The sequence below is a fragment of the Gossypium hirsutum genome, chromosome D11, assembly GCF_007990345.1.
Source record: "Gossypium hirsutum isolate 1008001.06 chromosome D11, Gossypium_hirsutum_v2.1, whole genome shotgun sequence".
NCBI classification, from domain to species: Eukaryota; Viridiplantae; Streptophyta; class Magnoliopsida; order Malvales; family Malvaceae; genus Gossypium; species Gossypium hirsutum.
In genome coordinates, this window is record NC_053447.1 from 11,581,761 (window position 1) to 11,725,381 (window position 143,621).

Sequence of the window (143,621 nt, forward strand, 5' to 3'; positions counted from 1 at the left end):
GAAAATAAAATTTCAACTTATTAAATCTTTCAAATCTATCGCTTTACAATAATGTTAAAAAAATAGTTTTTTCTTTTCTTTTCTCACCAATAGAATATTCATTAGTGTTATTTTTTTTACCTCGATCATACATCATTTTCATTACCAAGAAAAAACATAGAGAGAGAGAGAGAGAGAGAGAGAAGGGAAAGAATATAAGGGCCGTGGCCGTCTTTTCCGTTGTTTTTTTCCATGGGGTTAATTAGCCTATGTCAATTAGCAACCTAGTTCCTTCTAAATTATTCATCATCTTGAAATGCTCTGCTTAGGGTCCTCCTGTATATTCCATCTTTGCCATAATATATTTCTAAGTGCAAAGTTGGAAAATTGCTTTGTCTTCACACTGTTGGTGTTTGATGTTTGCTTCTTCCTAAATCATACCGATCCCCCTTCCTTCGATCATAACTAAGCACTTCTATTTGTATTCACCATTATACTGAATTTTTCATATTTACTTAAGTAATGCTTGTTACCCTGAAATCCCTGCTAATAATTAACATGAAGTACAAAAAATATTTCTTGATTGGTGTTTTTTACATGAAATTTCTTCTACAGGTCATTGAAGTACAAAAAATATGAACTTACAGAGCAAATTTGAGCCTCCAGAATGAATAAAAAGTAGGAGTTAAGTGATATAATGGTATTTTTATATGCAATAGTATTTCACTAATGATATTGTCAACTGAAAATTCAGACAGTGTACATTTCTATTTAACTTCTAGTATTGAGCAAATGAAGGAGACTTTGTTTTGTTCTTCCATTAATTCAGGATTATCATCTTGTCAGTTAGGGAAAGAGCTAACGCACTTTTTATTATTAACCCCCCCCCCAAAAAAAAAATTATAATAAATTACTTGGTTACCAAAATTTTCAGCAAATAATTTTAAATATTATTTCAGTTTTTATCGCATTTTTACTTTAATCATTAATATTTTTTTTTCCCGATAATATTAAAAAAATAATTTTTTTAGTGACCAAATGATAACACCCTAAGAGGCGACCAGCTAGGTAATTTACCAAAAAATTAATGCACTTTTTATTATTTATCTTTGTCTTTTACCCTCAATTTGGAGCTATAAAAGACACACACAAAAAACCATTGGGATAATTTCAAAAAGGCATTTATCAAGAATCATGGGAATTTATATGCTTATACAATGTTATATAAGAAATATTTTTATTTTTTCTGACCAAAAATGTATTGAAACAAGGCAAAGAAAATTATAAATTATTATTTTAGTAAGTAGATTTACTTGTCGTTGTTACTCTAAAAATAATATAATTATATAATGTACCTAGAAAATAAGGTAGCAGCTAGAGGTGTCCATGGGTCGGGCTGGGTTCAGGTCGGACCCAGAAAAAATTTTGGCCCGTCTCCTAGGCCCGGACCCGGCCCGGCCCGAAATATGGGCCTAGAATTTTGTCCAGGCTCAGTCCGGGAATAAAATTCTAAGCCCGAGCCCAGCCTGGCCCGGCTCATTTTTTAATAAACACCAAAAAATAATTTTAAAAATAAAAAAATAAAAATAAAAGTATTTTAAAAATATTTTAAAATTAAAAAATTAAAAAATATATTTTTATTAAATTCGGGCTGGGCCGGGCTTGGGTCAAAAAAATGGTACCCGAGGCTCGGCCCGTTTTCTAAACGGACCTCGTTTTTTATCCAAACTCATATTTCGAGCCTACATTTTTACTCGAACCCTCCCATAGACACCTCTAATAGCAGTCAGCAAGCAACCGTTTTCTATGTACATTAGCTTGTTTGATAAGCTTCTTTCAATCTGTTACCATTTATTCTTACTATATATTATTCCTCGTAATTATATATATTTTCGCCCACTATTAAACTCTAAATTTTTGAAAAAATTCTAAATGAAATTATTAATTTTTAAAAGAATTTTTTTATTTTTTATTCTTTATATCTATTTTGCGATTTATGTTCGGGGTTTGTAATTGTTCCTCTCAATAATATCGTTTTAAGGTTTAAACTTATTTCTTTTTAAAAAAATATAATGTATGTTATTATTCCAAGTAGCGAGAGCTTGCCACTTATGCATCCACTTCTCTATATACCTGTTGGAAACTAGGTAACAATATTTTTTAATTATCATCATCATGATCACATTATTAGTTCTATACAAGAAAAGCATCTTGGAAAATCAACAAGATTAATTTATATATATTTTTAAATAGAAGGAAGGGAATGGCAATTAATTAATAATCAGGAAATTAAGGGGCCAATTCCCATGCCGTTGTCCTCATCAAGCTTTGACACTGTAACATAAATATCATATTTATATAAAGCCAAAGAAGAACAGGTTCCAATGGTACTACTGTGGCAGATAGAGCCCTCTCGTTTCACCAGAAATGAAGGAGAATTCCCTGGTTTTTGTCTTCCTCTACAGATAGCAGGTTCCTGATTTTATGTTTACCAAAAAAAACAAGCCCCCACCTTTCGTTACCGCACCGAAAACAAGAAACTAACACTTGAATTTGGAGCCATGGATGAAAATTAAAGAAACAGACAAGCTTTCCACATTATCACTATATTTCTTGGTTTCCTCTCAGTTTCAAATGTCAAAAATCTCATGCGATGATGGAAGCCTCTCTTCTGGTAACACTGGAGAGGAAGTCCACCAGCTGCTCCTCAAAAATAACTCCCCACCGGCCTTAGTTTCCAACACCAATAGTTCTTCCTCTCAACACCCACAGCCACAGCCACCGGTCAAGAGGAAGAGAAATTTACCAGGAACTCCAGGCAATTCCATTTACCCACCATCATTCTCGATTTTGCTTTCTATTTCTATGCTAAATTTATATGTAGATTTGAACCAATTGCTACAGTTATTTTTAAGAAAAGATTAAGCTGTTATATAACGGGTTCAATTATTGCTATATATATGTATATGAGATTACAATAATTGCCAACAACTGTTTGCTTGATTGCACTTTTCACTTCTCTTTTTGTTTCTGACTGTTTTTTTATACTAAGTATATAATTGTTGTACTTTCTATGAAACCAGATCCAAATGCTGAAGTTATAGCTCTATCACCGACGACGCTTATGGCGACAAATCGGTTCGTATGCGAGATATGCAACAAAGGATTTCAAAGGGACCAGAACCTACAATTGCACCGGAGAGGCCACAATCTTCCGTGGAAGCTAAGGCAAAGGACCACCACTGAAGTCAAGAAACGAGTCTACATATGCCCCGAGCCCACTTGTGTCCACCACAACCCTGCTCGTGCACTGGGGGATCTCACTGGAATAAAGAAGCATTTCAGCCGTAAGCATGGCGAAAAGAAATGGAAATGCGACAAGTGCTCCAAAAAATACGCTGTGCAATCGGATTGGAAAGCTCATCAGAAGACCTGTGGTACTAAGGAATACAAATGTGATTGTGGAACCATTTTTTCAAGGTTTTTTTTTTATCTATCTGTACATACTTTATACAAATGATTTTGCATGGAGAAGTCAAAAGATGTGTTTTCCTTTAAAAAGGTACAATCGGGTGCAGTGCAGTTACCATGTTGGATGTTTGTTGTCCTGCATATGATATTTAGATTATAATATACATATGCGTTAGTTATCACTTAGACAATGGCCGACAATTGATAGGCTCTTTTTGACGCCTTTTTGCAGTAAATCATGCGTCTAAATAGCTCTCTCTTTTTTAAAAGTACTGTTTCTTTCTTTGAGCAAGATTTGAATCTAATAATAGCCCTAATTTGACCCCACTGCTGCAGGAGAGACAGCTTCATCACCCATAGAGCATTCTGCGATGCAATAGCTGAAGAAAACATCAAGGTGAACCAAGGGCTAATGAATAACGCGGGATCAAACTTACAAAACCGAATGCCAGATCTTCTCATGTCATCAATGCCAATGTGCAATGGCAACACATCTATGGAAATATCTGATTTCAACAACTTTGACTCGAAAAGTACCCCACTCAAATCCCTTCCCCAAGAGCTAGTGCCAATGCCATTTAAGTCCATGAACATAGGAGGAGGCATGTTTTCAAGCAGCTCGGGCACTCTATTTGGCACCACGAGAAGCATTTCTTCAGCTTCGTCTAGTCTACAACTCAGTTCAAACGGTTCATCTGGCTTCAATTATTTGCAGGATACCAAAAAAGGTTGCCAAATTGCCGGGTCGCCCCACATGTCTGCAACAGCCTTGCTGCAGAAAGCAGCCCAAATGGGTGCAACTGCAAGTAATAGTATAAACTCACCCATAATGCAAACAAGCTTTGCTAGTAGCATGGCAGGTCCTGACCAGGCCATTACTTTTGGCGGTATTCAGCAGCAAAACACATCTTATGATCAATTCCCATCACAAACTGACCAGTCAAGCATGGTTGGAATCAGCGAGGGATTCTCCAACCAACTCAAGCAAAAAAGCCCCAATGAATTCGCCCAACTTTTTCAAGGAAGCTCAGCAATGAACGAGATGGGAATGTTGACTAACATGCTCCTCAATGGAGTTGACCGAAACCAAGGCTTGATGAAGAACATGGAACATGAAGGTAGTGGTAGTTCTTATAACTTGTTGCAAGGAAGGAAGCCAACGGGGCCATCAATATATGGAACCAGCAGTGGAGGAGGTAACATGACGACCCTTGATTTCATGGGGATCGGAGGGTTAACGCCGACCAATTTGCACGAACAGCAGCATCTGCAACAAAGGTTGGAATTGGAAGCAATAAGCCAACAAAGACTGCCAATGATGAACCCTTTCCAGCAACAGTACTCGCATGGGGATTCAACTATTGAAAAGCCCATCTGGGATGTCTGAGAGCTATCGTTTTTTGTTTTTCTTTGGTTATTCTGTGTTGTCAGCCTTCCCTGGAAGATTTTTCAGGTGACAATGCTGAGATGGCCAATTTGGCATTAGCTAGGTACCAAACAGGGTTCAAAGGGTCCACACCGATTTATCTATCCTTTTAAGTTCATGGATGATGAACAGTGGGAAAGGGAAAGCAATGTGTAAACCTTGTATCCACTCCCCCAAAAAGACTCATTTTTCTTTCAAAGTTCAAACCAACCACAAACGTATAATCCTTTGTTTTTGTAACGGACAACTACATGCAAGCCAACAGTCAATTCGTATTAAACAAACAAAATAAAGGGTTAAAAAGACTCAGTTGGGGAGGCATTGTTAATGCAATCATAAGCTGTAGGATCTTTGTTTTGTATCACTCCTTCGAGTTTAAGAATGATGATGAGATTAATTATTAGTGTGGTGAGATTTAGGGGAGAGTAATATTCTGTTTTAATCGAAAAAAATTGGTACAATTAATTATTTTGGTTTCTTTTTAGTTGGGTGAGATGTGTTGGTGGGTCTTAACCTCGGTTTAATCAATTAGTTTTTGATTTTTATATTATTTTTAATTATTTAAAATATATTTATTTTTTATAATATATAATAAATATATTATTATATAAATTCAACTCAAAAAATTTAGACCGGTTAACCAAAAATCGACCAAATTGATCGAATTAATGTCAGTTCAGTTTGATATGTTTTTTTTTCAATTAAAGTTGACCAGATTAATTTTTTCATATTAAAATCAATTAAGTTAGTTTGAAAAAGACTGACCAATTAAATCGATTGCTCTCCTATGTAGTAGTGAAATTAAAATTAATTATATTTAAATTCAAATGCAAGTGAGAATAAAAAATATTATTAAAAGACCTTAAAATGAATATATTAATACATAATAAATTATTAAAAATATAATAGTAATAATAATAATAATAGAGTGCTCCCTTGGATCCTATTTTAGCATTATATAGTAAGATGGAATGTTGAAGAATATGTTCTACCACTCAACTCACTTGTGGCTGATAACCTCATTGCCCTTTTCATGAAAGATGACTGGTTATTTCCGTAAATTTCTAATAATTACTAAAAACATTAATTATGTACTCAAATTTTTAATGAAAAATACAATTTTCTACCAATTATTCAAAGTCCTATTGGAAATTTAAATTTGTAAAAATTCTTAAAAAATGGTAAAAACGTTGTTAATTAAAAATTTTAAAAATCATAAAAAAATTATAATTCTTTTTGACATTATATATTATATAATTTTTAATTAACATTTTTTATTTTTTTATAAATATTTCAAGATATCACTTAGGAAAGAGACTCCTCCCCACTCAAAAACCCTAATATACTAAGCTCTCAATTACTTCTACCTAATCCTTCTACTTTTTCAACTCTTATCCCTAGAATAGGTGAACTGGCCTTCTTCGACACCACCCCCTCTAATTCTCTATTTCCATTGACATCATGGATCAATAAATTATTATTTACATAAATATAATTTGGTTTATATATTATTTTATTACCATAAATAGAATTTTAATATTTTTATCATTTATTTTACACATAGACAATTTGATTTAATGTGGTTATTTTTATCTCATCGTTACAACTGCGTTTGAATCCAAACACACATCTCATCATTAATTTTAATTTTATTATTATAGTATCTAATCTCATTACTACAATAATTAATCTTACAACCATCATTATTTTTAACTTCACCGATTATAATCTCAACCAAACCTAAATAAATATACTCTTTTGCTTCAGTTTCAAATTTGACATCCAGTGAGATTATACCACTGGATTGACGGTGCGTAAAACACCAGTTTCATTTTTAATATCTAGTGAGATTATACCACTGGACTGATGTCTTGCCAAACACCTACACTTACCATTGTGTTTCAGTAGAAAAAGAAAGGATTTTAGATTTTAACTCATATTTAAATCCAATGAAGTCTTTGTCTTTGAATTTGATTTTTTTTTTCAATTTGATATCTAAATTCTTTTATTTAAATTGTTCTTTAAATTTGTGTTTCATTAAACATGTTTGTTCATCTTGCAATATAGTTTAGATGTGATATTATAAGATCGTGTTATATCATCACTTGAATTTTTTATAAAATAATATATATATTAAAAAATCTAAACACATTTTGTACTATTAACATTTTAACAATTTAACCGTTAAATTTATAGATATAATTATATTTTTCATGCATGTAAATTTCTAAATCAATTTGATATCTCTATCACATCGTTCCAAAATACTATGTATATAAATATTTATCAAATAGTTAAAAGTTCTTTTACATATAATAAATAGTTAAAATTTTTTAATTTACTTCAAAGTTAACATGCATGGTTTACGTAAATGAAATATGAAATATGATGGTTGGATCATTTAAATATTGAAAGTACAAAAAATACAAAATAATGTAAAACTAATGCAATTTTATACCACTATAAGTGGATTCTTCTCTTTTTCAAAATATACATATAAAATTAATATAAAAATAAAACAGTTATAAAAAATTTATCCACTCACCTAGTTCTAATTTTCATTGAATGAAAAATATTAAAAATTCATTTTCAAATTAATAAAAATTGTTGATACAAGTGTCAACAAGAGAGGAAATAAGAAGGTGGATGTGGTGGTGCAAGGAAGGCTAGTTCACATAAGCAAGCAGCAAGGTAGAGAAAGGAGGTAAGTAAGGAGGAGGAGGAGGTAGTAGAGGAGACAGATTGTTGAGTAGTGCTTAAGGTTTCTGAAAGGTTGGAGGTTTGATCCCTTATTTATCATCCCACAAGATATTTATAAGGAAGGAGGGCTCGTGTTCAATAAGGTCATGTCATCGACAAAGATTGAAGGTTTGATCCCTTATTTATCATCTCCACCTATTTAAATTGTAAAAAAAAAAAATTCAAGAACTAAGCCCATCAAATCCATTTGCTTTATTTAAAAAAAATTATGATATCCAAATTAAATTTAATATCAAAACGAGTGGAATCTTAAATTAGAAGAATTTCCATTTACAATATTGGAACCCAATATTGAAATCTTTGTCTAGTCATACGAATTGGACATTCACCTTTACAGAATTTGTGTTAATTACACAACTAATTTATTTTTCATTTTTATTTTCCAATTTTGAGTTGCTTTAGTTAAATTAGTTGCATCCGTGAGTTTAATTTTTTTAATTTTAGGCCTAATGCTATAAAATAATTAAATATGATAAAAATTATAAGGAAAAATACAGTCATCCAGCAAGACTCAAAATCTTGTGGCATCTGGAACTTGCGAGACCCATTACTGCAAATTCATGGGTAATCTCCTTGGGTTTTGGGAAAAAGCCCAAAGTCCATTTTCCACCTCTGAACCTCCCATAGAGGATGATGAGATTGTTAATTGAAAGTTGGGATAATATCACATTTTATACTTGTAATTTCATAAAATGTTTAATATCATATTTATATTTTGAAAATGTCTAATGTGATATTTGAACTATTAATATGTATTTTATTATAGCACATGTAAGGGTGAGCGTTCAATTTAATCGAGTGAAAAAAATTTGAGTTGACGAGTCCTACTTTATCATCCTAACTCCATTTGAAAATTTTTTCGAATCGAGTCGAGTTAAATAAAATTTGATTTGAGTCGAATCAAGTGAAACGTTTGAGTTAAATTTAAAAATTAAAAGTGTCAAATTAAAATCTTGTTACAATATAAATAATCCCATGTTGGAGCACATAAATTTGAAACCATATATATATTTGAAAACTTTTTCAAAGCAAAATAATAAAAAATTATTTTAGTATGACAAACTTGAATAATTAATTAACTTATTTAGGTCCCAAAATTATTATTCTATAAAATTTTTAATTTTTTAACTCTCTTTATATTTTTTTAGAATTTTTTTAGAATTTTTGAATTTTTTTTGTAATTTTTTGTTGAGAGAGTGACCAATTTGCTCGTTTTCAAACTTGATAAGGACCAAAATGGTATTTACACCAATCTGTTATTTGAATTATTTGAGTTCCTTGAATTATAAAATTCAACTCGAAACTCAAATTACTTATTCGAGTTGACTCGAATAATTTGAATAACTCAAATAACTTGATTCGATTAACTCAAAATTCGATTTTTTTCTATTTTTTCGAATCGAATCAAGTTTTGCTCACTCTTAAACACATATATTTTCATAATATGTTGAATGTGGTACTTGTACTTTGGAAATGCTCAATTTGATACCTAAACTATTAATATGTGTTTTATTATGGTAATTGGTGTTAACACCATTAGTACATTGCTAAATCAGCCAATAAAAATTTGACACGTAGAATTTTTTTTCTAAACCATCAAGTCCACGTGAATAATATAACATTATGAGAAAAACTAAATAAAACAAAAAAATTAACTTAAATTAAAAAAACTAAACATATGGTTAATAAAAAAAAGTAAATATTAAACTTCTTAGATGTGGAGATGGATGGGGCCTCAAAGGGGGCGAGGCTGAATAGTGGTGAGGTTGTCAATTGTGCAAGTAAGAAGGTACGTTTTCTGGAGGAGGCTACGCCTGGTTTTCAAGCGACGCCCGACGACGAGGGCATTTCCTGGTCAGGGGTGTCTTTTTGAGATAAGGTGGTCGTGTCTGGTGGGAAAGGTGGTATGAATGGTGATGATTTTGTAGCGGAGGATGTCTTGTTAGAGGCTGAAGATGTGCAGATGGGAGCCAATTATAGTATGCCATCAATCAAATTTTCTAAGCGAGTGCACAAACTGCTGGAGGATAGTATGAAGAACATAGTCGTTGTCAAGTTCTTGGGAAGGAAAATTGGGTTTAACATTCTGTTTAACAAGGGGTTAGAAATTTGGAGATTGATTTAGCTGTTTCAACTTATGGACTTGGATAATTACTACTTTATTGTGAGGTTTAAGTTGAGCGATGACTTCTAGAATGTGTTGACGAAAGGTCCATGGGTTGTTTTTTGCCATTATCTAGTTGTGTAGCCTTGGAATACGAGATTTTCAACAGATGAGTGTTATCCCAACATATGACGGCATGGATCTGTTTACCTGGGCTGCCAAGTATCTATTACCGGATGAACCTCTTAACAATGATTGGTTATTTGGTAGGTAAGCTAATTAAGATTGATATGAATACTATGTTTGCATCTAGGGGTTGTTTTGCTATATTAACAGTGGTGGTTGATCTCAGCCAATTGTTGGTTTCGAAAGTGAATGTGGAAAATTTTATTCAACGGGTTAAATACAAATCTCTTCTGATGATCTACTATAGTTATGGTCGGTATGACCATTTGTGAGAAGCTTGTCTATTCAATAGGGTTGAGGGTAAGCAAACCTCGAATGTGGGACAAATATCAGTGATCTGTCGTAGTTTGATATGGCAAATTAGGCTTTCTCGGTATAGTTAAGGAGCTTATTCTCAAGTAAAGTAACATTTTTTTCTGTAGTTTTTTGTAATTTTTAAATTTTCAGTTAATAAGTGTAAATGCTCCGCTTTTACTCATTTTGAGACCCAAATTGGCCAATAGTGTCATTTGGAGGTCCTAACATATGGTTGAGGGATGTAGGGACGTGTTGGAAGCTGAAAACGAGCGAGAACAGCACTAAAGGAGAGGGCATTGCAATATCCAAACCTTGGAATCACGATACCTCCAACAGACTCGAGATTAGAGACCACCCTTCAGTGGTATTGCAATATCCACTATGGGTATCACGATATCCACCCTCCAAGAAAACCCCAAGTTCAAAATTGTCTGAGGTATCGCGATAATAATATCTTTATGGGACAAAATTAGACAAAAAAAGGTAGTCTTTGTCCACCTGAAGCACCAATCATTGAAAACCCATTCAAGTTTGGCACAAGAATAAGGTCAGAATAGCTACTTATATTAGCCAAAATTTGGCTGAGAGAAAAGGAGGCCACATTAGAGGAGTTTTAGTTTAGGGTTTTCTTTAGTTTCTCTTAGCTTTTCTTTATCTTCTTCTAGGATTTTTTTATTTTCATTTCCTTAGCTGTAGTTTTTACATTTCCCAACAAATTTTCTTCTTGTTTTAGTTGTTCCCAGTGTTAGTTAAGTTAGTTATCACTTTAACTTAGGTTTATTTGCACTTTTAGGCTCCTTACCTACCTTGGTTGTAAGACATTTTCAAACTTAGTTTAATGTATTTCAGTTTCTTTTACTTTGTACTTGTTAAAGTTTGTTCTTTTTATGTTTATTGCTTTAAATTTTCTTATTGAAAGCTTTTTTTACATGCCTTTTAAGTTTTCTTGTATAAAAATTTCAACTTTTATATTTTTCTCAGGCTTTACTTCAATGGCTTTTTTGCTTTTCATTTTCATGGTTGTTAGTTTTATTTTCAACATGAATAGTTAAACTTTTAAGGGGGTTGGTAAAATTTATCTTAGGTTAACTGATGAGATCGAGAGATAATCTAAATTAATTTGTCTAACTTGGTAAAATAGAGACATAGAAGTAAAATGGAGCCATTTTGGGAGTTTAAACGATTTGGATCCCTAATCCAAGGATTAGTGAACCACACCAATGTTAACCAACAACCGTTTGTTATTTAATTGTTAATTTCGTAAATTTACATGTTTTACACATTGTTAGCTAGATAGTAAAGTAGATTATTTTCTCTTAATTTTATGATTTGTCGTAATATAGCTTTTTGCAATTAGTTGGTTAGACTCTTTATTTTACACGCACATTATTTAGAAATCGTTAAACCATTATTCTCATGGATTCGATCCTTGGAATACTCTAGTACTCCATTGGAACACTGTAAATATTACAACTGACCTGTCACATTTGCAGTAAAGTTGAGATAATTATATATTATTTTATTTCTTGAATGTTGATATTTCATATCTCTTTCCTTCAGCGATTGAGGGAGAGAGAAGCGGTTAGCTGATTGATGGCACTGTGTCTAGATCGTCCAATGAGGTGCAATAGAAGGTGGAGGAGGCTTTTGACTCGTGGATGGTAATGGAGCGGCAGAAACAACGGTCACTTGTGAAAAATGCTGGGTTGGGATCAAACACTAATGGGATAAGATCGGGGAGTACAAGGTTTGATGTGCTTGTTGATCTAGATAGGGATAAGGATAATGATGGTGAGATTAGTAAAAACAACTTGGGTCTTACTAATGGTCAAAGTTTTTGTACAGATTCAACTACACTGAGAGCCAAATTGGCTTTAAATGGACATAACAAGGGCAAGGGCTTAATGGGTGACTTACATATTGATCTAAGTGTACGATCTCTTAGGTACGATCATCGGAATACTTACTAAGTATTTTTGTAAACAAACTATATTACAACCTGACATGTATACTTGCGGAAACCACCTTAATTCATATCTTTAGTTGCAGTATTCTCACTTCCTACGTTGGTACGTCGAGAGGTAGTCACATCCCATGAGAAACAAGGTCCTTAGGGGTTAGCAATCGTTTGTGTTTAGCACAAGATGGTCAAGTGGTGTGATCAGAATTCGAGTGTAGTGCAAGTTGCATCATCGTCAAACTTGGAATCGATTTACCTTTCAGGCTGGTAGGTATGATCGAGTGATGAGCACGAGCTGAAACATAACCGATAGCGGAAAACGTACTGGTTGGCAACTACCACCATAGGACTGAGTGATAGCGAATGTCGATGTTGCTATTGACATGGGGGATGGTGTTGTTGTCGTAGGAGGGGTTATAAGGGATGCTCAATGAATGTGAGTTTGTGGCTTTAAGGATTGGTGTGGTCCTTATACTATTTGCAAAATTGCGTGTAGTGTATGAGGGGCTGAAAGTGGTGTGGGATAGCGGGTATTAGGGGAGGACCTCGATGATACACATTGCTCTAGTATGTTGTGGCACATTCAATCGATGTTACAGAGGCAATGGAGTGTTAAGGTACAATACACATTCAGATTATGTTGCGAAGTTATTGCGAACGGAAGGTTATGCCCATAAGAATTTAGACACACCTACTCCAGGCTATCAGGCGATATTGGCTCGTGGTTTAGTGTGCTTACCCATTTGATAATATTGAATTTTACTGTATATGTAATTAAGAAAAAAAATTAAGCTTACATAAGCAAAAACGTCATCTCCTCCATTTAAATAAATGGTCATCCTCTTAAAAAAATTCCATTTGAAATAATATTTTTTATTAGTATTTTCTTTTTTATTAACCATATGTTTAGTTAGTTGTTCACATAATATTATATTATCCACTTTGAGAAAATTAATAATAATTTAAATACTACATTCAACATTTCTAAAATACAAATATTATAAAAAAAACATAAACAAATATCACGTTTACAAAGTAGAAACTATACAATTATGTGTTGAGTAAATTAACTATACTCACTACACGTAATATTTACATTGAACTTACGCGAATAAAATTACAAAAGCATTCTCATAAAGGTATTAAATCTCCTTTTCTTCTCAACTTTTTAATTTTAAAGCTTAAGCTGTACTTTCTAGTTTTAGAGGCATTACGTGGTCAGTGGTCACCAAGAAAATTTATTCTTTCATTAATAAATTTAATATTTTTAACCATTAGAACTATATTAGATCAATGTATTTTAAAATTATCTTAAAAAACAATCTTAAGCACATGGCATCTTCTCTTAAAAATTATTTTTAATAAAAATATTTGTCCGAAATATATAGCCCGTTTAAACACCTTTGCTTAATAAATCCCGTTAAAATTTAGAAGTTAATTACGGTAGAATCTTAATAAAAGAAAAAGGGGAGAATTTGCATTTAATTAGATGTAGCAAAGAAAACTACAAATAAACCCAAACATAGCACAAATCCTGATCTAAAACATTACTTCTTTTGGTTGTAAAATACTAAAAATTACCCGCTATTTAAAGCCATAAGCACACCACTTTGCGAAGCTAGAAATGCCGTCCATGTCTCTCTTTTTAACCAATCAATCCTCACCTCCATAATTACTTCACCTCCCTTCCTTTCTCCAATTCTAACCTTCTTTGGCGATAGGCTACCATTCCTTCTTCTTTAACTACTCTCTATTTCACAACTCCATTGATTAATCGCTGCGTGTTCTTCTATTTGTAAGTAATGTTACTTCTTTAGTTTCGCTGTAATTTTATTGTTTCCTTTGAAATCTTGTTAATTCTAGGGCTTTCTTTCTTTCTTCCTTTTCTAAAGGAAAAAAAGTAAAGAAATTAATCTTTTGATCGACTATTTGACTATGTTATATATTCTTTGATTTCCGTGTGGCATTGTTTAGAAGTTTATGATTTCGCTGATTTTACTGTTGTTAGTTTATATTCGTCAATGTTTGACCTGCATCGGTTGTTATATGGTTATTTGTTTATGTATTTATTTACTTGGATTTCATTTAGTTGCTGAATTTTTGTTTGCCGATGCTCATGCTAGGGTTTTGTTGATTGTTTGATTTTTATTGTTTTGTTTATGTGTTTTTACAGATTTTAATCTGAAGAAATCTTAGCGCCTCTTTTACAACAATGGAGCGCAAGACTATTGAACTAGATCAGGGATGGGATTATATGCATAAGGGGATCAAAAAGCTAAGGAGGATTTTGGAAGGACTTCCGGAGCCTCCGTTTACCTCAGAAGAATATATGATGCTTTACACGTACCCCTCATTACTTAGCTTCAGTTTTGCTGATTTCTTTTGAGCCGTTAGTTATTATTTTTAGTTGTCTGTTTTATTTTGGTTCTCATCATCATTCTTTTATTGGACTATCACAGTACCATATACAACATGTGTACCCAAAAGCCGCCTTATGATTATTCTCAGCAGCTCTATGATAAGTACCGAGAGGCATTTGAAGAGTATATTACTTCAACGGTAAGGAAGTTGGTATTATCTCAGCCATCAGTAGGTAGCCAACTAATGGTTTGGTTTAGATAAATAAGTGTTATGCATAAAACTTGGTTTCATTTGGAGGCTTTTTTTTCTAGTATGATTTTGAGGATGTTTATGTATATATCCCCTCTTGTGAAATCTTACTGAAATTCTCATATGTTTTCTTTATTTCATGACAAAGATCTTTACCCAATGTAATTTACAATGCCTATTCCAGGGGATGAAACTGATGCCATGTTTCATTTATTTTGTTTAAGCGTCTATGTACCAAGAACTTCGGTTGTATTCGTTTGATGTTTAAAGATCATAGTTCTAGTTTGCTTTGTTCGTTGTTTTATAAGCTCTATGGTTTTATTGTCTATTACTTTTGTAAATTCTTCTTTTACTAGTCTTCTCCTGTATAGAAACCCCCCATTGAAGCTATTTATGCATCCATTTACCTTTTTGTTGTGAATGTGCTTTTTGTCTCAAATTTCCTCTCGTCTTTGGGATCAGGTTTTGCCGTCTTTAAGAGAGAAGCATGATGAGTTCATGCTGAGGGAACTTGTTAAAAGATGGGGGAACCATAAAGTAATGGTCAGGTGGCTATCACGCTTCTTCCATTACCTTGATCGCTACTTCATTGCTAGGAGATCACTCCCTGCACTTAATGAAGTTGGTCTGACCTGCTTCCGCGATCTGGTTTGTGATTAATTCTTCTGGTATCACCTATATCTGATTATGATTTACTGAGCTGGGTTTTCAGAGTTTGCGCTGCCCATTACTTCAAAGATCCTTTTAAATAATTGTTTACAATCTGTATTATTAATTTCAGGTATACCAGGAAGTGTGTGCCAAAGTCAAAGATGCTGTAATTGCCCTTGTAAGTTCACATTATTGCTTCTTAGTTGATTGTATATTTAGGTCGCATTTTGAATAAGAAGTTAAGGGGAGTAGTTACTTCATATCAGATTGATAAAGAACGTGAGGGAGATCAGATAGACCGTGCGTTATTGAAGAATGTGTTAGACATTTTTGTTGAGATTGGCATGGGACAAATGGATCGTTATGAAAATGATTTTGAAGAAGATTTGCTTCAAGATACTAGTGCTTACTATTCACGGAAGGCATCGAGCTGGATTGAGGAAGATTCTTGTCCGGAGTACATGTTGAAGGCAAGTGCTTAAGTTTTCCTGCTTTTGTTTTTTTATAGGTTTTAAGTTTTTTACTCTGATTAATTGAGATGGTTCTAATTGTTTTATTTACTTTAATGTTAATTGCAGTCTGAAGAATGCTTGAGAAAGGAAAGGGAGAGAGTGTCTCATTACCTGCATTCAAGCAGTGAGACAAAATTGTTAGAGGTGAGTTAAATGGCTGGAATAGGTTAATGAAGAGCCTTTTTTCTGTGAGCTTAATTTTGGCTTGATGGTGATTTTCTTTTTCTTAGTTAATTTCGTTAATTCTCTGCTCAAAGACAGTCACTCAGATGAATAGGATTTGATGAATGAAAGTAGTCACTTAGATGTAACAATAGAAGCTGCGTGAATTCTCTTTGAGCGGAAAGATCTGGTTGTTGTTTTATATGTTTCCTTCTAGCTACCTAGGCATTGAGATTGCATGTTTTTGACGTATGAATTGACATGGAATTATGTGATAAGAATTAACAATAAGTTCTTATAAAGATAGTTCTATAATTCCTAGAGCATTCTATTTATTAGTGTTTGTTCTTTATCTAGAAAGTGCAACATGAGTTGTTGGTCACATATGCAAATCGGCTACTTGAAAAGGAGCATTCAGGATGCAGGGCCTTGCTTAGAGATGACAAGGTGTTGTTCAATCTTTTTCTTTTCTAGCAATGCTTACTCTTCTTGCTATTAACTCCAACAAATGTATGTGTTAGATATTAACTTGGCCTTCTTTACACTCTGTAGGTGGAGGATCTTTCTAGGATGTACAGGCTTTATTGTAAAATACCTCGAGGCTTGGAGCCCGTTGCTAATGTATTCAAGCAGGTCTGAATATTTTGTTTTCTCTGTTCTGCAAACCAATTGATCTTCTTTCTCATGTCCCAAAAACCTAAACCTAAAGCACTTCCTTTTTGCAGCATGTCACTGCTGAGGGTACAGCCTTGGTTCAACAAGCAGAAGATGCTGTGAGTAACTATGTTAATTTTGTTGTTGTCCTATGATAGCAAGTATGATTGCTGGATGGTAGATATGGTTTTTTTTTTCTTTTTCTTTGCTAAACTAAGTCATGAAGATTCTTCTTGGATAGCAATTTATTAAGGGGGTGGAGTATTTTTCTTAAACTAACAGAATGGGTGCAAAGTAGTATTTAAGCATTTCAAGCTGGCAAGGTGCTTATTTATCATCATTATTGTTGTGCTTGTTCAATTCTCCTAACTGTTAAGTTTGTTATGCCTTTGATGCACCATCTACTTTAGACTATGATTTTCCCAACCCTTGATGGAATAGATGATAATCTGCATAATTTAATTGTTTCTTATATTAACCTTCTGGTTCTAAGTGCTGATATTCACTCATTTACACAGGCTTCAAATGCTCCGGGTGTGCAGGAGCAGGTAAACATCCCAACTTTTACAGCTATGGATTCTCTTGAAATCACTATGGATGTTGATTATCTTGTACTCATCAGGTCCTTATAAGGAAAATAATCAAGCTGCACGACAAGTATATGGCATATGTGACCGACTGTTTTCAAAACCATACTCTCTTCCACAAGGTTTGTGTTCTAATACCTAAATTTTTAATAAGGATCGTGTTCAATGATTTCATCTAAAACATACTTTGTTGAAATGTTCAATAGGCTTTGAAAGAGGCTTTTGAGGTATTCTGCAACAAAACTGTTACTGGCAGTTCAAGTGCAGAGCTTTTGGCAACTTTCTGTGATAATATCCTCAAGAAGGGTGGAAGTGAGAAATTAAGTGATGAAGCCATTGAAGAAACACTTGAGAAGGTGCCTTTTCCATCATTTGATGTAATTTTATGGTGATCTCATCTGTAATTTATTCTGAACTGTACGTTGGTTCCTGCAGGTAGTTAAGCTGCTTGCCTATATTAGTGACAAGGACCTCTTTGCTGAATTTTACAGGTGAGTCTACTTTCCTTTTTGGTAATTAAGTTTCACATTTGCTTGTTAAAAAAATTTATCATAATGGTATGGTTTTACATGATACAGTTTTTTTACCTAAACTTTATTGTGTGCAAACATTGACAGGAAGAAGCTTGCTCGTCGACTGCTTTTTGACCGCAGTGCTAATGACGATCATGAAAGGAGTATTCTTACCAAGCTAAAGCAGCAATGTGGTGGTCAGTTCACCTCAAAGATGGAGGGCATGGTGAGTCGGCCTGTGTTTTTAGCCCAGTTTGTTTGTCTACACCAGTTGTGGTTTTTAATTGTGGTTTACCTCCCTAATAGGTCACAGATCTGACATTGGCAAGGGAAAACCAAGCCAGCTTTGAGGACTATCTTAGGAGTAACTCAGCTGCACATCCTGGGATTGATTTGACAGTTACTGTTCTCACAACAGGATTCTGGCCAAGTTATAAATCATTTGACCTCAATCTCCCTGCCGAGATGGTAATGATTGAAGATGATATTCCTTGATGATGGGACTAACTTAGATGATATTCCTTGATGATGGGACTAACTTTATTTCTCCACGGTGTGTTTAGAACTGTTATTTATATTTAATATCATTGTTTCAGGTCAAGTGTGTGGAAGTTTTCAAAGGGTTCTATGAAACAAAAACAAAACACAGAAAGCTTACATGGATATACTCACTGGGAACTTGTCAGATTAATGGCAAGTTTGATCAGAAAAGTATTGAACTGATTGTTTCAACTTATCAGGTGAAGAGAATCTCTGAACCATGAACTTTGCATTTAACTGTGATTTCTCATGGATTTTTGTTCATCTCTTGCTAAGTTTTGGTGTTCAACTTTAATTGTGGAATCTAATTTCCAAGTTGGCTATGTAAACAGGCTGCTGTCCTGCTGCTTTTTAATTCATCTGATCGGCTGAGCTATTCAGAGATCATGGCTCAGTTGAACTTGAACCATGATGACTTGGTCAGATTACTACATTCACTGTCATGTGCCAAGTATAAGATTCTAAGTAAAGAGCCAAACACAAAAACCATCTCCCAGAGCGACTACTTTGAGTTCAACTCTAAGTTTACCGACAAGTTGAGGAGAATTAAGGTCTGGGACAGTTTTACCGCTGTCTTTTTTCTAATGTTGTTTTCACTTTTAGTATTATGTATCTATTGGGATGAGAAAGATTTGAACTTTGTGAATCTATCTTTGTGCTAGGTTCCTCTCCCTCCAGTGGATGAAAGGAAGAAAGTAGTTGAAGATGTTGATAAAGATAGGCGTTATGCTATTGATGCTGCAATTGTACGCATAATGAAGAGTAGGAAGGTTTTGGGCCACCAACATTTGGTTTCAGAGTGTGTGGAGCAGCTGAGTCGCATGTTCAAGGTATATGCTAGCCCCTTTCTTTGTCTAGTTTAAGACCTATTTAGATGCCGTTTTTTGTTTACATAACTGACATGCAAGCACAACACATGCCGTGTGAGAATAGTCTTTTTAGAAACTCAGAAGACTACACTATCCTAGTAGGGTGAGAAAAATGAACTGGAACCCTATTAACTTAAAAGCACAATTATCATGTCCACTTTTATTGGAGTTAAAAAAAAAATCCACTAGGAAGATGTCTTGTGTGCATTTATGATACTAAAAAGTAAAAACCATCCAGAAAAGGTTTTTAACTCCACTTGTGGAAATTTTGACCTCCATTCCTACTCCTAACTTAAAATAGTAATAAAATATTTCTTAAATCTTGTGCGATATAATTAATATGATGTGGTGGCAATGTCTCTGCAGCCTGATATTAAAGCCATAAAGAAACGAATCGAAGATCTCATCACACGAGACTACCTGGAGAGAGACAAGGAGAATCCAAACACCTTCCGATACTTGGCCTGACATTGGTTTGGTAAATGTTGGTTGTTATAGGGAGATGGATTCAAAATCATTTTGGTTTTTTTGCCTCTTTTCTAATTAGAGTAATGTAAAGTTGATGGAAGTTCTTAATTTGGCCTATTAAAATTTAACTGTTATTTCAGTGCACCTCTTTTCTTCCTCGGTTACCAACAATTATTACAAACAAGGCAAGAGTTGAATAATACTTTATTATAGCTTTGCTTTTTCTTGGTAAAGACTTTCAAACGATGAAAGAGCTTTAACTTTCAACCAAGGTACAAACAAGGATACGATAGGAAACCAAAGGCAGATGTGCTTAGTTCGATTGGAGGATATGCCCCGTCAACAACAGTCCATCAAATGTTTTCAAGGCTAAAATTATTTAAAATTCATAACCAAGATCGACTCCAACTTTATTGATTTAAGACTTGTGAATAAATGTGTTGTTATATACATAGGAATAACGACAAATTATGAAATAGCGGCGGACTACCAACAATTTTTGATGCTAGGTCAATCCGTCGCCAGCTTCGCTATTAATTTATGCAACCACCCCAAATTATTTAAGCCTGAAATCAAAGGATATCCATATAATTAGCTAAACAAATACTAGATATTAATTGTGGAAACATAAACTGCTAGATTCAACAAGGATATGTGCCGATCCTCATCAACTAACTGGCAACTCACATATTCAATAATTAAAGAACTCCCATGATGCATAAAATGAGTCAACCATGTGGTAATACATGGTTAAAGGCTGAGCTTCCTAGAATATGAACATACAAACTAGGAACATGATGCTCAATTGCTCATGCCTCCTAAAACTGAATCGCTGACTTATTAACACAATGTCCATGGTAAATGCCTAAATGTAGATCAGATACTGCTCGAACTTGATAATGTAGCACTTGCAAACAGTCCTAAAAGGAAGGCCAACTATTTGCAGATGGTACAAACTCTGATAACAATTACTTGCAATGGGCTTTCTTAGTCCACTATGTTGAGGGTTAGTTAAAATTATTCGCCGCCTCCTAAGTTCAACTACATTTTTTGCAAGACATTTAGAAGAGAGGAGAATCGCAATTCAATAAAAGAACAAAATTGACCACCGAGAGTTTTTACCTATCAGCATTAAGATGCCGAACTTGGAGATGATAGAACCAATGGTCTCTCCCACAAACAAAAGCACTTGCCATTTTCCAGAATGAGAATCATATAGAGATATGTTTATGGTACAAGTATATATGCTGCAAAAGAAGTAATAATAGTTGGAAGCAATGGTACGTCAGAGCAGAAAGAACTCCAAAACCACCAAATGAACAACAGATACCAACCTTTTAAGGGAAAAAAGGAATTAAAGAATTTCTGCAAATTTGTCTGGACTTCTACCACAGTAACTTCGCACCAACTCATTTTTCTTATATTCTTTCAACTCATCTTCGTGAGTCATAGGTATATACTGTGACAGGTACAGGTATTACTGCAGCTGACCTGGACAAATACAAATGAAGGTGAAACTGAAAGAAATCTAAAAATTAAAATGGAGAAGGGCATCGAAGGGAAAGAAAATCGACTTAAATGTGGCAATTTTGATTTTTAAAGTAGGACATGTCTAAGAGTAGCAAACCTGAAACTGTCAGCTACAGTCTGCTTCTTAGTGCTTGAACTGAGAAAACAGCAGTCCCTGTGGCAAAAGAGCAAGCACATGCTGCTTTTTGTCGCAGTATTTTCCTTAAGAGGCTCCAAACTAAAATAGAATCAACAAATTTAATATCTCAGGTGAACAAAAACAGCCTCCGGGGAATGATGATGCCAAAACAATAGCAAACTCCACTTTTTCAATTTTACCAATCGGCCTCTGTCTATGGATGTCTTCTCTATCCTTATACAAACCTATTTCTTCAGCCGCAATACTTTTGAAGTATAATCACCTATTTATACAACTTGAAACATCTTGCATATAAAACTTATGAGTCCCATGTCCTTAATGCTGTCCTGAGAAAGAAATTAACTGAGCTTCTTCCATGACAGAAAGCAGTTGAAGCTTGCAAAAGAATATACTAAAAATCCAACTTATCTTGTATTGCACTTATCTACCTGTCAGTGTAAGAAAGCAGGCACTTGCCAGTTTTCTAATGTAAGTGTTGAGGATTGCCACGAGAAGAGCTGGTCACCTCTTCTCCTTTTTCTACTCTAGGACTTCATACCCAAGGATAAACCATCAAAATGAAATTTCCCTCCTAGTATAAAACCATCCTTACCAACCAGATTTTTTCCCTTAATGGTTAAGGGCTTCCATTGCCACTCGTACCAAACGAAGCACTCCCTCCACTTCTTGGAAGTTATAATCAAGAGCCTTCTTCACGGAAGTTATAGCTTCCCCACTTTTGGCCCCTCCTGAACTAAAATTGGCAGCTGCAAAAGTACTTCGTGATTTCCTTGAAGCTTCCATTGCATGATTTACATCCTGCGCCTGCGAATCATCACACTTGGTTTTAGCAATGATAGATCTCTAAACTTAAATAAGATATGCAAGCCATGGAGCAAAAAATGACATTTGATGCAGAACAGTAAGAGAGAGTGGGAAAACAGACAGTCCATCGGCAAGACTACAAAAGTTTTCGTGCTTGAAAGCACAAAACTGCTAGGGCAGACACTTTTTTTTTTGGGGGGGGGGCCGCAGAGGGGGAGAGGGGTCTATAATGCTTTCATTCTCATACCATGTAAATAAACAATCAAAATTCTATACAACCAGAACTAAACTTACAAAGTTGAGCAACCGCACAAAGTTAGGGCGGTTTCGAGCAGAAATAACATGATTTCCAGCAACCTGGGGAGAGCTAACACCTTTGGGAAAAGCAACTTTGTCTGCTGTTGTAGGATGATTCAAATTATCAACATCAGAGGCAGAGGAAGAAGGAGACTCGCCTAATGTCAAAACAAAAACCAATATTAACTTCACCAGTTTGCCTCAATCAATGCAGTATTAATGTTATTTATAAAGAAATTCAAAGTCCATAAAGGAATACATGAAATAAAAAGATGATAAAGGGGCTGGAGAGACTGATGAGTAAGCTTGAAGATATCTATTTATACGCATGCATACCAACAAAGCCCTTCCTAAACTTAGGTTGAATGCCAATTTGAAGAAACTAGCAAATCATGTCAAATACCAACTACAATATTGATGATTTACAAACTCAAGCTCTTCCAAACCAGAGAAACAGAGTAACAAATATCTGTCTGAACCTAAAACAACCCAAAAACAACAAAATGAAACCAGAAAAACATTCTGTCCAAAGATTTTCAGATTTTGATATCAAAAAACAAATTCACGGCATATAAGCAAAAAGAGACGCACTGTAAGCAAGTAAACTAATCATATGCTACACATACCAGGAGGAACCATTTGCAAAGCTGTCTGCAGCTCGCGCCGGTCCCTACTTGCATTGGCATGGGAGGAATAGATTACTCTCATATAGGCCACCTCCATACACTTGTAGGCCAAAGAGGCAGCAGCCATGTCCTTTAGTCTCTCATACTCATGGGCACAAAACCTGAATATTAGTTGGTAAAAACATATTCAAGAGCCACAAAAGTGGAATCTTCCCAAAACAAAGTGCAATAACAGAAGATTTCCATGTAGCAGGAATTTTTTCAATTAATTAAAGATCAAACTTGAACAATGATGTGTGGCAACACAGGTGTAGGAAGGAAGAAAAACACCAACTAGATCACCTAACATTTAACTTACTCGCAGAGTTTTGCGGTGCTACTGTACATTTGCATGGACTGAATCATATCGCCATGTTTGTTACTCTCACTGTTGCAAGATTCTAGTAGTGAAGCACTATGAAGAAACTTCAGTGCTGCCTGGAAGTAAAGTGCTGTGCTCTCCACATTTGATCCAGAATTCTGAGGAAGTTTTAGAAGTTAAAAGAAGAGGCTTGCTAGAGGCTAGAATAATACAGAAATGCAACATAAAGTTACAAGGAAATAGTAAGGAAAACCTTGAGACGATCAGCCAGATGCTTTAAATCTTTAGCCTCCTTCAAAGCATTGGTAGCTGCCTGACTTGAGGAATCCTTTCTCATTGGACTTGGGGCATCAACATCCCTGATCCTACATCCACCTGATGTATTTCTTGAACTACTGTGTTGAGTCCCATTTTGATGATCAGCCTTCTTTACTTGCTTTTGTACCTTCAATGCATCATCAGCTTGTGGTCTGTCAGCTCTGTTTCCCTTTTGGGACCCAGAAACTGGGCGGGGGCGACCAGTCAGCATCTCATTTTGAGTTCCTCCTGCAGGCGGCAATGATAACGTGTTCCCTCTCCCAGAAGCAATTTCTGCACGATCATATTTTTCAGAGTGGAACCTCTTTGTATATCCTTCACTATTGCTTTCCTGCAGAAGATTCTGCTTCATAGTTGACATTAAATCTTGACCTCCAGAGGCATCTGGTTTAGCATCTGACAGACCAACACTTGAATTATTCTCTCTTTTACTACTCTCACCTGACAACTTTCTAAGAGCTTCCTTATCATCATCAAGTCTATTCACACTTTCATTGGACTTGACTCCAGGCAACTCCTGAAATTTATTTCTACCATCCATAGATTTTACCTCACAGGAAGGAGCACAATCTGGCTGTTCATCAGCAGAACCAGATTTAAAATTATGATTCCTGTCCTTTGACCGTGACAACCCCTTGCCAGATTTTCTTGGATAAGAGACATTGGGATTGCCACGATTGTCATTCTGACTTTCCTCATTATGGCGTTCATCCATTATTATTGATTTACCAGCACATTGGACCTCTTGACCTAAATAATCAACACTAGCATTAATAAACTCGCCTTTTCTGATATCATGAGAAGATTCAATTGGTGCCTTAGCTTTACTGACACCGAATTGATCAACATCCTTATCCTGAATATCAAGTACAGAGGACTCAAGGTACCCTTGTTGAACTGCAGCAGAAGTTTTTTCCTTCCTTATTGTCCCTGACCTCTCACTCCCACCATTATCTTCACCATCTGAGCGTCTTCTAGGACTACCTGCAACAAAAAGACCAGCATTGCGAGACTCATCTTTCCCTGCAACATTCATCTTTGTCAAAGGAAGTTTATCAGGATTAGCAATTCTCATAGGAGAAGAAGAAACTGATTCTACTGGTGAGCCTTTGGTTTCATGGAAGCCAGGTTTTGATTTATGTGAGCCAGAAACTTTAGATGAGCTTGAGGTAGCTGCTAAAGAAGGTTCAGCAGATCCAAAATCTCTTTTTAATGAGTCCATACCATCTAACCTCTGTTGGGACAGAGAGCTACCTAGATCTTGCCCACTTTGGCGATTCTTTGTGTGTCTACCCTTTTTCTCCAATGTACCACAGCTTTTACTTGCAGAGGAATCCTTCCCTCCAGACTTGGATGCCCTGGCCTTCTTTTCCCTCCTGTAGTCATTCTCGCAGAACTCTTCCTTCACAAATACTCTGTTTTCCTGGAGGTGATTACCCATACTCTGGAAGGAGTCTGTATACAATTGACTATTAATACAATCATCAACTTCCCTCTTTCTTGAAACTGCCCCACCATCACAATTTGCCAGATCCAGTGATCCATCAGTTAAGGGAACCCCAACTTTGGTCTTTGGTCTTTTACCAGAGACCTGTTGCCTGTCCTTATCTGACTTTGAGTCCTTATAAGAAGATCCTTCGCTGTTTTTAGGTTGATCCTTTCCTACTGATGTATTAGGCAAACCATTACTTCTGCTCTTACCAGCATGCTCAAACATCCAATCTTCATCGGCAAGACGAGAACTTTCAACCTTAATTTTCTTGGAGGCCCTTAAAGAATCTTGCTCAGTGGTCCTTTTGCCTTTCATGTTTGAAGTTCTAGCATCACCTATTTACATGTTTTATAGAAGCAATACATCACATAATTTAGAAAAATAAAATAAAATTACAATAAATATCAGTTTAAAAAGAATACCTCCATCAGAACTATGTTCCACCAATTTATGCTTCTCTTTCGACTTATTTTTGTGTTTCTTGACAGGCAAGTCACATTTACTTGGATGTTGTAAACCAGATTCACCTACCACAGGAGATTGAATCACACCATTCAGGCTTCCAGACTGGATTGAGGACTGCATGTTCTTCTTCATAGGAGTTGGCCCATCTTTATCCGTGGCATTTGATATTTCTTTTAAACTGTATTTCTTCCTTCCAGCAGGTGGCATGACATGTGAACCAAAACTTTGTTGGTTTTGTTCAGGTTGCAAAGCATTGGCAGAGGGTAATCTAGACATAATATTGCCAGAATTACTTTGCAGATTAGTTCGACTCTCTACAGCAGGAACATTATACAATGCGAAAACAGCATTTGTAGTTTCATCCTCATCAACATTGCAGCGGTTCATTGCAGGCCTAAACATTTACAAGAGAAACAATATTACAGATTGGAAGGAGGGAGAAGAGATATACTTCCACAACCTGTCACAAGGGTTTAAATATCAACAACCATAGTCTCATGTTCAGTCCAATACACTTTTAACAATTTATATGTATGAAAAAACTTCAAAGTCAGAATCATTAATTACAGATTTAGAAGGGATGATGATAAAGAACTTACAGCCAGTCAAGCATGCTGCATAACCACTTCTCAGGTAAGTCAGCAGGATTTATGTTTATTGGAAGAAGGCGCCACTTCTGGCACTTATCACAGCGAACCCAATTTTCAATTATCAATGTAGGAGCTGCAGTTGCAAGGGAAGTTCCAGCAACACTCGCATTGGCAGAGTTGGATGCACCATCCACAGTTGTTCTAGTATAAGATTTGGTTGCCAATAAATACTCAGTTTTCTTCCCACTTAGTCTATCATTGTGTGCACTGTTAATTGATGATGTGTTTTTTTCAGTCTCATGAGCTTCCTTCAGCTGATCTTCAGAATGAATTTCCAATGAGCTTGTTCGGTTCTCTTCCTGTTCAGATTCTCCAATATCACCAAGAATATCTCTATACCTATCTTCAGCCTTTTGAAACGGCCTTTCTAATTTTTTGTTTCCCGATTCTCTTTTGTTTGTATAATTGTTCAAGTTAACAGTCTGCTTATGTTTAATAATCGAAGAAGAATCAACCCTCGAGCTTTCTTTTTGCACCTCTGTAGTTAGACTGTCATGACCCTGACCGCCTGTTGGTTTTCTTTTTCCACCAGAAGAGGCATGCTCCTTGGTGGGAGGTAACTTCATATTATCTTGCTCATGCGATGTAGCTCCCAGGCAGATCTTCTGCTTGGGAGGATCCACCAATTCGCTATTTAGAGCTTTGCCACCTTTTACAGTATTAGAGTCAGCTTTGACAGAATCACAAGTTTTGTCTGCTTTATCATACCCATCTTTCCTAGCATAGCCTGAAATATCATCTAGAACACTTGTCTTTTGTTCCTCCAAAACCTTTCGAGCTGAACCAGCCCTTGGATTCTCCCACTCAATCTCTTGGGTAAGTATTGGCCCTGGTGAATCCTCCATAGCAACGTCATGGACACCTTTTTTTCTTGTCATGCCCTTACTTTTTACCTTGTCAACAGAAGAATATGAATTAGATAAGACAGGAAGCTTCAGTGTTTTTGAAACAAGCTCCTCGCAAGCCAATGTGTCAACAATATCAACTTCCTTCTTCAACATAAGACCATTCTTAATCCTTGTTTCCCTGCTACTGCTACTCTTCCTTTCTACTGGAAAATCTTTTTTCTCCACTGACTTTGCTTTATTGTCAACAAATAATGTTCCATCATCCTTTCCAGCATCTGATTTATTCTCTTCTGGAATCTTTTTCTTTACAATCAAGTTAAGTAGATGATCAGGGAGAGGTGATAGCAGTGTGTCCCCAGGTACAGGAAAGGAAGTCATAGACTGCTCAAAGCATCCAGGGGGAAAAAGTACTCAGATCACTACAAGCAGATGTAAGAAGATACAAGAAAGAAACATTCTTTTTATGAGCAGAATAACATAATAGTAAATGAAGGATTTACCTGAAGAATACCGGTTGGAGATTCAAATATTATCTGATCTTGAATCTGCCGATACATCCCTTCACTTTCTGAGGGGCTCTCCTCTAAGGAGGAAGATGGTGAAATATCAAGGCCAAGACCACTGTATATTGCAGCACTCTTTTGTGTCAAGTTATCTGAACCCACTTTGATTCGCACCTTCAATGTCTTCAGGTCTGGCAGATTGGCAGCTTTATTGCTTGCAAAATCGCACTTAGAGGCAAGCTCATCATCATGAGTGGATGTTAGGCTGACTTCTTGTTGAATCGAATCATTCACAGACGATGCCTTCAAAGCAGGGAGGGTTCCAAAATTTGAAAGAGGTGGTCCAGGCCTAAGTGACTCAGAACCACTTACCCGATATGCTGAGTTATGACGGCCATCCTATATAACAAAACAAACAAAGGGCTCACGTTACTTGGACTTCTCAAAGAAACCAAAATCCTGTGAAAGATTTCACCTGATATGAAATGGAATAGATATCCAAGGCAGTAGAAGAGAAAAACGAGAAAAATTCTACCTCCAATGACATATTGTTTAGGGACCTAGGTGCATCAGAACTCCGAACTTTGGGCGGACTCTTCGGATGAGGCCAACTAGGAGAACGTGTATAAGTCGGTAAGAATGATCCATACCCACCAAACTTTGCTCCTGTGGATATGTCAGGAATCACAAAATCATCAATTTCAAACTATGAACTCAAATTTATGGTGACTGTTGACATCATAAGTATCGATGATTCTCTTCTCTCTTTTTTCACCTACCCAGATTCTCTGCAGAAACTCCACCTTCAAAATCCTTTTGAAAATGTCCAAGAACATGTTGAATTTTCTCATCCTTCAAAACATTCAAGGAGCCACATATCACTTAAAAGATTAGAACCGGAAAGCGACTAAGAACAAGCATAAGACAAGCAATAAGACATTGGAAAACTTCTACATATTGCACCCTTAGCAGCTAACCCTGTGGAAGCAGTAATAACACACCAAGACTCTATAAGCTAATTAATGCGCTTGAATCTTACTCTCCTGACTTCCGATTAAGAAACCCCCAGCATTACAGCCAAGATTACCATAATTAAGCATCATCTACCTTACATGGAAACAATTTACGAACAATGCCTTCTCAGTAAACAGGTGTCCAACTCGCATCCAACAACTCAAAAAACCCAAAAACCATTCAACACCACACCAGGGGAAAAAAAGCTTCATTTATGACAGTGCTAGATGCGTTACAAAAGATGTTCTCTTCACCTAAATAAACCTATAAAAACTAAGTTCTCTAGATAGCTCCATCACAAACCAAACATAATTTGCAGCACTAGAATTAAACGTGTAAACACACTAAACTACCAATACATATCTTGTATTTCTATAATAAACATAATTAAACAGTAAATACATTTAAATTGAAGTCACAACATCCAACATTGCAATTAGTCAACGTAAAAATCATAGCTTTGGATCTAAAAAACCGACAAAAAAACAAGCTAACACTATTTAATTTAACATTACTTAAAATCAAAAAAGCTAAGCAGTTAAGAGAAATAAGAAGTGTCAAAATCCCTTACTATGTAAGAGAGAGAAGATAGATCATTTTCTGCATCATAATCATCGTAATTGTTACTATAAGAGCAAGCCTCTCCTTCTTCAAGCTCAGCCTCTTCCATTTCTCTTTCACCAAACCCTAACCCTAGCCCCTTCCTCGCATCGTTAGACAACCTAACGAAATTATTCAACAAAAAAGAAAAGTAAACCTCACAGGAATTATCAAGTTCTCAACACGTAATTATCTATTATTCGAAGCCCAAAAGGTTCTCCGACCCATTTTTTACAAGCTACCTAAAACCCACCAAAGGCAAAGGTGGTTTTTTTCCCTAATTTCGATCAAAAACGGAACCTGGATCACGAATCTGACCGCCTAAACAAAAATTTAAAACAGTTTCATATAAACAAAAAAAATAAAGCGATTTAAAACACACGATCTCTCTAAATTCTATTGTTTTTTAGGGCTTTTATTTTTATTGTTTTGCTGCGATCTCTCTAGCTGGAATCGGTTAGCTCAGAGGGAAAGAGAAATGAAGAAAGAGAGAAGACAAAGAGAGGGACTCCCTCTGGTTTTGGTGTACAGAGCAGCCGCGTTTTTTTCATTTTTTATTTTTTCTGGCTTAACTTCTCTAGACATCCTCAAACTATGTTCTAAATTTTAAATTGGTCCATACTCCATAAATTTCAATATATTTTGACCGAATCTTCAAAGTATTACTATGGTTCCAATCATGTAATTCCATTTGTTGAATTTATAATTTAGTCAACTTTTTTAAATACGCTTCCCATTTTATTTGAATTAATAACTAAATCAAGATATTTTAAGAACTCAATTGAAATGTTTTAAAATTTTAAAATCAATAATTTGAGAATGATTAGTTCTAATTTTCTTAAGCAAAGAAACCGCATTGTAAATACTAAATAGAGCTATGTCACAAGTAGTTAAAGAGAAATAGGTTTGTCTTATCAATTTAATTCGGATATCCTTCTTTCTTCACTACATTCGAGTGATATTATTTTGTATTGATAATATTAATGGATGCAAAAATATTTCTTTTTCATTTATTTTACTCTTGATGATAATTACTAAATTACATTATGAAATAACAATATTTTTTTTCATTCAAAATTTTAATAATATTAGTATGAATATTTGTAATGGGCATGTACTTTTATACATGACCAATTTGATGAAACATACTTATATTAATCCGTATAGTAACACACCTCACCTTTTGCCTTCTTTGTCTTTTTATTTAAATAAGCCAAGCATTTTTGTCCCACGACTGATAAACAAATGACGATCATTTAGCGCGTGCAGATCACATTTGTTTCATTATTAAATTCCATAAACAAGGCAAGTTAATTCAGGCATCCAGACAAATATATGTATATGGGGCTATTATTTTGTTTTTCAATGCCTTCCTTTTAAACACATTACCTAAATATTTAAAGAAAAATCTTTTAACTGTTTTATTTTAGCCTTTAGTCTTTAATTATTCTTAATTTTTTAATTGAGTTTTGTTCTTTAAAAAGAGTCAATTTTTTGATAAAAATATTAATTAAAACATTAAATTTTTTATTAAGAATTCAATAAATTACGATTTTTTAAATAAAAATAAATTTAACTAAAAAATAATTGATTAAAGTTGATGCTTTTTTTTATTTTTAAAAGCTAAAGATTTATAAAATAAAGCAAAGAATAGACAGTTGGAAATTTTATAGCAGAACAAGACAAGACATTTTCTCCAGAAGCGCGTGGGTTTGGATAACTCCTCGGCCGCCCTGCGTGTGAGGTGGCAAAATCCAGCTTGTCCTAACATACTAAATTCGTTTTCTTTTTTTTCTCTTTTTAGTATATGTCTGCAAATTTTCATAATTCATTTTTTATTTTTCCTTACGTAGTATGTTGATTTTACTTCCTTTTAGAAAATCTTAAGTTTACTTACCTGGCCCCACTTGTGTTGACTTCACCCAAATACTAGTTATATAAATTTATGTGTCTGATGATTTAATTTTTAAAATTTTTAATTATGTGATCTTTTAATTTTACTAGCATATTTTAATAAAAATTCCACTATCTTATAATCTTACTTAATACTTAAAAAATAAAAATAAATAAATAAAATCAAATTTATACTAGATAATATTCCTGTCTTGGAATCATATTTGTAATTTGTTTGTTCTTTTTTTTCAGGTTGTAATTTTTGTATAAAACGTTCAATTTAGTGAGAATTTTATTTTTCTTAAGAGTAAAATAGAAAGTTATTAGTGAGTATTTTAAGCCTTGTTTTTTTTTTGAAAGCAAATCTAATTAATGACAAAAAAAAAGATCTGTAACAGCTCTAAAATGATTTCTTGTTACAGTAGTCATCTTTGTTTATTCTTGGATTTTTAGTATTTATGATTTAAACAATGGTTTCTAATATTTACTAATCCAACAGCGATTATTTTAGGGTTTCCCTGAAAGGCAAGGCATGCGAAGTTAATTAATTTATTAATTTCTTTAAGTATTGACAATATTAAAATATACTATATTTTAAATCTTATGTATAACTCAAAAAATAATTCTTAACTTTGAAGTCTCGAGCAGGACCAAAGCATTACTTTGAAGGTATATTCTAAAAGACCAAGAATTTTGTTAACTCTGTTTTTTTTCACTTAACACTAAATACAAATTGTCGAAATAGTTTAGTTGACCGAGTTATTTTAATTTGATTTAATTTTAAAATTAAGTGGAGTAAAATAAATTTGTTTTAAGGAAAATTTTAAAATATAAACGGACCAAATTAAAATATTGTTCATAATATGATTAAAGTTTAAATTAGATCAACTAGTGGTCAAGGGTTCGATCCTCGTCTTGAGTATGGAGCAGCTTTAAAATTCATTGTTAGCATCTATCTCTTAATGGACTTATAGAATGCGGAGGATTTGTTATTGGACCCGCTCCAATAGATACATTGAGAAATAAATTTAAAAAAATCAATTTATATTATATAAATTTGAGACCATATATATTTGAAAACTGTTTCAAAGTAAAATAAGAGGAAAAAAATTAGATAATTTAATATAATATAATTTACTTGTTTAAAGAATCAAATTTATCATTTTGGGTTTTTTTATTTTTTTTTATGATTTAACATTTTTAGTATTTTTTTAGAATTTTATATAAGTTATATATATTAGAATTTTTACAAAATTTAAAAAAATTTAGAAATTCTTTTAGTTAAATTTGTGAATATTATTTTGAATATTTTTGTATTTTTTATAAAGATTAATTTAATCTTTTTTAAATTTTATTTACATTAATTTATTGTAGAATTTATTTAATTAATTGAATTACTCAAGTTTTAAAATTCAATTATTTAAATTATATATCTAATTATACTTAAACTAGAAAATATATTGAAAAATTAAATAATTCAAGTACTTCGATTTAATTAATTTAAAATTTTAAAAAAATCTAGTTAAATAGAGTTTTACTGGCGTCTGAAATTTCAAGAATAAGGGAAAGAAAAGAAATGAGAAAAAAAGAAGTGATAGACGCTTAAATTAATATAACTCACATCGTGGGTGGATCAAGTGACAATGGTTGTTAGCCTGTTTGGTGTTTTACAATATTCTCTTCTGGAATATGCTTTGAGTCAATTAGGTCGCCCATTAATTTTCACTTCTACACTACTCCTATGGCATGTTGGATGGGAAAATTAAAATTAAATTAATAATTACTGATAAAATAATTACGTAGTTATTGGTTAAAATACATGATGCATTAAAAAATTTACTTTAATCTTAACAATATTATGCAACTAACTCTTGAAAATAATATATATGATGGAAATATATATAAATGATTAAGGGTGGGTTTGGATGGGCAATGTAGTGCGATGTGGTGTGTTTAGCTTATTTTTTTGTCTCTTGCTGTAGCATTACTGCCTACAGTATTTAATCTCACCGTCACCACTATTTTTATACTAACCGCAAGTAAAGACATCGTTCATATAAACTCACCCAAAGATTTTGAATGCAAAGGAAAAAAAATGATAAGACGGAATTTGTTGTGAAAGAAAAAAAAAGGAAGGAAATAGTTTTTTAGGTTAAAATGTGCAAGAAGTCCATGCAATTTTAAAAATTGAGAATTTAGTCCCTGTACTTTTATTTCATGAAATTTAATTTATCTACTTTTCAGATTTCAAAATTTAAGTTCAACTGTTAACATTATTAAATCCTTTTTGTTAAATTCAAATTAATTACAAAGTTATTTTTTTAATTACATGGCTACCAAGTGAGTATTTTTTTATTTCAAAAATGTCATAACAACAAATTTAACAAAAAAAATTTAGCAGTGTTAACAATTGGACCTGAATTTTAAAATCTAAAAATTAAAAAAGATAAATTTCATGAAATAAAAATATAGGAACTAAATTCTTAATTTTTAAAAAATATAGGGACTTCTAGAACATTTTAATCTTTTTTTAATACAAGGCTTAAGTTAAGTATAACTCTAATTTTTACGGTGAAAATATTACATACTTAAGCATGCTTAAATTTACATTCTTCAAGTTGTTGCAAAAGTAAAGATGTTAAAGGAGTTAAGATTTAGTCGGTAAATGAGTATTTTTAAGGTACCAATACGATTCATTACAAGTAATTTGTATAACTATGATTGGACTCGATTGATACACTGCACAAACTAGATTACAATTACAATCAATATATTCATATAATTATGCCCAGAATCATAAATTACATGTTCAAATGGTCTGATTGATAATTAAAATATATTCAAACTTAAATCAGAATAAATTTATACAGTAGTAGCTATACATGATGAGATTTAAACCATAATAAAATTTGGAGTAAGAAATTACACATGCCCAAACCTACATAGTAGGACTCCAATATAAATACTCATGGCCCAACACCTTAGTCTTTATCAATACTGCCAATATCTCATTGGCAAATGATTAGTTGTTTAAAGTTCAGGATGTGGGCGAGTTTTTTACATGATTTTTTTTTTTGAAAGTTTTCTTTTGTTAAAAAATATTTAAAACTTATTAAATTATCTTTATATCATATTCCATTAATTTGTGATGCTAATTTAATTTGATATTTTAAATTTTTTAATTAAATTGAGGTCTGATTAACTTGTAATGTCAACTTTGTCAAGGGTTTAATATTAGTATTGATATTTTCATAAGTTTGTGATGCTATTTTAATTTAATTTTTTAATTTTTATTAATTGATTTAGTATCCGATTAACTTGTGATATCAACTCTATCAAAAGTTTAATATTAATATTCATATAGATACTATTATAAAACTTCTAATAAGTCAGAGTCAAACTACTAGTTCTCGATTCAATCTATTTAATTGATTTAATTGCTAAACCAATAGTAAATAAAATTCATAAAAATATTAAAAAATTTATTAAACCGGCTCAACTTGTTTGGCTACTAGTTTTTGTCCTAGTTTTTTTTATTTTCATTGGTTTCAAGTAGTTATCCATTCAATGGACTCGACACCTTTGTTTGGACTAGTATACCAATCGATTCTCGATCCAGTTGGTTCAGTCGACCAATCTAGTCTTGTTCCAAGAACACTAGTCATCATCAAATCTGGACGGAATCTAAGTTCAATGATCAAAATAGACATTGTTGCCAAGTTTAGATACCAAAGTGACCAAAAATAAATAAAGGTACCAAAATGGATCTAGTTGCCAAGTTCAAGGGCCAAAAATGTATTATCTCTTATTTTTACAATGTAACAAATATTATATTGAGAGTGTTTTTATCGTTTTATATAAAATACAGAAAATGATTTAATATGAGGAATCATAATTTTCTAAAATTTCAATTTTACTAATTCAATCAAAACCTTATCAAATTTTATGTGAAATTTTATATTATTTTTTAGTAAAATTTTATATGCATTGTGGTTGTGGCGTTAATTTTATGTTAAAATATTAATTTAACATCATTTTCAGCATAGAGTAATTGAATAAGAGTGTAATTACTAGGTAATTATCACTTTATTGTAATTAATAAAATTGTAATTTCTTAAACGTGTTTGGTTGACAAAGTATAATTACATAGTTACATCGTAATTCCCTATGTTATGTTTAGTAGTACAATTTGTAATCAGAGGCGAATCTAGAGGGCTGGCAGGGACCCCGACCGCCCTAAAAAGAAAAATTTCTATTTAGGCCTTTTAAAAAAGTTTAAACTTTTATAGTAGTAAAGGTAAAATTGCACTTTGGTCCCCCTAAAATTATAAAAATTTGATTTAATCATTTAAAAATTATAAAGATATAGACTATAAAAAAATTAAAATTTCATTCGGCCCTCCTAAAAAATTGTTCTGGCTTCACCCCTGTTTGTAATTACACGATTATATAAATTATATTTTTTTAAAACATAAATTATTATAAAAAATTATTAGTATGATAAAAAAAATTTATAACAAAAATTAAAATCAAACCATCATATGTATTATGTTAGCCTAAAAAAATAGTTGATAATATGATTGAAGTTATGAAATGTGCAACTTGCTAATACGATTCATTTTTTTTATTATATATTAAGGTAATAATATTAAGATGCAAATTTTTTTTAGAACGGTAAATGTCTTCTCAACCACATTTTGAAGCCTTAAATGTCTCAAAGAGTTAGCTGTCTATGGTGCTTGTGTCCGACACAATTATCTCAATTTGTATCATACCCAACAATATAGTGCAAGAAAACTTTTTGCATTTGCATAATTAACATCCACCTAAAGATATTTGGATTCATAATCTAAATAGTTTGTAGCTTTAACTATAAAAACTTATATAAACTTAATTTAGAGAAAGACTTATGCTAGATTATATTATTTTTATAATACGTAAGTTAAGTCAATAATAATATAAAGTTTATAATATATAACCTTTATATATAAGGTTTATAATTTGTCCAATAACTTTCGTAACACTTTTTATAAATTTTTTTTATGAATAAGTATATTATTTTTATGATATATAACATGAACACATAAATAAGTTATGTTCATTCTTCTTGGCCATAAATTTTTGTAAATATATATATCATAACATTTTATAATATGTAAATTATTTTTTATAATGAACTTTTTGGGCATAAATTCAAAAATATTTAAGGATTTAAATAATACTTTCTTTCTTTTTTTGCTATAGCTTTATAAAATACACATATAATATAATTTTTTAAAATTATATATAATAAATTTTTTTGTTATAACAATCTTAAACACTTATATGTGTTCATACTTATAATATAATCTTTATAATTTTAATAAAAATAATTTTTTAAAAATTAGATTTGGTGTAATTACGTTATAATTATTTCAAGTATTACCCTCTCCTAAGAACTAAAAAGTACAATTGAGGTACTCCAATTACACTCAATTTAATGGATCCCACAACTTACAATTGTTTCCCAAACATGTCATCATTATGTAATTACAAGCAATTACACCTAAATTCAATTACTAAGCGATTTTCTAAACATTACCTTAGTAATTGGATCTTAAAGTAATTGCTTGTAATTACACATATGCATTATGCAGCATGTTTGGTAAACTATTTTGTAATTACATATACGCGGCATGTTTAGTAAACTATTTTAATTAATGGATCCTATTGAATTCAGTATAATGGAGCATCCAAATTACACATTATAATTATTATAAAAATTAAAAGTAAGTGAATTGTGCGGATAATTAATTATAATAGATATTGTTGACACCATTTTTTTGATGAAAACGGGGTCAACTTGGATTTTGAAAATAAAAATGAATATGGGAGCCGCCACCGATCTTTTTTGATGAGGTGTGATCAGGTCACCTCGTAAAACGGTTGTTTTTAATAAACGATTTAGATTTATTAAAACAATGCATTTGATCTACGAAAATCAAAGAAATAGGTTCGGGAGTCGGTTACGTACGAGGAAGGATTGCATCCTCGTAACGCCCAAAATTGGTACCTAGTTGATTATTTAATGTCTTGGTGTCGAAAATTAAAAACTCGAAAAGAATTTAAAAATACGATCCCTCTTTATAATGTTGATTTTAAAATGCTTTAATTAAATCAAAAATAGAAAATGCCTCCTTATCTCGAAGTAACAAGATGTCATATCCAGTAAGTTAGGACACGACACTCATATTTTTTAGAGTAAGCTTGCCTTTTATTTTTTATTTAAACCTCATTTATTTCAATTTTAAAAGGATATTCAGTTATTTAGGTTTAACGCGAGGAAAATCGAAACCCAGTAAGTTAGGGTACGACTCTCGAATTTCCAAATACAGAATATTGCCTTTATTATTTTTTTGAAAAATCCTCGTCTCGAGAAAATAACGTGTCATATCCAATGCGTTAGGACACAACGTATTAAATTCCCGATAATGAGTTTTTTATTTATGTTTTTTATGAAGGAGCATTCTCGATTATTTAGATTCAACGAAGAAAATTGGAACCCAACACGTTAGGGCTCAATCCTCTCGAAGATTCCAAGTATCGAATATTGCCTTTATTTAGAAAGTATCGAATATTGCATTTATTTAGAAAAACTTTCTTTTGATGTTTGGTGTTAATGTGCATGACAAAACGATAACGAATACGACAAGGTAAGCATAGTAATGCGAGTAACAACAATATAATAGGCAAAATGAAATGACGAGGAGATTACATAAACAAAGCAAACGAATAAATAAATAGTATTAACATTTTAGAAAAGTAAAAATGTACATGAATAAATAAATAAACACCAAATAACAATGATGACAATAAATGAAATAAATACAATTATGTAAAAAAATATGTATGCATTTATAATTTTAAGTTATGAAAATAAGATATGCATATAAATTATAGAGTATAAAAAATATAAGTTTGTATATATATTGATTGTAAGAATATGTGCATATTAAGAATGCATGTACATGTATATGACAAAATCTGAAATTCAAAATATATATATAAGTAAATAACATTAAGTAAAGTATTAAATAAAACTGGTTTTTAAATATATATATATATTTATATAAAAATAAAAAAAAACTTGAAGTTTAAAAGGCCTAGGGTCGAATTAGAATAAGGCCAATAATTTGGGGCCAAATTCGAAAATAAAAGGTTCGGGGGTCGAAGTGAAGCACGCGCAAAATGTGAAGGACCGATTGGGGAAATATGCCCAAGTCCAGAACGCAGCGTTTCAACTCGAAGAACCACATGTGGTCAAAGGACCAGATCGAAACATAGGCAGAATTTAAAGCCAAAATCGCAAGAATAAAAAAAACTACATTGAGTGCGCCTAGAAGAACCAGGGACTTAATGCGCAAATGTCCCCCTAAATAGAAATGCACGGACCCTCAGCGGGTCGGGTCGCGCATACGGGTCTGAGGGGTAAACGGCGCCGTTTCAATATCTTATAAAATTAGAAAAAAAATTAAAAAAAAAAAAGAAAATTCATTTCTGTTACAAAACCTAAAAAAAAACTAAAACTCTCCTACTCCCCCCATTTTCTCTCCGATCGACGGACCATGCCACAGTTATGGCGAACGAGCAGTGGCCGAAGGTGGGTTTTTAATCCCTTTTCCGACGACCGATGAAGCCTGAACCTTCATGGCCCTAAAGCCGCGGGAAAGAAACCCAAACGCCACCCGTTCCGGCCCGATTTGGGTGACCCGAAGGATTTCGATGACGGCGCATGCGGGGAGATTAGGGTTCATTTCCTCCCTCCCCTTTTCTTTTATTGCTTTCTTTTTATTTAACAGATTCGTGAAACAAAATAAAAATAAAAATAGAAATAAAACGAAAACGATAAGTAAATAGACCAAAAAATATCAACCTTTATTGTTCTTATTTCTGCTATTCTAATATGTGTCCGAAAAAAATACAAGCAATGGCTTATGGTATTTATAGTCGATTACCACTTTTCATTTTCTATTCTTTTTGCTTTTCGCTCTTTTTCGTTGTATTCTTTTGTTGCGTGTGCTTTTTTCTTGCAGGTGTCAGACGCGTGGACACGCGAAGTCGTCGATTGGCAAGCAACGGCGGCGGCCAGGAGGCGTGCGGGGAGGCTGAGCGACGCACATGGGCAATAGGGGCTAGGGTTTGCTATTGCTGAAAGTTTGTTATGGGCTATTAGGTTTGGGCTTGAATTTGGGTTTGGGCATTTTGGGTTAATTTTTGTTGTAATGGACTGGAAGTGTTTTATTAGTTTGGTTTGTTTGGGTTGGTTTGCTGGTATGGGCCCGGGCAAAATTTGGGCCTTACAGCTGCCCCTCTTTGCTCATTATCGTGTAACGAGAATGGAGCAAAGACTTTACAAAGGACCAATTTTGCCCGGTTTCAACGGATCTCGACCTCTTGGTGCTCATCTTTTTCAAGTAGCCTCATTCTATTTTGCTGTGTCTCGTTGTTTTAAGTCCATTTCATTGCACTTCAGAGAGATTTAACTTCAACCTACTCTACTGCAACTCCATGGGGATGAAATTGGTTTCTTTTGTGTGCTCCACTACTGCTTAGGGAGATAAGACTGGATGCGATCTGCTCTACTGCAACTTCCGAGAGATATGATCTGTGATTTTCAATCTATTCCACTGCTGCCCAGGGGGATAGAACTACCGGCTTCAATGTACTCCATTGTAATCTCATGGAGGTAAAATCCGCCATCTTCGACCTGCTCCACTACTGCTTAGGGAGATAAGATCTGTAATCTTCAATCTATTCCACTGCAACTTCAGGGAGATAAGACTTGTATCTTCAACCTGCTCCACTGCAACCGATGGAGGCAAGGTTTTGTTTTCGACCAGCTTCGCTGTTAATGCAGGAAGGCAAGATATGTTGTCTTTAACCAGCTCCACTGCAACCGATGGAGGCAAGGTTTTGTTTTCGATCTGCTTCGCTGTTAATGCAGGAAGGCAAGATCTGCTATCTTTGACCAGCTCCACTGCAACCGATGGAGGCAAGGTTTTCTTTTCGATCTGCTTCGTTGTTAATGCAGGAAGGCAAGATCTGCTATCTTTATCCAGCTCCACTGCAACCGATGGAGGCAAGGTTTTGTTTTTGATCTGCTTCGCTGTTAATGCAGGAAGGCAAGATCTGTTGTCTTCAACCAGCTCCGCTACAACCGAGAGAGGCAAGGTTTGTGTCATCGATCTGCTTCGCTGTTAATGCAGGAAGGCAAGATCTGTTGTCTTTAACCAGCTCCGCTACAACCGAGAGAGGCAAGGTTTTGTTTTCGATCTGCTTCGTTGTTAACGCAGGAAAACAAGATCTGCTATCTTTATCCAGCTCTACTGCAACCGATGGAGGCAAGGTTTTGTTTTCGATCTGCTTCGTTGTTAACGCAGGAAGGCAAGATCTGCTATCTTTATCCAGCTCCACTGCAACCGATGGAGGCAAGGTTTTGTTTTCGATCTGCTTCGCTGTTAATGCAGGAAGGCAAGATCTGCTATCTTTGACTAGCTCCACTGCAACCGATGGAGGCAAGGTTTTCTTTTCGATCTACTTCGTTGTTAATGTAGGAAGGCAAGATCTGCTATCTTTATCCAGCCCCACTGCAACCGATGGAGGCAAGGTTTTGCTTTCAATTTTTACTGATCTGTTCTCTGGGGAACACGACCTGTATAATGAATCTAATTATGCTTAAAGATTAGGATGGCATGATTAAAATGAATCAAATGCTCCTTAACTAGACATGTGTGAATGGTGTTTGCTTGAATGCAGAATTTTATTTTTTTCGAGAACGATCCCGCTTAGGTTGTCATTGCTCGAAGTTTACTAAGGCTTTGTGACTGACGTGTTACAACGCCTTATCGCTTGACCGGCTTCTTCAAAGAATCACTTAGTAAGATTGCCCTACTGTAAACCTTAAAGTTTAATCCATTAGGGCGCATACTTTGTGCCATCAATCTCTCATTGCAATCCAATGGTAGAAATATGGCTTTTCCACAATCTTCTCTTATCCAATTTAAGGATACAGGATCTACATCATTTTGGTTCCTTACACTATTCCCAATGTGTCGTACCAAAGACTTATGCGTAAATGAAGGCTCTCTTCTTCGAGGTAACCTCTTCCTATTGCCTAATTAATCATTGCTTGCTTGTTTATGTAAGCTTTGTCACCAGTATGGCGTCTTGTCAATCAACGCATTTGACAACAAAAATCTAAAGAGAAAGTCTAAATTTAGACTATTCCTTCTCAAATTTCCAACCTTTAAATTTGGTGTGCTCTAAACAATAGTCCTGTTGAAGGTTCCTATATTATTTAGAAACTTTTCAGAGTAATATGCAAAACTTCCTTTGTGAAAGTTTTATTAGTCCATTAATCATTATTCTAATGCAACATGCTTGTAAAAATGGTCATAACAATGGATAAGAATAAAGTTGGTTCTGAGCATAGCTCGAAAGAACAAATTATCGAAAATAGTAAAGAAGGACGACAAATGGATTAATTGGGAATGTATATCTTGGAAAGAAAGAAAAAAAGTATTCTAAGAACAACAAATAATATGAGAATTGGGTGCCCCAGATCTCGCAGCTTGAACTTCTTTGTACAAACTTTCTGAAGACCCTTTTGAGTTGGACATGTGCTTAGGAGATCTACAGTGCTCCGTCGATGCCCCCAAGATGTCGCCTATCTTTTCCTGTTGATTCAGGCATAGCAAGATCACCACATGCCCCATTTCGATCAGTATTTGAGCCGCCCTTTTCGAGTTTTCAGCTCAAATCCCCTTTGGCCCAATGCAGCCCTTGCGGGTTTTCCCATTAGCCTATCCATTTTTACTCTTTCATTTTTCATTTTTCATTTTCCATTTTCATTCTTCATCTTTTTCTTTTTTGAACTTCATTGTCTTACAATACAGTGACAAACTGTGATGTCTGATTTTGAATTGATTACAACCCTCAACTATTATGCTGTCATTCAAGTTCTATGCAATTTCTAATACCATCCTCTCTAGAATTCTATATCGGCATATGATGACAATGACGCATTCAGTAGCCCCTATTAATGATCTCAATAGTGAAGCAACGCCCATTAGAAGTCTTCGATAATGGTGATGTCCATGCCCTACTTTGCTCAAAATTTGAGTCGCCCTTTTCGGGTTTTCAACTCAAAACCACCTTTGGTCACAAGGCACCCTTTTTTGGGTTTTCGCCCTGGCCTCTCATTTTCTTTTCTTTTCATATTTTATTTTGACTTTGATTGATTTCTCTTTTTGTTTTTATTTTGATTTTGATTTTGATTTTGATTTTTTTCTCTATTTTCTTTTCCTTTTTCGAATTGGATCTGAACTCTTAGGATTAGGCAAGTCCTTGTTATCCCTTTCAGAGAATATTCTCTGATATCGGATTTCCTTTATAGAGCCTTTTGGGGTGAAACTACAACTGGAAACTTTTGATCTTCCTCTTCCATCGGGATAAAATCCAACAACATCTTGAAGGGATAAAAACTCGACTTCAAACGGGCAAAGCTATGCTGAATCAATGTGAACGGCATTTCCCCGACAAAGAATTGCATCATTCTTACAAGTTTTGACATCGTGCGATTGTGCAGATTTCATTATCAGTGCTTAACCCGGCATATCCTGGTATGATCCTACAAAGACATCTTTGAACAAGGTCTTGTTTCATCTTTGAGGTCAGGTTAATTTTAATCTTTGCCAAGCTCACAATAATTCTTGTGAAGTAGGATCTGTCTATCCTCTCGCGCTACCATCCCCAACAGGTCCGGAGATAGGCTAAAATCCATGTCATTTTCAAAGTCATGTGATTCCCCTAAAAACATATCTCACCTAAAAGGAAAATCTGGGTCTGTAGCAGGGTCATTCACGAAATTGATATCTGAGGGCCCGTAATAAGTACCGAAGAATATACAAAAGAATGTATAAATTTACGAATAATCATTTATACAATATGATTATGAATGAATGAATAACAATTTAGAAGAAAATTCAAAAGAATGAAAGAATCTGGAATTGTTTGTAAATAATGAAAATATTGGCTCAGTAATAATTGCAAAGATGTATTTCATAACAACGTTCAGACATTAGCCTATTTCACAAAGGAAATTTCTATCATTTTTAGGCTAAAAACAACAAAAATGTTCTGAACATTACTTTAAAAAGCTCCAGAGACTATAGGGTTTTCTTCCGCAGTCGAATTACTTAGAACACTTTCACGTTTATAAGGGCGGATATCTAACAAGGTCCCTTCTTCAGTTGCTTGTGCATTGCATTCACTCCACTCATCAATTATGATTGGGTAATAGATTTTTCGCAGTGGAGGAATCATCAAATTTAACGACGCCAATACTGATAAGCCTTTCAATCAGTTTCTTAAAGACAATGCAGTTTTCTATGGAATGCCCCGTATTTCCTGCATGATACTCGCATTGTGCATTCGCATCATGCCATTTGAGGTACGGAGGCTGTGGAGGTTTCGTGTAAAGAGGGGCGACAATACGCGCGTTGAATAAGCTTTGATACAGCTCCTTATACGACATCAGAATTGGCGTGAACTGGAGGTTCTTAGTGCATTGTTTCACATAAGATTCTTGTCTTGATGAACCTTGTTGACTAGCGACCCCTTTACCTAGATGACTTACTGGCCTTGAGTAACCTGTGTTGTTCACCTCATTTTCTCTTCTCCTTGGGGTTGACCTCTTATCACTCTCTTCTGCCACAATTTTTTCGGCTCTTATAGCATTCTCAATTATTTCACCATTCATGACCATGTCAAAAAAGCTTTTTGTTGCGCTTCCTAACATATATGTAATGAACGGGGCCTTCAGCGTATTGATGAAGAGCATTGTTGTCTCTTTTTCCAGGAGTGGTGGCTGAACTTGTACGACAATCTCCTTCCACATTTGTGCGTATTGCCTAAAACTTTCATTAGGCTTTTTCTCCATATTTTGCAGGGTAATTCTGTCAGGGACCATATCAGCTACATGACTGTATTGTTTCATAAAGGCTTGTGCTAAATCCCTCCAAGAACTAATCTGGGTACGTGTCAATTGATTGTACCACTTAGACGCTGCCCCTGTGAGGCTATCTTGAAAGCAGTGTATGAGCAGTTGGTCGTTGTTAACGTATCCAGCCATACGCCTACAGAACATAGTAATATGTGCCTCCGGGCAACTAGCTCCATTGTACTTCTCAAATTCTGGCATTTTGAACTTATGGGGCAGTACCAGATCTGGGACCAAGCTTAAGTCTTTAGCATCAATCCCTCGATAATTCTCAATGCTTTCCATGGCCTTGAACCTTTTCTCGAGCCACTTGCATCTTTCTTCTAACTGCTTTGGCAATTCTTCTATCATTTTTTTTTTCTCAGCCACTTCGTCGAGAGTTGCGACGATAGGATTGGTAAGGTTTTCTCCGGGGTTAGAACCCGAGTCTACTTGAAAATGCATTGGTACCGAGGCGTCAGCCCGATATTGAGGTCCAGGTGCTCCTTGTGGGCATATGTCTAGTTGTGCCTGGGTGTTTGTCGGGGTAAAACCTGGAGGATAAACAAGATCCTCCTGATCAACCCCCGAATTAATTACAGGGCTCTTTCCTTTATCAGCCAATAATTGTGCCAGTTGGCTCATAATTCTTTGGGATTCCAGCGTGTCTTGTTGGATTTTATCCAATTATTCTTGCATCTTATCTTGCATTTCTTTTTGCATTTGTTCCAGCCTTTCTAACCTCTAATCCATTGCTTTTGCTTGGCGACGAGTTCCGTAATGATATGTGATTGGCAGATTCTTGTTGGTTTCTAGGGTAACTGAAATAATTTTACCTAATTAGGGCTATTTTGTGAAACTCTAATGCATATGATGCAATAGAATGCAAATGCATGGAATGAATGCAAAAGAAAAAGAGGCATTGATTCTGAATTCAATTCCATTAGAACAACTTTTCTAGAAGATAAATTTCTTTACATAAAATGGAGACATATACGGCCTTGCCCTCATACTCCAGGCGAAGACATCAACCCCTTTATTCATATCTGGATGTTAAGATCAAATCTCATAAACTTTCCATTAGATGCCTCTACTAGTTCTTCTTTGCTTGATCCGGGCTGCGACTCATTGCTCCCTTATCTTTGTGATGCTCGTTGGCTTCTTTAAGAAAGTTCGACAGCTTTCGAATAATCTTTGTCAGCTTGAATCCTCGGGCAACAAAGTAAAGTCGTGTAGTCATCCATTAAACCATCATCATTCTCTTATCACATTTTCTTTGATCATATTCGAACAACCGTATTGTCATTCACTTTATCAAGAAACCCATTTTCTTATGACAAGCTCTATATTTAGCAACTGAACGTGAATCAACATCTCTTTTTTATGATGAAAATGCAATGCAATCATAACCAAAAAGACAACTGGTTAGTACAAAGCAAAAGCAAGCAAGAATAAATAGAATACCTATTCGGGTAACCACTAGGGGTTTGAAGTGGTTCTACCTAGGGTGGCTCTTAAGGTATTCTACATGTGGTTTATTTCTAAAGAAAAGGTACCCGAACCAGCAGATTCCTCGATCCTTACCCATTATAGGCTCATACGAACTGAGTTCGGTTCAGGGGAATACATTTTCCTATGGCTGCACGGAGATGAAAATCTCACGAAGACATAGGTACGGATGTATCCCGAAAGCGATCCACTATCCTGCACGGAGGTGAAAACCTCACGAAGGACTAGTTTCTCACTCCCACTTAAAAGGGTGTGACCAGTGGTCATGCAATGCAATGTGCAAAGATATAAAAATAAAATACAGAACATGATGAAAAATACAACTCAAAACAAAAAAGATGCAATGAGAGGATCGTAAATTTAAATCGAATTTTCAACTTTCGACAAAAAGACAAGAAATAATCAACACGTGGCTTGACTCTCTTATTTGTCCCCAGTGGAGTCGCCAAGCTATTGACACCATTTTTTGATGAAAACGGGGTCAACTTGGATTTTGAAAATAAAGATGAATATGGGAGTCGCCACCAATCTTTTTTGATGAGATGTGATCGGGTCACCTCGTAAAACAGTTGTTTTTAATAAACGATTTAGATTTATTAAAACAATGCATTTGGTCTGCGAAAATCAAAGAAATAGGTTCGGGAGCCGGTTACGTACGAGAAAGGATTAGCACCCTCGTAACGCCCAAAATTGGTACCTAGTTGATTATTTAATGTCTTGGTGTCGAAAATTAAAAACTCGAAAAGAATTTAAAAATACGATCCCTCTTTATAATGTTGATTTTAAAATGCTTTAATTAAATCAAAAATGGAAAATGCCTCCTTATCTCGAAGTAACAAGATGTCATATCCAGTAAGTTAGGACACGACACTCATATTTTTGAGAGTAAGCTTGCCTTTTATTTTTTATTTAAACCTCATTTATTTCAATTTTAAAAGGATATTCAGTTATTTAGGTTTAACGCGAGGAAAATCGAAACCCAGTAAGTTAGGGTACGACTCTTGAATTTCCAAATACGGAATATTGCCTTTATTATTTTTTTGAAAAATCCTCGTCTCGAGAAAATAACGTGTCATATCCAATGCGTTAGGACACAATGTATTAAATTCCCGATAATGAGCTTTTTATTTATGTTTTTTATGAAGGAGCATTCTCGATTATTTAGATTCAACGAAGAAAATTAGAACCCAACACGTTAGGGTTCAATCCTCTCGAAGATTCCAAGTATCGAATATTACCTTTATTTAGAAAAACTTTCTTTTGATGTTTGGTGTTAATGTGCATGACAAAACAATAACGAATACGACAAGGTAAGCATAGGAATGCGAGTAACAACAATATAATAGGCAAAATGAAATGACGAGGAGATTACATAAACAAAGCAAACGAATAAATATATAGAATTAACATTTTAGAAAAGTAAAAATGTACATGAATAAATAAATAAACACCAAATAACAATGATGACAATAAATGAAATAAATACAATTATGTAAAAAAATATGTATGCATGTATAATTTTAAGTTGTGAAAATAAGATATGCATATAAATTATAGAGTATAAAAAATATAAGTTTGTATATATATTGATTGTAAGAATATGTGCATATTAAGAATGCATGTACATGTATATGACAAAATCTGAAATTCAAAAAATATATATATAAGTAAATAACATTAAGCAAAATATTAAATAAAACTGGTTTTTAAATATATATATTTATATAAAAATAAAAAAAACTTGAAGTTTAAAAGGCCTAGGGTCGAATTGGAATAAGGCCAATAATTTGGGGCCAAATTCGCAAATAAAAGGTTCGAGGGCCGAAGTGAAGTACGCGCAAAATGTGAAGGACCGATTGGGGAAATATGCCCAAGTCCAGAACGCAGCGTTTCAACTCGAAGAACCACATGTGGTCAAAAGACCAGATCGAAACATAGGCAGAATTTAAAGCCAAAATCGCAAGAATAAAAAAAAACTACATTGAGTGCGCCTAGAAGAACCAGGGACTTAATGCGCAAATGTCCCCTTAAACAGGAATGTGCGGACCCTCAGCGGGTCGGGTCGCGCATACGGGTCTGAGGGGTAAACGGCGCCGTTTCAATATCTTATAAAATTAGAAAAAAAATTTTAAAAAAAAAAGAAATAAAATGAAAATTCATTTCTGTTACAAAACCTAAAAAAAAACTAAAACTCTCCTACTCCCCCCATTTTCTCTCCGATCGACGGACCATGCCACAGTCATGGCGAACGAGCAGTGGCCGAAGGTGGGTTTTTAACCTCTTTTCCAACGACCGATGAAGCCTGAACCTTCATGGCCCTAAAGCCGCGGGAAAGAAACCCAAACGCCACCCGTTCCGGCCCGATTTGGGTGACCCGAAGGATTCCGACGACGGTGCATGCGGGGGGATTAGGGTTCGTTTCCTCCCTCCCCTTTTCTTTTATTGCTTTCTTTTTATTTAACAGATTCGTGAAACAAAATAAAAATAGAAATAAAACGAAAACGATAAGTAAATAGACCAAAAAATATCAACCTTTGTTGTTCTTATTTCTGCTATTCTAAGATGTGTCCGAAAAAAATACAAGCAATGGCTTATGGCATTTATAGCCGATTACCACTTTTCATTTTCTATTCTTTTTGCTTTTCGCTCTTTTTCGTTGTATTCTTCTGTTGCGTGTGCTTTTTTCTTGCAGGTGTCAGACGCGTGGACACGTGAAGTCGTCGAATGGCGAGCAACGGCGGTGGCCAGGAGGCGTGCGGGGAGGCTGAGTGACGCACATGGGCAATAGGGGCTAGGGTTTGCTACTACTGAAAGTTTGTTATGGGCTAGTAGGTTTGGGCTTGAATTTGGGTTTGGGCATTTTGGGTTAATTTTTTGTTGTAATGGACTGGAAGTGTTTTATTAGTTTGGTTTGTTTGGGTTGGTTTGCTGGTATGGGCCCGGGCAAAATTTGGGCCTTACAGATATGTTTATAAAAATGTATTTTTTTTTGTAACTATTACCTTAATAATTATACTTTTATATAATACACAGTCTAAACCTTCGTTATAGCAGTATTACGGATTTGAAGATAAAAACATATAGGCTAAAAGTATCATGATGGCCGATGTAATAGGAGTCGAATTGCATCTTACTATATTTATTTAAAAGATATACAAAATATTCTGTATATGTTAAATTAAAGGACAAACAGACCAGTATGTTTAAATCCAATTGTAAAAAAAAAAAATCCATTTAGCAAGTATACAGCCAAAATTCTAAAGCATATTCTGTTACTATTTCCAGTGAAGATGATGCTTAAATTTGGTCTCAACAAATTTAAGGCAAGGATTTGTATGAAAATCGAAATTCGAGTCAAACCTGGCCACATTGAATTTTGCTCTCTACTGTCAGTTTGATTGGGATCAGAATTAACACACAGTCTGAATATTATTAGAGGTGGTAAAATGGCCCCAACTCAAGAATTTGACTTAAAAAAATTTATAACTCAAAAAAAATTATACTCAAAAAAATCCCAACTTAAAGAATTCCAATCCTAACAAATTCGAACCTAAAATTACTTTGAACCCAAATTTAGTAATAAAATAAAATAATCAACCTGTAATTAAATATTTTTATAAAAACTTTAATTATTAGTTTTATTCAAACAATTTTTTTCTTAATAAATAAACCGTTTATTTTATATATAATGAAATAGCAAATTTTGGAGAAAATGAGATTACCACTATTACACAATCGCAAAAACTTTATGATATTAATATCTAATTTTAAAATTCCTTTGTTTAATTATTTGTCATTATATTTAGCTTCTAATTTTTGAAATATAAGGATAATAAATGGTTTAGATCTAAGAAATATTTATATATCATCAACTAATAATAAAATAATTAGAGAAAGGTGTTATCAAAAGGGAAAAATGGTTTTTTCTTAATTTAGGGGTTAAACTTATGTCATGAAATACTAATACATAAGAATATCACGTATTTTAGAATTTAAAATAATATTATTATATTTTATTATTTAACATTATCTCTTCTCAAATTTTATATGATTTCAAAGTATAATGTCTTTGATAGTCCAGTTTTAATTTGTTGTAAGCATAAATTCTTTTCATCACAAAATATATAAAAGAAACTCGTTTAATTGGTTAAACCATATCAGCATGATTAACTTGTAATATATCATTTTAAAGTATTTAACACAATTGGTTTTATATAATAAATAAATTTATATATTTTTATACTGAAAAGTAACAATAGCAAAATTTTTATTTTATATTAATATATATGATTATATTAAATGTAAAACAACTAAATCCGAGATTGAGATCGATCTCAAAATAATTCAAATTTCAAAAATCCGAACACAAAAAAATCTTAACCCTAAAAAATTTAAACTCAAAGTAACCTCACCTAAGATTGCCATCTATAAGTATTATCAAGTATGTTGAACTTTTACACTAGAATTATAGTTACATGATAATATAACTTGGAACTCGGGAATTCACGTTTAAGAAAAACTAAATGGGTTACTAATAAAACCGACTTTATGGTTGGTTTAGAGAATAATTGCATCAATATACACACATCTGAAATGATAACCTTTGATATTTTTTTTTCTAGATTTTTATTTTTTATCTAAATTAATTATTGAATTTAGTAATTTTGTGACATGTGATGTTATAAAATTCTAAAATTATATCATATTATATATTAATTTTAAAAAAAAATTAAATGATGACCTTACATAATCTCATAATACCATATTATTATCACATTCTCAGGTTTAATGATTAAATGATATTACTAGTCAATTAGTAAACCCTCCTGACTAGAAAAAAAAGGAAAACTTTGCATAAGGAATCTAAATATACAGATTATTTTGTCCAGAAATTGAAAAAAAATACGAAAAAGCAATATTAATTATTAAAAAAAGAAGAGTATTCTATCAAACCATTGTTTGGTGTTAAAATCATTGGTTCACCGTATACAAGAGTATTACATGTGATTTTGGCCTTATGTTTTTTCTTTTTTATCAGACACTACCAAGTAAAGCAATGACAGATTCATACAACAGAGGACGAGGCAGACTTGTTTGAGAGCATATGTTGTAGAGATTCAGGGCTGCTTACTGGGGGCCTGCAACTGAAACTTTGGCATACAAGAGCAACCACTTTGTCAGCTGCAAAATTGTTTCTTGCCATGAGAGCCACTTTGTTATTATTCGTTTCCCAAAATTCCATCTCTGCTGTGTTTGTTGGATCTATATGAATTACCTGTTACATTGAATGAGGACAGGGTCAAGTTTTGGATGTAATGGAGATAAAAGGTGTTGTTTGTCTTGTGTTATTACTGTTTTGTTCGGATCATATGAGGCATGAGCAGCCGCAAGCATGTTTTCGAACTCTTCTGAAGGCTTATGGCCAACCAGCACAACTTGCTTCCTGGAAGGAATCGACAGCATATCGGCTGCACAACACATAAGTGGCACTGCCATTGCCATTTCCTTTAATCTCGACTCGAAAACAGCCTGCAAACACACACAGAGTTCCAAAACCAAGTCGCTATTTGTAGAAAGCAAATTTGATTCGAGGAAAAATTATTCTCTTTGAAGTGAGGACAAACCAGAAGATGCTCTCCGTTCTGCCTGTAATGGTCGGATTTACTGCCAGAAACCATGGAGACCAATCTCACAAGATTGATTGCAGAGACTGAGTTTCCTGATGGTTCGGCTCCATCGTGATCTTCCTTTACTCGGAGAAGCACAGAAGGGTCTTCTCCTGGAGTGTTAAAATAGGCTCCACCTTCTCTGTCGAGGAATAACTCATCCTGGACCATAGAATTGGGAAGTAAGATGAAAAAATTACTACTAGCAAGGAGACAGGAAACTGATCCTGGTGAAAAGAAGACCATCTATAGCCCTTGCCTGCATATCCTGGAGTTCAGTTGCCCAAACTAACCAATCAGTGCTACCACCAAACTCATAAAGATCCAGCAGCCCTGAAATCAAGAACGCATAATCATCTAAAAACCCGGGTGCATTTGATGGGCCATTCCTAAAGCTATGCTGAAGCCTGCGTGTTTGTTCATTGTACAGATGTCTTCTAATAAAATTTGCCGCCTTTTCTGCAACTTCCATGTACTCCTTAGGCTGGAATTATCAAATAGCAAAATTGTTTTACTCAAATAAGAATTACCCGGCAAGAAAATACAATAATGTAAAAAATAGCAGGACAATACTGCTCCTGCTATCAACATGGTGACCACTTAAGAAGTTTGAAGATCACTTAAAAATATAATTAGATCACTAGTATCTTCAAGTGTCAAAATTACCAATCAAGAGAATAGGACAAAACTTTTTGGCTTACCATATTGCCCTAGGGAAATAGCTAAACTACTAATAAACCAGTTTTACTTTACTACTAGGCTTAGCTGTAACAGGTCTTATAAGCATTTGTGCTACAACCAAAGCCAGCCACAATATATGGCGTGCCAGCTTCTCTAGTATTATGTAAAAGTTAATACATACATCATATCATTAGCTTTTTCATCCTTGGGAAGGTTTTGGGAGCTATAAATTTTAGAAGCATAATCCAGTCATGAGCATGGTTAAAATCTATAAAGCAACTCTTTCCAATTAAAGCCACTATGACAAATCAACTTGCTTTCCATGAGTGAAGAAGGTTAAAATCTTACATCACATCCAACAACAGGGAAGTTGAAATTTGTGCCCTGCGGTTCACCCTTGAGGATTTTAGATGCTTTTGCAAAAGATGAAATTGCAAGTCCATTCCACGATACAATCACCTAGCAAGTACTTGAGGTAAGTGTTTATCACCAGTAAGAAAAAAAAGTAATAAGAGGACTCCCCTAACATTAGTTCTGTCAGATAAGTACCTTATCATCCAAATGTGGCCTAGGTCTCTTTGCCCTTACATCAAAAAGTTTCTTTTTGCATTCACCTAGAATATCCAGATACTCCTGGATTGACATGCCAAGTTTTGATGCCAGTGCTGAAGAATCATTTCTTTCAATGAGCACATTTTTCCCCTTGAATTCCTTGTGCGGGTCACTCATGCTAGAAAGATCGCAGTTTCCTGATGGCTTTACATAGTAATGTTCCTTAAAAAGACTAGCATGCTCTCCAAGAATGTCATCAATCTTAAACATGAAGATCAACATATTCTTTAGAAACTTAAGATAAGAAGGGAACTGGCAATTACAACGATCATTATCTCATAATAGGAATGACTACATGTTACCAGATAAGAAGCATTATGATCAATCACAAATGTATGTGCAGTTTTCAGACACAGTTCGAAAAGTAAAACTATATAGTAGAGGCATAGGGTCATTTGACACAACAATGAAGCTCAAAAACATAGATAAATAAACTAAGCCATGTAAAGGACAATTCTAATCATATCAAGATGAGCATCATGCTAAATAAAATCTTCTTCTTTTCCCAATATCAACTGAAGCACAAGAGTCCTAGTGTAATGAAAAATCTCGTCATAGGGCGATGAGCATCATGCTTTATAATATCTTATTTTCTCCCTCCATAATCAAAAGTATCCTAATATAATGAAATATGCACATGCTCGGTCAAAAATGATGGAAAATGACCTCTTTGCTCGTCCAAATGTAGAATGCTCCCTCCTTTTTTCTGGTTGCACCTTCAAATTCAGCACTATCAGCATCCTCTGCTGAAAAGATTCCACCTTCTGACCCAATCATATCTCTCCTTAAATAATCAAGGATATCTCGAGATATAAATGAATATAATATGTCTCTAGAGATGAAAAAAGCATCCAAGTAAACATTGGCAAGTTGCCCTTGATCGTACAGCATTTTCTCAAAATGAGGAACTGCAAGAGAAGTAAAAGTTACAATCATGTCCATCAGAACAACAGACAAAATGAAGCTCAAAAACACATGTTGCGGTTAATATTAATAGTATATAATGAATTATTTGTTAATATTTGACGATCATGTCAATCAGAAAGATAATATTCCATGCAAACATTTTTCTTTCAACTGCTAGAAATTAAAACAAAAAGGTAAAGACAAAAACAACAAACAAAGAAGAAACTGACCATGCCAGCATTCGTCCACACTATATCTGTGAAAACCACCTCCAACGTGGTCATGCATACCTCCTCTTGCCATGCATTGCAAACTAAAGAAAACCATTTTCAGACTCTCTTTTGCTTCACCAGGTTTTCCGCTTTCCTCTAATTTTTTGGACTGATAGAGCATCAATTGAATCTCGACTGGTCTAGGAAACTTGGGAGCAGATCCAAAACCACCGAACCTTGAATCATAGCTGTTAGACAGCTGAAAAGAAATGCAGTTAATAACTCCTGAAAAGTGAAACATTTATCTATTTGGAACAAGCAAACATTGATCTCAAGGAAAAAATATTCTGCTTTTCTTATTACAACATTGCCAAACACACCAAAAAAGAAAAAAAAAAGAACCAATGAAGCACTTCAATAAAACTCAATGATTAAATTATACCCAGGCTATATTACCAGAATCGGGTTATGGTTGTTCATGAATAGGCCATGTCAAGTTCTGGAAAGATAGAAGCATACCTGCTCTGCACATAAGCGTAATGCATTTTGTGCAAGCCCATCTGGCAACTGATTTGAACCTGCACTAGCCGATAATGCTTCTGATAGCTGTTCAATAGCAAAGGCTCCACTCTTAACAATCATATCTCTTTTATTATCCCAAGCATCCTTCACCTTTCTGTAATAGCAGAACGAAAGTGTGCGGGTGGAGAAGAATAAATTGTGCAAAGTGAAAAAACAACATGCATTAGTGAAGTAATATGAATTTGAAAGGAGAAGGTTTAAAGTTTAAACTCAAATCTTAAAACTATATCCAGATGGCACCAATCAGTGCTTACAATCCCACCAGAAAAGGGATGGATAAGAATTACGAAGCTACAGGAAAACAAAAACTAGTGTTTCAGGAAGAATATATGCTAACCTAAGAATGGTCTTAAATCCAGGCCTTCCATACTTATCCTCAGGAGGAAAGTAAGTTCCACCCATTAAGGGTTTTAAATCAGGTGAAAGGAAAACGGACAGCGGCCACCCTCCACCACCGTACAAAGCCTGCACATATGTCATGTACACCTAGAAAAAAACGAAAATTATTCTGTGAGCACAATATATTTGAAACAGTGGACCATGACCTATTAATTTTTATACTGACTTTCATTGTGTGTGAACTATGCAATCACTCTGCTATGCTTACAAAATGATGTTATAATCAGTTAATCACAATCAGAGTAACTGCACAAAAGAGCTTATACAATTACTGTGTATCTGATTTACCTTGTCAACATCGGGCCTTTCTTCTCGATCCACCTGTAGTAGCATGTCAGAAGAGTATGGGAGATCAAACACTTTAAGGACACCTAGGTTAGTTAATGACTTACCATTACCAAGCCAGAATTGGACATTACCACATACCAAAAAAAAAAAAAAAAAACATCAAATAAATTCACTCACCTTAATACTCACAAACCAATCATTCAACAACTTTGCCACCTCTTCGTTTTCAAAAGACTCCACCTCCATCACATGACACCTTCATAAATGACAGGAATCTGTCAATTCTCATTTCACTATTTGGATTCACAAAAATAATGTAGTCCAGATGTCGATTTGCACAAATGGGTTAAGACTTTTTACCAGTGACAGGTACTGTATCCAACTTCAAAAAGAATCCCACCATAAAAATAAATGACCGAAATTAGTAACAAATTGTCAATTTTCAATAACTGTAAATTATCCAAATGACAATAAGTAACACTATATCATACTTGATAAGAAGATTGGCACGTCTCTTTTTCTTGCTTCTGCAAAAGCTTCTTCACCCCAAGGATACCAATCAACCTTCAAAATAAAGTCTTAACTCATTGAACTGATATGTTTTCTTTTTGGCTCAATTTTATAAAGCCAATCATTTATTAAACTCAACTGAGCTGAAATATTCAAAAGAAATAAAACCCATCAGTCCCATACATCCCACGATAGAAGAAGATAAGACAGAATTACCGGGTTATGAGCATGTTGAAGAAGATAAGGACTATGCTCAGTTGCGAGACGATTAGTATACTTAAGGGAGTGGGAACTTGAAATGGAGGTCCGTTCAGCCATGGCGAAGACCTTGCACCTGCAGGAGTTAACGGGTCGAGGGAAAACGGTCGAGAAAGGACAAGGAAAGTGAGTGAAGGAAAATGGGAATTTTCTGGGTAAGGTGGAGAAGTGGTTAAAGTGAGAAAAGGAAAGAGAAGAAGAACGGAGTACCAGAGTCTTAAGCATAGAAATTATGGACGAAAGTAGCAAAGGGAAAAAGGGAAAAGAATGGGGCAATATATAGTAAGAGATTGGGGAAGGAAGAGAAGAGATTACAGAGGAGGTGACATATGGAAGGAGATTGGAGACTTTGGTGATGAGAAACAAGTACGTGTAACGTGGAGAATTTCACATTTCAGTGATGGAAAACCAGTTTTAGGTTTCGACATCTGTATATATGTACTGTAATAATTTTATTTGACTATTTAATGATCCGTTTTTTTATATAAATAACTTAAAAATATTAATTAATTATGAAAATATACTAAAACAAAAATTATATATGAAAATGATCCGTTTATTATTATATTTGTCGATGCCACCTGACCAACTTACCTCTCTTTTTTCCGTAAACATGACCCATTTATTATTGTTTTAGACCGAATTTAAGTGTGATTATATAAAACGTTTAGGGACCTGATGAAATAATTATCATTTTTAGATTGGATGAAAAAAGGATCTGCCTCACATTATGACAGCACCAAATTAAATAATTTTCAACTTTTAGTTTATTTGCTGTTCCTTTTTAAAATTAAATTTAATACCTTTTAAAAAATATAAGAATAACAAAAATAAACCCTTCTTATTTTTTATTTGTTTAAAAAATAATAAAATTAAAAAGCTATATAAAATTCTTATTTAAATTACCCAAATATATTCCTAAAAAAATTTGTTCAAGTTTATCTAAATTCAAATATTTAAATTTAGATAAATTTGGAGAATTTTTTTGAGGGATATATTTGGGTAATTTAAATAATAATTTTATATAGCTTTTTAATTTTATTGTTTAAAGAAAAAAAAACGAGAAGGGTTTATTTTTGCTATTCTTATATTTTTTTAAAGGCGATTTATATTTAATTTTAAAAAGGAACAAACCTAACATGCAAATAGACCAAAAGTTGAAAACAATTTAATTTGGTGCCCATACAATAAGGGGACATCCTTCTTCCGGTCAATCTAAAAAGGATAATTGCTTCATTAGGTCTTTGAACGTTTTATATAATCACATTTCAGTTCGGTAACGCCACTGTGTCAAGCAACACTACTATTTTTTTTTAAACATTGATGATTGAGTCATAATTAGGAGGAAAAAGTGATAGTGTCGTGGGCTGGTCAGGCAGCACTAACGAATTATTTTCATATATAATTTGTTCTCTAGATTATTTTCCTAACTAATTAATATTTTTAGATTATTTATATTCACGCGATGCACACCGACTAGTAATATATAAAAATAAGTATTAATTATATTAATATATAAATTAAGTCTTGTATTTTTTATAAATACGGTGTAATGGATGAATGAGTTAAAGGATTTTACAGAGAGTTATGTTAGACAAGCGATGTATTACAATATAATGAAAATTAATGGTAAAGACTAGAGAGGATGTAATAATGTTATATTTAAAATTGCAATTAAATAAAGTGTGAAATATTAGAAATCATTGTTGAAAAAAATTATATTAAGATATAGAATATTAGGTGAATGTGATGATATATAGTTAACGTTTCAAAAATATCTTTTCATTCCCAAATATAAATATTTTTATTTCACTATTATATATTTATAAGTACATATTTTTAATAAAATTATATAAATATTTTTAATTCAGTTGGTGTTATGAATTAGTTAGATAATGTGATTTTATTTTATTAAAGTAGTGATACCAACATCCCAAAATTTGAATCTTAATATTTATTAGATTTGCACCTAACTTTAAGGTAAAACTTCTTAAAAAACTAAAATTTAGAACTCATTAAAATACCTGTCCTCTAAGTCATGCTTCACTGATATCAGTCACCCGCCAAAAAGACCAAAAACAATTATAAATAAAAATATATTTAGGGCATTTAGTTATTTTCTTTTAGAACAACTATTTTTTAAAAACAAAACCACTTAAGAAAGCTATTTTCTTTCTTTCTTTATTTATATTGAATGTAGAGTGTTAGGAATCGACCCGATTAAGCAACGAACAAGTAAAAATAGCAGAAGAAATTGAGAAATTGAGCACACAAATTTAACGTGAAAAAACTCCTCCAAAGAGGATAAAAAATCGCGGGCAAAGATAATTTTACTATAATGGCAAAAGAACGAAAAGTACAAAAGATGAAGATAAAAACTAAACCCCGGAAATCCGAAAAAAAACCCTCAGAACGTAAACACAAAATTCTCTAAATGTTTTATGAGTTCTAATCTAATGAGTGTATATTTCTAAGGTTGTAAAAGAGACTATTTATAGGCTAAATTAGTAAGTCAAATAAACTATGCTAATAAATGCTAAATATATTATACTAATAAATGCTAAATCTTCTAGAAATAAAATATATTTTTGTTTAACTTGATTTGCAAGCAATCTCTAAGAATTTGGGTCACACAAATCTAACTATCTCCACCTTGACACGAATTCTTTCAACGCCATCTTTGCCAAAGCTCGCCACGGGCCTATCTTGAACTATGTAGGGAATTAACTGAGTCCAATCTGTGCTTAGAAGTTGGAAAACTTCTAGCCTTCGACTTGTGCACTGCCAAATAAAAACTAACCCGGGTCTGATTTTCATGAACACAGTGCCCTAATTTTTCAAAACCTGCATCCAAAAGAGAACCTCTATTCAACGAAACGGTTATACCTTTTTCCCTCCTATAACTATGTAACAGCCCAAAATAGGGCCTAGTAGGAACAGTGGTTTCAATACCACAAACCCGAAGTAGAAATATTTAATTTATGATTGTTTTAAAGTCTATGATATGTTTGGGTGATGGTGTGCAAATTTTGTTAAGTAATTTTTTTGTCGATAAAGTGCCCAATTTTATTATTGGGATTAAATTGTATTAATTGCAAAATATGAGTTCTAGAACATAAGTACTTGTTTTAAATGGGGGTTTAAATTAGAGGTCTTTAAATGGAAAATAGACCATCATATTTTGTTATGGACAAAACTAGTCATGGAAGGGTAAAAATTGAAGGTTTAGTAAAAAGGTCATTTTTGTCATTTGGGTGTTTTAAGGCATAAAAGACAAAATTGAAACCCAAAAATCTGCTCATTCTCTTCTCCATGCTGCCGAAATTTTCAAATAGCTTTCAAAGTTCAATTGTAAGTGCATTTGAGCCCCTTTTTAATGTTCTTCGTATTTTTGAGATCTTAGAAGCTTAACCTTTCTATTTTTACCTTTTATTTGCATGAAAAATGAAGTTGAAAAATTAACCTATGCTAGATATTTGTGCATTTTGATGTTTAATGGTATAATAAGGGTGCACGAGGTTAGGAGAACGATTTTTGCTAAGTGATTTTTGTTGAAAATGGTTAAAACGGGTTAATTAGTAAAAGTTGTAAATGCTTCTAAAAATGTGAAATAATAAGAATTTGAGGTTGCTTTAGAAGAGAAAAAGGTTTGGCTGACCTTGAATGTTATGGAAATTGAATAAAAATCATATTACGAGCCTAGGGGAAAAATTGTAATTATGAGAAAGTTTAGGGGCAAAATTGTAAATTTACTGTAGTATGAATTTTGTATTAAAATGAGTAATGTGAGTGATAATTAAGTGAAATGTGACATTTTAGATCAAAGAAATCGAGATTTGGACCAAGTATGGGGAAATATCAATCAAAATGATCAATTCGCGTTGAGGTAATTTCATATGGTTAGTCTAAGTGATCGATTATTAAATTTGAATTGAGATGATGTATTATTTTATATATATTTGTTATCTAATCATGACTTTATGCAAGTACGAGATTAGATTGAAGGATCAATCGTGAGAAATGCAGGGTCAAGTATATTCGTTCTACAACTCGTGATGCATTGACGGAAAAGACCATATGGTTGGACCATGGCAATGAGTGTGCCAGTGTAAGACCATGTTTGGGATATGGCATCGACACGGATAGAGGAGAGTCAGTGTAAGACCATGTCTAGGACATGGCATCGGCTCAAGATGAGTGCCAGTGTAAGACCATGTCTGGGACATGACATCAGCACCGATATGTGATCGTTAAACCTTCGGAATGGATCGGATATTGTTGGAAATATAGGTGGATGCTATATGCTAATTCCACCAGATATTAATGAAAATAAAGGTGATTGCTATGTGCTGATTTCACCGGATACCAATGGTTATATAAGTGATTGCTATGTGTTGAATTCACCCGGTACCATTGAGTATAAATGTGGTTGCTATGTGCTGATTTCACTGAGTGCTATTGACTATAAGGGTGGTGATGTGTGCTGATCCATCGTGTAACTGAGATTATTTTAAAGTGTTTATCGGGAAACTAATTAAGTGAAAATATATGTTACGAACAATGTGTTCGATCTTTAATCAACCCTTTGGCACGATTAAATGAAGCATTGAAATTAAGAATGAGTAAATTTAACAACAAAACAGTTTAGGACAGAAACAATTGTGTGATTTTAAAAAATTACAAAAAATGGTGGGAATTTAATTACAGGTTGTATGATATATGAAATTAAAGCTGAATGAGACTATTTTCATATAAAAGAAACAGAGTAAGCAAAAGAGTTATATGTTTTGAGATATTTAAATTCTAGTGAGACAGGAACATAATGAATTTGAAATCCCTTGTTTCGACTTTGGAAAATAATTAAAAATTGTACAAAAATAATTATGGTTTGTAATTTACATGTTTAAATTTATAAATGAGTCTATTTTCAAGAGAAACAAACGGGGACATCATTTGAATTCTATGCAAAGAGATAATTAATTTTTAGTGAAGAGAGGTTAGAGTTGTCGAGTAGTGAAATAGGGGAATCTTTAATGAATAAACTGTATTAATTGGCTAGACCAAAAATTTTGAAATTTCTATGGTAAGAAATTATGTGAGTCTAGTTTCAGAGAAAATTAACGGTTATTCGTTCAGAGCTCTGTAGCTTGAGAAATAAATAATTTAGTGACAGTGACTCAAGTAGACAGATTAATGTGAACATTAGTAATAAGATGTAAGCATGTGATATAATGATTATATCATCTTAAGAAATTATTGCGAGGATTTGCCCACACAAGTTTATTAATTTCTTATTATTTTCATATGAACTTGCTAAGCATTTATGCTTACTTCCCCTCTCTTTTCCTTTGCCTTATAGTATCGCCAAGTTAGCTCGGGGATCGGTGAACGTCGGAGATTCTCTCACACTATCAATTGGAACACTTGGTATATCTAGATACATTAATTTTTGGGTTATGGCATGTATAGTAGGCTTGATCGTTTTGTCATATATGTCATATTTCTTATGGCCTACAATGTTGGCCCTTATTTAATAAATGTTCTTTTTGATTAAGGCTATTTGGAGATGGCCAATATTGATGGTTGTTATACGCCTATGATGTGGTTATTCATGTATGTGGTAATTGCATAATTGAATGTTTTGGAGGTGGTTTACAAATGATTTCATGAATGACGATGTGTACGGGAATGTGTATGTAAAATTGGATATTCAGATGTCCAATTATAATATGATACATGTTGACAAAATTTTATAACCCAGTTTTATATGTTCAAGAAATTTTAAGTCCGGTAACGCCTCGTACCCTGTTCCAGCGTTGGATACAAGTAAGGGGTGTTACAGACCAAGTTGCCTCTGCTCCAAATGAGTTGACTTCGACTTCGTAACGGATGAGGGGTATCTGATTTCACCAATCACTGTAGAACCTTCTAGAATGTAAAAAATGCCGGTTCTTTTACCTTTTAACAAAACGAGAGCTCTACGAGATACTTTAATGTCGCTCGACTCGATGTTGATTCTGCATCATTTCAAGTCTAAAATACTCAAGGAGATAAGATTCTTTCGTAAATCAGGTACATACCTGGCATCTGAGAGTGTCCTAATTGTTCCATTGTGTATTCTAATTTTAACAGTACCAATATCAATTACTTTACTAGATAAATTGTTTCCCATGTGCACAACTCCACCTTCAACCGAACTGTATGTGGAGAACCATTCTCTATTAAGACATATGTGGAAAGAACATCCCGAACCTAGGATCTATTCAGACTTAAGCTTGGATTTATTGTTCGTTGACACTAACAAGAAATCATCACAGCATTTATCGACCAAATTAGCATTAGCTACATCTTCCTCATTACTCTCAGCAACTCTTATATTTCGCAGTTTATAACAATCTGCTTTGCCGTGACCTAACTTTTTACAATAGCGACACCTTTTGTCTCATTTCTTTGATGCTACCAAAACGGAAGATTGCCTATCTGCCTTGCTATCCAAACCAAACTCATTGTTGAGTTTGTCTCTACTCAACAAATGATCTTTCACATTTTCGAACGAGAGTTTGTCTCTGCTATAAATCAGGGTCTCCCCGAAAGACTTGTATGAAGGGGGTAAAGAGCACAATAATAGCATAGCATGATCTTCATCGTCAATATGAACCTCAACGTTCTTTAAATCATTTAAAAAAGTAATGAATTGACTAATGTGATCTCTAAGAAACTCACATTCGTTCATGCGAAACGTAAATAGACTTTGTTTCAACACTAAACGGTTAGCCAGAGACTTAGTCACATAAAGAGTTTCTAACCTTTTCCACAAGGTAGATGGGATCTTCTTCATCAATACTTCCTACAATACCATATTCGCGAGGCACAACTGGATTGCAGACAAGGCCTTTTCATCAAGCTCTTCCATTCTGTTTGATTTAGATTCCTAAGCTTTTTTCCAGTAACAACCTTTTTCAAGCCGGTTTGAACTAGAATTGTCATCATCCAAACTTGCCACAAATTGAAATTTGTCTCACCATCGAACTTTTCAATTTCAAACCTTGTTGTTGCCATCTCTGAACGGGCTGATCTATGAAAATTGAATTAGCTCTGATATCACTTCTTAGGAATCGACCCGATTAAGCAACGAACAAGTAAAAATAGCAAAAGAAATTGAAAAATTGAACACACAAATTTAACGTTGAAAAACCCTCCAAAGAGGATAAAAAAACCACAGGCAAAGATAATTTTACTATAATGGCAAAAGAACGAAAAATACAAAAGATGGAGATAAAAATTAAACCCCAAAAATCTGAAAATAAAGAATCCTCAAAACGTAAACACAAAATTCTCTAAATGTGTTATGAGTTCTAATCTAATGAGTGTATATTTCTAAGGTTGTAAAAGAGCCTATTTATAGGCTAAATTAGTAAGTCAAATAAACTATGCTAATAAATGCTAAATATATTATATTAATAAATACTAAATATTCTAGAAATAAAATATATTTTTATTTAACTTGACTTACAAGTAATTTCTTAAAATTTAGGTCACACAACCCTAACACAGAGCGTAGACTATAAAGTATAGAGTATATATTTTTATTTTCTCTCATCCACCCAAAAATTAAGTCTTGAGTATCTCATAATCAAATATATATTACTATGCACATGGCAAAATATATGTAATATATAGAATTTACATATGCGTAGGCCATAAAAAAATAATATCACCATGAATATAAAATTATAATTCTTTGAATCGTGTCAATTAAATTTGATAATTCCAAATGAAAAATTAAAATAATATAAATATAACAATATATAAAAAATTATAATAATATACGGTATCTTAAATAATTAATGTTTACATGTATATAATCCTGATAAAATTTTTAATTATTGTTCAAATGAAATAAAATAAAATTTATAATTTTCTTCAAATGAAATGAATATTTTCAGAACAATAAATAAATTTAAAATTAAAATGAATCATACAATATACCATCCCTAACTCAGAATTAACCTCTTTAATGAGTACTCTCCCAGATCGCCACTCGTGACCTGCCCCTCCAGTCCTGAGAATCAATCAGAGCTTCCCAAATGTATTGTAAAGTTCGTACACTTATTAGTCGAATGACAAATTTACCCTCCGGAGTCAATCAGCCTTTACCACACTACTCCCCCTGCTTAAGTGGAAAACAAGAAACAGGCAAAACTCCCACCATAACATAAAAACAGTTCAAAAAAGGTACAACGATGCCCGAACACAATAAGAGGGTTATAACGGTCATTTGAGTTCGAACCAGTGTCGGTTACCTGTTCCTGTCCAAAGCCCGGGTTTCATACCCAAATTTCCAGCTACACTTCATTTAGCGGTACGAAACCAATAAAAAACTAAGAAAAGTTAGCGAGAGAAAAAAGAGAGAGTCAAATTCCATAGAAAGTCCCTATACTATGTACTTTTTGTCGAATTAGTCTATTTACTATAATTTGATATTTTTAATCTCTTTACTTTTCTAAATGTATTTTTCAGCTTTACGAATTTTTTTGGTAACTGTATCATATAATTTGACGTCACTATAGTAATATGGGATGTATACTTTGAATTTTTCTTACTATTAAATATAAATTAGGCTTTTTTATTTTTTCCAAATATGCAAAGAATTTGTCGAGTTATAAAAAAACATTTAAATATGTATAAGTCACGTCATCGTACAGTTTTAAAAAAATTAAATATACTTTAAGTTCTTGTAATTTATACATTTAAAATTTAATCTTCTGATTTTTTATTTCAAGAAATTTATTTTTTTGTGATTTTTGAATTTAAAAATTTAAGTCTAATTATTAATACTAGTGACGTTATCTATTAAGTTCAAGTTTATTGCAACATTTTGTTTTTGTCAATGAAAAAATTAATTAGGGTGTTTACCGACTTAAGTGTGGCTTGAGTTTGAATTGTATTACTCGTGTTGCTATTAGGGCTTTATCTTTATCTTATAATTCACTAATTTTTTTTTTGAAATTGGAAAAGTAGGAATAAGTTTTCGAAAATAAAAATAGTGACAAAATTTCAAATACATGAAGATCTTAGGGGCATAAAACATATTTTAACCTTTAAATGTTATTTGACAAAATTAATGAAAAAAGGGTTATTTTTTAAGAATATTAATGAAAAACATATAAAGCTGCCAAAAACATATACAACAAGGATGTATTACAGAATTTGACCAAACAAAAAATCTATAAAATGATTAAAGAGAAGGAGAGAAGGAGAAAATTCAAACAATGCCAAAAAAAAGCACCTGATCCCGGACCGTACTGTAATGGAAAAAGGAAAGAGGAAGAGAACAAAAAGCTCAATTACAGTAAAAGAATCTCTTTCTTCTTCTTCTTCTTCTTCTTCATCATCATCATCATCATCATCATCATCATTGCCCTTCTTAACAATTTTGCACTCTCTCCGATCATTTTGAAACATTCCTATATTCTCTGTAGAACCTCCCCATTCTTCTTCTTCTCTCTATTGTAAAGTAGGCATTAGTTAAGGTGTTACTGTACAGGCCGCCCGAATCCGTTTGATGGAGTTGTACAGTCGCATCCCGCCACGGAATGGGTCTCAATCGGGTTATCAGTCCGAATGGAGCCCCGCTGGTCCTGAGACTGGCCTGGAAGGTAAATTCCGTTCGTTTCAACATATATTTTTTCTCGCTTTTCTACTCGCATTGTAACGATGTTTCCTTGGTTTAGTTCTTCTTCTTCTTCTTCTTATTATTTGGGGTTTTAGGGTTTTTACAATGTGGAGAGTGAATCGGGGTTTTTATTAGTGTTTCTTCGGTGTAATGCAGAGTCAATGTGGCAATTGTCGTTGGGGGGCACTGAATCCTACCCGGAGCGGCCTGGGGTACCTGACTGTGTTTACTACATGCGAACCGGGTTCTGTGGATATGGTAATAGGTGCCGCTACAATCATCCTCGCAACCCTGCCTGGGTAAATTTCTCTGTAATTTCTTTGATAACTGGGGCTTTAGTTTTGCTTTTTTCGTTTTGTTTGCAATGTTTGATCCTGCTTTGAACGGATATCGATTGATGTACAATGGAGTGAAGGATATTTAACGATGATGTCAGTTTTACCTATTCGTGGTGACAGTGGGATCTCAGTCTTAACCTAATATGAAGAGAATTTAAGAACGAAATCCATTAGGAAATGGAACTTACTATGCTATAGTAATGTATAATCGAAGCAACCTTTCTCTGTTATAATCTATATATCTGTTGTATGGTAGTTGTTATAATTAGTTATTTCATTACTTTCTTTTTACAGATTATTCTTTATTGTTATAATTAGTTATTCCATTACTTTTTTCCCAGATTATTCTTTCATATAGATTTGTTTCTTATAAATCATAAGGGTTCTGGTGGACACAATTTCTTAGTGTGTTGTTTGCTCCAAATAGAAATCGAGTACTGCTGTTTAGATGTCATGCTTGACATTTTCTATTCTGGATTTAAATGAGCTGCCACCTAAGTTTGCTATTTATGCAACATTTTCCCTAAACTTAGTAATTTGCTTGGTTCCTTTCTTATGCTCTAATTAATTCATACCAAACTGTCTGATGTGTGGGCTAGGTGATAGATATTTATTTCTTATATTTATTCAAAAGATTTTGTTTAATCTGTGGGTAAGTGAAGCAAACAAAGGGGACAGTATACCATCAAATTGTGTTTTCTTTGGATGAGTGTGGACTTAACAAGTGAACTTCAGGTTTTCTGTCTTTGTTTCACAGGCATGAGAATTCTATGCTTCTAATAAGTTAGTTGCCTGCTTCAGCTAGTCTTTTTTAACATGAATTGAGGATCATATTGATAGAATAGGATGATGTAAAAGTATTTACTTCGGTCTTAGTCTTTGGTTTTAAACTCAGGTAAGTCTTTTCTCATACTCACCTTTAAACCTTTTGTGACAGTTCAATCACTCATCTTTATTTGTTTGTGATACCATTTAGGTTGAGGCTGCTGTAAGAGCTACAGGGGTGTATCCTGAACGACCAGGGGAGCCCACATGTCAGGTGAAAGAATAGTTTTATGAAAATATGCCAAATTGTTTTAACTAATCTACCCCTTTGCTAATTAATGCTGCAAAAACCTTTTCCTTGTTTTTCTAAGTCTTTCTTTTCCCTTCATGTTTGCAGTTTTATTTAAAAACTGGGACCTGTAAATTTGGCGCATCCTGTAAGTTCCACCATCCCAAACAAGGAGATCAATCCTTTAGCCAAGTTCCATTGAATATATATGGATACCCATTACGACCGGTTTGAATTTCTCTTGTTTTCTTTTTCTCCTCAATTTGTATTTAGCTATTTTCAGGATTCTTAGAACTTCTGGCCACCAATCTGGTGTGTATTCTATCCATTAACAGGGTGAGAAAGAATGCTCCTACTATTTGAAAACGGGGCACTGCAAGTTTGATACTACCTGTAAATTCCATCATCCTCAACCAGCTGGAACATCAATTCCAGCATCTGCACCTCAATTTTATCTGCCGGTGCAGTCTCCTTCAGTCCCTATAACTGAACAGTATGGAGGTACATCCACCAGTGCAAGGCCTCCTATATTACCTGGTTCATATGTTCAGGGGACTTATGGCCCTGTTCTGTTTTCCCCTGGGGTGGTTCCTATTCCGGGTTGGAGTCACTACTCGGTAGGATGATCAGCATAGTTGCATTAAGATAGTGCGTAAGTCAATCTGATTCCTGAAGATGTTTTTTGCTTTCTTGGTGCAGGCACCTGTAAGCTCAGTACTCTCTCCTGGTGTGCAACCTGCTGTTGGGGCTACTTCTCTCTATGGACTAACACAGCTGTCTTCTTCAACACCTTCACATGCAGGACCTTATCTTTCCTTGCCCTCTTCTATGAGCCCTTCAAGTGGTAACCAGAACAATCAAACATTTCCAGAGAGACCCGGTGAGCCTGAATGCCAATACTATTTGAGGACTGGCGACTGTAAATTTGGATCGTCTTGTAGGTATCATCATCCTAGAGACAAGGTTGTGCCATGGACAAATTGCATCCTCAGCCCAATGGGACTTCCTTTACGTTCAGTATGTGAACATTCTCGAACTCTTTGTTATTATTTTATCAATGTTTTCTCTGTAAAAGATGACATTCTGTTATGATTATTGCTTTTACATGAGCTTGTCTTTTATATAGATCTTGACTAATAGATCTTACATTATAAGTAAGTTTAGTCAGGTTAACATATTTTAAATACCTCTGAGTTGATGTTGCTTGCCCTAGAAGTATGAAATTCTGTATCTAATCTGTTATGGACTTGGCTCCTTAGAGGGGGAAAGAAGGAAAGTGACAGCCTTTTGGCCCTCTCTTTCCCTCTTAAGTAATCTTACCTTTTTATTTTTGAGGAACTATTTCCCTCCCTAAAATATAGGCTAGATATGCTTCATTATACGAGAGTTTAATGCTCAAGAGTAGGATTGAGAGGGCTTCCGTAATGGTCATCATTTTGAGATTTCTTCATACACATTTGACAGCTTTATAGTTTAGAACCTTCTAATAAACTAGTGTTGAAGGTTTTTGCTTGCTCCAGTACTCAGGAATCAGATTATTGCTTACAGGATGGTTTGTGTTGGTCAGAGCTTCATAATGAATATTGGGTTCAAGCAGTATTGCTCTCTTGAACAGCCTTAGTTATGTTCTAGTTTGCTTTCATTTTTTTCTTCTGTTCAGCTTTAGCATTGCTATCCTGAACAGCTAGTGAATTTCCTTTACAATTTCATGTTTTGAGATGTGGTATCTATACTAATACGTTATGTTTCTGTTTTCAATGGTTGTTTTAATTAGATTCTTTCCTTTAAACAGGGGGGACAGCCTTGTTCTTTCTACTTGCAGAATGGGCACTACAAGTTTGGGTCCACATGCAAATTCGATCACCCAATAGGAACAATGAGATATAGTCCGTCAGTGTCATCTCTCATTGATATGCCAGTTGCTCCCTATCCAGTTGGATCTCTGCTGGCTACATTGCCCCCTTCTTCCACTTCTTCCGAGTTACGGCCTGGGTTGAGTTCAGGGTCTAAGAAGGATTCTTATTTGAGCAGAATTCCTTCTTCAAGCACATCTAGCAGTTCAGTTGGTTTGATTTTTTCACAGACAGGTTCTGTTCCCCTTTCTGATTTGCAGCATTCAAGTCAGAGTTCAGTTCCTTTATCCAGTACCAGAAGCACGAGACAGGGTGGTGAGGTTCATCGCTCAAACTGATAAAATGCTGGAGCCATTCTTCATTATCTTGCAGATGTGGTTTTACCAACCACGATATATTTTCTGTTAATAGATCTCAGTAAATTATAGTCAATAGTGCAAAGTTACATTTCTCAGCAGCAAAGGGTTATCAACCGATCTGCCTTACCTCACAATAGGACCGATGGTTTCTTATGATTAGCTTGTCCTTTCATTACCATCAATATTATCTGCAATAAGCTTCTGTAGCAAACATTGTATGAAATACTACCCCTTTCTTCTGAATTCTGAATAATCACGACAGAAAGCCAATATATCAGGTTAGCCTGTTACTGTACCTTCAACTTGATGTTTTCTGTACTCATCAATTTGCAGTGAAGACTTGATATAGGATTCTGTCAGTTCCCTGTACTGCTGTTAATTTCCCTTCCTCCCATCCCTTTTTTAGTCGCTTCAGTTTTTCTATTACAATGTTTATCTTTTGATATTGGGAGTAAAAGGATGCTGTTTTTGCCTCATTTCTGGGGTTCTTTGTGGGAAGAGCTTGAAGAGCATACAGGGAAACTTATGTAAAGATTCTATCTATTTTGCTTCATTGATTAACCTATATAATCACTTTATTATTATTAGTTAAAATTGCTGGAGAAGTCAGTCCAGGCAATCCATTGAGCTTCGAATATGAGTAATGCATTTATAATTTTGTACCCTATGTCAGTGTCCGTGATAGTAGCATCCTGCCTTTGCTTGGGATTCTTCAATTTATTTATGGATTATTGTGTTTGGCCCTTGTATTTGTGACCAAGGAAGAATATTATCTTCTAACCACCAGTTTGTATTATCTCTTTTACCTGCAAAACACGTGTAAAATAGATCAAGCTTATAATAAGTGGCTTCTTATCAGCTATAAATGGTAGATTACTTGTAGAGAAAGTAGTAATGATTTTGGTTAATAAAAATGATGAGTGAAAAGCCAACCTCCACCCAATCCTTCTCAAGCACTCGGTAATCAGTAGGCAGTAGTAGCCTTGGATGCCAAGAAATTGGGCTGGTAGAGGAATTAATTATGATGAACAAGCCCACGTGTAAACCGTGCGAGATCCCCAGATTCAATTATATGCAAGTAACCCCTCCAATGACAAACAATAATAAATACATGTTGCCTTCAAAAGAAAAAAAAAACAATAAATGCATATTACTGGGTTCATTCTATGTTTGTTGGTTAGGCAAAATGAGAATGATAATGGTAAGATCGTAATTAATAATATACATACCCACACGATCACCCTATCCTTAATTAATTCGATGCAAATGGCTTTTAAAACTGTTGGCCCACAAGCGTTTCACACTTTTGAATCTCAAATTCATTGAACCAACATTGTTGAAAAAAATAATAGTATGAATGAATTGAATTGTGTTAGAATTTCTTTTTTGTCTTTGAAATTGTAGTCACAACCTTTCCTCACAAACACTGATGATTTAAAGCTGCTTTAATTTACTAAAAGAAAAGAAGAAATTCCCTTTTGGATTGTAGTAGCAATGTCCAGGCATACTCCCAAATTGCTGGTCGAGTGAACAAACAAGGTTTAAAATTTTTTATTTCTAAAAAAGATTTTCAGCCCCACTGTGGATGCTATCTTTCCAAAAACAAAGTTCTTTTATTTGTTTATTTATACTTATGTTGAGTACTTGTAGTTAGTAAAAACATAAATATAAAAGAATCGAGATTCTGTACATGATAAAGCCTTGGGTTTGCAACTATGATTGTTAATATTTCAGAAAGCCAAAAGTTGAGGAAGTGGTAAGGTAACTCTCAGAATGAGTGTGATGTGTCATATGTGTGTTAATATTTATGGCATATTGCCACCTTTCTAGAAGCAGGTCTCATGATTAATTCTTCAGGTGGCCGTCTAATAATGTTGTTTCCAAATATTTTAAGCTTTCCCTTGATGTGGCTCCTCATTGCCAATAGGCATTAACACCTGCTTGGCTGTTTCAAACATATATGATTTAAATCTTTGCTCAAAAGGAATGGCATGAACAAGCAAAATGAAAAAGTCTTTTGTTACAATATAACATCTTCATGATGCGGAGATAATGTTGGTGTGTGATGTTAAAAAGATGAATTTATGAGAAAATAATAAAGGTTTTAAGGTCTGTAATTATGCTTTTTTTTATGGTTTTATTCGTTTTTTTGGTGTACAAATAAATTATAAGTACATGGGTCTCGAGAATACAATGAAATTTAATGACTATTTGTGTGTTTGCAATGACAAAAATAATTTATTGAGCATGGTATATATAACAAGACAGTTTCTATAACTAATTTCTATAGTTATTCTTTATAGAACAAAAGGAAATTTTATTCATATTTGTGCCTACAAATGAAATTTAACTACAAAAGTTTTCATCTCTCTGCATAAAAATATAATTATTTAATAAATATCTATTTAGATAGTAACATTTATTATCAACAAAATATTTATTCAATAAAAAATATTATTTTTATACAATCCCTAGAACTATCTTAGCTATAATATAATTTTTAGTAACATACATAGTTCATCACTTTTAAATAGTTATAGCTCTTTATTAATTAATTTTTAATGACTTGTTATCTATCGTTTGTAACTATTGAAACAATACATACATATTTAAAAATATTTCAAAATTTATGCAAACTATTTAAAACATTTATTTCCCCGGATTGGTTACAGTCATACATGACAAAGGGAAGGAGAGCCAAAAAAAAAAAAAAACTATCAAGCCTAACCAAGAAAATATTAAAAAAGGAGGAAATGATGAAATCAAATCATCTTAGTATTAGATCATCAAACTTTGTGGCTAATTAAAGGATACCCACTCGCTCTACCCATACAAACACATATTAAAGAAGAGTTAGGTAAAGTGGAGCTTGACATTATAATTAATCCGACACCATTTACATCTACATGCATGGATGTTTCAGTTTTTGTGGTCTGAACATTTCCAACCAGTGTTTAGTTTTCTCATACTTAATATCATAAACACTGTTCTCCTCTCTCCTTTTAAGGTAAAAAAATATAAAGTGGGAAAAGGAAAATGTTTGCCCAAAATCAACAGTACGAAACTAGAAGTGTTGGCAATAAAGTTTTAAGGCAAAAGGAACAGAATCTGGCAAGAAATTGTAGTTGTTAAGGTAATGTCATAGTGATTGTGGCCTAGGCTTTAGGGGCGTAAATAGGCTATAATATAAGTATAATGTAATTAAGTGATGTAGTAGAGTTAAATTAAGCTATGGTTTTTTTATTTTGGATTTACTTTCGCTATCAATGATTACATCCCCTAAAAGCATTGCAACCCCAACAGGAATCCTGCAATTAAACAAAAACCCATGTCAAAAAAGGCCACTCTCACCGAAAAGTGCAAAGCTCACTCGAGCACATTCTTGACTTTAGATTAAGCACACATTATTATAAGCACTCATTAAAAGTATGCTTATATATATATTTTTCAAAGTCATCATTACCCTTTAATCCTGCATGAGTTCATTCATGTGTGACTTATACCTCACTCCTGCCTTTGGTATCCCAAGGAGAAAGAGTGAGAGAAATTAGTGTGTCCTTAAACAACCTGTCAGCATCTGAACCATGAACTATTTTCAACATTTGAACTAAGAGAGACAGAGAGAGATATTTGGGGCTGCTAAAAAATGTTCCACCAACAACAGTTGGGATTCTCCGAGGAGTAAAGAACATCTTGGTGGGGCTGAAATCTGGGATTTTGTCACGTTTGTTTGTAAGAAAGATGGGTGTTGTTACTGTTGCTGAACTGAAACCCAGTATGTCAGGAAAGAGATCTTTTCGTCAAAGTTCCAGTATCAGGCATGCCACTGAATGGTAACTTTCTTCTTCTTCTTCTTATTTCCTGCTTTTTGTATGCCAAAAGTATAGCTCTGTTTTGCACTGTGGTTTTTACACTGACATAACATATATAATCAGGGTTTATTTCTATTTTTTTTATTGAGCTTTGGAGCTTTGGGTAGCTAACATGGAGTCAATAAATGCTGGTATTTGAGGTCCCTCTAGTAAATTAAAATTTAGACAGCACCACTTGCTTGATAAGCCTGGATTACAGAGCTGTCAGGGTCGAATGTGACAGATGAACCCCTTTGAGATGTGATCTTCAGCTTTGAAGTCTTCTATAAAAAGTAACAGCCCCACCAGGGTCGTCCGTATTATGCCGGATGAATGGGGGGATGTGTTCTTAACTTCTTATCCTACAATAATTCCTCTTGATTTCCCCCTTCAACAGTCCCTCAAACTTGTATCACAAAGTCATACAACAGTTAACTCAGCCTGACAAACCTTCTTGCTTCTCACATATTACTGCAGCAAATATCCAATAAAAATCAAAGGGTCCCATATGGATGGATGGATGCAACTCAGTAAAGTAGCTTAATAGTTTTCCATCTCCAAACCAAAACCAGTTCAGCAGTGTGTGTGCTTTTCAATGTTTTTACCCTTTTAATAGCAATGTGACGTTATTATTGTCAGTTTTCCCATCTGGGTCCTTCATGTTGAACCTTGGATAGGTTGAGATGTCCAATGAATATCAAACGAGCTTACAACTGACTAAACCAGTAAGAGGAGATTTATGGGTTTAAGCATGGAAATGGAAGTCTATGGCAAAAGCAACAATTTGACATCTAAATTATTGGCACTAACAAACATGTAGAAATGCTTTCATATCTCTCTTTTTTTCTTTGCTATACCTAGGTTTTAGTCTCTATGCAGCATCATTTAATCTTAGTTATCTTATCTTGCAGGCCTATTTCTGATGTTTCCAGTGATCTTACTATTGAGGTAGGAGCATCAAGCTTTGCACTTCACAAGGTATGTTGAAATCTGTTTTGGCATCTTTTAGCAGCAAATGTTTAATTATCATGGTGCCTACAAGTACAGTATTATGCTTCCTTTGAACCACAAAAACATGGGAATCCTTTTTGTGATTGTGCAAAGTCCAAAATTTAACAATGTTTTACTATGCATTCACAAAATTGAAAGATCTTTACCTTGTTGTGGCCTAGAAACTGGTTACACCATTGTAATAGAAGCTTTACTCATGTAGTTGAAAATTTTCTTTTCAGTTCCCTCTGGTTTCTCGGAGTGGAAGAATCAAGAAGCTGTTGGTGGACACAAAGGATGCAAAGATTTCACACATAAATCTCTCTTCTATTCCGGGTGGATCAGAAGCGTTTGAGCTAGCTGCGAAGTTCTGCTACGGAATAAATGTCGAGATTATGTTATCAAACGTTGCAATGTTAAGATGTGCATCAAATTTCCTGGAAATGACAGAAGAGTTTGCTGACAAGAACCTGGAAGCTCGTACAGAAGCTTATATGAAGGACATGGTACTCCCGAACATATCAAGCTCGATATCAGTTCTTCACCATTGTGAAAGCCTCTTGCCTATATCTGAAGAGATCAACCTTGTTAACAGGCTCATCAATGCAATCGCGAACAACGCATGCAAAGAGCAGCTCACTTCAAGCTTACTGAAACTTGATCACAACTTTCCATCAAAAGCTATGTCGAATGTGGCACCAGAAACGCCATCTGATTGGTGGGGAAAGTCTCTGGCAGTTCTTAACCTCAGTTTCTTCCAACGAGTTATATTAGCAGTGAAGTCCAAGGGTCTAAACCAGGATATGATCAGCAAAATTTTGATAAATTACACCCATGATTCTCTTCAAGGATTGGCTGTCAGGGACCCTCACTTGGTAAAGGGAAGCATGTTCGATTTGGAGCTGCAAAGGAAACAAAGGGTAGTCGTTGAAGCCATGGTTAACTTACTGCCAACTCAATCAAGGAAGAGCCCAGTTCCCATGGCATTTCTCTCCAGTTTACTGAAAACTGCAATAGCCTCATCCGCATCCACTTCTTGCAAATCTGATTTGGAGAGGCGGATAGGTCTGCAACTAGACCAAGCAATTCTTGAAGACATCCTAATACCAGCTAATTCACACAGAAACAGTCATACAGCCATGTATGATACAGACTCAATCCTAAGGATCTTCTCCATCTTTTTAAACTTGGATGAGGATGAGGAAGAGGATGAGGAAGATCCTTTGAGAGATGAAAATGATACGGCATATGATTTTGACAGCCCAAGGTCTCCCAAACAAAGTTCAATCCTCAAAGTATCCAAGTTACTAGATACTTACCTTGCTGAAGTTGCACTAGACACAAACTTGTCGCCACTGAAATTTATAGCACTCACAGAATTACTTCCAGACCATGCTCGCGTAGTTAGCGATGGATTATACAGAGCCGTCGATGTTTTCCTCAAGGTGAGGCTCTCACATGAAAGCATTAAGTAGTTCCATAGCTAAGTTATCTTTAGGCATTTCATAAATTTTATTTGCAGGCTCTTAAAACCATTTTCTGCTCCCCTTTACAGGTTCATCCAAACATGAAGGACACCGAACGCTACAGACTATGCAAAACCATAGACTGTCAGAAACTATCTCAAGAAGCCTGTAGCCATGCAGCACAGAATGAAAGGTTACCGGTGCAAATGGCTGTCCAAGTGTTATATTTCGAGCAAATCAGGCTTAGGAACGCAATGAGTGGAGGCCACAATCCATTTTTCTTCGGTGCAACCAATAGTCAGTTCCCTCAACGTTCGAGCAGTGGCGTGGGAAGTGGAGCCATCTCACCCAGAGATAACTATGCATCAGTGAGAAGAGAGAACCGGGAACTGAAACTCGAAGTTGCAAGGATGAGAATGAGGCTAACCGACCTAGAAAAAGATCATGTGTCAATGAAACAAGAGATGGTGGGATCCCATCCTACTAACAAGTTACTCAAATCAATCACCAGGAAACTAAGAAAGCTAAACTCCTTGTTCAGGATCAACAATATGAAGGCTGCAGGGAGTAAAGCAAATTCAGAATCTCGGTTCTTGTCCCATAGGAGATGGCGTTACTCAGTATCATGACCATTGTAAAAAGGTCTAAAACACTGAAACCGAAATTGTATGTAGTGTGGGATTTGAGTGTTGGATTCTGGGGTTGCTTTCTTCAGTTCATTGAAATCATTGCCTTAACATTTGAAAAAGAGTTTGGAGGCAAAGCCAGGCATACACAGTCTAAATTTGTGTCTTTTAAGTCAGTGATTGTTATTTGGCAAATGTGCGACTGTGATAACCTGTATATGAATGAAAGTAGGCAGACAAGCTACTAAGCCATCAAAATTTTCTTCACTTATATAAAACCTTCTTGGCAACATGTAAAGGTTGGAATAATTAGAGTTTATGTAAATCTACACATTTACTTTTCATACAAGCAATTTTCTTCTAGATATTTGATAGCAAACTGAAAGTTACATATATTGAAACACCTAACGATAAGAATAATTAAGGTAGTGGGCACTTCTTCAATCACCAAATGTAAAATAGTAAACATACAAAATATGGAGTTATTTACGTAGTTCGATTTCTGATGTTTGTGGAAACTAGCTCTGTGAGAAATATTTAATCTCTTCAACAATCATATAAAGTGAACTTACTTACCCTTGTACTTTGTACACCCGATACTCTTAATGTTAAAACCTCTTGTGAATTCAACAACTAAAGCCACAAGGTTTTACTATCAAAATAACACTTGTACAATAATATTCTCGCAAAAATAGATTAAGTGCCTAAATCTCTTAGTACAATCACTTATGCAAGTCTCCCGAATATATAGACTTAGTTTTGAGACTTGCTTACATATTAAGATCTATATCAATCGCACTAATAAAACAATACGATAAATATAATACATTGTAACAATAACACATAATGTAAATATAGACTCTTGGCAACCCATCCAACGGAATCACGACCGAATCTAAAGTCTATGATCCAAAGGATTTTCATGAATAATTTCGGTTCAATGCAATCACTAATATAATATTCCCAAGTACTATAATTTTCCATAATAAGCTAGATACCAATCATGCAATCAGTATTAGCCTAGATAAACAATTCAACATATTACCAACACTTTAAATATAAAAATTGTTTTCATATAGATTTGATGGGCAAAAAGTGGATACTCTATTTAATACCAAATTACCAAATTCATATTTTTCAATATATACCATACTAATAAATAATTACTTTGATTAGAAAACAAAATATCATACCTAATTCCAATCTCACTCCTTGATTTTGCATGTATGATGTCAAATGTTATATATAAAAATAAATAGCATTAGAAAAGAAACAGGTGTGCTATACTTTTTACTTTTAAAAACACTTTTGGGGAAAAATTAAAATTTTCAATTTTTGAAGAAAGTGTTTCTGAGCCACTTTTTAACTTGGGAGAATATTTTTTCTCTCAAAAAGTAACTTGTTTAGGAATATTTTTGTTTAAAGGTATTTTTTGTCTCAAAAGTACTTTTTAAAATTAATACTAAATAAACCTAGAACTCCTTTTCAATAATATCGTTGTTAAGATTTGAATTTGAATTTTTCTAATGAAAATGTAAAATGTTTTTACTATTGTATCCAATATTTATTGGTAAATTTATTTTTATTGATTTAATATAAAAGATAAAATAAAGATAAAAATAAAAAACTCTCATATAATAATGGTTATCTTATAAAAGAATATGATTTTAATCATTTCCCATATCTAATTGATTCGTAATATTGATTCATTTAAAAATTTAAATATATTATAGATAAATAAGTTATTGTACATTTGCACTGCACATCTTTTTAAAAAAAATAGTTACACGACCAATATAAAAAAGGGCTAATTCCACCGCAAACTATAATCCTTATTTTAAAGGGTAAATTACACTAATCTCTAAATTATAGGTAAGTTTTTGTTTTGGTTACTTAATTTAAAAAAAGTTAGAATTTGATGACTATAGTTTTTGAAATTGTACTTTTTGGTCACTTGACTATTAAGTGACACTTTTTTAGTTGGTATAATGACAAATTTAAGTCCTCAACTTTTATATTTTTTGTCAATTTGACATTGATTCTATATAAAACTTATTTAAAGAACTCAAAGTTATTTAAGAAATAAAAAATTCTATAGAAGAATTCTAAAAAGTTAAAATCTCAAAAATATTGTTATCGAAGAACAAGTATGAATGAGAAATAAAGAAAATTATCATTTAATAGAATCTAATAACAAGTTAAAAATAGAACAAAATCAATAAAAGTTAAATCATTACATGGTTCCTCATTATTTCTCAAAACCAAATTAGTATATCTTCAAGTAAGCCTTTGATGCCATTTCTTTAACCAAGGAAATATAAAATATACCACATATTTTCCCAAACTCAATTCAAAATTTCAATTCATTTGAGTTATTTTTCAAAACCCAAATTGTAAAAACAACTTATATTTTGAATTTTTTTCTTACAATGAAAAAGCTATATAAAGAAACAAAATAGGTAAAAAATAAACAACCAATAATTTTGCTTATTTTCTTTAACTTTTATATGTTTTTTTAAAGAACGAGTATTGGATATTATAGAGAAATTTTAGAGGGGCTAAAATGATTTTCTCTCACTTTATTTATTTTTAAAATTTTTATTGCTTCAATTTTAATTTTAATTTTTAGAATTTTTTAAATTTTAAAAAATATTTTTTATCATTTTATATATAATCATGCTCAAATTGATAAAAAAATATATAAAAACTAAAGACTGAAATTGTTATTACACTAACTAAAAAAGTGTCACTTAACAATTGGGTGACAAAAAACAATTTAAAAAAAATTAGTGACCAAATTGTAACTTTTTTTAATTAAGCGACTAAAACCAAAATTTGCTCGTAGTTTAGTGACTAATGATGTAGTTTATCCTATTCTAAATTAGTCTTTAAACTTAGCTATGAATCATATCTTTACTTAATTGTTATATGATGCTTTAAATCTTTTATGACATAATTTAAAATGAAAAATTTAAAAACTAAAATATTGTCATATAATTTTTTTAAAATAAAAACAAAATAAACAACTTTCTTTTCAAGTTTTAGTTTATTGTTATTTTTTTTAAATACGGCAATATTTTACTTTTTTATTAAATATGTTCATTTTGATTTTTTTTATTTTCATTTTAAATTGTATTACATAATATTTGATATATTATTTAATGAGAAATTTAATGATTTTTGTAATGAAATGTACTGATTAATATAATCTCCATAGTTAGCAAATGAATGTTTTGAAATATAAGGACTAATTTGAAATGAGAAAAAAGTTTGGGGACTTCTGTCAGAATTAACTCAAAAGAAAACGCTGTATTTCATTTACCTTACATCCAAACGTCACGCTGAAATTGATGGTCGCTTCATTGTTGGGATGGAACCGGTGCGCATAAGATGCGCGTACCTCTTTCTCAATTGCGCAACCCATCCTGGAGCTCTTCCGGTACTTCAAAACCCAGCCTTTGCATTGCATTATCCTTTACCCCCCCTTTAGGGTTTCCGAGATTGAAAATTTTGAATCATCTTGATCTTTTCAAGCAATTGGAGCAAGAAATAGACACTGTAATCAAGGCTATTACAACCTGGGAATCATCGCTGAGCACAAGTTATCCGCCGAAAAAATTCGCGAGGCAAAAGATACGGCTCGTGAACTGATCGATAAATGTAATTATAGAACAAAAAAGACGGCGTTTTTGAAAGATTATAAATTGTAAATATATTACGCCACCGTATCGCTCTCAAACGGTCAACAAATGCACTTTTCCTTTACGTTAATGAAGATTACGTAGCTGAACAGTTGTTCCAGGTTTAATCACTAGATAGGGCAAAACTTTGGGGACCGGGGGCGCTCTCTGATGCTAGATCCTTGTCCTCCAAATTCACTAAATAAAATTGATAGCTCAAAATATATGACAAAATGGCTCATCTTTCTTTGTCCAAAATTCTCAGAAACAAAGGGGCTATAGTAAAATAAAAAATGTTAGACAAGATTGAGTATGATATGAAAAGATATTCCTTCTTTTTATCTCCTTGAAGTGGCTCCATTAATGTTGAGACACCTGAGCTAGGGTGGATGTTCAAAGACATTGAAAGTTGCTTTCATCTTTTATCAGATCAATCGATTCCCTTCCTATATTCCATATTGCTATGGTACTCAATTCATCAACTCCCATAGGTGTCAACATGAGGAGGCAAACAAGGTCATTGGTTTGTGATTGGAGAATAATCTTGACGAACAGCTTTGCGTTTAAAGATACGGCTTAATTTGGAAGCATTTTTTTGTTTGGATTTTCTATTTCTTTTTAAGTATAAAAAAAGAGTTCCATTAACATCAGCCTCTAATTGTCCAATGACTGACCTCTAATCTATTTACATCTTTTCATTTATTGTTATCGGGATTTAACTTGTAATTTCTTTTTTTTGTCATCAGCGGTAAATAAGGAACTTCATTGAATTTAATTTATAGACCACTTGAATCCAATAATTGAACCTTTGACACCTTTAACTTCAGCTGGTGCTATGGAATTTTGGCATTTTATGAAGGAGATTTTTCTCCGATCTCACAACAGCAGCTTTTGGCACACTATAAGTGAGAACATACACCTCACTGGTACTGCATGTTTTAATCTAGACAAATTTTATTGCAAGTATAAATGACCATTTTATCTCATCACTTATTTTAATTTTACAGCTGTAGTTATTAATCTTACCTGAATCAATTAACTCAAGACTAAGAAAATCTATACCCCCTTCTATTCACTACTGTGATTTAGGCGGGCCAGCTACTCGGAAATTACTTAGCAATGGCATTCTCTGAGTTACGTAAATGATGACCAAAAAACCAAGCAATGTTCTCTATAAAATTTATGGTTTTGTAGCATGGCGTTGGTATAGGCTTGCTGCTTGCATATATGGAGAAAAAATTATTACAGGCAAGGACCGCCCTGCTTCGAGGGGGAAAACAAAGTCTGACAAAACACTGGCAGTTCCAGCTAAAATGGGAAGGACCCTTCACAATGAGCTGCTAATGCTATGGCCTGATCTGATCTTTTAGGCCTTCAAGATTGATCCGGCAGCCCTTGAGCCTCCATTGTATTTGCTTTCTCAGCATTGTAATTTTACAATTCCTTTTTTGAGTTACTGGCCTTGAAAAAACCCAGGAAACCTTGCTGTTTCTCGACTTCCCCAGTAATTGTTGTTTATTGCTGAATTAATATATATACACATATATATTCTTTTGTGGATTACTTGATATGCTTAGTTAATCTGTCAAATTCCAATTACTACACAATTAAAGAGCTCAGCACTGTAATTCAAAGTCCAAGGTTGAAGCCACTAGCTGCAGCATACAATAGCAGATATATTTTTATAGCTTTATTTTAACATAGACAAGGGATGATATTACATGACCAAGTTATAATACAAGTTCCTCCTAAATTTAGTACCAAGGAAAATACTATGACTCTATAATCCTGGCCAGCCCCAAAAACGGTGTACAAGGGTTGCTCTGCAAAAAGTATCTAAACATTGACAGTATTTTCATTGTATATACTACAGAAACCAATAGGAAATACAGACAAAGCCATATCATTTATTTGAGTTTTGTTTATAGAAAGCTATGGCATGCCTGTGTCAAATCCATATGGCACCAGCTCTCATGAGCATTGGGACAAGCTGGTTCTTCACTTGGAGGGTCATGATTTGATTGGGACCCCCAATGAGTTGCTGCCCTATGAAAACAGCTGGTATACTGGGCTTGCATCCCATCTGCTGCAATGCCCTTTCAACTTGTTGCCCATCTTGGATTTCGTCCAGCTCGTAAACTGTTGGATTTGCCCCAAACCCACTTATCAGTGTCTTGATGGTATGGCTCATGCAACATGTGGTCCGGCTAAAGATCACCACTGGTCTGTCAGCTACCATCCTTGTAACTGCTTCCATTATTATGCAACAGAGAAAAAAAAAAGTACCTTCAAATGTGTGAATGTGCTGTGGAGCTTCTTGGGGACTTTGAATGTTTAATCTGCTTCAGTCTCATGAGGAACCTAGGCACCCTGAACACCTATTTATACTATCTTTGAACAGAGATAATAATATAGAAAAGGAATAAAATAAAATAAAATTCTTTATCATTCCTATATTACCCTTGATGATTACTTGATAAAGACATCTCTATCTTGTTAAATTGAGTTAATAACAAGTTGCATTATAACAGTATGCTAATGCACAACATGTGACAATAAACACATTATAAATGACTTCACTATCCTTAACCCACATTGTTACCATGCATGATTGAGCCATGAGACACCCTCCAAAATGGAAGAACTTGTAATCACAACCAATCTAATATGCAATACTAAAACAAATTGCTTTTCAAGATTTAGTTTGAGTTCTAAGGTAACTAAAGTTACAGAAAAGGAATTTAAATGTATTCCATCCAGGTAATTAATTTTTTGGTCCTTCTTTCTTTGTGCATTGTAGTTTCCCATCCTAGAACTATCTATACATTATATCTATCTTTTGTGGCATCTCTGCTGAAGTGGAAAAAGAAGTTGGGTTTATCCAATTGGATGGAACTTTAAATTTTTTTCCCCATAACAAGATTCCCACAAGTTTAACCGAAAGCCAAGCATAGAGATAGGAAATTGGAAAGATGCTAACTATAAAGCTACATATTGCCCTTAATAGCATTGAAGGATTGAAAGAAAACCAAACGTAATGTCCGTACAATAAGGAAGAAGAAGATCAGATGCCTTGAGGACCCACAGCATTATCTAACTCCTCCTCAACACAATCATTAATTAATTAATTGGTTGATTGCATATAATTTATTATTTTCCTGGAAAAGGAATTAAAGAAAGAAAGAAAGCTGAGATATTCTATCAAATGGAACACCATTGTTAGTGCTATAAACTGTTGGATATGCCCATATACTTATAACAGTAATAGCCATATGATTTGGATTGAAAAATGGAAAAAAAAGTGTGGATCTAACTTTAGTAATTCAGCATCCGAAAGTCGGTTTTAGTACAACGTTTATATGAAAAAACACCCATCTGTGCCCCCCAAAAGCCTATATACTATTGCATGCAGACAACGATACTATTTGCAGTACCTGCGTATATAATCAATCAACAGCAAAGGGTTGGCTAATCGCCAGCTTAGGATTCTTAAAATATCTTTGCCACAATTATCTGCTATTGAACTCATGCCAAATTTAGTATTCCACTTAGCTTTCCTTATCTTCTTTTTTTTTTTCAGTTTTGATTATATTGAAAGTTCGAAATCTCGTGGGCATCGGGAGATAAAAATAAGCCTATAAAAAATCTAAAGCAATGCCACCCAATCCTTATAGATAAATGCCACTTTGTGTGTTGCTCTTTCTGTTCCAAATTCCATGTTATCAAAAGATTTGAATGTAAAGAATCAATGAAGATAATACTTCTTTTAAAAAAAAATAGATTACATGAAGTTAAAATAATGTGTTGACACTAACAGGTCTATTAATAAATTAGTGCTTGTTTTTGTTAAAACTCCTCTGACTTTCCATAGGAGAGATCTTCAAGGAACTAATGGGAGAACTAGTGGGGTATTGGATTTCATCTCATCATCATCTGTCTGATGTGTGGGATTATATTTTATCTCTCTGCATAGTTTTTTTTTAAGTATTAGTTTATTGAGTCAGAATATATTCCGGAAAATAGACAATGATATATATTTATAATTTTTTTTTAAAAAGAATATCACCTCTCTATCTAAGGTAAGAACAACTGGGATCCATGCTCTGAAATTATATATCCTGGAACTTTTAATCCCACCAATTTGAATCACAAGTATGATGCATATGCTTCTCTTCTTTGTCTGATGATAGCATAAAAAATTCTCACTTTCTTTTTGGCTTTTCTTTTCTTAGCGTAAAAAGGCATTGTACGTATGTATAATCTTTGAGTACCAGATATCACCACGTATATCAATAGGCAGACAAAATTGCTTCCCACCAAAAAGAAAAAAAAAGTAAATAGGGCTTGCGTAACCCTGGCTCGAGGAAAGGCGAAAGGGCAGGGTCACTTCACCAATTTAAGCATCTATCTTCACTACACATTATGTTTATATATACACCTATATATAAAAACTCATATATCTGAATATATATATACGCACATATAGGAAAGGACGTACTTGTACATGCTAATTGAGATTCGAACTCGCAATTTCTTTGATGTGCATGAAAGAGAGATTGAGGGAGACAAGGATGACAAGAAGTGCATAAATATATGGCAAAGAAACTGGAACTCGTTGGGGAATGTCAACTTTGGTGGAATCATCTGCAAAAAAAAATAGGAGAACAATGCGAAGTGTCTAGACACTGCAACCATAACTCATTACTTGCCCAACTTTGTAAAATCCACTCGATTTAGAATAAAAATTAGATTTAAAATAGGTTGAAATATGGGACATGTTTAAGTTCAAACATGCAAGGCATGAACTCCGCTTGGCTAAGCTCATTTTGTTTTTTAAATTTGTAATATATTATTAAAAATTCTATTACAGGCGTATGCGTGTGAAAATCACGTGTTTAGAATACAAATGTGCGTAATATACAATAAAGAATAAAATACATGGTTTGAAACTAATTAATAATAAATGAATATATATGATATTAAAATAAAAAAAATTAGATTAAATTGTGAGTAAAACGGAATTTAAACACATAAATACATCAAATTAAGAATACTAAATGAGTACAATTATTTATCATAGTGTTGTCATCAAACTTGAGTTAGTGTGAAGTTAACTTGTGACACCAACATTATTAATACTAATATACCTATCACACGCATATGCGTGTGAAAACTACATACTTAGAATACAACGGCATGTTTGAATATAACATATAATAAATAATAAAATATATGATCTGAAACTAATTAATAAAAATGTATGAAAAACATTAAAATGAAGTTTTGATTGAGTGGTAAATTTAAAGTTTTACTAATTCAATTGATGTGGGTTCAAATCCCACTATATGCATCTTTACTAGTATTTGTTAAAATAAACATATTAAAGTAAAATAATATAACTTTTTTTAATTAAAAAATCATATTTTCATAATTTCCTAACCAAGCTGATGCTGATTGATTCGTGACACCAACTCAGTTAAAGACTCAAATAATAGTATATAGATATTATGTTATTTTTATATATTATATAATTTAGTACACATAAAAATTAAATTTATTTAGTAATATATAATAATATAATGTAAACATTAAAACATATTAATTTACCTACATATACAAATTTAATAAATGAAAAATATGTATAAAAAATAAATGAAAAAAATATAAAACTATTTAATATTATATTAAAAATGATATAAAAATTTAGAAAATTAAAAAAAATATGGTCGGACCAATGTTGTTTGAACTGAATTGGAACTGTGGACTAAGAACAGGTTGGGGTACTAGTTCGAAGAGAGGGGTTAGATCGGCTGACCTACGAATCACTCTGAATTGGGTTAAAAATTGATTAACCAAGTTTTTAATATATGTTTTTAATTTTAAAATAATCTATTTAATTAAACCGGATTAATTGAGAATTGGTGGTCTAATCGGGTTCGATTCTAAAAATCTTGGGTTGAACTTAAAATGAGTTTGGGCTAGCCATTTATAAATATAGCAAGCTTGAACAACATTTTAGCCTTTTTTTAGGTTAGATTTGAGGAAACATAAAATGTGTTAATATTACACTTGGGTTGACTTGATCCATGAATTCTTCTATAATTTTTTTAAAACAATTATTGTTAAGAATCATTAATGAGTATTTTTCAACTTAATGGTTTAATTTGTGATCCTTCAGAATGTGCTCTATTCTAATGTTACGAGAAAATGAGATATTGATTTCAAGTTGCATATTTTGCGTAAAATGATATAAATATTGAAAATTGAATTATAAATTAGTTTTAAGGAGTTAAAATGTAATACTATCGTTACGTTAACATACAAGTTACAATTTTATAATTTTTGGAAAGACCAAACTATAACTCCACCATTTTTATGGGGGAAGGGCAGGCGCCGCCCGCTGATGCTTTTGTTTTTGGAGCTAAGCCTAAGATAGCAAATCAGAAAATTTTCTACAACATTTGTTTTTCCAAGTAGTTATAATAAGAAGATGCAAATTGAAAGACACATTACAAAACGAATGATGATATTGTCAGTGTTGTTGATGAATGAAACTAAGTTAATTCAATATGTAAATATAGATATAATCGATGTTGATCTTGAAGCAGAATCTTAGTGTCACCAAAATTCGGAGGGAAGGAGGATGACAGCAAGGGGCATATATATCTAAATTTGTACCCAATCCAGCACTTGTTTTACTTTCTTTCTTTTCTTCGACCACGTGACTCACTATTCCATATTCTTTTCCTTTTTCCTGATGTGAAAACGATGGACTTCGCCTTTGGCCTGGCACTGCTCTGCACCTGTTCTTTTGTTTCACCCTTTTCTAACTCTATCGCTCCTTCTGTTATCTGCTTATCGCTCTACGCTCCGCTTTGCATGCTTTCTACTGGGCTGCTTTTGGGCTAAAACTTGTAGATAGGTAGATTAGGAAGACTAGCCCAAAAGCTGGCTCTGCTAGGCTCCATTTTGCTGTCTTCCATCCAATTTTAACATTTTTTTGTACTGTTCCACCGCATGCATGCTTGCTCAACTCGACCTGATTCCCTCTAGCCCATTTGAGAAGCTTTATTTTCCTTTTTCAGATGATAATATCATCGTAGAATTGCTTAAAGAACCTTTTCATGTATGTATGTATGTATGATCAGAGCTTTGTATTTTGATCCCAATGCTATAAAATGATAATTTTATGCTAAAACGCGATGATAAAACTGCAAATAAAGTCAGAGGGGCACCGAAATTGGTACTCTGAAACGTGTAAGCCAGCAAACTTGAAGAGGACAATAAGTTAGAAAATAAACATACGCTGAAAGAAAATAAAACCCAAGTTGGGTTGAGTGTTCTTATTTCAATCTTGTCTGGTGGCTGGGCTTGATTTGGACCTCGAGCCCATTTGGTTGAAGGCACAACAAATATATATATTTAGATTGAATGTACGTATGTATGAGAATCAATGCACGTATTTTCGCATGTTGGTGATGTAAACGTATCGGATGGATGGAATGCAAGAATCGGAGCGTGAAGTGGGAGAGGAGATGTCACATGCTGAGACTGAGAACATAAAGACAAGGCTAGGATTCTTGCCTGCTAAAGCTAAAGCCTAAAGAAATGACGTAGTGGGAGAAGATGCACCAACTCATACTGCTGCCTATTGTGTAAAGCCAAAGTGGAGATTCGGATGGTTATGGAGGGGCCAAAGTAGGTATCTTAGCTTAGCTAGTTTTGTTCTCCTTAGCTTTTTTCATTCCAACTGTGGCTAAAGTATATTGGCCTTTGCCATTTTTGCAAGGACAATTCCATTTATCCTCCAATTTTATAGGCATGGATAAGCCTCAAAATATTCCCCCCTCCTAACTCACACCACAAGCCTAATCCATTTATGGTTTTTTTCCCTAAAAATAATGTATTATGGAAGCTGATAAAATGAATTACAAGAATGTAATGTCATAAATTTCTTGAAGTTTTAACTGATTCATTTGAGAATCTTTCAAAAGTACAAAATATATTGAGAGAGTTAATCAAGAGATTTTGCTTTTTCACAAATTCAGCTTCATCTAATTTCTAGATGTTGTATATTATTGGTGCTACAAGTTGTAGTACTCAATTGTAACTTAGTAATTAAGCTGATAGAAATTTATCTATTTTGTTGGCATCTTTTAACTGGTCTTATATGACTATTTTTTTGCATTTTAAAAAGATTTTATGGAGTAAATTTCATGATTAATTTGAGGAAGAAATCCAATTAATTAAAGACAACTCGAAGTGATCTAGTGTGATTGTCTTTCTTTAATTAAGATATACGATAAAAAACAAAACAAATTAATTCAAGGAGATCTTTACTTTATCTCATTTCATAATGAAAGGTTTAACTGTGGCAAAATTTTAGTAATGGAGACTTGCCTTTTGTGTGTTATGTGTGCAAAAATTAGAGAACACAAACTGTTCATTACTAGGAAAATTTGTGTATGAACTTATATTGTAATCAAATTGGTGTAACAGTTTGAGCTAAGTCTTCACAAGGGAAATCTTTATGGGAAAGTTCAATCATTATAATTGTATGGGAGTGAGGTTGCAATGAGCGTGAGTGAGGTTGAACTTAAATAATCTATTGTACTGGAGAAATTATAATGAATTCTTCTCTAGGAAAGGCTCTATTGACACATGATTGGATTTAAACTACATAACTAATTGCATGTGTTCTTCGATTTACTTTTTCAGTTTTAAATTGTTTCTTTAGTTACAACTTATGTAATAACTTAACCAACAATTTAACACTTACAATTGATATTAGTGCTAGACACTAGACAAATTTGTTGAAGTCCAAACTATTGATTTGCTAAATCATGGAAAGATGTTTGGTCTCTAAATTACCTATGCTCAATGGGTTGAATTCTACCTACTAGAAGGACATTTGAGGGCTTTTATAAAGTCCATAGATGAGAAAGCATGAAGAGCAACCCAACATGGAGAGCAATCCTAACAAGTTGGGAACTTCCACTGAATGAAGTTGATGGTGTTTGTATTCCTAAACCTAAGATCACTTGGACTACTGAAGAGGAAAAAGTTGTTAACTACAACTCCAAGGCCTTAAAATCAATCTTTAATGGCATGGATATCAGAAATTCAAGTGAATCTTCAAGTGCACCACTGCTCGAGAAGCATGGACCATTCTTGAACTTGTTCATGAATGGACATTTATTATAAAATAGTCAAAAATATAGATGTTAACATTAGGTTTTAGAATTTGAGAATGTTAGATGAAGAAACACTTTGATTGTTATGTTAAATTATGAGACACTTTTAACTAAGCTTTTGCTTTTGGTGAAGAGTACTTGAATGTAAAGCTTGTGCACAAAATTTTGAGATCTCTCTTAGATTGTTTTTCAATCAAAGTGACAACCATATAAGGGGCTAGAACATTATCACGATGAAAATTGATGAGTTAATTGGGTCTTTGAATGCTCGAAATAAACTTAGAGGAAGCCAAAAGGGGCAAAGTTAAGTCAAGAAAGAATATTACTCTGCAAGTTTGTAACATCCCATACTAGACTCGATCGTCGGGTCAGAGCTAGGGGATGTCATATTTGTTGTAGAAGTAACTACGATTAATAACGATTCAATTTAACCTTGTATGTGCTAACAATTATACATTCATTTATAATATGATAATACTCATATTCGGATCTTTTACGAGCTTACAAAAGCTCTTAAGGTGACTCGGGTTGAATAAAGACCAAAATGTAGAGGTTGTAAAATATCGAGTTGACGTTGCGACTTTGGGGGTTCCTCGTCGCGACACAACATGCTGACTAGACTTGTCACGATGTTAAGGGTCCGACATCGCGACATGACCTCTATTTCTAACAAGGTCCAATTTGGTATTTAATCAGCCATATCGGCACCTAACCAATTATTCAATTCAACCATTTAATTAAGAAATACCAATTCATATACTCAATTCTAACCATAAAACAACACTTAACATGTACATAATTCAATATATCATTCATTACATTGAATCATATGACAATTTCTACCATTTTGAAGCATTTAAACCTTTGATATCAAGCCAATCCATTTAGCATAACAAAACATGACATTTCGATTCCAACAACCTCAACACAACATTTTCAATACCAATTGACCATAATAAGCTAAACTTTACTAGGTTAAAAATCAATGTGACTATATTATATATGTACAAAATTGACTCAAAGCTTAGGTACATGGCATGTATTAAACAAAAAGGGACCATACTGACATTGCCAAGTCGAGGGTCACGAATTTGATGCTGAAATCACCTCTCAGAACTTCAAGTTCCACCTATACCTGAGCATGAGAAATGTGTAAATGATATATTCTTATTGGTATTGCAGGGTTTATGAAAGTGGAACATGGTCATAAGTCATTTGTCCGAGACAAATGATTTAATCATTACTAATATAAGTAATAATCATTTTTTTGAAGATACAGTGGTGACCATAAGATAGAAATGGATTGGATTAGGTGAGAAAATTTAACCTAAAGAGATTATGGATATCTTATGAGAGTAACACACATTGTATTGGTATATAATGTAGAGTTCAACTATTGTACTTTTAGTGGATTGACTCAATAACTAAATAAATTTGTAATTAATAGATTAAAATTCAAAACTTAATTACAAATTACTTTAGCCGTAGTTATATATATATATATCTAATTGATCCCTCCACTAGCTCATATAACTTTAAATGGATTGCATAATAAGAACTTTGAATGAATGAAGACAAACGATGGATGAGAAATAGATTGCATGAAATACTATATGTAGTAAATGCATTTTCTTAATAAGGCAAGCAATAACTTAGGATTAATTTAATTTCTTTGGATTATTATTTAATTGGGTGAATAAATTAAATAATTAAGTCCAAATTAAAATTTAAATTATGTAGTCATTGTAGTTTAATTTCATTCAGATAATTAAACAAATTTACACATAAATTTTAATACGATAAAGTCGTCATGATTTTAACAAAAATTAGAATAAAATTGTGTAAATTATTTAATTATAATAAAATAATAAAATTAATTTTTTAATTAACAATTAATTTGGAGGAATATTCAATTATTTAGTTAATTCAATATCCTAGCTTAGTTCTTTTATTTAAAACAAAGAGGTAAGCTCAATAAATTGGACTAGTCTTAGATCGACCCAATTGATTTGATAATATGTAATGATACTACAGATGCATATTTACGATATATGAATATCGATAGCATGTGAAAGACCATGCGAACCGGCTATACAAGCTCGAAGACCGATGTCAAATCAATGGATTTGATATGAAATTTGAAAAATGAAATGAAATAATGGTTGGTATTGAATTGAAATTGAATGCATTTTTGATAAATAGATGGAAATGTATGATATGTTACATTGAAATGCTCTAAGTAATTGATTATGGAATTGTATTAATATGTGAATGTGTATAATCTCAGTTTTGGTATATGATTTGTAACTATTTTGGTTGGAACTAGTTGTAGCAATGAGTTGTGTTGTATAAATAATGTTATTGATGTTTAATTGACATGAATCATGGAAGTACCACTGAGCTTTATCGCTCAATGTATGGTTTGTTCATTTTGTGTGCAAGTATAGGTAAATCTCGAGGTTACGAGAAGTGATTCCAATATCCAGAAAGTGACCCTCGACTTAGAAATGTTTGTATAGTTCTTTTTTTGTTTAATATATGACATGTACCTAGGTTTCGAGTCAATTTCGTATAATGTATAGTTATATTAATGTCAAAGCTAGTAATGGTTTAAATGATATGATCAAATGGTATGGCATATGTGATTGCTTCCGGACGTACTAACATCTAGAGTGTGAATACTGCAACCAAATATAAGAGTTAGGCGGCTTCCGCAACTATACGAGTCAAGTTATAATATAATTTGTTTACAATGAAACACTTGGTAAGTATGCTAAGGATCGTAATCTAGGGATTGTAGTTTGGGGAAAATTGCTATTAAGCCAATTACCGAAAATAACTACTAATCTACTTGAGGCATAAATTAGTAGTGTTGATCTGGAAGCAAGATGATAATAATAACCAAATAAATTGAATTAAATCTAAATCTATTCCTAAATTTATGTATCGACTTCTCTTATCCCTTGTTTCAACTACGCGAGCTCCTTTAGCTTAGGATCCAATTGTTTTACCTGAATAATTTTTGATGTATGGTTCTAAATAGTTCGTTACTAATTAACCTAGTAGGGCTTCTCAGCCTTGTACTAACCTAACTAGTCGATAAGAACTACTCACCTCTTGATGACACAGTTCAGACCGGGGCAGAGTAAGGTTTTCACAAATAGGCAATACTGATTTTGAGTTAATTCTCACCTATATGACTTCCTAGGGTTGTCAAGCCTAAGGTTTAAGTTCTTCCTTTCCTAACCACTAGTTTGCTAATTAGTGATACTTGATAGGCAAAACTGATTTCGGGTTAATTCCTACCCAAATGACTTCCTGGGGTCATCAATCCTAGGGTTTAATTGCACTCAATCAGATCTAACTTATCCAAATTAAAATCTACTTGTCAATCCATTAATTAGATTAGTATAATTGAAACATGTGAAATATGTATAAAGTATTAATTGACTCTAATCTTTACAAAAATATTGAATTAAAAATGTTAAAGAAAGAAATATAAAGAATATAATAAAGGAAAGAGATGTTCATGGATTTATCGATGAAAGCATGGCTCCGGAACAATCTCCACTCACGAAAGTCTCACTTTGGAATAGAATATTATTTCATATTACAAGAACATAAAATAAACTAAGTAAAAACTAATAACAAAATAAAAACCTCTGAAAAGTCCCCCATAATGTGTTGTTCTGAGCAAGTATTTATAGTTACATGTATTATGATCTAATTAGGTCAAGTAAGAATGACTAAGCATGTTAATTTAGGTTGTGTAGACGAAAACACCTTTGCTCATTAAATTGGCCTCATCGCAATTGTGTCCGACATCGAAGACATTTTGCTTTATTCTTAGTGTCTTCTGGGTTGTGCCGCGACACCATCTAGCCTATGTCGCAACATCCTCGGTAGTTTCTCCTCAGGTAATCTACTTGATGTGTTACGACATCCTAGTTCCGTGTTGCTACATCGAGAGCAATCCACTATCTTTTTGCCCTCGAATGATGTCCTGCACACTTAATCAACATGTTAGTATTCCCTTAGGCCCAGATTAGCCTAAAAGGTCATAAAACACATTAAAAATGCTCATTTTATTCACTAGGTCCTAAAAAGGGGGACTTAATAAAAACCATATTAGTTTGCTATAACACCAATTCATTAAGTATAGAATTGGGCCTAATCTACTACAACGAATTGTGGCAGATCAATATGTTTTAAAATTTGGTTGTTTGAAGTTAGAATGATATTGGTATATATATAAGTGTTAATAGAGTGAATGGCATGAATTGGTACCAATTGGTAAATGTTTGGAAAATTGCTATAGATGTTCAATTTAGAATATGAGTTTATGCAATACAAATGTATTTATGATGATATATGATAGGAATGAACATTTAGGTATGGTATTTTTTATTGAAAGAGTGAATGGTTGTATTGAAATTGCTTTCTAGGTGGTACAAGTTGGTACCATTTTGGACCGTTTGGAAACAAACAGTCACGTTGCGACGTCGAGCCCTTGTCATCACGGCAAGAAATCGTCAGTAAGTTGTGTCGCGATGAGGAACCCTTCATGTCGTGGCATCAACCCGATAATTCACAAACTTTACAGTTTAGTCCTAATTCGACCTCAGGTTAGCTAAAGAGCTTTTCTAAGCTCGTATAAGACTCGAAAATGATTATGTAACATATTATGAATTATTAATATACTTATTTGCATTTATAGATGATTGCATTGTGTTTATAATTGATCGTAATTGCTCCAACAACAGATGTGACATCTTATAGCTCAGACCCAGCGACTGGGTCGGGTATGGAGTGTTACAAAACTTATAGATGATAGATACTTTTGTTTGGATGATGAATATTTTTATTTTATTGGTATGGCTATGATGATTTGCTAACTTTTGTTCATAGATGAGGATATTTTAGGAGAGTTTTTATTTGAATATTTAAGGAGAGTTTCATACATTCCTTCATTGATCAAGTTTGTTGCAAGGTTTTTGGTAAAAAATGTCAAGGGAGAAATTATTGGCGCTACAAGTTGTAATGGTTAGTTGCAATTTATTTAGCAATTGTGCTTGTTAAGACTTGTTTATTTTGTTTAGTTTTTTTGAATTGTCTTATGTGACCATTTTTGTATATATTTTTAAGGGATTTCATGCACCAAATTTTTTGGTTAATTTGAGAAAGAAATCCAATTAAGAAAATATAACTTGAAGTGATTTACTGTAATTTTTTTCCTTAATTGAGATATGCAATTAAAAAGTTTAATTAAAGAATATTTCTACTTTATCTTATTCCAGATCAAAATTTCATTGATTAATTCCAGTTGCACTAGAATTGGTTCATAAGTCTACAACTACTTATATAATGGAGACTTGTTTTTATATGTTATGAGTGCAAAAAATAAAGAACACAATATGCTCATTGCTACAAACATTTGTAAGTGAGCTTATTTTGTAATTAAATTGTTGTAATAGTTTGAGCTAAGCTTTCACATGAAAGAATCATAGTGAGAGTGTTCAATTATCATAATTGCATTGAAGTGAGATTACAATGAACATGAGTGAGGTTAAGTTTAAATCATCTCTTATATTAAAGAAATTGTAGTGAATTACTCTCTTAGTAAGACTCCACAAACGTAAGATTAGATCTGAACTACATAGCCAATTGGTTGTGTTCTTCATTTTACTTTGGCTTTTGTCCATGTACAAATTCTCAAATTGGTACCTCAAAAGTTGTCACTTTGGCACATATACTTTAGCTCCATTTATCTCGATACTCCATCTAACAAATTCTGTTAAAAAAATTAAAAATGACAAAAAAATCTAAATAAATCATGAAATTCTAAAAAATTTTAAAAATATATAAAATTCGAAAAAATGCAATTGATATATTTCAAATTATTATTTTCTTGAAAATAGAAAACAAAAAGCAAATGAAATTATTTAAAAAGGCATGACATGTGCACATCCACATTCATCCCATCAAAACAAATTGAAAAATTTAAAAATTGGGAAAATTATAAAAAATATATAATTATTAAAAGAATAATATCTAAAATAAATCTAGATTAATGATCATCTAAACGCAGATTAATTTAGATGTCCATTTGTCCAAATCATTCTAGACATATATATTTTTTAATAATTTTATATTTTTTTATAATTTTAAAAAATAATAATATAAAAACCTAGTACTTTATTGTTAGAATATTTTAGAAAATTTTCATTTTTTAGGATTTTAGTGATATTTTTAGAATTTTCTTGGGGATTGTTTTTTGCTATGCTTTTTATTCCCTGAATTTTCTTTTATTGTAATTGAGATTTTAACTCAAATTAATCCGATTAAAGGTAAACACTCAATTAATAGGTCACAACTTAGAGTTTAATTTTTTTTTGATATTATTATTAAAGTTTTTTCAATTTTGGTTATGTCTTATTATTTAATTGGTTCAGAAAATCCAAAATGAAATAAATGACCAATAATATTCTTGAAAACCAAACTACGTACAATACAAGGACGAAAATAAGTGTAAAATCTTTTTTATTTTCTTTCCAATTTGAAGTTATAGCTTTAATTACAACTCCTCATGTAACAACTTAATATTACTCTACACTAGATATTGCACGAATTTTGAAATGAATATTGATGGGGACCAATGCAGAAAAGTTAGTACAAATTGGATAAACTCTTATCTTTCTCCACATCAGCCAACCCACGATAAACTACATGAAACCCAAAACAAGGAAAATAATAATAAAAAAAAGAGGCTGTTTTAATATCTGTCATGCTCTTGCTACTAATTTCATCAAAAAAGTTGAACTTAAAATGCAAATAATCCATGAAAGGAGTACTTTGCAGGTGAAAAAAACTGGAATTTTAATGGTGGGATAGGAACCTTTTTTCAGTTAGTTATCAGCACTGTTGCATGCTAATTAAAAAAATTGCAGATAACATAAATTTCTTGAACTCGATTCTATTCCAGGTCATTGACATTCTGAATTGACTACAGTGCCATGAATTAATATTTGATATCAATAAAGTGCCATTATTCTCGTCTCCCTTGTTGCATTTAAATCATTTTTGTAACATATACTTTATAGTTATTAGTGTTAGCCACAGCCGAAAGGTTTTTCTAATTATATTATATGTTCTAATTTTTTTAGAATTTAGTAATTTATTGGGTTTAAATTTAGAATAAGTAGATAAGTAAATTTTCCTTTATGAATGTCGAGTTTTTTATAATTCAACTCAATAAGCATCATTATTCTATATATATTCCTAGTGTACGGACAATCCAGGAAATTTGATTAATTTATCTATATGATTGATACTTTTCAACATGTTTATAGCACACAGGGCCGTCGGGATCATACAAAATCTTGATTTTCTTTTTCTTATCCAAACAAATATCTTAAAGAAGTTCCTTCTTTTTAATTATTATGTTAACTTTTTATTTATGCATTAAACAATTAATGCTATATCCAACTCTCTCTCCCCCACGCCTTATAAATAAGAGATGATGAAATCTCAAACTCCACCACAGCTAAGCCTTAGCACACGCATACGTATAGCTTCCAAAAACCCTAAGCCTGCTCACTTATTTGCCCGTTTCATCTTTCTTTTGCTAGCTACTTATTAGGTGCCTGCATTAAATTGTTAGCTGCATTAAAGAACGCTATCAGCTTGTGGTAATGGACAAGGTAAGAGACCTGGCATCGAAGAAGGCTGCTGTGATATTCACAAAGAGCTCATGCTACATGTGTTACAGCATCAAGACACTTTTTTATGAGCTTGGTGCTAGCCCAGCTATCCATGAGCTCGACCATGATCCTAACGGGAGAGATATGGAGTGGGCTCTAAGAGGACTAGGGTGTGACCCCTCAGTCCCAGCCGTGTTCATTGGTGGAAGATTTGTAGGCTCAGCCAAAGATGTCATATCCCTTCATGTAGATGGATCACTGAAACAAATGCTCATGGATGCAAAGGCCATATGGTTCTAGCACTGGATACAACTTAATAATTGCCTACTCAATTGGCAATTAAACTTAGTAACTACCGTGAAAAATAAATCCAAATACAAAGAGACAAAAGAAAATGTCTGTATTAGGGGCTTTGCTTTTTTTTTTCTTGAGTTCCTTCAATACACTGTATATGATAAAACATGAACAGCCTAACACAATAATTTTAAAAAAAGATAATAATGTTTGAAAATTTACTGGTGCGTGCTTATTCCATTCCCATGGATGTGATATTAAAACATATACAAGGAAACAGAGACTAATGATATGTAATGAAGCATTTCACTTTGTGGGATTCTTTCCTATCGGAAACAGACGTCAACGTATGGCCTTAAAATAAAATAAAAAATAAAAAAAAGCTCTAATAATGCAAGCTAAGGTAAACAAGTAGTATAATAGAATAGAATAAAGTTATTCACGAACCAGAAATGCCTTTGACTGTTCTTTCTGGTGATAGAAAGAATAATAATATATATTGATCCATTTCAAAGCCTATCCCCTGTGACTATACTTGCAAAAGCAACGTTAAGCTGATGCAATTCTTGAGGGTATTGCAATATTTTTCAATGCGCTTTTCATTTTAAAAGTTGCATCAAATTAGTTAGTTCCTCAGTTTCAGGCCCTGTTACTCCATTGACGACTAGACACTTGGAATACGGTTGAGATGTCAGTTATCTGTTTAGCAAGTTTAGTTAATGATTTTTATATTCATGCTGTATATGGTCTTATTTCACAGACAAAAAGGTGATGCTGGAACTTCTTATGCCCTCTAAAAGGCCAAAAAGTTGCATGGACGATCCTCAGTCACATGCAAGCATTTAGGTTACTTTAAATGGATGGTGAGATTTGTTGGAATCAGTGGTGATATTAAGTGAAATAGCATTAAGATTAATATTCATGATGGGTTATGTGTAATTATATTGTTGAAGTTGGAAAATTACTATTAAAGACATGGAATTATATTATATATGTAAAATGAGTAATTTTATTTCAAATTAAATAATAAAATATATATTAAGTTTATATTTATGTTAAATGATAATTTTATTAATAAATAGTTAAATTTTGATTAATTATGGTTGTTGTTTTTTATTATTCGTATATCTACTTATTTATGATTAATCCATATAAATTATTATATTATATATATATGACCTTTGTTTATATTAAAGAATAATTAAAAATATATTTATGATGATAAGTCTACAATTTATTTTATATAATTATACAAAAATAAAATGAAATTTATTTAATTACTATATATTAATTTTTAAATTATTATATTTTTATTTTTATAATGACTAAATTTATATTTATCTTATAATATTGAAAAATAATACCTTATTTATAGAACAAGAAAAACATACATGATACACCATCAAGTACACCCCATGGAAATAAAATAACATTAGTCCCCAAACCCTCGGTCAATAAATGCAAGTAATACTAGAAAACCTATTAAGGTTAAAAGTGGGGAAAACTCACCTCACCTCATGGCACGTGTATTTTTTTTAACTGATGCTCCAAAGCACCACTGCAGTGGAAAGCTTTCCATGGAACAAAGTTAATATCATCCAAAGGAAGGAACGATTGTGGTGCGATTACACAGGAAAAACTCATCTTACTTACAAAGGGGGCCTTATACTGTTGGTGCAAGAGGCAGCAACAAGCTGATTTCAGCTTGCTTAAACAGCAAGTCTCGAGGCTTGCAGCAGAAACAATCAAAAAACTTGCAATGGAAAAAACAGAAAAGAAAGAGAGATTTGAATGAAAATGAGCTGAATTTTCATTGACATTTTAAGAAGGCATAATGCCAATACATATAAGGGATTACAATAGCAAAACAAACAAGTTATCACCTAATAACTTACCTAGCACCACTAATTTGCCTAGTAACTTGGTAAACTTGTTTGAATACATAAACAGCTACCTAAACTTGTCATTCATCACTTAGTTACATCAAAATGCAGCTACCAACTAAGTTTGATCCTAACTAAATACAAAACATTCATTTAAAGAAACTAAATGAATAGCTTCAGCTTGCTGCACCAATTTGCTGTTGAAGCACGTTCCCTGCATGGCCACCTTTGCTGCTACATGGGAGCTGACTTCAACACTCCTCCTCAGCTTCTATGCAGCAGACTCCTAGTTCCCTCTTTAGGCTTAGAAATCTTGATACACCAAGAGACTTTGTGAAGATATCAGCAATCTGATTTTCAGAACTGCAATGAATCAGCTCAATTTCTCGAGCTTGTTCCATCTCCCTTATCACATGCAGTTTAATATCGAAGTGTTTTGTCCTACCATGGAAGACAGGATTTTTTGCAATAGCAACTGCTGACTTGTTGTCACAATGTATCACAGTTGCTTCATTCTGCTGTAGGTTTAAATCACTCAAAATTTTTCTCAGCCACACAGCTTGATTAACAGCATTAGCAGCTGCTACATACTCAGCTTCAGCTGTTGACTGAGCCACCATTGTTTGTTTTCTTGAGCTCCAACAAACCATTGCAGAGCCAAGTGTAAAAGCATAACCAGAGGTGCTCTTCATGTCATCTTTTGAACCAGCCCAATCGTTGTCTGTATAGCCAATCAATTTCAACTCCTTGACCCTTTTGAAGCATATACCATGGTTCAAGGTACCTTTGATATACCTCAGAACCCTTTTTCCTGCTTATAATGCTGCTGATTACAGCAATGCATGAATCGTGACAGCATGCTCACAGCAAATAGAATATCAGGTCTTGTTGCTGTCAAATACAACAAACATCCAATAAGGCTTCTGTAATCTGTTTCACAGACAGATTCATGTTCCTCTTGGCTCGATAGCTTCATGCCAATAGCCATTGGTGTGCTCACTGGTTTACAATTCTCCATTGAGAATTTAGCCAGCACTTTTAAGGCAAATGTCTTTTGTTTCAAGAGGATTCCTCCTTCTACTTGATTGACTTCCATTCCTAGGAAATATGTCATCAATCCCAGGTCTGACATCTCAAACATTTCCTTCATTTTTGCTTTGAAATCAGCCAACATAAACTTGTCTCCTCCAGTCACTAGAAGATCATCAACATACAGTGACACAATAAGCTGTGTTTCAGCTCAATTCCTCTTAACATAGAGTGTTGGCTCACTAGCACTCCTTTCAAATCCCAAACTGACCAGGTATGAGTCAATTCGAGCATACCAGGCTCGAGGGGCCTGTTTTAGACCATACAAGGCCTTTCTTAGCCTATACACCAAATGTTCCTTACCAGGTATTATAAAACCTGGGGGTTGCTCGATGTATATCTCCTCTTCTAAGAATCCATTGAGGAATGCAGACTTGACATCCATTTGGTGGATTGTCCACTGGTTCTGAGCAGCAACTGCAATCAGCAATCTGATTGTATCGAGTCTGGCTACTGGAGCAAATGTTTCCAAGTAGTCCAGACCATACCTTTGACTGAAGCCCTTCACAACTAGCCTGGCCTTTAGCTTGTTTAAACTTCCATCCGCATTGTGCTTCACTCGATAGACCCATTTTACACCAATGGTCTTTCTGTTGGCAGGCTTTTTAACCAACTCCCATGTCTGGTTCTTCACAATCATGTTGATTTCGTTAACCATAGCCTGTTTCCAACCTTCATCTGCTTCAGCTTCTTCAAAACTACTAGGTTCTGCTATAGCAGCTTGTGCTCTTTCATAAATCTCATCTAGGGGCCTTGTGCCTCTCACAGGCACATCATCAACATCCATTTCAGGACCAAGGTGCTCGAGTTCAGCTTGATTAGGCACCAGGTCTTCTGAAGCAGCTTCTGGTTTACTCTTTTCCCAATTTCAGCTAGCCTTCTCATCAAAGATGACATCTCTGCTCACTTGGACTTTGTTTGTCAAAGGATCCAGCACCCTGTAGCCCTTCTTAATTGAGCTATAGCCTATAAGAACACCTGGTTGAGCCCTTTCAGAGAGCTTGTCTCTGTTTGCTGCTGGTTTTTGTGCATAACACAGGCAACCAAACACTTTCAGATGTGCCAATGAAGGCTTGAAACCGAACCAAGTCTCGAAAGGTGTCTTGGATGCAAGAGCTTTGGTAGGAAGCCTATTTTGAAGGTAGACAGCAGTGTTTACTGCCTCAGCCCACATGGTCTTGGGCAGTTTCTTCTCAAACAGCAGGCACCTGGCCATATCCATCAAGCTTTTGTTCTTTCTTTCTGATACCCCATTCTGCTGAGGTGTGTAGACATTTGTAAGCTGGTGTTTGATACCAGCATCATTGCAAATGGCTTGAAACTGAGCTGAAGTGTACTCAGTGCCATTGTCTGACCTTATCGATTTCAGCTTGTAACCTGTTTCTGTCTCTACTGCAGTTTTAAACTTCACAAACACTTGAGCTACCTCAGACTTGTGTTTTAAGAAGAAAATCCAGCAAAACCTTGTAAAATCATCAATGAAGAGGATGAAATACCTGTTCTTGCTGAGCGATTCAGTCCTCATTGGGCCACATACATCAGAGTGCACCAGTTGCAGTTTTTCAGAAGCTCTCCAAGATGAATTTGTAGGAAATGGCAGTCTTGCCTGTTTCCCCATTTGGCAAACTTCACACACATCATCATACTTTACTGAGCTGGTAAAGTTTTCTGCCAAGCCCTCTTTGGCCATTCGAGTCAGTGATCTGAAGTTGGCATGTCCGAGCCTTTGATGCCAAAGCTTGGAATCATCAACAGAAGCTGTGTATGTTGACTTTGAGTCATTTGACCAGTGCACCTCAAAGCATTTGTCAGTCATTTTGACATTCATAAGGCTTGATCCACTTGGATCAGCAATCTGGCACTGTTTGTCCTTGAACACAACAGAATAGCCTTTCTCGAGCAATTGAGCTATGCTGAGAAGGTTTCTGTCAATCTCAGGCACCAAAAGCACATTTGGAATAATCTTGTTGCCTGTAGGAGTACTTATCAGCACCTCTCCTCTTCCTTCAGCTCTTATGAACTGACCATTTCCAACCTTGACCTTGGTTTTGCAACTTCTATCCAAGGTTTTAAACAAGGAAGCATCTGGTGACATGTGGTTAGTGCAACCACTGTCCAATAACCAGCCTTTTGAGCATTTCTTCTCAGCAGCTAAGCAAGACACAGCAAAGACCTGCTCTTCTTGGTCACTACTGTCCTCAGCTACCTGAGCTTCAACCTTTGGTTGTTGAAATTGGCTCTGCCTTGGCTTGGTTCTATTTTTGCAAACCCTTTCAACATGGCCTTTCTTCTTGCAGTATTGGCATACTGATTCTGGCCTGAACCAGCATCTGCCTTCTGGATGACCTGGCCTTTTGCAATGTCTGCAGGGCTGGTCATTGCTCCTTGCAGCATCAGGCTTAGGTCTGCTTTTCCAAGGCTTTTTACCTCTAGGAGCATTGATGCTCGAGGCTTCTCTAGCCTTGGCATTGAATGCACCTTCCTGGTTGTCTTCAGTTCTGCTAGCTCTTCTTTGTTCCTGAGCATAGAAGGTGTTGATTAGCTCAGTCAAAGAGATGGTAGCAAGATCTCTTGAGTCCTCTAGAGAGGATATCTTGGCCTCATATCTCTCAGGCAAAGTGGAGAGAACTTTCTCCACTATCCTTGCCTCATCAAAGTGCTCACCTAGGAGCCTTATACTGTTAACCACTGCCATGATTCTGTCTGCATACTGCTTCACTGTTTTTTCTTCCTTCATTTTCAGGTTCTCGAAATCCCTTCTCAAATTCAACAGCTGCTGTTGCCTTGTTCTCTCAGTGCCTTGAAACTCCTCCTTAAGCTTATCCCAGGCCTGTTTTGGAGTCTCACAGGCCATGATTCTGGTGAAGATGACATCTGACACACAGTTCTGGATGCAGGACATGGCTTTGTGCCTTTTGGTCCTCTCATCAGCATGTTGCCTGATCTGAGCTACTGTGGGATTAGCCCTCAGTGGTGCTGGCTCAGCATCTGTGTTGACAACTTCCCACAGATCGAAGGCCTGTAGGTAAGTCTTCATCTTGACCAGCCATATGTGAAAGCCTTCTCCATTGAAGACTGGTGGGGCTGCTGGTGAAAATCCTGAAGAAGCCATCAGGTTCCTTGGTTTGAAGCAACAGGTCCACTAAGACAAGGGCTCTAGATACCAATTGTTGGTGCAAGAGGCAGCAACAAGCTGATTTCAGCTTGCTTAAACAGCAAGTCTCGAGGCTTGCAGCAGAAACAATCAAAAAACTTGCAATGGAAAAAACAGAAAAGAAAGAGAGATTTGAATGAAAATGAGCTGAATTTTCATTGACATTTTAAGAAGGCATAATGCCAATACATATAAGGGATTACAATAGCAAAACAAACAAGTTATCACCTAATAACTTACCTAACACCACTAATTTGCCTAGTAACTTGGTAAACTTGTTTGAATACATAAACAACTACCTAAACTTGTCATTCATCACTTAGTTACATCAAAATGCAGCTACCAACTAAGTTTGATCCTAACTAAATACAAAACATTCATTTAAAGAAACTAAATGAATAGCTTCAGCTTGCTGCACCAATTTGCTGTTGAAGCACGTTCCCTGCATGGCCACCTTTGCTGCTACATGGGAGCTGACTTCAACATATACATACAAATAGCATAACTCTTCTACAATTGTGCACTGCTTGTAAAGCAAAGCCGTTTACCTGTATATTTTTTGCAGTAAGATAGCAATGAGGATGGAGAATCCTGTCCCACATCGTCCAAGGCAGAGTTGTTGCACGTGTGTACGCGAGGCTCACTCGCACATGGCGCTATTACATATATTTTATGGGAGAAATTATATTACTATTCCTTGCACTAAGGCTAAGTTGAAGATTTAGTTTATCTACCCTAATTTGGTAACAGTTAGTCTTTATAATTTTTGAATTTTAAAAGTTCCGTATTGGCTCAAATGATAGCAGTTGAATTATGCTATTAGTCTCATATTATGTGTAAGTTGTGGGTTTAGTCTATGTTCTGCAGTTTAATTATTTTTACTTCCGATATTTTTTAAAATTTAAAATTTTAGTTTTGACTCATACGGTAATTGTTAAACCCATTAACTAAAATGATATTACTTTTGGTGAATATGTAAAAATAGCAAAATGATATGACATTATATTCATGAGATAATATATTTGTCATATAAGATTTTGAAAATTATAGAATTTAACATAATGAATTTAATGATAGCGATAATTAAAATTTTAAAATTCCTAAAGTATAAGATAAAATCGACTGAACTTAATTCACCCCTTATTCATAATACAAAAACAAACAGCACAAATTTGAGCAATATATATTGCATGAAATGAAAGTGAGAAAGTGAGGCGCAATGCATGTGCGCTCACATGTGGGAAGAATCACACAAGTTGGTGGGCGCAAATAGAAAGAAGCACCGAAAGCCATCACATTCGCGATCTCCTTCGTAATCTTTCTGCATAAGGATTCAAAAAGGAGGCGATTGTGAGAATCTGGTTTAAATTGACTAGCTAGCCTCACAAAATTTTTACTTTTGTTGCAAGTTCATAGAAATTAATTAGAATGTATTTATGTCTATACATCAAAAAGGAAATACTTGAATACATGGTTAAATTAGTAGGCTAAACATGTCAATCCCCCATATTCTTTCTACTTTGTCATTATTTTGAACCATCTTGTCACATTTTCTTTATAGATTTAAATCCATATCACAACATATAAATGATGACACTTTACAAAACGGATTTGATGATTTTTATTCTATAAAATGTATGGATTTGTGTTATGGTATAATTCAAATATTTGAAAACGTAATTAAAGTGATAAAATTTTTAACTACATTTAAATGCTCAAAGAGGATAATTTCAACTAATTATACAACATGGCTTGTACTCAATGGGTTGAGTCGGGTCGTGACGCCATGCAATAAGTAGTCCCCATCCTATAAAGTAACTTTAGTAGTTTTAGCATCCATTTTCTTTTGAATGTTCTTCTTCAAACTAAGGAGTCTACTCTATGCTGTCCCTATAAATACTCTAGCATGGGAGCTTAATTTGCAACAACCTTAAGCTTTGAACCCTTTTCTCTCTTTTCCCACTTCACCTTCTCGAAGTCCAACCTCTCCACACCGCCATTGCATCGTCTGCACTCTCAACTGGATCCCCTAGTCTTTTAAGCTTTAAGTGAAATCGACAACCAATTGAAACATTTTCTTCGTCCCCTGTTATCAAACATTGTGAAGCAGGATTTTCAACATGGACAAGGTGACGAGATTGGCTTCAGAGAATGGGTTAGTGCTATTCAGCAAGAGCTCATGTTGCCTGTGTTATGCAGTCAAAATTCTATTCCAAGAGATTGGGGTGACCCCAACGGTTCATGAGCTGGACCAAGACCCCGAAGGCAGAGAAATGGAGAGGGCGCTCATGAGGTTGGGGTGCAGCGCCCCAGTTCCAGCCGTCTTCATTGGTGGAAAGCTGGTGGGTTCCACCAATGAAGTCATGTCCCTCCATCTAAGTGGAGGGCTAATACCTTTGCTCAGGCCCTATCACTCTATGTGTTAAAATTTAAGCACGTCAATTATATCAGTAAAAAACAGTTGAATAAAATTGGCTCAAATTAATCAAAGGGGGGATGATCACTTTGAGGAGCGGCATGTGGATTGTGTAGTCTGTGTAGCTTTCTATGTCTTATGTGCTTTGTAGCTTTCAATTATAGCTTGTAACCTGTTTCTATTTCTTAAATGAAGTCAAACTTTATATACTCTTCAGCTTTCCAACTTTTGCGATTATTGCTTTCATGTAAATTAATTATTAAATATGAACATCAATTATTTTATGATTGTTTCTGCAAAGCAATATGCTAGGCATCTTTAATTTAATGGTCCACAGAAACCCACTGAATTCTGAGATCCCCATAAAATGTGTGATAAAGTGGTTTTGGCTTTTTACATTGAAGCATCATCAAAAAAATTCCTGATGATCAATATCGTCTTTACATATGCGCACCCCATGAACAATTGAAAAGGAGTATAATCAATTTTATTAATTTATTTCCACTTTAGATAAAGAAAGGTATTACATTCCTTGCCTTTTTATACATTTGGTTCTGCAATGGTGGACGACTGGTGTCTTGTCGATATCAATGGCATAAAAGCTTCACCTCAGACTTGGCAGCAAAATCTTGGTAAAATCTGATGCTACATATATTGTCTTTGATCCTCTATTTGAAAGCCACGAGGGGCCCAGACTATCGAGCCAGCTCGGATTCTATTTCAGTGTACAAACTCTCTCAGCATTGGTTTTTTTCATTTAAAAGGCTGGAACTTTAAATATTACTTAAAGCACATTCTACTCCTGATCACGCAATTCAACAGGTGCCAGTAATTTGATGCTATATATTAGAAACCTTGCTAGCATCTCAACAGCAGTTAACAATTTTGACCTGCCATATGTTAGAAAACTTGTGGTGGCCAATAAGAAAATTAAGAAGATTAAAAGTAGATTAGGCGTGAAATGCTTTCTTAAGATTGATGAGTTTGGAGTCTAACTCAATTACCTAAGCTATAAAGAATTTAATATTACTACAACATTCCCCCTTTAGTATATTGGATAAATAGAAGTGAGACAAACTTGCAAAGATCTTGGAAGCTATAGAGGTGCTCTTAAAGATTAAGATGCAGTATATATTATATGGAGTCTATATACAGCTATGGTTGGAAAGTTTCATTTAAACTACTATGTCGATGGCAGCTTGAATATAATATAATAGTATTAATATTCTAAACAAGCAGATAGCAATTATGAAGGTTGGAAAATCTGGAAATCTTTATATCAAATCCTACAAGCACCGAGTTTCAGCTGACTCGTTCCCCCTTCCCACTGAACTCCATGAATGTGGGATAGAATATGTATTTGACATGAATGTAATTAATTATGTCAATTTTTTTTAGTAAACTAAATTCAATATCCTAATAAGTGCTGGACACGTATTTCAGAAAAAAATTACAGATTAAAAAAATGGAATAGTTATCTTGCTGACTGAACTGACCGTTTACACGGCTATTAATGTTTCAGAGATTGCATTATTCTATTCCAGCAGGAAAAAGAAAGTGAATATGCTGTTGTGAGTAGATTCCTCCATTGTATATGGAGAGGAGCATATTGAATGGTGTCAAGGTAGAATCCGCAAAGGTGGAAAAAGGATTGGAATAAAAAAAATATTGGAACTGATCATCTGCTTTATTATAGTCAATCTACCCAGTCTTAATCATATATGCTCTCACTGTGTTTTTGAATCTTTTGATCACCAAGAAGAGAGGATGGACCGCTTCACTACATATTCTCTCTCTCTCTCTCTCTCTCTCTCTCTCTCTCTCTCTCTATGAGAGTTGGATAAAAGTTATAACCTACCACTTTTTAAGTTCATAAACGTTAAAAGATTAATCAATAGTCTGTCTTAATATTGTTATACACCAGCTTATAATAATTAGGTGATCCACTTGTCCAGCTATGGCTGCCAATCAATTGTAACCAGAAATAGCTGCTTAAGATAAACAATCTTGTCAGGTCGGGTCCTTAGCAACTAAGATTTCGAAACCAACAAAATGATCAATAGGCAAACCGACTCACTTACACAGCCAGACGACCGACCAATGAACTGTCTCATGGCAATCCTTTACCAGTTTTAAATATAAACTAACGAAAAATTTGATTATGATAATGTAACTATTAATTAATATAATTATAGTGAGTAAAGATATTATTTTCATGAAGACTAAATGTATGGGTAATTACTTTATTTCTATTATTTAATCGAATAATTCGAGTGATTGATTAAAATTAAAATTAACTAATTTTATTAACTAACCAACACGAGAAAGAACAAAACACGAAAGTAATATCGATTAACAATCAAGAAGCAAAACAATACCTAAGAAAAAATTCACTTACATTTCATCTGTCACTATCAATCTAAATTACGCAATTTTTTTACTTAGCACCTTTATTCATAGAAATTCCAAAATTATGCAAATATATCTTTCGAGCATAAGAGCAACTGACTCTAGATTGATTAATTGTCATTTCTTTCTAATTAAAACCCATATTATTACATTAACTCGTACTATGGATTCCCCCTATTAGATTTGACTCTAATTTGGTAGATTTATGTCGTCCTATTTATAGGATTGCATGCGACTCCACTCAATTATGCAAGATCTACTTTTAAACAGTGTCTATTCAACCACCAATTTAAGCATATCAAACATGGATTAATAATTTAGAAATATTAAATCAAGAATTAAGCACACATAATTGAGAACAAGAAACTAAAAATTTATTGCGTAAAATAAAAATCAAACGACATAATCCATCATAGGGTTCATCTCCCTAGGTATTTAGAAAATTAATTCATGCTTAAAAATAGAAACATCCAAAATTCAGTATAACCGAAAGAAATAAAGAAACTCATGATTATTTCCTAAGAAATCAACTGGGAATCTTAAATCTTGACGAAAATCTGTTTCAAAGTCGGCTTCAATGGTATTTTTCGAGGTATTTTTCGAATTGTTTTCTTGAGTATTCTCTGACGGCTCAATCCTATTTTTTTATTTTTGTCATATATACGTCTTACAATGCCCAAAAAAGCTAAAAGAATGTGATTTTCCATAGTTTGGTGTGCAATTCCGTGAAACCGACATGACCTTCTAGACACCCGTGTGAGTCACATGGCAGTATGGTCTGGCCGTATGGAATGGTTCAGCTCGTGTGGCTCCTGCAGCTTGCTCCGACACTCCGATTTTCACTCATCTTTCGTTCCTTTTGCTTCCAAGTGCTCTATTAAGCATTAAAACATGAATTCAAAAGATTGAGAGCATAAAAATTACAATTAGCATTGAATAATCGCCCAAAAATACATTAAGAACTAGGTTAAAACATATTACTTTTAGCACTTATCACACTTCTGTATTTACTATTAGCCTAAGCTTTCCTGTTTCTTTACTTCAATTTTACTGTTATTAACTTAAGTATTGAAAACATAAACTCTAATGCCCAAAACTCATGTTTATCAAGGCTCAACTATCAAGTTCAACACCGTCCTCCAAATGTTGTCTTCAGACCGAAATCTACGAACTTGTAAAGATTTTAAAATATATATAATATAAGTGTATAACAACTAAATTCATTATTTTCTTTAAGTTCATGATTGAGTTGGTGTCTCAAGTCAACCTGAAATTAATTTGATTAGAAAAATTACAAAAAAAATATTTTTTTTATAATTTAAAATTTTATATCATTTGAAAGTATTTTAGTTTTTTATTAGAAAAAAACCAATAAAAAATTTGCATATGATTGGATTTGAGCTATTTACATAATGCTTTAATCTAATACAGTATTTATATTTGAATAATATTATGCATACTTTATTACCTCTATCAATTGAATATATTGATAATATTTTTGATTGAGTCATTATCACAAATCAACTCAATATTAACACAAGATATATGACAGTACCATACTAAACAATTGTAGTGCATGATATAATATATTTACGTGATTAATTTTCATTTTAATATCGCACGTATTTCATATGTAAATATTAATTAATTTCAAATCCTACATTTAATTATTTATTGTATGTTATGCTAAATTAATATCTGTGATTTAAGTATATAATTTTTACACTTATATGTGTGCGATAGAATTTTTATTTAAACCATTAATCTCTCATTTATACATGCAACATGCAATCAATAATTTCTTTTTCGAGTGTTATCTAATAGTTACATTAAACTTCAATTAAATCTAAAATTGGGTGGATTCCCTAAACATTGAAAAAACTCACCGAACATCATTTTCACAGTCTATTACACTTAAATTTCTTTGTAGGAATAGCCAAGCTAAACGAAATTCAAGCTACAATTTGTGTGATGCTTACTAAATACATGTGATTCACCTTGCAAGCTTCTGTGGCTAGAAATATGACCAAAAATAGAAAGAAAAACCTGTTATTAACCATCAGCAACGACCTCCCTTCGTTCTGTTTGTTGGTAACCGCCTTAATTGCACAAGCAACCATTTATGAAACGCCACGTGTAGAATTAGGGTAATTTAGTCATTTCAGTAAATATTTGATTTCACGTGGGAAACAGACGATTGGAAGTTCCGGAGGGTGGTTCCTTCCACTGTGTGTCATTGTATCTAATTCGATTTTGACATCTTATAACAGATTTTCGGGGAAAGAAAATAAAAATGGAAAGTTGTTTTTAACTACCAAACAATGAAACCAAACGTCCAAAACACATTTTCTTTCTCATTTTTATATCGAGCACCGATACGGTAGCCAGAATTTGTTTTTTGTTTGTTTAATTCGGTTCTCTCTCACTGATTTCCATCAATGGCTTTGTGATCAGGTAGTTCTCTAATTCTCTATCGAATTTTTTTTCTAGGTTTTTTTTATCATTATCGATGATTTTCCTAATTCTCTCATGTTCCATATGGCTAATGAGAAAAAAATGGACGAAAATAATTATTAATTAGAGAAAGAAACGGTGATTCGTGTGGTTTCGGTGTTTCATCATATGAATTGATAAAAAGAAAAGAAAAGAAAAAGATGAACGGAAAATTGGAAATGTTACGGAAATTCATCTCATTAGGTTTTATATATTTAATTACATTTCTGTTCAGATTCTTTTTCGTGTTGCTTAATTAAATATTCAATAGAAATCTTGTTGTTTTATGTAACTTTTCTTCTCCAATCTGAATATAGAAGAATTTTTAGATGTTATTTTATTAGACGTATGGTTCTTGTGGTCGAGTGCTGCATTTTGGTTTAATTTGGTTGAGAGCTTGCTATTGGCCAGGAACATTATCAGTTATGACATCATATGAAGTGCTCACTCTGTTGGCGGGGTTCTGGAAGTTGATTAACATGCATTCTTACCATACAAATTTCTGAGGATTAATTGAGGTTAGTTTAATATAATGCAATTTGAAATATTGTATGCATTTTTCTCCGTGAAATATGTGAAAGAATCTTAAAACAAAAATGATACAAGAAGTTCTTCATTTTCCGTTTTCTAGCTCAACGTATGACTGAAAATTTATAGTCCTTTATTCTCTTGCTTAATTTAACTAGGATATGTAATTCAGTTGGTTATGAAATATTTGCAAGTATAATTTTTCTTTTTCCTTTTTTTGCAGGTGAGTGAGGTGAGACTTAATTCCGGGGCTAAGATTGTCATTTGTTATGACATTCAACTTCAACATGCAAGCTGGGAAACGGAGAGCAAAAACTACTACCATGGCCGAGGGCGAGGAGCTTATTGAGCTTAGATTCCGCATTTATGATGGGATAGATATAGCACACGGCACTTACGAGGCGTCTATGACTGTCTCAACTCTTAAGCAAAGGATTATTGCTGAGTGGCCTCAAGGTTATATTCTATTTCTGTTTACTTCTTTCCTCCTCTTAACTTACTCCTAGCTGAATTCTGTAACTGGATTAAAGATCTTAGGTGCTCAGTTTGATTGTGTTTGTTAATGTTGTTCCATCTTTTTTTTTTTCTAATGACTTGGGAGCTCAGCATGACTTGAGCGTCATGTGTTTGATTTCGATCTTTTGCGTTTAGTTGATTTTCTACATTTCTTCTTCTTCTTCTTCTTCTTCTTCTTCTGACTCATTTTCATTTGAATGATATTGTTCTAGACACAGTGTTTATATATGTAAATGTAGTAGGCAATTTTTCATTTTGATGTTGCCATTCAGCTCGGGGAAAAGGGCTGGGCTGTTGTTGGCCATTGTATATGAAATATATGTATGGGGAAAGTTAATTTATGAATGTTCGTAATGGAATTTAACTTCAATCAATCTTCTTGTATTTTCAGGCAAAACAGTCACGCCAAAGTCGATACACGATTTGAAACTCATACATGCTGGTAAAGTTCTGGAAAACAACAAAACCCTGGCTGATTCCAGAATAACAGTTGGTGATCTCCCTTTGGGTGTTATTACCATGCACGTGGTAGTGCAGCCTTCTAAAGCAAAACAGAAGACAGGTTCATCAAGTTCTCTTTCTTGAAAGCACAACATTTCTTAATTTTCGTCGCGCACAAGATTTTATATAGATCCTTGTTGAATTAATATAAATCTGTCTACAACACCTCCACCCATTTCCTGCTTAGTTTTTATCCAGAAAAAGAAATAAAAAATGGCAGAAACAAAAAAATAATAATAAACATGCAAACAATTCCTAGTTGAGTCTCGATTTTATCAATACTGGATCAACAAGCATATGTTTGGTGCAATGATAAATTATATTGTACTTTCAAGAAGAGAATACGGAATATAATATATATATATTAAAGAGATTTATCCGCACTGGAAAGAACATTATACACTTGTAAATATTGGAATTTCACATGACAATCTAGGAGATTTTATTCGTTTTAGTTAATTTCTTCGTGCCTAAAAATTACTAAGCAACAAATCTTTCTCACGGTATATTTTACTCTTTTTACTTAATATTTGACACTGATCTTACTTCATATAGTTTTCTTTTGAAGAGCAAGTTATTTGTAGTTGAGTGTTTCTTTTCTTCTCAATACTAGCATTATCATAAAACCTTTTGGAGATTTTCCTATTTTGATTTAATCCGGGGTATAAAAATTTTATACCTTTTCAAGAATTGCCTTTATACGATCAAACTGCTAGCTGCCTTATCATCCCCCAAAAAGTTTTGGTATGCAATCTGTAGAGGACACGCTCAATGGAGTTTCTTTTATTAAATAAAGATGTGAATGAGTTTATAACTTTGTTGCCATTAATCTCTCCTTGTATAATCTTCCTTCTGTTTTGGTGCACTGCAGAAAAGAGCAAGCAGGAGATGCAGAAGCTGAATCCATGCGGGTGTATTATTCTTTAAACCATAAACATGCTCCTTAGTTGTCAACTTTTTAGTGGAAAAAAGATCTAGCTTTTCACAATTATACCTCTAGTTGTATGTCTGATTTTGCTTTTGAAAATCATGTTCATCCCGCCTTTAACCATGATTTCTCAGGTACATTGTTCCCTCTGTAACCATCCTACTATCAGTAAAATTAGGCTATTTGAAAACCACATTTTGTATAAACTACGATTGTACAGTAGATGAACGAAATTCATTTGAGAAAAAGATGATGTTATTTCGTGCAAATTACCTTTGAAATTTAATACATTTAAATCTAACTAATATATATTACACCTTTTGCATATGAATGATAACTATGTCTATATTGTATACTTCATTATATGTAGTTCACTGTTAAACATCTAAACTCTAGTGGGACTATACATGTGAATGATAGTCTTGAAGACCAGCTACAGCATGAAATTGCTCCAGCTGGAACCATATCAGCTCGTTCAAAGGTTGCTGCCATGAGTTAAATAGTCAGGAGAGAGAGACTCTGCAATCTCACGCTACGAGGTATTGCTTCACTCTTTGTTCTGTTTTATGACATCTTTAATCTGTATTATTAACTATTAATAGGAAAAAAGAAAGAGATATTAAACTACTTATCTAGTGGCTTATGTAGTCTTAACGGATCCAAGCGTTATGAGCTAGCCTTTAGATCGAGTAGTTTGTTACACTCTAGACTGGATAGATTTTAACGTTATTTATTTTGTAAAACTTGAGGGTTTGTATATCCTCAGTAATACCCAATTTTAACCCGGACTCACAAAAAAAAAACTCAAAGTAATATCATTTGGCCCGATCGGAAGGTCCATCTACAAGCTTATGGAAACATAATCTTCAGGGATATACAATCTTAGATATGATATATAATCTTAGATATGATATGCATTTTTAGAAGATATGATTTTGTAATATTAGAGATTTAATTTGTAGATACCCTTTAATCTCAGTCGTTGATGTAATTGATCTGTACCGTTGGATTTGGGGAGGCTCAACTATAAATAGATGTCTCTCCCTTCATTATAAAAAAAAAGATGGAGGAATAAAAAAAGAGAACGATTGACAGTTTTTTAAAGGTGGCTTACTATTTTTTTTTCTTTCGATTATTTTTTACTTATTTACGATTTTAAAAAAGGGAGAAGGTGATACCACTGCGAATTATTTTATTTAGCCCCTCCTCCTTTTAATGTTTTTGTAATTAAGTTTTTTTTATTTTTAAATTTACCCTTTTATTTATTTTCGATTTCAATTCGATCCTGATTGGACGACGCCGTTTAGGGAAATAGGGAAAATTTCCCTTCCGGTCCCTCCATGTAATATGCGCGTTCAATTTGGTCCTTCAGTTTCCATGTATGTATAAATTTGCCTCAGAGTTTTTATTTACAGTTCAAATTAGTCTTTTTTCATTTTCTTTATTTTTTATTAATTAGTTTTTTTATTCTTTTTTATATTTAGTTATTTTTTTTAAAAATATATGTATATATATTTTTCATATACGCATATTTATTTTTTGTAGTATAATATAATTATTATTATTATTTATTTATATGTAATTATTTTTTATCTATATGTATATATTTATTTTAGTATACATATGTATGTACACATATTAATATTTTTAACTAATTTTTATATATGAACATATTTATTTTTTAAAAATGCAAATATATTTTTTTATATACTTTATAATTTTTTTTTCCTTTATTTTCATAAATGCATCATGTATGTATAAGTTTCATAGCCCAAGATTTCATATGTAAATTATATGTATGACTTTTAATATCAATGCATATATACTATGTGCCTTTTATTCTTTATATTTTGTTTATTATCTTCATTCGATTATTAATTCATGTTTTCGTTTATATGTTAAAATTCATTTTTTTTTATTTTGATCATTCATTTGATATTTTGTATGTGATTATTTTTTATTATGTATATTGATTCTATTTATTCATTTATTTATATTATTTCTACGACACTGTAATATTTATTATTGCATGGTATATTTAATGTAGCATCACATCATTTTTTACTCGATTTCAAACTTTTAAAAATTGAGATAATGCTCGTATTTAGGATTTTCAAGGAAATTGAGCCCTAACGTATTGGGTTCCGATTTTCTTCGTTAAATCTAACAATCGAGCATTTCTCTTTAATAAAAAATTAAAGAACTCATTATTGGGAATTCAACACGTTGTGTCCTAACGTATTGGATGTGACGCATTGATTTCTCAAAATGAATATTTTTAAAAAAATAATAAAGGAAATATTCTGAGTTTGGGATTCTAAAGGAATTGTGCCCTAACGTATTGAGCCGCGATTTCTTAAATCTTGAATAAATGGATATTCTTTTAAATTTTTATTGCACTAGTATTTTGGCCTAATTCATTTTTGGAGAAAATTAGAATGTCGTGTGTCGTGCCCTAACGTATTGGGTGTGGCATTTTCTTTCTCTGAAATGATAAAGGTTTTAATACGTAACGTTTTTAAGTTTTTTCTAAGGATTATATTTCTTCAAATTTTCGACATTAAGACATTAATTAATTAACTAGGTACCAATTTTGGGCGTACGAGGGTGCTAATCTTTCCTCGTACGTAACTGACTCCCGGATCCGTTTTTCTAAAACTCGTAGACCAAAGCCGTTTTTTAGGTGGTCCAATCACACCTCAATAAAAGATTGGTGGCGACTCCCAATTTTCATTTTTTGAAGTCGACAACCTAAAATTTTTGTTTTTCAAAAAAATGGTTTCGACATCCTCCAATATATTTTCTTTAATATGATTTGCTAAATCATCCGTAGTTTGTATTGCATAAAATTACAGTCACTCGTAGTATTAGATTGTCAATATAAGGACATTTCTTCACCTCTCCAATTTTTAGTCTTTTGAAACAAGACAAGTTAATATGCTAAGCACATCATACATGAATCAATATACGTTCGAGCTCAAAACAGGAAAAGAACATACGTTTTGGGTGGATGTTTGATGAAAAATGAATTGACACAGAAAGCAAAAATAGATAAAAAAAATAAAGCAATCAAGTTATGATCTTCTGTTTGATTACTTAACTTATAGTTTACATGTACAACAATGCTTAAATAAGCTAAAAATAATATTAAATAATTACAACTTGTCAAGTTTTGAAACTTGTACAGTATAACTTGCCCTTTATTGGCTAATTTTAGTTTAATCAGTAACCAAATCGTCTTGTCAAAAAGTTTTATCGTTTCAGAGCAAATTGGCAAGTTGACAACTTGCAGAGAAAGGGCTCACACGTATAAGCTCTCCTAACAGAGCTCCCATCTTTGGTGAGCTCGGACATTTGATGAGCTCGCATCTTTGCAATTTGTGTTCACCATTGCATGGATGGCCACTTCGCAACACTCCTCTTCGGTCTCCATACTGCGAACCCCAATATCATAATGCAACTTCTCGAACTTCATCTTTCCAAGAGGTTTTGCTAGAATGTCTGCTAATTGATCTTGCGAACTGCAGTGAACCAGAGTTACTTCCTTAGCTTGTTCCATTTCTCTCGCAAAATGATACTTGATTTTGAAGTGTTTTGTTCTTCCATAGAACACTAGGTTTTTTTGCAATTGCATCAACAGACTGATTATTGCACTTTATTTTTGTTGCTTCCTCTTGATTTAGATTCAAATCATTCAACAGCTTTCTTAACCAAATAGCTTGGTTTACAGCGGCTGCGGTTGCAACATACTTTGCTTCAACGATTGATTGTGCTCATGTTTTCTGCTTCTTTGAGCTCCAACAAAAAACACTTGATCTTAGAGTGAAAAAATAGCTTTTCAGTCTTCATAAACTTCACTCCATGGCTTAGAGTTCTTTTTATATATCGCAGAACCCTTTTGGTTGCTCTATAGTGGTTTGCGTTGGAACAATGCATGTACCTTGACAAGATACTTACAACGAACATTATGTCAGGTCTGGATGTAGTCAAATAAAGCAAACATCCAACCAAACTTCTATAGCTTGTTTCATCAACTCTATCAACATTTTCATTACTTGTGAACTTCTCTCATTGAATGATGGGAGTGTTCGTCGGCTTGCAGTTTTCCATACAGTATCTTCGCAGAATCTTCATCTTGAACCCCATTTGGTTTATAAAAAAATTGATGCTTACTAAACTAACTATAAATATGAAAAAGGCAAACACACCTATCGAACAATAGTATAGCTATGGTGGGTAGGGAATATCGTATCTACGAGGACAAAAAGTACTAGTAATTACCGTCTTCTTATTAACTAGCTGATAAATTGGGGTATATGTTTTAATCTAAAATTACTAAACTAATTTATCTAAGAACTCAACATAGAATAAATCAAGGAAATAATCGAATAATAACCGATGAGATAGACAATACCAGGAAAGAATCCACCTAGACTTCCCCTTTTATTATGAATCTGAATTAAACGATTTATTCACTTGTGCCTCGATCCGTAGAAATCCCTAAATCATGTTAATATCTCTTTTGAGAGTAAGAACAACTGACTTTAGGTTGATTAATTGAAATCTCTTTCTAATTAAAACTCCTATCGTCGCATTAACTCGATCTATGTATTCCCCTATTAGATTTGACTCTAATCCGGTAGATTTATGTCGTCCTATTTCTATGATTGCATGTAATTCCACTCAATTATGCTAGATTTTCTCTTAAATAGGGCTTTTTGCTCCACTGAATTAATCACATTAAACATGAATTAATATCTCGGAAATATTAAAACAAGAAATAAACATACATAATTGAGAATAAGAATCAAGTATTTATCGTGTAAAAATAGAAATTAAATAAAATGAGTCATCATAGATTTCATCCTCCCTAAGTATCTAGGGAATTTAGTTCATAATCCTGAATAGAAACATTTCAAAGTCAGAATAACCACAAGACATAAAGAAACTCAATAAAACTTCGAAAAAAATTAAAAGGAGATCTTCGATCTTGATGGAGATCCGCTTCTGAGTTGATTCCGATGGTGTTCTTCGAGTGTTTTCTTCGATCTTCTCTAATTGCCCCCTTCTCTATTCTTCTAATTGGTATTTATAGTCTTTAGAATGCTTAGAAAGCCTAAAAATTGGGTTTTTTGCGTATCTAGGAAGCAGGGTGTGAAATTGACACAGGCTGGCACAAAGGCGTGTGGCCAGCCCGTGTGGAAATGCCCTGTCCATGTGGCTTCTGAAAACAGTTTTATTTGCCCGATTTTGGCTCGTTTTTCACTCCTTTCGCTCCCAAATGGTCTCCTAAGTATAGAAATATGAATTTAAAGGATTATGAGCATCAAATTCACTAATTTTCACAATTAATCATCTAAAAATGCATTAAGAATGGGATTAAAATATGTTACTTTTATAGCTTATAAAAAATGTATCACAACTTGAATTACTTCTAGATCGAGGAAGTATGTCATTTCTCCCAAGTCTGACATTTCAAACTTCACTTGCATTCTCTTTTTGAAGTCAACCACCAGTTCGTTGTTGCTGTCAATCTCAAGTAAATCATCAACATATAATAATATAATAGGAAGTGTTTCATTACTAGCCTTCTTCACATATAGTGTGGGTTTGTTTACAATTCTTTCAAATCCCAACTCTGTTAGATGATTGTTGATTCTTTCATACCTTGCCCTTGGGGCTTGTTTTAGACCATAAAAAGCTTTGTTTAGTTTATATACATCCGCTTCCCAAATAGGTACTACGAATCCTTGAGGCTGTCGACATAGATTTCTTCCTTTAGGAAGTTATTTAGAAAAGTTGACTTCACATCCATTTGATGTATTCTCCAACCCTTCTAAGTTGTAAGAGTTAGTAGTGGCCTCATGGTATCTAACCTCGCTACAGGTGCGAAGGTTTCAGTGAAATTCACTCTGTATTGCTGGTTAAATCCCTTCGCAACCAATCTGTCTTTATATTTGTTGATTGAACCATCAAGATTCATCTTAGTCCTAAACATCCATTTAACTCCAATTACTTTTTACGAACTAGTCTGTCTGCCAGCGCCCATATTTCATTTTTTGTTGATCATGTTGATTTCATGTAACACCCCTTACCCGAGACAATCGTCGGAATCAAGTACGAGATGTCATCCAACTTAACTTACCATTTCGAAGCATAAAAATTTGCTTTTAAAATTAAAGTCACTGTTCACAACAAAACTGTTCACCTGCGCGACTGTCACTAATTTAATTATATCTTGAGTTACAAAACTCAAAATTTAAATTCGTAAATTTTCCTTGAAACTAGACTCATATACCTTATTACCATAAAATTTTTAGAATTTTTGGTTTAGCCAATTAGTACAGTTTATTCATTAAAGTCTCCCCTATTTCACTACTTGACAGTTTTGACCTCTTGGCACTAAAAATCAATTATCTCATTGTACAGAATTCATATAATGTTATCGTTTGTTTATTTTGAAAATATATTCACTAAGGAATCTAAACATATAAATTATGATCCATAATTATTTCTGTACAATTTATAATGATTTTGTAAAGTCAGAACAGGGGACTTCAAAAACCATTTTGACCCTGTCTCACTATAATTCAAATATCTCAAAATATAAAATTTATTTTCCTACATCGTTTCTTTCATGTAAAAATAGACTTGATAAGATTTAATTCTATATATAATTCACTCTCTAATTCCATTTCTACTATTTATGGTGATTTTTCACATTCACGTCACTGCTGCTGTCAAAGAAACTGCTTCTTTGTATTAGCTACCATTTAAACATACATAACACCAAAACATAATCTTTACCAACCATTTCAATAGCTAATCTTAGCCATATCATATGAACATACTCAAAATGATTAAGACTCTATACATGTCATACTCAAAATTTTGAAAACACATAATACCGAGATGGTTATGATAGTGTGATACGAGCTCCGACGATCCCCAATTCGAACAAGCTCAAATCACTATAAAACAAAGGAAAGGAGAAAATGTGTAAGCTACAAATAGCTTAGTAAGTTACATGTAAACAATAAGTACTCATTTAATAATTGACATTTCTCTCATATAACTAATCAAACATTTCTTAGCAATTTCAATCACTTACACATGCATAATCTTACCCATTTCACTTGCACATGCACTTATACACTTAACATTTATCACATATGCTCATTCTTTTAAACGTACCTGCATACACACTTCATTTCATATTCACTTTAACTCATTATTAATCTCATTGAACACTCGGAATATACATAGATACGTAGAGATTTAGCACATAAGTGCCACACTGATATGTAGCCGAAGCTACCACTAAAATGTAGTCATAGCTACCACTGAATTGTAGTCGAAGCTACCACTGATCAATAATATTGGAAATGTCCACGGGCCTGCTCATACAAGCTGTCAGGTGTCTGCAACACATGCTAGATCACCCAGCACCCGGGACTCACTGTAACACTGATATCTAGTGACATGTCACTTGTATCCACTTCTATTCCTAAGTTCAACCGGGAATTTACACTTAACACTTTATTTTCAACACTTTATCACTTGAATAATTCATGAACAATTTTCCTTCCACATTCAATATTGATTCACATATCAAACAAAATTCACAATTTATAAAAATATATTGCTATTATTTACACATAACTTACCTCAGATGCAAAACGACTATTTTTGTAATTTAGTCGATAACCTTCTCTTTTCCCCGATCACTTCCACCATTTCTTCTTTCTTGATCTATATTAACACAATTTAATGCTTTTTATCAATGTTCCATTCAAATACAATTCATACACAATATTTGGCAAACTTACATTTTTTCCTATAACTTTTCAAAAATTTCACTTTTGTCCCAAAGGTCGTAAAAATAAAATTCACTAAATTCTTAAATTTCAAACTTCACTAAATCATATTTCATACTCATAACAGCCCTCAATTTCACAAAATCACAACTTTATGCACACTTTACCATCTTTCACAATTTAGTCCTTTTCAACATTTTCATCGAAATTCATCTAGTAAAACTTGTAATTAACACTTCAAACATTCATTATCTAACATCACTAATCAATTTACAATATGAATGGGTCAATTTTTAAACTTCAATTTCATTTAAATTAAATGGTAGAAACATGAAATTCAAGCTTCAATAAGCATAAAAATACGAAAATAATTAAAAACAGGGCAAGAAATCACTTACAATTGAGCTTAGAAAAATCAAGAACCCTAGCCTATAGAACATGAAAGTTTTGGCAGCAACTCTTCAATTTTGAAGAAGATAGACACTTATGTTCTCTTTATTTTGTCTTTTTATTCAATTTGGACAAACATGCCCTTGACCCATTACTTAGATATTTTTCTAGAATTACTCTTTTGTGTCCATAACACTAATTTATGGTCTAATTGCCACATAAACACTTCCAATTTGATGCAATAATTCAATTAAGTCATTTAATCACTAATTAGACACACTTTGCATTTTCTCAATTTAGTCCTAAAAATTCAATTAGGCACTAAATCATTAAAATTTCCTATCCATATTTTCACACAATATTTCATTCAATCAGTAATTAATAAAAGTTTTTAAAATTAAACTATTTCACTTTGAATTTGTGGTTACGAAACCACTATTCCGATTAGGCCCTATTTCGGGATATCACATTTCATTCTCCATGGCATCTCTCCATTCAACTTCTTGAGATGCTTAATCGAAGGAGATTGGTTCCAACTTTTCTAGATTACACCTTTGATAGAATTTAATGATCGACCTGGTCCCTCGCACTAGATAGCCATCAACTGCATCATTTCCAGTTTGATCTCCAGTGGGTTGTAAATCTAATTTATGTTCTCCTTGTTCGAGCATCTCTTCCTTTGTTGCATCCTATTTCCAGATTCACCCTTCATCAAAATTCACATCTCTGCTTATAATCAGCTTCTTGGAGAAAGTGTCATAAATTCTATAACCTTTTTTGACACTGCAATATCTCACAAAAATCTTTGGCTGCGATCTTTTTTCGAGCTTGCTTATTTTCTCTATTGGAACATGAACAAAGCAGGTGCAACCAAACATTCTTAGGCGAGAAACAGAGGGTTTAAATCCAAATCAGACCTCGAATGATGTCTTCCCTTCAACAGCTTTAGTTGACAGTCTATTTAGCATGTAAACAACAGTGTTTACTGCTTCTGCCCAAAAAAAATTTCGCAGTTTGCTTTCAAACAACAAGCAGTAAGTCATGTTCAATATTGTTTTCTTTTTTTCTTTCACTTACTTCATTTTTTTGTGGAGTATACACATTGCTCAACTAATGATGGCTTCTAGCCTTTTCACTGAATTTTTGAAATTTCTCTGAAGTGTACTCTACCCCATTATCTAATCTTATCATCTTAAGCTTGCAACCAATTTGATTCTCAGCCATAGCTTTAAACTTGAAGAAGATTCCAACCACTTTGGACTTGTTCTTCATGAAGTACACCCAACAGAACCTTGTACAGTCATAAATAAACAACACAAAGTACCTACTTCCATTTAGCGAATTTGTTTTCATAGGTTCATAAATGTCAGTATGTACTAAGCATATCTTTTCACTAGCTCACCATGCTTTGTTCGCAAGAAATGGAAGCCTCGCCTACTTCCCAAGTTGGCACACTTCGCATACATCTTCATGATCAACCACACTTGATAATTTTTCAAACAAATTATTAATGGACATTTGACTTAAGGATCTATAGTCCACATGTCTCATTCTCCTGTGCCATAATTTGGTTTCATCTAGTGAACTGGTATAAGTTACAAAAGTTTCCAAGTTCCAATTAACAATAAAATTTCTATTAGTCATCATTGTTGATATGAGCTCTCATCCACTAGGATCAAGAATTAAACATTTATTGTCATTAAATACCATAGACTATTTCTTCTCAAGTAGCTAACCTACACTTAGCAAATTTTGATCTATGTTAGGAACTAACAGAACATCTGTAACAAGTTTAGTACTTGATGGAGTTTAATCAAAACATCTCCCTCTCCTACTGCTTTGATGTACTAGCCATTTCCAACTTTCACCTTGAAGTTGAAACTCTTGTCAATACTCTTGAATATGTTTCCATCTGCAGTCATGTGACTTGTATAACCATTGTCAACAAGTCAGTTCTTTCAATCTTTGCTGGAGGGTTCGCATGAGGCAGCGAATTGGTCTTCGCATGAGGTAGCGAGCTTGAATTTGTAAGAGGCAATGAACATAAGTTCTTGATTTGTTTCTGCTGTCTGTGCCTGAGCATCTTGTTGATGTGCTTACCCCTTATTCTTGTACACTCTTTCTTCATGGCCAAACTGCTTGCAATTTTGCTTTAAGCATTATGCTTGAACCAACAAACTCTTTCACATCTCGAGTTTGGCAATTTTGAGTTAAGGCATGGAGTCGTGAAGTTACCTATTTGGCGTAATGGAATTTGCTATGTTATAGTCTTCTGGCGAATTAGATTGTGGCGTATTATAAACACCGTAGAGGTGAATAAAGGCTTTAAGTTATTCTTATTATGTTATCTAAGAGAATGGTATATCTAGTGACATATAAGTCAAGTGAGTTACCTTCGTATGCATAGTACACCTAGTTTGTTTAAGCGTTGTGTTGGTTTGGTTCGTAATGTGAACTGGTTAAGAGCCAATTAGACTCTCTAGTTAAATATCAATTATATAGTATGCTCATTTATGTTTCTCTCAAAATCTGTAGATCATTAAGAAGGACAAATTCTAGATATAGTTGACACTTGTTAAGTTCCAATAAGAGAAGTTCGTTATATATATATAGGTGAGAAGTGTTTGTAAGGGAGTTTCTTCTTCCTTCAATATTACTATCTATTTTTGTAACACCCCTTACCCAGTCTGGTCATCAAACCCGAGTAATAGGATGCTACGGACAAAAATAAAAAAAAAATCATGCAATTTTTGATTCAGAAACTCAATTAAATATCATCGATTCACATCTGATTAAAATAATGATAATTTGCAATCTATATGAACCTAACTGTGAAATCCAGGCATGAAATAGGGTTGAATTGTAAATTTTCAAAATTTCAAAATTGGTATCGATATTTAATTGGTTGGTATCGATACCATATTGGTACTTTATTTGGTATTGATACCAAATAATGATTTTATTTGTTCTAAAATTGTTCATATGGTCAAGTATCCATATCAATTGCCAAAATATCAATACCTAAGCCTAAAATCACCTAAGCTCAAATGGTATCTCATAACCACAATTATAAACATAAAAACCATAAACTTAAGACTTACCTATTCAATTCCAACATGCCAAAAAATCATTTTAACAATGAACCTAATACCTAACCAATATGCATTCAAGGCACCTCAACAAGTTCAACTAAACATATGCTTTTATACCCTTTTTAATACCTAATGAACCACTCAACTTCAATCACAAATCATAGACCAAACTTACCATTCGATACAAGATCAAAAATAACATATCATTCATCACTTTCAACTAAATACCAATTAACCACATCACCTAACATAATATCATATCAAAATTTATCCTATGAATCTCATAAACCTTATTACTTTAGCAAGACATTAACAACATAACCTTTCTCATCACATACTTAAACATTATATAAATAATCTCCAATTACCACAATACAAAATGATCATTATAGCCATAATACACCTTAGGTACATGCCCAGACCAAAATGAACACGTCCCCAATGCTTGAGTTCGAGATTACCACTAGATGTTGATTCGATGATCGAAACGTAAAGTACCTAACCTATGCACGGAAAACAAAACCACATGCGAAGTAAACTCAATAGTAGTTTTTATAATCTGAACATTAAAACATAAGGTAGTATATTCAAATGCATAAGTTAGAAGTAATGGATGATATCCAAATTAACATATAAATTCCCACTTCTTCATAGCTTTTATTAACCAAAAAAACAAAAGTACTAATATGTAGCATATCACTACTATTTCACATTCATTGAATCATCAAACTTTTATATCCTTTTTCATCTCAATTTATAATAATCTATTTCTCAAATCCACAACATAAATTCATCAACCAATCATCAATTCACATATGTAATAGTATAACTCATCACAGTTGAATTCAATTGCATAATTGTAACATTATATCATATTTTCAAAACTACTCAATTTAATCCTTATCACAAACTACTAATTCAAATTGATTCAATTCAGCTCGTTCTATTATTTCCAACTTACCTTTTGTTATTACCATATAGCGTAGTTCGTAAATGCATCAATTGAAAAAAAATTCAGGTTATAAAAATACAAACCAAATGGGTTATAGAATCTACCATTAAAAGAAGTGAAATTTTAGGTTTGCCGCAACATGCAAGCCGTGGCTCTCCTTTCCTTCTCATAAGACTAAGAGAAAATGAAGAAACTATCTGTTGAAAACTAATGTTGTCTCCCTTCGGTTGATGAAGATGAAAAGGGAATATCATTTTTTTTCTTTCCCATTCCATTACCATCTTTTTCTTTTAATTACTAAAATTAATTTTATAATCAAATTTTAACTAATGTTTTAATAAAAATATGTAATTTCAATTCCTTAATCAGCCATCTTAAAAACTAAGAGTATATTTACTATATAAGTCCATTTCATGAGTCCTAATTAAAAACTGAGTCGTTATAGTTTTTTTTCTAAAATCTAAATATTATCTTTTCCTCACTAAGCTGGAAGCTAAATTCTTGATTTAATCAGTGGTTGTTCTACCTCCTGATAAGTATTATAGCTCTATGATTGGGAAGTAAATATGTTAAGAGTTGTAGGAACAATAAGTATGAATGCAATATCTTTCATGGAGGTTATCTATGATTGAGATTTTAGCAAATTGTATGAAAATAGGTTTTAAATGGTAATTTTGTGTTCTTTAAGCAGTGGTTGTTGCTGGGTCGAGATGGATGTTCAAGTCTGGAGCTTTAAGTTACAGTTTAAGTGAGTATCAGGGTAGTCTCTGTTTTGTTTCCTGCATGTTAATTGTTCAAGTAAATGCACATATTTAATGATAAGACCTCAAGTAATAAGTAAGTTTGTAAAGTATAGTAAATATGTTATATATGTACAATGAAGTTATGTATGAAGTACTATATAAATAAAAAGTGATTGGTAAGTATGCAGGTAAAATTTCATATAAGGAATGTACGAATCGATCAGCTATGTGTGAACAAATCTAAGTAAGTTCTAGATATAGTGAGTCTTTTGATGCCTCTGGTAGGATAGGTATATTGCTAACCAGCCTGGTAGATCACGATATGAAAATAAGTGTAAGACCATGTGGTTAAGACCCATGGCAATGAATGTTATGAAAACACTCATGGTGTAACCTCTAGTAAGACGAAGACTGGACTGGCAGATCACGACATGAAAGTGTAGAAGCCCATGTAGTTGAGACCCATGGCATAATATGATATGATGATATGAATGTTCATGGTGAAGCCTTCAATAATATGTAATCAAATTGGCAGATCATAACATGAATTTAAGTATAAATCCATAAGGGAGAAACTCATGGTACTTTCTGCAAAAGTCCGTTGGGACTGTAAACACGTGATTCTATATGTTACCTTAGTGGCGTATTGTGTTTGGCCCTTATGGTGTACTCTGTTTGGCCCTTGTGGTGAATTATGTACGGTCTTTATAGCAGGTTCTAGGTATGTTCTGAGTATCCTATGTTAAGTAGCTTTATGATAAGGATATCATTAGTCTAAAGTACTTTGGTTTGATTAGTTTTATGATATAATGGAATGAGTTTTAATGGAAGTATACATTTGTATGTTCTAAGAGGGTGTCCGCTATAGTAATCCACTAGTATGGAAATGGGATAATTCGTAACTATGAAAGATATCAGTATACGATGATATGATAATGTTTGCATTAATGTAAGAGTTGGATTCTGAGTTATCTAGTATCCGCCACATCTGAATAGCATCAGGTCTCAATTCCGGAATTATATGATATTTGCGCTATTTGTTAATTTGGGTATTATCATGCTTTGTAGCAAGAGTTATGAAGAACTATTTTGATTGATGTAATTAGTTCATTTTCGGTATGAGCTTGTGTTGGGTATTGAATTGAAACATGAATTGATTGGTAAACTAATGGTATTCAACTCAGTGTGGAAATCCACCAAATGTGTAAGTATCCGCCCTTGAATAGTACTTATGATTAATTATTCTGGAATAACCAAAGAAAGTTAAGAATGATACATTAAGTATGGTAAGTGGCACATAGATATATATATGTATGTGTGCACGACGATTCAAAGGTATCAACCAATGACAGATTTGTTAATCTAAATGTTCAAGATGAATAATTCAGCATGAAAGGTTTAAAGGTGAATTGTATTTCAAACTCAATAAATTCGTGTAACTTACAAATATTATGTTTATGTTTCAGGTATTATTGAAAAAATGAGTTCGCCAAGAGAGACTATGCAAAGGAAGCGACAATCCGTGTTATTATGTATATAGTAGACGTTTTCAGATAGTGGCATATAATAGGACTACGCCTTGTGAGTCTGTCCTTAGCAAAATTTTGATGTTGTAAGAAGATGTAACTAATCTAATATATTGTGTTATTTTATTTTTAAATACTTTTATTTGTTTCTTTAATGATAAAACATTGAATAAAATAATAAGAGATAAGTTTTAAGTCAAAAGTACAAGTCGTTTATTTTGAAAATTTTGATAAGTATTTGTGTAGTAATACCGAGATCCAGACATAGTAAATTGAGTCGGGTTAAGGGTGTTACAGACTCTCTTAAGGTGACCCAACTTCTTGCAATGCGAGCACGGTGGATATTTTTTCTTTCCACTGTCTCTTTTTGACTTTTCTTTATTATCTAACCTACTCTTTTTTCCTATCTGATTTGAGAAGCTTGAGCTTTCTTTGCCTTTTGCAAGAAAAGCTCCTTCAACGTGACCCTCTTCTCTACTTGCCTTTTTTTTGTTCTTAAGCATATAGAGCATTGATCAATTTTGAAAGTGTAATAGCCCGTAGTGAAATCAGAACAGTGGTCTTGGGACCACAAATCTGAGGTCAAAAAATTTATTTTAATATTATTTAATATCTACAGCATAATAGTATTATAGTATAAAAAATTCGTTAACAAATTTTACTATTTGTATGCTCAATTTGTGAAAAAAGACTAAATCGCGTAAAGAGCAAAAGTTGTGTTCTATTCGCTAAAGGTGTTAAATAGAAATAGAACATTAAAATGGAGGTCCTTATATAGTAATTACACCATTAATTGAGTTAGTGGATGTGCATGGCTTGGCAATTATGAAAATTTTAAAGTTAGGTAAAGGTAATTTGGTAATTAGTCTATTAAAGATAAAAATAAACAAAATTTCAGCTATCATCTTGTTGGCTTCTTCTTCAACTGAAAATTACAGCATAAGGGAGAATTTTTGGAGCTTCAAACATTCGGCCACTTCTTCCTTTCCATGTAGGTGTGTTTTTGTCCCGTTTTTAGTGATTTTTATGTTTTTGGGATCGTTGTAGCTTAACCTAGCTAACTAGGGGACTTATTTGCAAAAATATTGAATAGTTTGAGATTTTCTATTGATGAATATGTTAGGGTTTTTAAGTTTAATGAAAGAAAATGAATCATTATTGTTAATTAAACAACTTTTGTTAAGTAATTTTTAATGAAATTGTCAAATAGGGATTAAAATTGAGAAATATGAAAATTATGTGTCAAATATGTGAAATTATGAAATCTATGGGCTGCTATAAGAATATTTAGAATTTGACTAGGCTTATATAGGGATGAAATTGCATGAATTTCATTTTACAAGCCTAAGGACGAAATTGTAAAGAAGTTAAAAGTATAGGGAAAATTGTAATTTTGCCATAACATGAATTTTGGATTGAATTGATTAGAGTGAGGTTTAAAGGTTAAATTTGATTATATAGATCAAGAAAAGCAACGTACGGAATTAGATCGGGGGAAATACAAAGTTATCGATTAAACGATCGTTTTTCTCGGTACGAGTTTAAGGTAAGTTTGTGTAATTAAATTGTGTATTTATTTGATTTAATTGAAATGTATGTATGTGGATTTTATAATTATTATGTATAATTATTGAGTGCATAACCGGCGACATACGAAGAATACCAAGCCCTGTTTGAACCTTAGGAAGTCGTAAGATACAAATGACATGTCATTAGGGTTACAGATTCCAGCTCTTATAAGCTTATTGATACTCAGCGCATATAAGCTTACCGTTATTCAACTCGGAGGAGCTTACCGTTTATCTCTCGTATGAGCATACATGTACAAGAATTGACGGATTACAGTTCAGTACATCTTGTGTGTACCACCCGCGTATCTAACAATACACTAAGTGGTTCAATGGGCATAGTGTTATTACGAGATTATACAAGTTCATTACGAACTAGTACAGGTATTTACATGGAAATGGTTATATATATAATATACGGATACACGGTATAGATGCTACATGTACATAGAATTTATTAATTGTTGAATTCATACATGATTCTCGATTTTATATGAATACATGGCTAACTTGGTTATTGATTACGTGATAGGCTTTGGCCATACTGAATTGTGTTATGCTTTGAATTACTTACCAAACTTGTGGTTAAATGGTAAGCTTAATTCTGTGATATACGAACTTACTAAGCTTAATTGCTTACTCTGTTTATTTTTCCATGTTTTATAATGATTCAGAAGCTCGCTCAGATTGGAAGTCGTCAAGGATCTCATCACACTATCAAACGTTATTTTGGTAATTTGGACTTTATATTTTGGGTTAAATGGCATGTATAGGTCATTTTGGCTAATACTAGTCTATATGTTTTGTGGTGTTTTAACCATTTGTGTTGGCTTGTTTTGTGAACATATTTTTGTTATGTAAATATGTAAATAGCCTTTGTATATGTGGTGTATGGTTGTCATGTGAATGCCTTATTTGTGAATTGGTATTTTGGATACCAAATGATTGAAATGGATAAGTGGCATGCATGATAAGTTAGGCACATTGATGCATATATGTGTTTGACCATTTAGGTAGATTTTCGAGGCATAAGTGACAAGTTCAAAAATGGTTAATTGAGATGTCTATTAGTATCATACTTGTATGTGATATTTTAACAAGTTATAAGCTTGATATTAGTTGGTTTTGAATGTATATTTATGCCATGGTTGTATTCAAATTGTTGTGTTTAGGTTGGTACCAATTTGGGTGGGAAATATGGCTTAGAAAATGACCTATTTTTGTCCACACGGGCAGAGACACGGGCGTGTGTTTCAGCCGTGTGTGACACACGGTAAGGTGAAACGGCCGTGTGTCCCCTGTAACTTCTTTATAAAACAAGTCAGTAGCTTCACACGACTTAGCACATAGGCTTGTGGCTTGGCCATGTGGCACAAGTGAGTATACCCTCTAGTTTTCACACGGCCTAGCACACGGCCTGGCACACGGGCGTGTGAGGCCATTTTGAAGGGTACACGGCCTGACACATGGGCATGTGGTTTGACCGTGTGACCCAAGTCAGTATACTTACTAGTTGGTACATGGGCTAGGACACGGGCGTGTGTCCCCTGTACCTTTGAAAATTTTACATGTTTTTCGAAAAAATTTCTTGAGTACTCGGTTTAGTCCCGAACTATTTCTAATGTCTATTTGGGGCATCAGGAGCTCGTATTATGGACTATATAAATGAATTTTAATGGTTTTTTATTTGATTGAGAAATGAACATGAAATGTATAATTGTTTAATTTATAAGTCTGGTAATGCTCCGTAACCCTATTTCGGCGACGGATACGGGTTAGGGGTGTTATATTTATTGTATTAGAGCTACAGTTTAGTTAATTTTTGGACAAACGTAGCGTTTGGGAGTTTAGCTATACAGGCCATTTTAGAACTTGTGATAGTGTGATGTCTCCTGATAGTTTAAATAATGTTTTCATATAGTAATGGATTCCAATCGAGCAGACTCTAGTGATGTTGAAAGTAACGCGTCAGCCTCCATTCGCGGAGCAGCTTCTTCTGGATCGAGACCCGTATCTGAGGGTCATGGATGAGAGGCTAAAGAAGCCTTTTTTTCATATGATGAATGAATGGTTCACTGAGTTTGTCTGAACTAATCCGACTGCTCAGCAACCTCCAACCCCGCCTTTTCCTCAACCGGTCCCTATAGCTCTTAAACTTTTGGAACCTATATGCATGAGCAAACTGTTAGTTAATAAAATTCACAAATATGAGGCCGAAAAGTTTAGGGCTACTGCTGATGACGATCTGGAGAGAGCTAAATTTTGGCTAGAGAATACGATTAGGGTTTCATATGAACTGTCTTGTATGCCAACAAAATATGTCAAATGTGTTGTATCTCTTTTGAAAGATTTGGCATATCAGTGGTGGAACACGTTAATTTCTGTAATACCGAAAGAACGGATCACATGAGAATTCTTTTAGACAGAGTTTAGAAAGAAGTATATAAGTCAACGGTTCCTTGATCAAAAGCGTAAAGAATTTCTAGAGCTGAAACAGGGTCGTATGACCATATCTGAATATGAAAGAAAGTTTGTCAGATTGAGCAAGTGTGCCCGTGAGTGCATTCCAACCGAGGTGGTTATGTGTAAAGGTTTGAAGATGGGTTGAATGAAGACATTAAGCTTTTAGTTGGAATACTTGAACTGAAAGAATTTTTTGTGTTAGTTGGCAGAGCATACAAAGCCGAGGAGCTAGAGATTCGAGAAAGAGATTTATAGGAAAGTCTCATCGATCAGCATCGAAGAAATCTAAAGAATATCACTATCGTACTACTATTTTTGCAGGGCATTCTAATAGAGATAGAGATGCGAGACGCTCTAGTCCTAAACCCTAGGCTACATCTGTAATGAGTGCGGGTAGTGTTAGAAATGCTAGACCCGAGTGTAAAATAAAGTGTTAAGTGTAAATTCCCGGTTGAACTTAGGAATAGAAGTGGATACAAGTGACATGTCACTAGAGACCAGTGTTACAGTGAGTCCCGGGTGCTGGGTGATCTAGCATGTGTTGCAGACACCTGACAGCTTGTATGAGCAGGCCCGTGGACATTTCCAGTGTTATTGGTCACTGGTAGCTTCAGCTACAATTCAGTGGTAGCTACGGCTACATATCATTGGTAGCTTCGACTACATTTCAGTGGTAGCTACGGCTACATATCAGTGGTAACTTCGGCTACATATCAGTGTGGCACTTATGTGCTAATTCTCTATGTATCCGTGTATATTCCAAGTGTTCAACGAGATTAATAATGAGTTAAAGTGAACATGAAATAAAGTGTGTATACAGGTACATTTGAAAGAATGAGCATATGTGATAAAGGTTATGTGTATAAATGTATGTGCAACTGAATTGGTAAGATTGTGCATGTGTAAGTGATTGAAATTGCTAAGAAACGTATTGACTAGTTATATGTTAAAAATGTTAATTATTAAATGAGTACTTATTGTTTACATGTAATTTACTAAGCTATTAGTAGCTTACACCTTTCTTCATTTCCTTTGTTTTATAGTGTTTTGAGCTTGCTCGAATTGGGGATCGTCGAAGCCTCATATCACACTATCAACAGACATTTCGGTATTAGGTGATTTCAAAACATTTAAAGTTATGGCATGTATAGAGACTTATTTATTTTGAGTATTTTCATATGATATGGCTAAATATTAGCTATTGAAATGGTTAGTAAAGAATTTTTTTGGTGTTATGTATGCTTAAATGGTAATGAAAACAAAGAAACTATAAAAAGTAAAAATTTTGCAAAGAAGCAGTTTTTGGGACAGCGGTAGTGATGTGAAATTGAAAAATCACCAAAAATAGTAGAAATGGAATTAGAGAGTGAATGATATATAGGATTAAATATTATCAAGTCTATTTTTACATGAAATAAACGGTGTAGGCAAAGGAATTTTATATTTTGAGATATTTTAATTTTAGTGAAACATGGTCAGAATGGTTTTTGAAGTCCTCTGTTCTGACTTTAGAAATTCATTAAAAATTTTACAAAAATAATTATGAGTCATAATTTATATGTATAGATTCCTTATTGAATATATTTCCTATATAGACAAGCGGAAACACCATATGAAATCTGTACATTGTGATAATTGATTTTTAGTGAGTGGTGGTCAAAACCGTCGGACAGTGAAACAGGGGAGACTTCAATGAATAAACTGTACTAATTGGCTAAACCAAAAATTCTAAAATTTTTATGATAAGAATACATATGAGTATAGTTTCATGGAAAATTTACGGATTTAAATTTTTAGTTTCGTAACTCGAGTTATAATTAAATTAGTGACAGTCGTACAGGTGGACAGTTTTGTTGTGAATAGTGAAATTAATTCTAAAAGCAAATTTTTATGCTCCGAACTAGTAAGTTAAGTTAGATAACGCCTTATGCTCGACTCCGGAAATGGTCTTGGGTAAGGGGTGTTACGAGCCCAATTGGTGACTGGTTCAGTTCACTAGATTCGGTTCAACCAATGCGGTTCAACTGGACCCTTTTTTTCCATAATTAATTAATAATAATTTATTGAGCCCAAATTAAATTGGAAATAAATTAAAATTAATTATATTATGAATTAACACACATTTTTGGACCATCTTAGGCTGGAAATAAATTTGTCCCGATGCTTCAAATTGTTTCTCGATTTTATTCTTCGAGCATTGTCTGCCGAGCCAATTTTCGCCCTTTGTGCGAATCTATCGAAAATAGTAAAAATTAATCAAAATTAACTATAAAATTAATTAAAATTCATCATGCTCATAATTTTAACATAATTTAATTATTTTATAATATTTAATTATTTTTCAACAAGAATTTAACCTAAATAGCATGATTTTAAGTTAAAAAGGGCATGTAAAAACACAGAAATTTTCGTGTTTCCATGGATGTGCATGGCTTGGCAATTATGAAGATTTTAAAGTTAGGTAAGGGTAATTTGGTAATTAGGTTATTAAAGATAAAAATAAACAAAATTAAACCTATCATCTTGTTGGCTTCTTCTTCAACCGAAAATTACAGCATAAGGGAGACTTTTTGGAGCTTCAAACATTCAACCACTTCTTCCTTTGCATGTAAGTGTGTTTTTGTCCCGTTTTTAGTGATTTTCAAGGAAAACATAATTGAATTTTGGTATCGATTTTTATAAAGGTATCGATATCAACTACGAAAGTTTCATTTTTAGTGTTAAAACTTATTGTTTTTTAGATTTAATTCTATTATATGACTAAAGTTCATAAATAGATCCTGATAAGCTATAAAAGTAACATATTTTAATCTCATTCTTAATGCGTTTTTTAGATGATTAATTATGCAAATTAGTGAATTTGATGCTCCTAATCCTTTAAATTCATGTTTCTCTACTTAGGAGAGCATTTGAGAGCGAAAGGAGCAAAAACGAGCCAAAATCAGACAAAAAAAGCTGCTTTCAGGATCCACATAGGCTGTCCACACGCCCATGTGCCAGCTCGTGCCGATTTCGCACTTTGCTTCCCAAATACGCAGAAAAACCCAATTTTTAGGATTTCTAAGCATTCTAAAGACTATAAATACCAATTAGAATAATAGAGAAGGGGGCAATCAGAGAAGATCGAAGAAAACACTCAAAGAACGCCACCGGAATCAACTCAGAAGCGGACCTCCCTCAAGACCGAAGATCTCCATTTAATTTCTTTTGAAGTTTTATTGAGTTTCTTTATGTCTTATGGTTATCCTAACTTTGAGATGTTTCTATTCAGGATTATGGACTAAATTCCCTAGATACCTAGGGAGGATGAAACCTATGATGAGTCTTATTATTTGATTTCTGATTTACATGATAAATACTTGATTCTTGTTCTCAATTATGTATGATTATTTCTTGTTTTAATATTTTCAGGATATTAATTCATGTTCAATGTGCTTATTTCAGTGGAGAACAAGTCTCTGTTTAATAGTAGATCTAGCATAATTGAGCGGAGTTGCATGCAATCCTAGAAATAAGACGACATAAATCTACCGGATTAGAGTCAAATCTAATAGGGGAATCCATAGATCGAGTTAATATGACGATAGGGGTTTTAATTAGAAAGAGATTTCAATTAATCAACCTAGAATCAGTTGTTCTTACTCTCGAAAGAGATATTAACATAATTTAGAGATTTCTACGAATTAAGTCACAAGTGAATAAATCATTTAATTCATATTCATAATAATAGGTGAAGTCTAGGTTGATTCTTTCCTGAGTATTGTCTATCTCATTGGTTATCTTTGATTAGTTTAGTAATTTTAGATTAAAACACATCACCCTAATTTGTCGGCTAGATAATAAGAAAACGGTAATTACTAGTACTTTTAGTCCTCGTGGAGACGATATTCCCTACTCACCATAGCTATACTATTATTCGATAGGTGTGCTTGCCTTTGTCGTATTTATAGTTAGTTTAGTGACCATCAGATCCCCTTGGAATTCTAAAATTTAAGTATATATATTAGTTTACATGTGATTGATATTTTAAATATTAGAGTTTTGTGTATAATAAAGTGATTATCAATGATCTAGCTTTGTCATAACATCACTTGCTCAAGTCCGCCATCCGGGTCAGGTAAGGGGTGTTACATCTACACCCCTGATTGCGACCCTAATCCAATATTTTGCTTATTGGGGATCTGCGATGGGCTGCGGTCTTTGTCCTCGTAGATCCTCCTATCTTGCCACTTATATTTTATTTTAACAAGAATTTGGGTCACACAACTCTAACAATATGTGAATGTGAAAGTTGATTAGTGACTATACATGTTAAAGTGAAAACTATAAGTTATAAAGTTAATTTAAATGATTTTATGTTTTGAAATGAATTAAAAGTTTAAGTATATCAGTGAAAGAAATTGTGTGAATAAATATTATTAAAATTAATAAAATCATATATATAAAAGGTAAGATTGAATTCAATTGAGTACTTACTAAACTATTCACATAACTTAACGCATTTGTTTAACGTGTAGGTGAAACAAAGTAGATTGAAAGTATGTGGATAACTTTTTTTCGCGAAAATTGCTACTTCAACAATAACATCACTAATCCAAGCTACAAGACTAAGTTTCTTTTTTTTGGTATATACATAAATTTTGGATTTTAGAGATGACATATACTTAGGTTTGGTAGTGTAATATGAACTATAAATGTATAATAGAAATGTTGTAGTGCAATGTATGAATGTGATTTCAAAATATGATTATGTGCTTAAATGTAACCTCTCTTACTCGAATTTGTTATTGGATTGACAATAATTTTAAATTTTAATTAGTATTCTTAATATATTATTGAAAAAATATTTATATTAATATTTTATGATAAACACATTTTAGCGAGCTCAAACTTACATTCTCATGCATTAGCAACAAATGTCAATGTCAATCAAACTAAGACTTAATCAACTATTAATATTTTAATATTAAATATATATTATAAGTTATATTTAATAATAAATACTTTATAGTATAAAATATGAATATTTAATTATATAAATATGAGTAAGGTAGGATTAAACAACAAAAAGTTTTTCAAAAAATAATTTTCAACTTTTTAAATGTTTGATAAGGGTTAAAAAGAAGTCAAAGAAAAATGTACGGTAAGTGAAGAGAAAAAACGGTGTTATTCTCGTAAAACAACTTACCACTTTTTTTTGGTAAGTCATTTTACAGCAACCAGCCCTTAAATCCCAGAGGTTACCTCTATAAACATTTACTCTCCTCACTCAACTGTCGCCGACTTCTCTCCCTTACCGGCGACCTAATCGGCGACCTCATCAACTCTATCACCGGCGGTCTGACTCCAGTCAATTAAGTTCTGCTTGTTGTCTTTATTTTTGTTGTTTTGCGTCAGTATAGAGGCCGTTGATCTCTGGAAACTCCATTACTACCGACCTTGTTTTATTCTTCATCTTCTTATATTATTCAGTTTTGGGTTCAATTTTCTAGTTTCTTTATTGTAGATCTGTATTATTATGGTTGAGAACAGAGATCTTGATCTCTATGAGCCATGGTTAAAAAAACAAATTACATAGTTGTTGATCTCTATTAGCAGTCTCCTACTAATGAAATGAAGGCCCCCAATCTTCTCCACTTGTTTGCCTACATTTGCTTCTCCTTGGGGATTTATCATTTTGTCTTGAATTTGGGTTACAAAAAAAAAATACAGACATCGTGATCTCTCTTTATGCATTTTGCCTACGTTAACAGAGTTCTTGATCTCTATTAGTAGTCTCCTACTAATTAAAACAACATTGAAGAATCTAAACCGCAGATAATACAACTCATTAAATGGTTTCGTTACAAGCAAATTCGTTCTAATTCTAATTAGAAACTTATACGTAATATATTTAACATTTTTTATTATTAAGTTTATATAATATATTAATTATTATAAAATAAAATTAGATTGATAAATACATTTATGTCGAATTTTTTTTATTAAGAATAACTTTAAAAAATTATTTTAGAAAATTTTTTCAAAAACTAAAACAAAATAAAATTATGCAGAATTACTTAAACATCCGAAAAATATTAATATTTTAAAAATTAATCAATTTTCAGAAATCAGTTTTTATCGTGTTATTTTAAAAAAAACACAACTTAGAAATGAAATCCATTGTCGTCCAGTGGTTAGGATATTTGGCTTTCACCCAGGAGACCCGGGTTCAATTCTTGGCAATGGAAATAATTTTTTATAACTTTCAATCTCTCCTCTTCTCGAGCGCTGATTTTCTTCTTCTCTGTAATTTTTTAAATTACTTGAGATCTCTCATCCTGTTTGAAAAACCTTCTTCTCGAGCTCTCTGCTTTTCTTCTTCTCTGTGCTTTTCTAAATTTCTTGAGATCTGGACATTTACAACAAATTTAAGGTTTATTTGGTGATTTTGTTTCATGAACTACAATTTATAGATGCTATTTCTTCTCCTCCTTTTTTTGTACATTTCTTTCAAAATCTAGGTTTAAATTTTCTTTCTTTCATCCAAAATCTGGGTACTTTACCAATTTATTAAAACTTGAAATATTTTGGGGAGATTAAGGTTTGCATTTTTGTTTATAATTTTCACTTTTTTTTTCTACTAGTCAATTTTGGCTGTAAATTTACTTGCTACTGGCAATTTTACTAAAATAAATATATTCTTTATTATAAAAGAAATCACGATATAGCTTTTTTTTTGGTGAAAAATAAAATGAATAACATCAACTACATAAAACAACCATGTTCTTTATCTTCTTGTAATAAATGTATTATTTCTTTAGGAGCCTCATTAAGAACTTGTAAACTTGATTTCCAGCTCAAGCTAAGTTTAGCTAGACGATCCACTACCAAATTACGATTTCTTGGAATGTGCTTAACCTTCTACGTCCCTTCTGCCCTCATGATACGTTGAGTTCTTCTGAGCACAGTAATCCTAAAATCTTCCAAATTCAAATTAGTCAAGATTTGGACGACTTCAACATTGTCAGTCAAAATAATGGCCCGTCTGTAACCCTTATTTAGTAGAATAAAAATTCTATCAAGGATGCTCCAGACTTCAGCCTCAAACGGAGAACATACTCTTAAGAAACGAGTAAATCCCACTATCCAAATTCCATCATAATCCCTAACCACTCCTCTTGTAGCAGCGTATCCCAAATCTCTGGCCACAACTCCATCAGTGGATAAATAAACCCATGAATCATCCGAATTATTTACTGAATTCGCATTGAGATTATTTCTTTTGCATCCACCAATATGTGCATCGTATTGCCGAGCCCAGCAGCTAGAGACCTTAACCATTTCAGTTGCTGCCCAGGAAATATTCTAAAAGATAAAAAGATTTTTATTCTTCCATAGGTGCCAAGCGATTACACCAAATAAAGATGACCAAGTGAGCCCACTACCCTGCAATCTTTCATGAAAACAAAGGTTAAGTAAAAGCCAATCCGGAAATGAGGCAAAGAAGAACCTTTGTTTAAGCTGATCTGGAAACACAAGCATCCACACATTCTTTGCGGAAGGGCAGTCTCAAAGAACATGTGCCAAATCCTCAACTTCATACCCACACAAGGTGCACGAATTTCTGTGACTGATTTCCCTTCTTACACGCTCCGAGTTAGTGAGAAGTCTTTGCTTAAAAGCAAGCCAAAGAAAGACTCTTACTCTTTATGGTCCCGAGTATTTCCAAATAGACTTTCAATACTTATTTTGAGAATTCCAAGTGGGCTCCTTTAAAGTCCAATAAGCACTACGAATAAAGAAGGCTCCTGATGTTGATCGAGCCCATATCACCCTATCTGGGCCAGAATCAACATGTGGAAAAGGGATACTAGTAATCCTATAAATCACATTTTCAGGTAACTAGACACGAAACAGGTCCAAATTCCATCTTCCATCCGAATTGACGAACTCCCTAACACAACAATCCAAATCAAGGTTAGTAAAAGATGGAATTTTTTAGATTAAAGAACCCATACCTTGAATCCAAGAATCTTTCCAACAACGGGCAGTAGCGCTATCTCCAATAGACCAATTTAAGTTCTCACGGAGTAGTGGCCATATCTTAGAAAGAGACCTCCATAAATGGGAGCATTGGTTCCTGTTGATAGTGTAATACCCCCTACCCGTATTCGTCGCCGGAATAGGGTATGAGGCATTACAAGATTTTACCGAATAAATTTTTCACAAAATCCCAAAGTTTTTTTTTTGAACTCAATATAACCCCTTTATAAATATCTAATCTTCCTTGTAATTTTAAACCGAGACCAATCGAACACAACCAATCCATTTCAATATATTTTCAAGATAGATTTAACATATTCATAAGATAACCTCATCACATACCAAAACCAAAATTTGTTAGCCATACCAATGGCTAACCATACATTCATTTCACATTAACATTTACTTTATTAGCTTATACATGCCATTGATTTTCAAAATAAAGTTTCTTTACATACCGAAATCTTGAGGTTGATAGCGTGATGCGTCTCTGACCAAATCTGACCTCCGAGCTCTTAACACTACAAAACAGGGGAAAAGGAAACAGGATAAGCACTTTGTGCTTAGTAAGCTCATGTAACAAGAATTATACTTACCTAATATTTTCAATACAATGCAATAAACATTCATACACCCACTCAATACATTATTCTCTTATCATGCACAAACTCAACATTCAAATTAGTCCAATAATTTCCATGTATCAATAATATATACCATGATTGATGAGCTCAACAATTCCATGATTTCCATTCCCTTGTTATTTTTCCATATTTATCCCGTTGAACTACTTGGAATTTCGATGGATTTTCAGGGGTACACATAAGTGTACAAATCCGGGCCCGTCAATTCATATTCATGTACGCACATTTCCATTTCAGAGAGCACACTCCCACGGGATTACAGCGGGATTACCAGTCCAGGCTAAATCCCCTACAACGACAATTACTCTAATGAGCTTGGATCTGAATTACCAGTCCAGGCTAAATTCAGACCCTAATTCGGATTACCCATCCAAGATAAATCCATTTTCCACATATTTTTCGGGAAGGCTATATCAGAATAGGATCACCCGTCCGGGCTAGATCATTTTTACCGTCAATTCCTTTTCAGAGATCCATCAAATTTTCCTTTCATTCAACCTGGATTTATTTTCTCTTTTCATCAATAATATCAATACTTCATCAATTATCATACAATAAACATCCAAATCATATTCATATCAATAACAAATATTTCAAGCATTTAAGAATATAATTCAAGTTACACGAACTTACCTCGATACTTGTTCGTAAACAAAAATCTACTAATCCCGAACTTTTTCTTTTCCTCGATCTAGCTTCATATTTGAATTTTCTGGATTTGGTGCAAAAATTATGAAAAATCAGCTTGAATAAACCCTTAGGACGTTTTTGGCTGATGAGAGTGCAGAAAAATAAAGAGAATTTTAGATATTCCAATTTGGTCCCATTTTTATCTTAGTAAAATTTGTTATTTTCCCCTTTTACCCTTATTTCACCAATTCTCCTGATTTTTCTCAGCTTATGCCGCCCAAAATATCTTCTTTTTGCCTTATTTGCAATTTATGTCCCTCCTCATTTAACAATTGAGCTATTTAATTCTTCTAGTATCTTTTACACCTTTTTCAATTTAGTCCTTTTCACTTAATTGACTACCCAAACATTAAAATTTTCTAACGAAAATTTAATACCATATTACTAACATTTCATAAATATTTATAAAAATATTTCTAACTCGGTTTTACAAGATCAAGGTCTCGATACTTTTTTTTCAATTTCTTCAATAATTTCTTTTTTCTAACTAACCACTAAATCTGTAAAATTTTTCTATCGATATTTTCATACGATTTTCCTATCATATCAATATTCATGCAAAAATATTAAAATTATATCGGATTTGTGGTTACGAAACCACTATTCCGATAACCTTGAATTTGGGCCATTACAGATAGAGTCTGGAAGCTGTTCTTTCCATCCATACTTAAAGCGAAGGACACGAATGCAAAGCACATTGCTTTCAGAAACAAGGCTAAAACCAATCTTCATAAAAAAAAGTCATGTTTTGGTCATTCAAGTGTCTAAAACCAAGGCCACCCTAATCCTGTGGCTGACAAATAGAGTCCCACCCCACTAAAGACATCTTAGAATGACCATTTGTACGCCCCCAAATAAATTGTCTGACCAATTTCTCAATATCTGAACAAACCCCTTTCGGAATCATCAAAGACTGCATAAAATAGTTAGGAATTGAGAGAAGTATAGATTGAGCCAAGGTGATTCTCCCTGCCAAAGATAACTTCCTCGCATCCCAATTCTACGATTTTCGCCTTACCTTATCAACAACAAAACTCAAAGTATTGTTGGTTACCCTTTTATGAAGAAGAAGATCACCTAAATAAGTACCAAGATTTTGAACTTCCTAAATTTGAACAATTGAGAAATTTGATTACGGATATCAGCTCCAGTAACCTTGGAAAAGAAGATATTTCTCTTCCTAACACTGATTTTGTGCCCTGAATTCTTGTAAAATTGATTGAGAATGGAATCCAGCAGCCGTGCTTGATCCAACTGTGCTTTGCAAAAGATCACCAAGTCATCAGGAAAAAACAAATGTGAGACAGCAGGACCAGTACGGGACAACTGAATTGGTTCCCATTTATCGATATTCATTTCATCCTAAATAATATGTCTCAACCTTTCCATGCAAATAACAAAGAGATAAGGCGATAAAAGACATCCCTAACGGATTCCTCTAACTGGTTTAAACTTCTGAGTAGGCATGTCATTCCAAAGGATTTGCATAGAGGAGGAAGATCTAACGAACATAATCAATTTTTGTAAAAAGACAAGGATCTCAGCTGCATTCAAAGCAGTAGAAATAAACTCTCAGCTAACTTTGTCATATGCTTTCTCTAAATCCAACTTAATAGCCATCCAGTTCCTCCTCTTCCGCTTGCAACGCATAGAATGAATGACTTCTTACGCAAGAATAATGTTATCAGATATGTTTCGGCCCCTATGAAACCAGCTTGTTCCTGATAGATCAGTTTAGAAAAAATTGGCTTAAACCGATTTGCAATAACTTTCATTACCAATTTGTAAAGAACAAAACACAAGCTAGTGGGCCGAAATTGGCTAAAATCTTCGGGGATCTCTTTTTTGGGAATTAGAACAATCAACCTGTTATTCAACTCCTGCTCGATCGACCTTCCAGCAAATACACCTTTAACCCACTGTCCCACATCATCACCAAGGGTATCCCACTGACTTTGGAAGATATGAACATGATAGCCATCACTACCAGGCTCTTTCAGAAGCACTATATCGAAAAAATCCCTTTTGATTTCCTCATTTGCGATATCAGCCTCCAAAAAAGTAATCTCCGAAGCGGTAAGACTAGGAAAACCAAAATTAGGAATACTTCTCAAAGTAGGGTAAGCCTCACCATAAAGCCTTTCAAAGAATTTCACCGCCTTAGATTGTAAGATATCTTGATCAAAGCACCATTCTCCATTGTTGATATGTGAAGTTGTAATATGGTTGAATTTCCTTCTCATGATCGTACACCTATGATAAAATTTTGTGTTTCGATCACCCAAGTGAAGCTAGTCACAGCGAGCCTTTTGTCTCCAAAATAAATCTTCATTATTAAGAATGTTCTCCAATTCATCTCGAACTTACATCTCTTTCTGAGCTAAATGGCTAGAAGGGGAGCGGTCAAGGGCCTTTTGAATATTTTTCAATGATCTCATGAGATGTCGCTTACGGGTACCCAAAAAGCCATACACATTCATGTTCCAATCTTTAACAAAAGAAGTAAAATTGGTTAATAAATCAACCATATTACCTGCAAAATTCCACTTCTCTTTGACAAAGGTGGGAAAAGTATTATGTTGCGTCCACCCTGCTAAAAATCTGAAAGGCCTTCCTTTAGGCATACCAAGATCAGGTCTAGTAGACAGTAAGAAAGGCCGATGGACAGACTTAATACGAGTGAGATATTGGACTAAACATTGCTGGAACATTGACATCTATTCGTCATTAGCTAAAGCCTGATCTAATCTGACAAAGATACGACCTCGTTGCCAAGTGAAAGAA

General features: G+C 33.5%; 10 protein-coding genes and 1 non-coding gene across 15 annotated transcripts; 8 read left to right on the forward strand and 3 right to left on the reverse strand.

Moving 5' to 3' along the window:
- The first annotated feature begins 2,338 nt into the window (after nucleotides 1-2,338).
- Nucleotides 2,339-5,240, forward strand: LOC107911478 (zinc finger protein GAI-ASSOCIATED FACTOR 1). Its single transcript, XM_016839295.2, has 3 exons — nucleotides 2,339-2,797; nucleotides 3,063-3,459; nucleotides 3,787-5,240. The coding sequence occupies exons 1-3, from the start codon at nucleotides 2,545-2,547 to the stop codon at nucleotides 4,835-4,837; spliced, it is 1,701 nt and encodes a 566-aa protein (XP_016694784.1). The 5' UTR covers nucleotides 2,339-2,544; the 3' UTR covers nucleotides 4,838-5,240.
- Nucleotides 5,241-13,724: 8,484 nt separating this feature from the next.
- Nucleotides 13,725-19,887, forward strand: LOC107910805 (cullin-1). Its single transcript, XM_041106039.1, has 20 exons — nucleotides 13,725-13,978; nucleotides 14,357-14,526; nucleotides 14,643-14,742; nucleotides 15,256-15,441; nucleotides 15,575-15,622; nucleotides 15,711-15,914; nucleotides 16,023-16,100; nucleotides 16,476-16,565; nucleotides 16,671-16,751; nucleotides 16,844-16,891; nucleotides 17,291-17,320; nucleotides 17,395-17,481; nucleotides 17,566-17,715; nucleotides 17,795-17,850; nucleotides 17,977-18,097; nucleotides 18,178-18,339; nucleotides 18,468-18,611; nucleotides 18,744-18,962; nucleotides 19,074-19,241; nucleotides 19,647-19,887. The coding sequence occupies exons 2-20, from the start codon at nucleotides 14,396-14,398 to the stop codon at nucleotides 19,746-19,748; spliced, it is 2,205 nt and encodes a 734-aa protein (XP_040961973.1). The 5' UTR covers nucleotides 13,725-13,978; nucleotides 14,357-14,395; the 3' UTR covers nucleotides 19,749-19,887.
- A 239-nt stretch (nucleotides 19,888-20,126) lies between these two features.
- LOC107911477 (cysteine-tryptophan domain-containing zinc finger protein 7) lies at nucleotides 20,127-29,914 on the reverse strand. 3 transcript variants are annotated; one of them, XM_016839294.2, is made up of 15 exons: nucleotides 29,367-29,914; nucleotides 28,561-28,633; nucleotides 28,317-28,447; nucleotides 27,779-28,180; nucleotides 26,380-27,659; nucleotides 25,738-26,174; nucleotides 23,759-25,650; nucleotides 23,503-23,663; nucleotides 23,145-23,305; nucleotides 22,516-22,676; nucleotides 21,846-22,221; nucleotides 21,376-21,738; nucleotides 21,083-21,239; nucleotides 20,871-20,995; nucleotides 20,127-20,314 (listed from the first exon to the last, which is right to left on the reverse strand). In XM_016839294.2, exons 1-11 carry the CDS (start codon nucleotides 29,463-29,465, stop codon nucleotides 22,027-22,029), a joined length of 4,992 nt encoding a protein of 1,663 aa, XP_016694783.2. In that variant the 5' UTR covers nucleotides 29,466-29,914; the 3' UTR covers nucleotides 20,127-20,314; nucleotides 20,871-20,995; nucleotides 21,083-21,239; nucleotides 21,376-21,738; nucleotides 21,846-22,026. The 3 variants fall into 3 exon arrangements, with proteins under 3 accessions (XP_016694783.2, XP_016694782.2, XP_016694781.2); XM_016839293.2 differs by having other exon boundaries at nucleotides 21,376-21,743; XM_016839292.2 differs by having other exon boundaries at nucleotides 21,376-22,221.
- A 20,804-nt stretch (nucleotides 29,915-50,718) lies between these two features.
- Nucleotides 50,719-56,334, reverse strand: LOC107911476 (spermatogenesis-associated protein 20). 2 transcript variants are annotated; one of them, XM_016839291.2, is made up of 15 exons: nucleotides 55,888-56,334; nucleotides 55,653-55,725; nucleotides 55,522-55,543; nucleotides 55,339-55,417; nucleotides 55,162-55,194; nucleotides 54,812-54,960; nucleotides 54,412-54,568; nucleotides 53,911-54,151; nucleotides 53,441-53,682; nucleotides 52,712-52,975; nucleotides 52,511-52,621; nucleotides 51,741-51,965; nucleotides 51,440-51,643; nucleotides 51,168-51,344; nucleotides 50,719-51,090 (listed from the first exon to the last, which is right to left on the reverse strand). In XM_016839291.2, the coding sequence occupies exons 1-15, from the start codon at nucleotides 56,152-56,154 to the stop codon at nucleotides 50,881-50,883; spliced, it is 2,454 nt and encodes an 817-aa protein (XP_016694780.2). In that variant the 5' UTR covers nucleotides 56,155-56,334; the 3' UTR covers nucleotides 50,719-50,880. The 2 variants fall into 2 exon arrangements, with proteins under 2 accessions (XP_016694780.2, XP_040961974.1); XM_041106040.1 differs by lacking the exons at nucleotides 55,522-55,543; nucleotides 55,888-56,334 and having other exon boundaries at nucleotides 55,653-55,671.
- An 8,793-nt stretch (nucleotides 56,335-65,127) lies between these two features.
- On the forward strand, nucleotides 65,128-69,685 carry LOC107911475 (zinc finger CCCH domain-containing protein 32). The gene is made up of 8 exons (XM_016839289.2): nucleotides 65,128-65,281; nucleotides 65,477-65,588; nucleotides 65,762-65,904; nucleotides 66,920-66,982; nucleotides 67,106-67,225; nucleotides 67,333-67,614; nucleotides 67,697-68,014; nucleotides 68,790-69,685. Exons 1-8 carry the CDS (start codon nucleotides 65,240-65,242, stop codon nucleotides 69,186-69,188), a joined length of 1,479 nt encoding a protein of 492 aa, XP_016694778.1. The 5' UTR covers nucleotides 65,128-65,239; the 3' UTR covers nucleotides 69,189-69,685.
- A 2,994-nt stretch (nucleotides 69,686-72,679) lies between these two features.
- On the forward strand, nucleotides 72,680-76,467 carry LOC107911474 (BTB/POZ domain-containing protein At1g03010). 2 transcript variants are annotated; one of them, XM_016839287.2, is made up of 4 exons: nucleotides 72,680-73,042; nucleotides 73,972-74,038; nucleotides 74,293-75,495; nucleotides 75,606-76,467. In XM_016839287.2, exons 1-4 carry the CDS (start codon nucleotides 72,951-72,953, stop codon nucleotides 76,143-76,145), a joined length of 1,902 nt encoding a protein of 633 aa, XP_016694776.1. In that variant the 5' UTR covers nucleotides 72,680-72,950; the 3' UTR covers nucleotides 76,146-76,467. The 2 variants fall into 2 exon arrangements, with proteins under 2 accessions (XP_016694776.1, XP_016694777.1); XM_016839288.2 differs by lacking the exon at nucleotides 72,680-73,042 and adding an exon at nucleotides 73,120-73,876.
- Nucleotides 76,468-81,487: 5,020 nt separating this feature from the next.
- LOC107911213 (monothiol glutaredoxin-S6) lies at nucleotides 81,488-82,161 on the reverse strand. Its single transcript, XM_016839090.2, has one exon. It carries the CDS (start codon nucleotides 82,077-82,079, stop codon nucleotides 81,771-81,773), a length of 309 nt encoding a protein of 102 aa, XP_016694579.2. The 5' UTR covers nucleotides 82,080-82,161; the 3' UTR covers nucleotides 81,488-81,770.
- Nucleotides 82,162-96,576: 14,415 nt separating this feature from the next.
- LOC107911212 (glutaredoxin-C11) lies at nucleotides 96,577-97,119 on the forward strand. The gene has a single exon (XM_016839089.2). The coding sequence runs from the start codon at nucleotides 96,708-96,710 to the stop codon at nucleotides 97,014-97,016; it is 309 nt and encodes a 102-aa protein (XP_016694578.1). The 5' UTR covers nucleotides 96,577-96,707; the 3' UTR covers nucleotides 97,017-97,119.
- Nucleotides 97,120-105,075: 7,956 nt separating this feature from the next.
- On the forward strand, nucleotides 105,076-105,761 carry LOC107912383 (monothiol glutaredoxin-S11). The gene has a single exon (XM_016840532.2). It carries the CDS (start codon nucleotides 105,257-105,259, stop codon nucleotides 105,560-105,562), a length of 306 nt encoding a protein of 101 aa, XP_016696021.1. The 5' UTR covers nucleotides 105,076-105,256; the 3' UTR covers nucleotides 105,563-105,761.
- A 4,413-nt stretch (nucleotides 105,762-110,174) lies between these two features.
- LOC107911418 (membrane-anchored ubiquitin-fold protein 3) lies at nucleotides 110,175-113,226 on the forward strand. The gene is made up of 5 exons (XM_016839245.2): nucleotides 110,175-110,415; nucleotides 110,866-110,972; nucleotides 111,206-111,438; nucleotides 111,890-112,060; nucleotides 112,871-113,226. The coding sequence occupies exons 3-5, from the start codon at nucleotides 111,252-111,254 to the stop codon at nucleotides 112,924-112,926; spliced, it is 414 nt and encodes a 137-aa protein (XP_016694734.1). The 5' UTR covers nucleotides 110,175-110,415; nucleotides 110,866-110,972; nucleotides 111,206-111,251; the 3' UTR covers nucleotides 112,927-113,226.
- Nucleotides 113,227-137,636: 24,410 nt separating this feature from the next.
- TRNAE-UUC (transfer RNA glutamic acid (anticodon UUC)) lies at nucleotides 137,637-137,708 on the forward strand. The gene has a single exon. It is a non-coding gene; the product is annotated as a tRNA-Glu (tRNA).
- The last annotated feature ends 5,913 nt before the right edge of the window (nucleotides 137,709-143,621 follow it).

What these genes read in the sequence shown, in the direction of transcription:
- LOC107911474 (XM_016839287.2), top strand. Translation starts at nt 72,951, where the DNA reads ATGGGTGTTGTTACTGTTGCTGAACTGAAACCCAGTATGTCAGGAAAG. An exon ending in ATCAGGCATGCCACTGAATG is followed by an intron (nt 73,043 to 73,971) that starts GTAACTTTCTTC and finishes CTTATCTTGCAG; the next exon opens with GCCTATTTCTGATGTTTCCA. An exon ending in CAAGCTTTGCACTTCACAAG is followed by an intron (nt 74,039 to 74,292) that starts GTATGTTGAAAT and finishes TTTTCTTTTCAG; the next exon opens with TTCCCTCTGGTTTCTCGGAG.
- LOC107911476 (XM_016839291.2), bottom strand. Translation starts at nt 56,154, where the DNA reads ATGCTTAAGACTCTGGTACTCCGTTCTTCTTCTCTTTCCTTTTCTCAC. An exon ending in GGCCACATTTGGATGATAAG is followed by an intron (nt 52,622 to 52,711) that starts GTACTTATCTGA and finishes AGTACTTGCTAG; the next exon opens with GTGATTGTATCGTGGAATGG. An exon ending in TCCCTGTTGTTGGATGTGAT is followed by an intron (nt 51,966 to 52,510) that starts GTAAGATTTTAA and finishes TGATAATTCCAG; the next exon opens with CCTAAGGAGTACATGGAAGT.
- LOC107912383 (XM_016840532.2), top strand. Translation starts at nt 105,257, where the DNA reads ATGGACAAGGTGACGAGATTGGCTTCAGAGAATGGGTTAGTGCTATTC.
- LOC107911418 (XM_016839245.2), top strand. Translation starts at nt 111,252, where the DNA reads ATGACATTCAACTTCAACATGCAAGCTGGGAAACGGAGAGCAAAAACT. An exon ending in TATTGCTGAGTGGCCTCAAG is followed by an intron (nt 111,439 to 111,889) that starts GTTATATTCTAT and finishes TTGTATTTTCAG; the next exon opens with GCAAAACAGTCACGCCAAAG. An exon ending in TAAAGCAAAACAGAAGACAG is followed by an intron (nt 112,061 to 112,870) that starts GTTCATCAAGTT and finishes GGTGCACTGCAG; the next exon opens with AAAAGAGCAAGCAGGAGATG.
- LOC107910805 (XM_041106039.1), top strand. Translation starts at nt 14,396, where the DNA reads ATGGAGCGCAAGACTATTGAACTAGATCAGGGATGGGATTATATGCAT. An exon ending in AAGAGTATATTACTTCAACG is followed by an intron (nt 14,743 to 15,255) that starts GTAAGGAAGTTG and finishes CTTTGGGATCAG; the next exon opens with GTTTTGCCGTCTTTAAGAGA. An exon ending in CTCCGGGTGTGCAGGAGCAG is followed by an intron (nt 17,321 to 17,394) that starts GTAAACATCCCA and finishes TGTACTCATCAG; the next exon opens with GTCCTTATAAGGAAAATAAT.
- LOC107911477 (XM_016839294.2), bottom strand. Translation starts at nt 29,465, where the DNA reads ATGGAAGAGGCTGAGCTTGAAGAAGGAGAGGCTTGCTCTTATAGTAAC. An exon ending in TAAACAATATGTCATTGGAG is followed by an intron (nt 28,181 to 28,316) that starts GTAGAATTTTTC and finishes TTTGTTATATAG; the next exon opens with GATGGCCGTCATAACTCAGC. An exon ending in TTTGCAAATGGTTCCTCCTG is followed by an intron (nt 22,677 to 23,144) that starts GTATGTGTAGCA and finishes TTTTGACATTAG; the next exon opens with GCGAGTCTCCTTCTTCCTCT.
- LOC107911478 (XM_016839295.2), top strand. Translation starts at nt 2,545, where the DNA reads ATGAAAATTAAAGAAACAGACAAGCTTTCCACATTATCACTATATTTC. An exon ending in AAATTTACCAGGAACTCCAG is followed by an intron (nt 2,798 to 3,062) that starts GCAATTCCATTT and finishes CTATGAAACCAG; the next exon opens with ATCCAAATGCTGAAGTTATA. An exon ending in TGTGGAACCATTTTTTCAAG is followed by an intron (nt 3,460 to 3,786) that starts GTTTTTTTTTTA and finishes CCACTGCTGCAG; the next exon opens with GAGAGACAGCTTCATCACCC.
- LOC107911212 (XM_016839089.2), top strand. Translation starts at nt 96,708, where the DNA reads ATGGACAAGGTAAGAGACCTGGCATCGAAGAAGGCTGCTGTGATATTC.
- LOC107911213 (XM_016839090.2), bottom strand. Translation starts at nt 82,079, where the DNA reads ATGGAAGCAGTTACAAGGATGGTAGCTGACAGACCAGTGGTGATCTTT.
- LOC107911475 (XM_016839289.2), top strand. Translation starts at nt 65,240, where the DNA reads ATGGAAAAAGGAAAGAGGAAGAGAACAAAAAGCTCAATTACA. An exon ending in ATCCTCGCAACCCTGCCTGG is followed by an intron (nt 65,905 to 66,919) that starts GTAAATTTCTCT and finishes GATACCATTTAG; the next exon opens with GTTGAGGCTGCTGTAAGAGC. An exon ending in CGGGTTGGAGTCACTACTCG is followed by an intron (nt 67,615 to 67,696) that starts GTAGGATGATCA and finishes TTCTTGGTGCAG; the next exon opens with GCACCTGTAAGCTCAGTACT.